The sequence below is a fragment of the Scyliorhinus canicula genome, chromosome 14 (genome assembly GCF_902713615.1).
Source record: "Scyliorhinus canicula chromosome 14, sScyCan1.1, whole genome shotgun sequence".
Classification (NCBI taxonomy): domain Eukaryota; kingdom Metazoa; phylum Chordata; class Chondrichthyes; order Carcharhiniformes; family Scyliorhinidae; genus Scyliorhinus; species Scyliorhinus canicula.
In genome coordinates, this window is record NC_052159.1 from 25,596,109 (window position 1) to 25,740,287 (window position 144,179).

General features: G+C 47.3%; 1 protein-coding gene across 4 annotated transcripts; it reads right to left on the reverse strand.

Moving 5' to 3' along the window:
• Positions 1–3,996: 3,996 nt before the first annotated feature.
• Positions 3,997–82,898, reverse strand: cnga3a (cyclic nucleotide gated channel subunit alpha 3a). Of its 4 annotated transcripts, none has more exons than XM_038818718.1 (9): positions 82,633–82,898; positions 76,728–76,828; positions 75,816–75,904; positions 61,657–61,800; positions 56,591–56,707; positions 54,444–54,623; positions 21,114–21,218; positions 11,044–11,150; positions 3,997–6,708 (listed from the first exon to the last, which is right to left on the reverse strand). In XM_038818718.1, exons 4-9 carry the CDS (start codon positions 61,755–61,757, stop codon positions 5,303–5,305), a joined length of 2,016 nt encoding a protein of 671 aa, XP_038674646.1. In that variant the 5' UTR covers positions 61,758–61,800; positions 75,816–75,904; positions 76,728–76,828; positions 82,633–82,898; the 3' UTR covers positions 3,997–5,302. The 4 variants fall into 4 exon arrangements, with proteins under 4 accessions (XP_038674646.1, XP_038674644.1, XP_038674645.1 ...); XM_038818716.1 differs by having other exon boundaries at positions 75,816–75,922; XM_038818717.1 differs by lacking the exon at positions 76,728–76,828 and having other exon boundaries at positions 75,816–75,922.
• Between the last annotated feature and the right edge of the window lie 61,281 nt (positions 82,899–144,179).

The window sequence follows — 144,179 nt, forward strand, 5'->3', positions numbered from 1 at the left end:
TCGGCATCCGAGTCATATTTTGGGTGGGGTTTGAGGGGTGGGGTGGGGTGGGGTGTGACTGCCACACTTTCCAAGATCTCAAAAGTGTCACCAAGAAATACTGGCACCTAGACAGCTCTGTGAAATATGACCCCCCACCCCGTTCTTTAATGCTGCATTTAAACAACACTGGGCTAGAGGCTGGGTCAGGCCGATTACATTGGATGCATTTGTAAGGAAACTAGACACAAAGGGGGCACATGAGGACTCAGAGAAGAAGGGGACATGGTGATGGGATAGAGTGAGGTGGGTGGGCGGTAGGAATGACCCTTCTTCAGCCTCGCCCCGGGAGCGAAGGAAATTAGCTTTGCTTCTGTTGGACATTCTATATTTAAAAAACAATTCACATAAGTTAATGATTTGTTTTCTTTCACCGAACCTATTGAAGAAATTGTGAGGTACTCTTTTTCTTAAAATCCCTCAGGCTGTCGGGTTAATTTAGAATTAACAGCTTATCCAAACTAAAAAAAACATCTGCATTATGTTAGAAAGTCAATTATTTTCCAGTTGTGCAAATCACTCAATATAAAATAAATAAATAACCTTTATTGTCACAAATAGGCTTACATTATCACTGCAATGAAGTTACTGTGAAAAGCCCCTAGTCGCCACATTCCAGCACCTGTTCGGGTACAGAGAGAGAGGATTCTCAGCTGGTACGGTAATTGAACCCGCGCTGCTGGCCTTGTTCTGCATCACAAACCAGCTGTCCAGCCCACTGTCGAAACCAGCCCCGTGTACACATGGGACGTGTACACATTCATGGAAAAGGACAGTTCAGATGACACTATAGAATACACCGATAACGTATTTCCAAATGCATTTCACTTGTTGGTACTTGTTCTACCTGAAATATGAATTGACTATTTCTTCAGATGGCTGGTCACAATGTGTGAACTATAGGTGTCAGTTTTCAAACATTTTATGTGCTGGAATCCCCCCCACCCAAACATGGTGCAGACCTACTTTGCTCTGGCTCCACGTTTCACAGCGAAGATTTGAGAGCCACCAAGGTGTGGCCTGCAATCTGAGAAAACTCATTTTAAAATAATTTGGAAAAACCTCCAATAAAGAGCTGGTTCGAGTGACTGCTAGGACACTGGAGGCCCCATCCTGTCAGGAAGAAATGCTGCCAGGCCCTGCTGCTCCATCTCAAGGAGGGTTCAATATCTTTGCAGCTCTTTCACTTTGCAACCATCACTCCTGAATCCTCCTTGGACCTTTTCATGCCCTGGGTATAGGGGATTGTATTGCTAACGGAGTTTGACTCCGTTAATCCTTCTAATTGAGTTGGTCATATATTACAGCTCCTTGGGGTAGGCCCTGGTTTATTTCACTTATGAAGTCACCTGGCCTACCTCACTAAACTGGTATCACATTAACTTATGTCACTCAACCGGACTCCTCTGTCTTACTACAACTACTGGAATAGAAAGAACAGCATATCTAGAAATACACAGGTTAGCCAGCGTCAGGAATGAAAAAGCGATATGTACCCAACATTAGGAAATTCAGCTCTTTTATTGCTGATTTCTCATAATTTGTAGCTCTTTTTCTTTGTAAAGCTCTTTGTAAAGCTTTGTTGTTTGTCCTTCTGTCCATCATATAATGGTACTAGCTGCACCAGGGGCACTTGGGGGTGGAGATCCCAACTCGTTGGGAGGAGCAAGAAAATGAACAAAGGTACCAATGTGTGGGGTTGAAAAGTAGCGAACTTACACAGACAACAAAGCATCATAGTGAGTCCAGGAACTCAACCCTACCCCATTGCTGCAACAGCAGAATCTCTAAAACTGGTGACCTGGTCAACGGCAGATTGTGGGATTCAAATGGGGAGATGGTGGTGTTGTGGTATTGTCACTGGACTAGTAATCCATACACCCAGGGTTATGCCTTGGGGTCCCAGGTTCAAACCCGATGAAGGCAGATGGTGAAATTTGAATTCAATAAAAATCTGGAAATAGAAGTCTAACGATGACCATTGTCGATTGTTGTAAAAAAAAACAGCTGGTTCACTGATGTCCATCAGGGAAGGAAATCTGCCGTCCTTTCGCGGTCTGGCCTACATGCAACTCCAGACCCACACAGTGATGCAGTTGACTCTTTTTTTTTTATAAATTTAGAGTACCCAATTATTTTTTCCAATTAAGGGGCAATTTAGAGTCTTCAATCTACCTATCCTGCACATCTTTGGGTTGTGGGGGTGAAACCCACGCAGACACGGGGAGAATGTGCAAACTCCACACGGACAGTGACCCAGGGCCGGGATTCGAACCCGGGTCCTCAGCGCCTTAGGCAGCAATGCTAACCACTGTGCCACCGTGCTGCCCCTTGCAGTTGACTCTTAACTGCCCCCCACGGAAATGGCCTAGCAAACCACTCAGGACAAGGGCAATTGGGGATGGGTAACAAATGCTGCCCCAGCCAGCGATGCCCACATCCCAAGAAAGAATGGGGAAAAAAATGTAAATGCTGGAAATACTAATTCTGGCCAAAGCCCTTCCTTCAGTCCTGAAGAAAATCTCTTTGACCTTGGGGTTAACTCTGTTTCTCGCTCCACAGATGCTGAGCATTTCCAGCATTTTCTGTTTTTTATTCCAGAGCTCCAACATCCATAGTGTGTTGTTTTTGTTGCTGTTTTTGCTGAACATCCTGCATCACAACAGTAACTTTCATTCAAAAGTATTGAAGTGGCTGTAAACCCACGGTGATCATAAAAGGTGCTATATAAATACAGGTTCCTAATTTTCCTCCTTTAACAGGAGAAGTGGGGCAGCATGGTGGTGTAGTGGTTAGCACTGCTACCTCATGGCACCGAGGACCCAGGTTCGATCCCGTCTCACTGTCCATGGGAAGTTTGCACATTCTCTGTGTGTGCGTTGGTCCCGCCCCCCCCGCACAACCCAAAGATACAGGGTAGGTGGATTGACCATGCTAAATTGCCCCTTAATTGGTAAAAAAAAAAGAATTGGGTACTCTAAATTTAAAAAAAAAACAGGAGAAGAAAGATGAGACTGAAGTATTGGCACCATTCTATTGTAACAGGGAAATTCAGCTTGTAGCATGAATATCCCCACCAATCATTGGGCCATCTAGCCTCAAGGATTCTATTAATTATATCACAAGCAAGGTACATCTGAACAGAGACATGTTCGCAACACTTGCCGAATCATTTTGTAAGCACAGTGACTACATTACTTATTACGTTTTCAGGCAGTAGCCTTGAAATTGAAATGAGCAGCATATTTTTAATCTAGTTAAATTAATTATTCCATGTACCAATTATAAATGCATAAATCATATTTGTAGATGCCGTGCTTATGAAGGAGAACTGCCAAGAGTTGAAAGGAAGTATGTGGTGTGATTTCACAAGTGCACACATTAGCAGTTACCCATGTTTGTTATTTGATGCTTGGGCGAGTCAGTTTATTGTCCACACGCACAGAAATATCGGTTGTAATCAAGATTGTCACCAGAAACATTAAACTACCTTCTCTCTTTCACATGCTTGCTCACATTCTGCCAATTTCCAAGAGCTCTTGCATGAGGGAGCCTTGGGACGTTTCGTTATGCTAAAAGGTGCTATATAAATAAGTTTTCTTTCAGATTTCCCACCACTTGCAGTTTTGTATTTGATCTCAGGCACATTCTCTTTGAACTACAATTTGTTCCCAACAAATAGAGGTGGAGAATTAAATAATAGTCACTTGTCAGAGGGAAATAGCAGGCAAGATGGTAAAATGATACGTCAATTTGTGACACATTTTGATATGTAATTTACTGCAGCATTGAGCAGTAATAGAAAAGAAATCCTGACAACATAGTTCAACTCAAACAAAATTGACAATAGGTTGCAGACTTGCATTTACAACAACCACAAAATTGACAATAGGTTGCAGACTTGCATTTACAACAACCACAAACAAGATCTGTATTAAAACAAAAATAAAAGTCACTATTTAGAAACAAAAAGGAGAAAATTCTCCCCAACTCTGGATCATAAATAAGTTACGTTAGCTCAGATTTACCAAAATATAGAAAAAGGTGAGATATAAACATCTAGTCTAAAAAATGTTCAGCTTATTTGCTCCACAGGCTTGGATCATCCATTGTCGAAAGTGGACACGTGAGGTAAATGATTGGAGTCTATTGTGTTTTAATCTTCACAAAGTACAAAAGAAAGGTTAATATGCCCAGCTAGTTTGCCTTTCAATTCAAAATGGACAATTTCCCACATAGCAGCAAGCTACCTTTTGAAAGTTTCCAATGCATTAGCCACATTTAACTATTTCCAGTAACGGGTCTGTAGTTACTGAACTTTATTTAGTCACCTTTGGACTAAGAGGCAGATTCCAAGAAACACGATGCTGGCAACTGCTCCACATGGTACCAATTTCAACAGCGTTGTGGCTTGTTGCAATGTTCTCATTGGTGGTCGCATGTCACGGTAAAGTGAACCTTAGATAAATTAAGTCGGATTACCGAGCAGCCGTTTCTATTTTTAATGTTGGCTCTCAGCGATTAACACTCATGTAGAAATGCTACCGGGTCAGGATTTAATTCCCTTCCCTGAGGGAATATTTGGAGGGAGGGTGGGTATTTATTCAGGCAGGAGGGTGGTGAGTGGGGACCCCACAGCCTTTCCGTCTCTGTCTTGATGTGGTCTCTCATTGGCTCTCCAGTCAGCATTAAATCGAGCTCCATATATTCCTTCAGACATATCTACTTAAAATTTAAAGGAAGGTTTTCAAATTCCCCTTCCTTCCACACTTCAGAATTGAGTGCATGGAATTGTGCAAACAAACACCAGGCATGAACTGTGGGAGCCCTAGTGCATATATTATATTATTTATGTTGTATATCTATTATAACCTTAAGTTTAAAAAAAAACAAATACATTAAAACATTGACAGTACAGATATTAAAACATGAACTGCGTATTTCCTGGCTCCATTCCTAGTATGTTACTGTTAATTAGGTAAAGAGTACAGTAACAGAATTCAGCTCCCTGATATAATGAACGAACATATATACTTAAAGTTACCTAAACACATTCGGTGCTAAAATGGGCTTTGGTCGCAATTTGTTGATAACGTTTAAAGATAGATCTACATGAACTGCTAACTGATATTTATCATGATTTATAATTTATGAACTACTCTATTATAGTCCCATACAAAAATAATTGATCTTCTCATCAGTATTTCATATCAAAATAGTAAGAAAAACAAAACAAGGAAATTGCCACTTATTCTCATCGCTGTCACTGTTTTCCTAGCTCTATGTCAGTCGAACTGTCCAGTCCATCTGAGAGGTATCCACTGCCATAGCCTTTCACTCTGTTTTCCACCTTTGTGAGCCTTTGCTTCAGCTTCATTTGACTGGATTTGTACTCTGCCATGAGCCTAGCAAACCTAGTCTGCATACTGTCCAATGAAGACTCCATTCGCTCCACTTTTTCTTCCAGATCTTTGGGATCCGCTCCCACCTTTGCTTCCTCTTCATCGATCAAATTGTCCTTCATCAGAATCTGACGTCCCTTCTCTTCTAGAATCTTTTTGGCATCAGGATACTCAGTCAGGGCTTCCATCAAGTCAACTTTGGACAGGCAGAAGAGATCAGAGTAGCCTATGCTCCTGATGTTGGCTGTCCGCCTGTTGCCTGCCTTACTGCCCTTTATGTTCAAGATGCTGATTTCCCCAAAGTAACTACCATCACTCAGGACCACAAACTGCGTTACCCCGTCATCGGCTACAACTGCCAGCTTGCCCTCTTTGATGATGTACATCTCCCTGCCGATGTCCCCCTTTCGGCAAATGTAGTCCCCGGGGCTGTAGACTTGAGGCTGCAGCTTGAGCACCAATTCGATCAAGAGGCCAGCCTCACAGTCCGAAAAGATGCGGACTTTCTTCAGGGTGTCCAAGTGGACGTTGATGGCGATTTCAGCCTTGAGCTTATCGGGTAGGTTTTTCAGGACTTCCTTCTCATCCACGCTCTTCTTGTTGATCCACAGGTAGTCAAACCACTTGATGATCCTGGCCTCTAGGTCTTTGCTCACTTTGCGGAACTGCATGTACTGCTTGATGGAGTCAATCTTGGATTGGAATTCAGCTCGGGAGGCATTCATGTTTGAAATCATGGCGCCCACGTTACCAACGATGGTGGCAAAGATAAGCACCCCCACCAGGAAATCAATGACCACAAATAAATACTCCTCATCCTTGACAGGAGCAGGCATTTCCCCAATGGTAGTCAAGGTCAAAGTGGACCAGTAAAGGCAGTAGATGTATTTTCTGCTAAGCCGCCCATACTCAGGATGGGATATGTTTGGATAGACCCAGGTATCAATGCCAAACCCAATGGATTTCGAAATGGCATAATAAATGCAGCCATTCCAGTGGATAATGATGAGGATGTACAAAACAAGATTTCCAATTCGAAATATGTTAGGGTAGTTTGTCCGCGTTTCCGTGCGATCAAAATATTCAAACATTCGGCTAAAGCGGAAGAGACGATTAAATCTCACCTCCGGGTAATTAAACCCCAACCAAATGTAGGCTACATCTGTTGGTAAAAGAGAGAGCGCGTCCAGTTTAAACTGAGGCATCCTCAGGTAATTTTCTCTCAATTTCTTTGCATCCTTAACGAGCAGGCCTTGTTCAAGAAAACCTGCAGGAAGAAGTGTGGCGTTACTGAGCTGCGCCAAGGGACAAAACGTTGAAACACATGTTTTCAACTTTCCGATATTTTCAATCATTTCTAACGTACCATTTATTTTTGTTACTATATTTCAATAAAAATAGTTGCCTGGTATTTTCTTTCAAATAGCTTACACTTGGAACGGGGGTCCTTGAGGGCTTTAAAATGTGCTAATTATGGTGAAAACCACTAGCCCACACTGGAGAATTTTGACAGTGTCAAAGGCCTTGGACAAGTTGCTCAGAACTCGAACCTGGAGTACTGCCACAGGGTAAATGTATCCGCAATTTTTACATTTTATTTTCATTTCCAACAGTTATCAAAATTTATGACTATATAATTGAATAACCCTTTGTAGTTATCAGTTTTACTCATTTACTAGCATTCCAGCATTTCAACGAGATAATTATGAGCTCAAGTCTCACTCCGGTACATAACGAAGGCTGCTGAATAAGGAACGATTGGAACATGGTAATCAGGTCCCGGAGACTGTTCCATCATTCAGTTAGACCATGGCTGCTCTGTTATGTTTTCTCCTCATCCACCCTACAGAGGTCTTAGCAACAGCATGGTAGCATTGTGGATAGCACAATTGCTTCACAGCTCCAGGGTCCCAGGTTCGATTCCGGCTTGGGTCACTGTCTGTGCGGAGTCTGCACGTCCTCCCCGTGTGTTCATGGGTTTCCTCCGGGTGCTCCGGTTTCCTCCCACAGTCCAAAGATGTGCAGGTTAGGTGGATTGGCCATGATAAATTGCCCTTAGTGTCCAAAATTGCCCTTAGGGTTGGGTGGGGTTACTGGGTTATGGGGATAGGGTGGAGGTGTTGGTTGACCTTGGGTAGGGTGCTTGTTCCAAGAGCCGGTGCAGACTCGATGGCCAAATGGCCTCCTTCTGCACTGTAAATTCTATGATAATCTATGATATGTGCTGAGAACTCAGCGGAATTATGAAACTTAAGGTTCTCTCTGGATTTCAGCAGGGTTAACTATCACCATAGCCACAACATCATAGAATTGTTACAGCACAGAAGGAGGCCATTCAGCCCATCTTGACTGCCCCAGCTCTCAGAACGTGAAATTCACCTCGTGCTATTCCCCGCTTTCTCCCCATAACCTGCAAATTCCTCCTTTTTCGATAATAATCTAATTCCTTCTTGGGTGCTTGAATTAAACCTGCCTCCACCACACGCTCAGGCAGCGGATTCCTAAACGCAACCACTCGCTGTATGAAAACATTTCCCATCATGTCTCCATCGCTTCTTTTGCCACTTACTTTAAATCTGTGTCTCTCAGGGCAGTACGGCGGTGCAGTGGTTAGCACTGCTGCCTCACAGTGCCGAAAACCCGGGTTCGATCCCAGCCTTGGGTCACTATCCATGTGGAGTTTGACATTCTCCCCATGTCTGCGAACGTCTCACCCCCCCAACCCAAAAAGATGTGCAGGGGCGGTGAATTGGCCACGCTAAATCGCCCCTTAATTGGAAAAATAAAATTGGGTACTCGAACAGTTTCTCCCAATCCACTTTGTCCAGATCCCTCATGAATTTGAACACCTCCATCAAATCACCTCTCAACCGCCTCTTTTCCAAGGAAAACTGTCACAACTTCTCTAATCTATCTTCACTATTGAAGTTCCTCATCCCTGGTACCATTCTTGTGAATATTATCTGCACACTTTCCAATGCCTTCACATCCTTCCTAGAATGTGACAGCCCAGGTCTTTATGTAACCCATTGAGACTGAACTAGTATTTTACACCAGTGTCTTGTACTCTGTGTCTCTATTAATAAAGTCCAGGATACTGTATGCTTTATTAACTGCTCTCTCAACCTGTCCTCCCACCTCAATGATTTATGCACATATGCATTCAGATCTCCTACAACTCCATGAGAATTGTACTCCTTATTTTATGTTGCCTGCCCACGTTCCTCCTACCAAAATGAATCACTTCACACTTCTTTGTACTTAATCTCATCTGCCACTTGTCTGCCCATTCCACCAATTTGTCCATGCCCTTTTGAAGTCTACACTTTCCTCAGAGTTCACTAATACTGTCAAGTTTTGCATAATCTGCAAATTTAGAAATTGCCTCCTGCACGCCAAAGTCTAGGTTATTAATATACATCAGGGAAAGGAAAGGCCCCAATACAGATCCCTGGAGAACACCACTACAAACCTTCCTGCAATCTGAAAAGCATCCATTAACTATTACTCTCTGTTTCCTGCACAAAGCCAACTTTGTATCCCAGTTGCTACTGACTCTTAGTCCATGAGGTCTACCTTTTTTCACAAGTCTGTTGTGCAACATTGTCTCAAACGCCTTGTGGCAGTCCATGTGCACCCCATCAACAGAATCACCCTCATCAACCCTCTCTGTTACCGCTTCAAAAAACTCCAGCTGGTTAGTTAAATATGATTTGCACTTAACAAATGCATGCCTGCTTTCCTTAATGAATCCAGATTTGCTCAAGTGACTATTTAATTTGTCCCAAATTATTGTTTCTAGATGTTTCCCCACCACCAAAGTCCAGCTGACTAGCCTGTAATAGCTGGGCTTAGCTTTAGACCTTTTTATTTGAACAAGGTAATAACGATTGCAATTAGTGCTCGGGCACTACCCCTAAGTATAAGGAAGTCTGGAAAATGTAGCCAATTTCTACTTTCCGTAGAATCCCTACAGTGCAGAAGGAGGCCATTCGACCCATCAAATCTTCACCGACCCTTGGAAAGAGCACCCTACCTAGGCCCATTGCCCCCGCCCTATCCCCGTAACCCCACCTACCCTGCACATCTTTTTGGACACTAAGGGACAATTTAGCACGGCCAATCCGCCTAACCTGCACATCTTTGAACTGTGGGAGGAAACCGGAGCTCCCGGAGGAAACCCACGCAGGTACCACCGTGTCACCAATTCCCTCAATATCCTTGGCAACACCTCATCTGGTTTGTTATCAACTTTACCTACACACAGCCTATCCTACTCCTCATCAATTCTAAACCCGTCAAGTGTCTGATTTACCAGGATGGCATGGTGGCGCAGTGGTTAGCACTGCTGAGGACCTGAGTTCAAATTCGGCCCTGGGTCACTGTCCGTGTGGAGTTTGCACATTCTCCCCGTGTTTGCGTGTGTTTCTCCCCCAAAACCCAAAGATGTGCAGTTTAGGTGGATTGGCCACATTAAATTGCTCAATTGGAAAAAAAAATAATTGGGTACACAAATTTTTTTTTAAAGTGTCTGATTTACCTGCGGGTTTAAAATTGATAAAGAGGAGATATCGGATAGGTTGTCTGCACTTAAGGTTGATGAGGCCTGCTGCTAGGACAGCATATAAAATTGAAAATTGGCCTTCATATCTGAATAAAACTGTCTGGAGAGACCATGGGACATTCAATGGATACCTGGAGAGGATTTCCCATTGATCACACCTCCAGCTGAATGACCAAGAGCAGCATGGACAGCGGACAAGGTACAAACACATCCTCTCGATCTCGGAATGAAGCACATAACTTTGGAAGTGGGTGACCGAAGGCTGAGAGAGATACCATCTTAGAAAAATGCACAAAGTAAATGTGGTGATATGCATCACTGTAAATACAGTTAATGAAAAAATGAATGAAAAAATGAAAATCGCTTATTGTCACGAGTAGGCTTCAATGAAGTTACTGTGAAAAGCCCCTAGTCGCCACATTCCGGCGCCTGTCCGGGGAGGCTGGTACGGGAATCGAACCGTGCTGCTGGCCTGCTTGGTCTGCTTTAAAAGCCAGCGGTTTAGCCTGGTGAGCTAAACCAGCCCCTAATGTAGATACGCTAGGACACTGTAAATACACAAGGGGTTAATGTAAATACACTGGGACTAAATAAACACTAGAGGGAGCACCAGAGACATCATGACACACAGACATTCAACCAATAGGCCAGTAAGATAGGACACGACCAATGGGCAGTCAAGACACACCCCGAGGTGACACTACCACAAGGGGGCTACCCATATAAAAGGACAGGGCACACATGCTCTTTCTCTTTCTATCGGCGACACTCAGAGACACAGGGGCAGATGAGGAAGCATCACACTCATCGCATGGATTAGAGCAGACTGGTTAGTTAGATTGAGTTACTATAGTTAGATTATCAGGACAGTCGAACCCAAGCAGGAGAATTGTTCACTGTTCAATATATGTGTTCAACCTATCTCCAAGTCTGAACCTTCCTTTGTCAGAGTATACATCAAGGAAGCAGCTTCTGCTACGTGAAGAAGCATAACACAACAGTAAACACACTGATCATTAAAAGAAAAGGCTTGATTACCCGTTCGGAATCTTACAGCTGAATCCATGATGTAGATTACGTCGGATGTGTAATCCAGCACCAGCCACAGGGTGAGATTTTTTACTTGAAGTTCATCAAAACAAGCCCTAAAATACAAAATTTAAATTTGACAATAAGGGAACATGCCCGCTCTGATAGTTGCCCTGGTGCATGGTAGTATAATATTGTGTCAGCTCTACCTGAGAGGTTGATATTATGGTTTGAACATTCATACAATTAGTGCTTACTATTTCACTCTGTCTTTTGGCATAAGACTGAGGGCAATGGTAGGATTTGTGCTGCCTAATTGATTTTACATCGTAATGTGGGGTATCTGTTAAGTGAGCTGTTTGACAGCTCCACATGGTTATAGAATAGAAATGTTTGTTTTCATAAGAGATTAAGTACTTAAGTGAAATATTTGTTTCAGAGAAGGAATTTCAACATATTGAATTTTTTTTCAAATCAAAGATTTTAAAACAGTGACATAATAAACAGACACAAATTTATTTTATGTCAACATGGCTCCTGAGGTTTGCCCATGGTATGTAATAGCTGATAGTGTGTAGGGGCAAAGGTGATGCATGGGAATCATGGAGGTATGAAGGATCATTGAGGTGGGTAGAGGGTATGAAGTGGCAGAGGTTGGCATGGATGGGGCATGGAGATGTATGGGGAGGGTACAATGCGAGAATAAGGGCAGTTCAGTACCATACTTGAAACTACTTTAAATCTACATGTCCAATGTGTGAGGTGGCACAGTGGGTTTGTGCGATTTCCTTTTAATCCTGGGATCTTGATTTACTTTCAACACAGGCTGTTCAGTGGAACGTTTCTCCCAGCTGGTTTTAAGCAGCCGAGGGTAATGGGAACTGATAGAATAGATAGGGGACATAGACCAAAATGTATATCAGGCCCCTTATTGAAACATGGAATGGTCACTATGCAGTAGGAAGCCATTCAGCCCATTCTGCCCATACTGCCACTGTACAAGAGTAATTCAACTTGTTCCAATCCCCTGCCCTTTCACTGTAGCCCTGCAATTTTCTCTCTCTTCAGGTGCCTATCCAATTCTCTTTTACAAGCCTCCACCACAATCTCAGCTGATGCTCTGCCCACGATGGGCTGAGTTTCCGACGGCGCGGAACACGTGTGGTCTCAGCCATGCAGGAACCTGGCATGGCGGCTGCAGACTGTGTCCAGCGCCGCCACAGATCCGGATCCTTGCCGCTGGCCGGGGGGCAGGGGGGCTTCGTGAGGGCTGGGGGAACAGGGAGGGGGTGGCCAACGGGTGGGCTGTGGGGACGCGGATGGGGACGCGGGTCCAAGCACGGCCGGCGCCATGTTGTATGGCGCGACCGCTGCAGGTCATCAGCCGTGCACAGGCGCGGCCAAGGACCCAGCAATTCTCCAGCCGCATTCGGCGCGGGAGCCGGGAGTTTGACCCAGCGCCGCTGCTAGCTCCTCACCGGTCCCGGAATCGGTGAGGGTTTCACACAGAATATTTGGTCGTAAAAGACCACACATGCTCCATTGGCGTCAACACTTAGTCGCTGAAACGGTGAATCCAACTCCTGGTCTGAAAACAACACTTGGCCGAATTTTGGTAAGTTTCCGCCCATATTTCCATGTCAGGATGGTATGTGACTTGGAGGCGAACTTGCAAGTGGCGGTGTTTCTGTATCTGCTTTCCTTGCCCTTCTGGCTGGTAGATGCACCCATGCACATCATGAGGTAAAAACAGGCAGCGACAGACACCCAGGTTAGCCAATCAACATACAGAACAGAACACAACCAATCACCAGACAGAACACCAGATGCGGGCTTCCAACTATAAAACACACGAGGCATCAGCACTCCGCCTCTTTCCACTGGTGACAACTGTAGTGACAGTCAGGGTGTATATATCAGTCAGCACCTTCTACATGTGGATCAGAGCTAGCCTGGTCTAGTTAGTAGACGTAGAGTAGTAGAGTGTCAACCCACAGCCAGCTGTGTGCATTGTTACAGAAGTTCAATAAATCGTATTGAACCAACGCCTACATTTGGTGTATGCTTTACAGTTCATCTGCATCCTGTTGCAGTCTGTTCCATGTTACCCCAGGCTGAATAACACGTCATGATACCAGGAGTCTACTTCATCTAAGTAATTTACCTTGAATAATTCAGTGCCTTCCAGCAGCATGGAGAAGATCCAGGCCCCTCCACAGCTCCGGAAATCTCGGTGCCAACTGGCGGGTCTGTACATTGAGGCCTCGGGCCTCGAGGATGCGCCCGATGCCTGAAAAATCGCCCTGCTCCTATCGACTGCAGGGGACCAGGCCATCCAAATCTTCAATTCGCTAATTTTTGCCGACGGCGAGGGCAAGACCAAGTTCCAGACCGTGTTAGCCAAATTTGACAGTCACTGTGAAGTCGAAACGAACGCGAACTTTGAGCGCTATGTCTTCCAGCAACGCCTTCAGGGTAAGGATGAGCCTTTCCAATCCTTTATAACTCATCTCCGCATATTAGCGCAATCCTGCAACTACGGTGACACCGCTGATTCCCTCATCAGGGATCAGATCGTGTTTGGGGTCCACTCCGACGCCCTGCGGGAGCAGCTCCTAAAAATAAAAAACATGACCCTGCCAGTCGCTATCGAGATGTGTAAAGTGCATGAACAGGCGAAAAGTCGCTACTCCCGCCTTAAATCGGCAGAACAGGACCAACTTGCTTCCCACGAGGCAGAGAGTGTACAGGCCATCGCCCGAATGCGGCGCCTTAGCATCGATGAAGGTGGCCATTTCGCGCTCTTTTCCCAGGGTCCCACGCATGCGCACAACAGACGGGAGAATGAAGCGGCCGAAGACCACACTGCGCATGTGCGACGATGCACGAAGCATTACGACGTCAACGTCATGACGTGCCCGAACTGCGGCACCGCCCATTTAAAGCAGCAATGCCCTGCAAGAGGCAGGTGATGTTTAAATTGTGGGAAGCCTGGCCATTATGCAGCCTTGTGCAGGTCTGCACCTCTGATCGTGGGCCAGTGATCCCAGTTCCAACGCAAACACGTTCGAAGTGTGCAGCAAGGGCTGCTGGATTCGGAACCTGGTAACACCACGGATCCAGAGGATGACTGCCTGGAGTCCCCATATCGTGTGGGCATCATTACCACATATTACAAGGCCTTCTCAAATCCAGCAACACGCCTACTCATCCCCAACGTGGATTCTGCGGACGAATGGCGTGCTGTCGTACAAGTCAACCAATGCAGCATCCGGTTCAAGCTGGACACTGGTGCTTCAGCCAATCACATATCTCAAGCAGATCTTGCTCACATCTAAAGGCGGCCAAAAATTCTTCCGCCGGCGATCCAGCTGCTTGATTATAATGGCAATGCCATTATTGCGTTCGGGTCTTGTCACCTGCATTATCTCCAGCAAGGCCCACTGCGATTCAAAATCGTCAAGCCTGACAAGGCTTCCCTGCTTGGTGCCCATGCGTGCAAGCTACTCAATCTCGTCCAGCACGTTTATACCATGTCCTCTGCCAATGTGAATCTTCAGGCTGACATTGACGAAATCCTGTCACAATACCCGGATGTGTTCAGTGGGATGGGCACGCTGCCGTACTGCTACATAATCCTACTCAGGCCTGATGCCAGGCCTGTGATCCATGCACCACGCCGGGTGCCGGCTCCTCTGAAGGACCGTTTAAAGGCGCAGATGCAGGAGCTCCAAGACCAGGGTATAATCTCTACAGTGATGGAACCGACTGACTGGGTCAGCTCGATGGTCTGTGTGAAGAAGCCCTCTGGAGAACTGCGCATATGTATAGATCCCAAGGATCTTAACCGAAACATAATGCGTGAACACTACCCGATCCCGAAGCGGGAGGAGCTGACCAGTGAGATGGCACATGCCAAATTCTTCACGAAGCTAGATGCATTGTGTGGCTTCTGCCAGTTGCAACTGGACGAGTCCAGCAGGAAGCTCTGCACGTTTAATACACCTTTCGGAAGGTACTGTTACAACTGCATGCCGTTTGGTATTGTTTCAGCCTCTGAAATCTTTCACAGGATCATGGAACAGATGCTGGACGGCATTGAAGGTGTGCGGGTTTATGTTGATGACGTCATTATATGGTCCATGACACCAGAGGAACATATATCTCATCTCCAACAAGTCTTTAGACGCATACATGCCAACGGCCTCAAGTTGAACAAAGCCAAATGCTCCTTTGGCATGTCATCAATCAAGTTTTTGGGTGATCAAATTTCCCAGCAGGGCGTGCAACTGGACTCGGACAAAGTCAAGGCCATCAACACAATGAAGAACCGGAAAACAAAAAGGCGGTACTCTGCTTCCTGGGTATGTTTAATTTCTTGGGAAAGTTCATTCCCAACCTGGCATCACACACCACGGCTCTCAGGCATCTGGTGAAGAAGGCCACTGCATTTCAGTGGCTACCCACACATCAAGCAGAGTGGCTCGAGTTAAAGGCAAAGCTCACCACTGCTCCGGTACTAGCGTTCTTTGACCCAGAGCGGGACACACAAATCTCCAAGGACGCAAGCCAGGACTGCATTGGTGCGGTGCTCCTCCAGAAGGATGACTCCTCGTCCTGGGCTCCACTGGCCTATGCGTCCAGGGCCATGACTCTCACTGAGCAGAGGTATGCTCAGATAGCGAAAGAGTGCCTTGGCCTCCTCACCGTTATTGTAAAGTTCCATGACTACGTCTACGGTCTACCAACCTTCACAGTAGAGACTGACCACAGGCCCCTAGCCCATATCATTCACAAGGACTTGAATGACATGACGCACAAGCTTTAGCGCATTCTCCTTCGACTCTGCAGGTATGATTTCGAATTGGTTTACACACCGGGCAAGGAGCTAATCATTGCGGATGCCCAGTCTCGCGCCATCACCTCGCCCTGTGAACAGGTCGACTTCATCCGCCAAATTGAGGCACAGGTACAGCTGTGTGCCAGCAACCTCCCGGCCTCAGATGAACGAGTCGTCAACATTCGAGAAGAGACCGCCAAGGACACTCTTCTGCAGCGGGTCATGCATCACCTTGCAAATGATTGGCGGAAAGAGCAATGCCCCCAGTTCTTTAATGTTAAGGATGACCTAACAGTTGTCGAGGGGATGCTCCTCAAGCTGGATCTGATTGTTATTTCTCGCAGACTCCAGAGCTCAAACAGATCCACGAGGGACACCTCGGTATTGAGAAATGCAGGAGCAGGGCCCGGCAGGCTGTCTATTGGCCTGGCATCAATGAGGACATATCCAACATGGTCCTCAATTGTGCGACAGGCCAGCATTTCCAGGCTGCTCAGCCCACCCAGCCCTGTTACTCCAGCAACACGAGATTGTGACCTCTCCGTGATCTAAGGAGGGAATCGACCTTTTTCACGCCAATGGGCGCGACTACGTGCTTATAATTGACTACTTCTCGAGTTACCCTGAAGTGGTGAAACTGTCCGACCGCACATCAAGGACTGTCATCAAGGCCTGCAAGGAGACAGTTGCCAGGCATGGTATTCCGCTCACGGTCATGAGCGACAACGGTCCCTGCTTCTACAGCCAAGAGTGGTCCAACTTCGCGAAGCTATACCAGTTCAAGCACATTACCTCGAGCCTGCATTACCCGCAATCTAACGGGAAGGTTGAAAAAGGGGTCAGTATCCTGAGGCAACTGCTCTGTAAGGCTGTGGACTCAGCTTATGACTTGAACCTTGCGCTCCTGGCATACAGGACAACAACCCCTCTGTCCACCGGTATGTCCCCAACACAACTCCTTACGAATCGTGACCTGCGGACGACTGTTCCGGTCATTCATTTACCTGACCTGGATCACCTCCCAGTGCTCAGAAACCGGCAAAAGCTGATATACGATGCTCATGCTACTGATTTGCCTGTGCTCTCTCCGGGAGATGCTGTTCGCATCAAGTTGCCTGGTGGAGGTTGGTCAGCTCCAGCTGCTGTTGTTCGACAGGCTGCTCCCAGGTCGTTCGTGGTTCGCATGGCTGATGGATCCATTGTAAGGCGCAACAGAAGGGCACTACCTTCTTGCCTGCCCACCACCGGATCTCATGTTCCCAGCTGTCGTTATGCCTCCTCCGGACACCTCGATCCACGAAGCCACCCATCTGGCTACAATCCCGCCTGTCACGACGCCGTCGTCCCTACCTCCATCTCTCAGGTGGTCGACAAGGATCCGACACCAGCCCCAGAGATTGGACTTATAAATATTTCCTTTGTACATATTGTTCTGTATCTGCACGCTAGACACATTAGAACATAGAATTTACAGTGCAGAAGGAGGCCATTCGGCCCATCGAGTCTGCACCGGCCCTTGGAAAGAGCAGCCTACCCCCTACCCAAGGTCAACACCTCCACCCTATCCCTATAACTCAGTAACCCCACCCAACACTAAGAACAATTTTGGACACTAAGGGCAATTTATCATGGCCAATCCACCTAACCCGCACATCTTTGGACTGTGGGAGGAAACCGGAGCACCCGGAGGAAACCCACGCACACACGGGGAGGATGTGCAGACTCCGCACAGACAGTGACCCAAGCCGGAATCGAACCTGGGACCCTGGAGCTGTGAAGCGATTGTGCTATCCACAATGCTACTGTGCTGCCCATTACATGTATATATGCATTCACTCGCCATTTGCTGTAAATAGCTATATCTGTAAATATGTTGTATATGCTCGAAGCAACCAACGAGTTTTTTTAGTACACTTAGAGTAGTAGAGTGTCAACCCACAGCCAGCTGTGTGCATTGTTACAGAAGTTCAATAAATCGTATTGAACCAACGCCTACGTTTGGTGTCCGCTTTACAGTTCATCTGCATCCTGTTGCAGTCCGTGTTACCCCAGGGTGAATAACACGACAGTAGAGGTTGCAGATTTGAACGGAGCCTTGGTGAATTGCTGCAGTGTATTTTGTAGATAGCATACAGTAAGCTACCACTGTGTGGCAGTGGTGGAAGGATGAAATGTTTAAGGTGGTGGATGGGTGTCAATCAAAAGGGCTGTTTTATCCTTGATGGTGTCGACAATCTTGAGTGTTGTTTGAGCTGCACTCATCCAGGCAAAACTCACACTCCTGACTTGTATCATGTAGACAGACGGTGGACAGACTTTGAAGAGTCAGGAGATGAATTGCAGACTTCAGAATTCTTATAACCACAGTATTTATATGGCGAGTCCAGTTCAGTTTCTGGTCAATGATAACCCCCAGGATATTAATAGTGGAGGGTTCAGTCATCGTAATACCATTGACTGTCAAGGAGAGATGCTTAGATTCTCTCTTGTTCTTGTGTGACGCAAATGTTACTTCCCACTTATCAGCCCAATTCTGATTCTGGACAAGGGAAACAAGGGAAGCAGTATTCGCAGCTAAATTAATGCAGTGGGATTCTCCGTTCCTGAGGCTAAGTGTTGGCACCGGCACATGATTCATGGACTTCCATGACAGCAAAACTGGCGCTGCACCTGGACCGATTCAGCGACTGTTAAGGGGCAGGAACCGGCGCCATGTGGAACACAATCGATTCCAAAGAGAAACGGTGTGAGATTAGCCGGGTCCGTAATTGACCATCAGGAGGCCAACAAGCTGCAGCCACATATACATTTCACCCTCCACACACACCATCCCAGCCATCAAGATGGCACTGGTTGCGCTGGAGTGTGCCCATACAGCTGATGGGTCAGCTGGGGCCAGTGGGCACCATGGGGGTATGCCTGTGTGACACCCATGGCCCTAAATTCACAGTGGGGCAGTCAGCGGCGTGGGTAACTACACGACTGCCTTGCTGGCTGCGGCAATGTCCACTGTCCACCAATGGCCAATGCCCGTCCACCCATATCCCACAGCCCGCCTCCTGCCCCCCCCCCCCCCCCACCCCCCCCGCTACTCCCTCCAGCCCTGGCAGAAGCCCCCCGGCCAGCAGCACAACTGTCAGCAAACTATGGCGATGTTGGACACTTTCCGTATCCTCTCTCTCTCCCTCAGCAATCAACAGTCACGATGCCTGTTTCATGATATTTAAAAGCACAAGTGAACATCGCCGTTGGGAATTCGGCCCATTGGAGGTGGTGAATCGCAGAGGCCCCGGAGAATACCAGGTCGGGCCCACAAATGAATGCCAATGGTTTTTATTGTACGTGCGTTCTGTAAAGCATTGGCGCTGCTGTTGAGTCGACGGAGAATTGCGATTTGGCGTGAAATTGGCACCCGCCTCGATTTCGGCGTCAGAACCAATTCTCTGCCCAATCCCGTTTCCCGATTCCGGCGTCGGACGACGGAGAATCCCGCCCTAGGTCTTAACCGGTGAACAAAATGTCAACGAGCTCCTTATTTTTCAAATTGAGAATGTAGGCGGCAGGTAAGGCCTGATAACATATGATGTCGCCAGCCACGTCTCTTAGCTCAACTACTTGCGCCATCGTTAAGCACAAGTCTGTGCTCCTTCATATTAAATATGTAAAAGTGGTGACCTTACCAGAGAGAAGTACCAGAATGAGAGATAGTTTTACTGGGTGATAAGTTGGAGAGGGGGGGGGGGGGGGGGAGACATTGAATAAATTGACAGTTGCAGGAGTGTTGCAGCGAATGTAGGGAAAGAGGCCAGGCTATCAGGAATCTGTCTGAAGATGTTTGATTTGGAGGAGCGGTTTTAACCAGGAGCAGAAATGGAAAGAAATAGGTTTGAAATAGATGAAGGAAATCTGGGCCGGGATTCTGTCAGCCTCTGCGCTGCAATTGCGCTTGGTACGGGGGCAGAGAATGGGGCGTCAGACCCGCGATCGGGTCCGACACCTTCGTGCGATTCTTCGGGGACCGGAGAATCACCACCAATCGCGCGCGCGTTAAACGCGGCCCCCGCGGCGATCCTCCGCCGGCAACTGTCCGAGTTCCCGCCGGCGTGGTTCACTCATGGTTCCACCCAGCGGACACCCTGGTTCTGGAGGGGGGGGGGAGCAGGGGATCCATCACCTTGGGGGGGGGGGCCTCCAGACGGCCACGCTCGTGATCGGGGGCCACTGATCGGCGGGTGTGTGCGATCTGGGAGGGGGAGCTTATATCCTCAGGGCCGGCCCACAGTGTGGGTCGGCCATGTTGTACGGGGCCTCCGCCGCAGGCGGCCGCCACGCGCAGGCGCGGACCCGCGGCCCGAAGTGCAGGTATCAGCAGCCGGAGCTGCGTGGAGTACTCCGGGGCTCTGCAAACCCCCTCAAAACGGAGAATCACTCTGGACTTTCTCCAGGAAAGTCCAGAGTGATCTGCGGCCATTTTCTTACGGGCGTGGGGACATTATGAGAGAATCCCGCCCCTGGTGAGAGGTAATGGTTAGAGATGGCTTAAACAGTGAGTGAAACCCCAAAAGATGGTTATTGTGGATCCAAATATGGATTGGAGTGTTTATAGGGAGAGAGGTTTCAGGAGAGCAGGAAAATCTGAACATAATGCAACGTGCAAAATTCCAAGCACAAAGCTTCACATATTGTACAGGAATTTTTTAAAAAACAGATAGTAAATTACAAGTTGTAAGAGTAGATGAAAATGTATAATAATACTTGAAATTTAAGTTCAAGGATTTTTGAGGTCAGGTTAGCTAAGAGCTGCGGGTGGCATGATGGCGCAGTGGTTAGCACTGCTGCCTCACAGCACCGAGGACCCGGGTTTGATCCCGGCCCCAGGTAACTGTCTGTGTGGAGTTTGCACGTTCTCCCCGTGTCTGCGTGGGTCTCACCCCCACAACTCAAAAGGATGTGCAGGGAGGTGGATTGGCCAGGCTAAATTGCCCCTGAATTGGAAAAATTACTTGGGTACTCTAAACTCTGAACAAGGCATGCCATCGAGTTGGAGATAGAAATTTGTTCCTGTTTAGTCATTTGTTAATCTCCTCACATCCCCAAAGATACTATTATGTATCCAATTAATACATTTGGGCACATACATGTCAAGATACTTTACCCCTTTAAATTTAGATGTTTGCATATTTTTCTCCTCCTTGCAAGTCAAATAGTAATTGCTTAAGATGTTTAATCATCAACCTACCTGCACACCAGCATACACCAGTTGTACATTACAGGCACTGTGATTATTGAAAGCCATCTATAGTAAAGATTTTCGGCAGGGTCAATGACATACACATCTTTCTTCCTGGAATGAGAAAGGAATGAGTTACAATGGGTACTTTCAACAAAAACATTCCTCCTGTTTAGGTCACTTGCAACTGGACCAATATCTTCTATTTCAGTCTCATTACACAAATTGCTCTATTGAACTTTCTGGAAATTAAGAAGAATAACGCCTGCTAATACTCTTCCATTGTAAAACATTCCATGTAAAAGTGGTATGAAAACATTTTCAGCTGGACAAATTCAAAGATGACAATGAACTACTTACCTGATTAATTATAGCGCAGTTTACTCAAAATTAAATATGAAACTCATAGTAAATCTATGAACCAAGACGCAAACATTATTTAATCACCACTATTTCACGCCTTCCGTCTACTGGTACCTCAGTCTCCATGTTAATCCATCAACAATGGGCTTTATGTGCACTTTACCCTTCTAAACTGGAAGAACCAACTTCACATCAATGCATGTCACACAGTTCGACAATTAAAGAACAAACAGTATGTTAATTTACACTCAATCTACAAGTTCAAACCTATCAGCTCAAAATGTCACCAAGTTAAACCCATATCTATTTAACTATAGCAACAGCATTCCTCTGACTTAAGAGAAACATAATACAGGGCCTTATATTATACCTCTTGTAAACATCCCAAAGCACTTTGGCTCAGAGTTTCCACCTTGAACCCAATTGGCAGTCTGGGTACACAGAGGACTCAAAATTGCCTTCCTTTTAGAAACAGAATTTCTTGCCGAAGTTTTTGCTCAAGCTTATTTGCATAAAGTTGGTGTAGAAGCCAGCTATTTTCTATAGGTAAAAGATAGCTATTTAGCATTAAGCCCCTAGTCTATTAAATACCATTTTAAAACTCACTCATAACCTCAGGCCGTTTCAAAACATAGCTTCAACAGAACACAGAAGCAGATAGATTAAAACAGGATTCTTATTCAGCTAACAAATACATTTGCAAGATAAAGGGCAGTCCAAGGCCATGACAACAGCATAGCAACAGTATAGAACCTAAAAGAACAGTAGGTCAGCAACAAACCAGTTCAGGCCGCGTGCAATAACAACACTAAATCGCATTCCATAGCTTATACAAGAATATATTTTAAGGTTAATGTTGCCTATAAATGAGTGACAACTAACCCTCAAATCAAACTCATTTGATGTTAATCCAAACCAAATAGGATTACATAGATGTGTAATTAAATGGCTGAAGACAGATATGATACAGTATAACTGTGAAGTTTCGTTCGGCCATTTTTCTCTGGATCATTCTCTCTCCCTCTCTTTCCGGAATCAATCTATACTTTGACTTAACTATTCGCTGTCTTTCATATTGCACTTTCTGACTTGACTTTTGAAGTTATTGTGAGCTGTTTGCCAAAGCAAGAAAATCATTTCTGTGATTCTTTGAAAGTTTCAATTGTCTCCAAATTGCCTTTTAAATGACTCTCCATTGTAATCAATAGAAGACAAATAAAACAATTCTTATTTGCACCTGAGAAGTTTTAACTTAAATTTCTACTGAGTTCTAGTAATCGCAAAGTGCTGCTAAAACCGCATGGTAGATCTATCAGTTGGCTCCGGGCTCAGTAGGTGGAGCACTGGCCTTGTAAACCAGGGGTCACAAGTTAAACAGTGGTTGGTTTAGCTCAGTTGGCTGGACAGCTGGCTCATGATGCAGAGTGCTGCCAACAGCGCCAGTTCAATTCCCATCCCAGCTGAGGTTACCACGAGAGCCTTGCCTTCTCAACTTGGCTCCTCCCCAACAGTCAGCTCTCCCCCTCAAAGGGGAAAGCAGCCTATGATCCTCTGGGACTAAGGCAACTTTCATTGCCAAAGGCAGAACCTTCCATGAACCAACACATTCCAGCATAGTTTCAAAACGTATTGCTTTAACAAGTGTTTTCCATTAAACAAACACATTCCTTGATATATTTAAGAGTAACAACCTGTGGCAGTTTTATTAATACAGCTGGAAACAGTTAATCACAAAAAGTAATCAATTTTAATCAGTGTCCAGCATACCTTTGAGAGTAACCCACTTTCAAATAATTGAAAATGACTTAAAAAGAAACTACACAAAACATTTACTAGTTTCAGTGATGCATAGGAAACTGTTTCTGAGTGAATCAAATAGTCGCTACTTTAACAAATTTTCATACAGGGCATAATAGTGTCCTTGCATTAATTAATTTTAGGAGCCGACTTCTGGTGGAGGCCTATGGAGAGCATTCACACACCAGGTGGCTCTTGCCAGAGTTCCTTGATTTTGGCCATTTTCGCCCAGTTTTCGGGGGCGATTTGGGGAGGGACGTGGTTAGTTTTATGGGGTAAGAGTCCGACGTAAAAGGAATGCCCAATAAGTATAAAACCAGGCAGCAGGAGAGTAAACAATCATTGTCGGACTCGGGAGCTTCGAAAACATCATCTGCTGAGAAAATGGCGGCGGATCCTGCTGTCTCTTTGGCCGCTCCACTAACCGCTGAGATGCTTACAGGCATCTTGGCGGGGGAACATAAGAAACTGCGGCAGACCTGGACAGAGCAATCGAAGGGGCCCCGTCCCCTATTCCTGCGGACCTAAAAAAATAGATCTGACGGTAAAGGTGCATGGCATGATGCTAAAGGATGTGGAGGTGGCCCTTTCGAGGCAGAAGGACCAGATCAGCTCCCTGGAATGGGTGGCTGGGGACAACAAGTCACAAAGGGCCAAGGTCGACGGTCTAGAGAATTCCTCCAGAAGGCAGAACCTGAGAATTGTTGGGCTGCCGTAGGGTCTGGAAGGTCCAAATCCAACAAAATGTGTTGAAGCTGTTTGGAAAATGGTGTGGGTGGGTGGAATGGCTTCCCTTCCTGAATCGGATTGAGCCCACAGATCGCTTAGGCAGAAGTCCCATTCTGATAAACCACTGCGTGCGATCATCGTGTGTTTTCACAGTTATCAGGGAAAGGGTCCTGCGGTGGGCAAGGGACCACCGGGACTATAAATGGGGAGGGCATTGCTATTAAGGTCTACAAGGATGTGGGAGCAGAGCTGGCTAGAATGCGTGCGGCATCCAAAAAGGCCAAGGCTGCGTTGTACAGGAGCAACGATCGATTTGATGTGCGACTCCAAGTAACGTACAAATCAACATGTTGCTATTTTGATGCACTGGAGGATGCAGAGGCAGTTGTACAGAAGCATGGGTTGGGGTTGACATTACTGCGAACTGTATCAGCTGTGGGAAGTCTGTCTGGGGGGTGGGTATGTGAAACGAGTTTCCACATGTATTTTTGCTGTTGGTTTGTGGGATAAGTACTGTTGTTCTTTGTTTTTTTTCTCTAACTATTAAAGTTGAATATGGGTGGGAGGTGTGGTAGTCACCACTGATGTATATACTGTATATATATGTGTTTTACGGTTAGGCCCCTGTACTACAGGTACGGGGGTGATCCCTGCCTGCTGGCTCCACCCAGTAGGCGGAGTATAAATATGTGTGCTCCCCATACAGCAGCCATTTCGTCAGCTGCTGGAGGAGGCCACACATCTCAGTGTAATAAAGCCTCGATTACATTCTACTCTCGTCTTCTCGTAATTGATAGTGCATCAATTCATTACACTGAGATTTTTCAGGGATGGACCTCCGCATCAAGCCGGTTCGCCTGCAGCTGCATCCTCAAGCAGACAACGCCAAAAAGGACTTTGAACATTGGTTAGCCTGTTTTGAAGCATACATCGGGTCTGTGCCAGACACAATTCCAGAAGCACAGAAGCTCCAGATTCTGTACACGCGGCTGAGCTCCAACGTCCTTCCCCTCGTCCAGGACGCGCCGACCTACGCAGAGGCCATGGCGCTACTGAAGGAAAACTACGCTCAGCGGACTAACAAAATCTACGGCAGGCATCTCCTCTCCACGCGGCACCAACTTCCCGGTGAGTCAGTGGAAGATTTCTGGTGTGCCCTGCTAGCCCTAGTTAGCGACTGTGACTGCCAGGCCGTTTCAGCTACTGAACACTCGAATCTGCTGATGAGAGATGCATTTGTTACGGGCATAGGGTCCGACTACATCCACCAGCGCCTCTTAGAAGGGGCCACGCTCCACCTCGCGACGACCAAAAAACTAGCGCTCTCACATACGGTCGCCTCACGCAACGTTCAGGCCTATGCCCCCGCCCTCTGTGCATCGTGGATCGCCGACAGTCACCCCATCATGGACCCCATCAGCGACCGCCGCCAGCCAACCCCACGCCTGTGCCGTGCGGCAGCCAACCAACCCTGGGGGTCTCAAATGCTTCTTCTGTGGGTAGTCAAAACACCCCCGACAGCGCTGCCCGGCACGGAGCGCCCTCAGCAAGGCCTGTGGCAAGAAGGGACATTTTGCTGCAGTGTGCCAGGCCCGCTCAATCACCACTATTGTCCCAGCACCCCCCATGTGCGGCCAGTGGGCGCCGCCATCTTGTCTCTCTCAGAACCAATGGGCGTTGCCATCTTGCCTGCCCCAGGACACATGCAGCCCCAGGGTGCCGCCATCTTCCCCTCCTCGGACCACGTGCGGCCCGTGGGCGCCGCCATCTTACCCGCCTCAGGACCCCTGCCCGTCGGCCACCTCATGGGGCTGCTCATCGCCTGCAACCGCCGACAACCAGCCGCGTCTCGCCTCGGTCACAATTGACCAGTCTCGACCACACAACCTCGCGACCGCTTCATCAAAGGTGAAGGTCAACGGGCACGAGATCTCCTGCCTGATGGACTCCGGGAGCACTGAGAGCTTCATTAACCCGAAACGGTAAGGCGCTGCTCCCTTGCGGTACACCCCGCTAACCAGAGAATCTCCCTGGCCTCCGGATCCCACTCTGTGGCGATCCGGGGGTACTGCATTGCCACCCTCATTGTCCAGGGCGTGGAGTTCAGGGGCTTCCGCCTCTACATCTTCCCCAACCTCTGCGCTGCCTTGCTACTCGGCCTGGACTTCCAATGCAACCTCCAGAGCCTCACCCTGAAATTTGGCAGGCCCCTACCACCCCTTACCATTTGCGGCCTCGCGTCCCTTAAGGTCGACCCGCCTTCCCTCTTTGTAAACTTAACCCCGGATTGCAAACTCGTTGCCAGCAGGAGCAGATGGTACAGTGCCCAGGACAGGACCTTCATCAGGTCTGAAGTCCAGCGGCTGCTTCGGGAAGGCATCATCAAGGCCAGCAACAGCCCCTGGAGAGCCCAAGTGGTAGTAGTCAAAACTGAGCAGAAAAACAGGATGGTCGTTGACTACAGTCAGACTATCAATCGGTACAGGCAACTCGACACGTACACCCCCCGCATATCTGATATGGTCAATCAGATTGCACAGTACCGGGTCTTCTCGACAGTGGACCTGAAATCTGCCAACTACCAGCTCCCCATTCGCAAGGCTGACCGCCCATACACCGCGTTCAAAGCAGACGGCCGCCTTTACCACTTTCTTAGGGTTCCCTTCGGCGTTACCAATGGGGTCTCAGTCTTCCGACGGGAGATGGACCGAATGGTTGACCGGTACAGACTGCGGGCCACTTTCCCGTACCTGGACAATGTCACCATCTGCAGCCATGACCAGCAGGACCATGACGCCAATCTTTCCAAATTTCTCCACATCGCTACTCTCCTCAACCTCACCTATAACAAGGAAAAGTGCGTGTTCAGCATGAACCGCTTAGCCATCCTCGGCTATGTGGTCTAGAACGGAGTATTGGGGCCCGACCCCGATCGCATGCGCCCCCTCATGGAACTCCCCATCCCCCACTGCCCCAAGGCCCTCAAACGATGCCTGGTGTTTTTTTCGTATTACGCCCAGTGGGTCCCAAACTATGCGGACAAGGGCCGCCCACTCATTCAATCCACCGTTTTTCCCCTGACGGCCGAGGTTCACCAGGCCTTCAGCCGTATCAAGGCCGATATCGCCAAGGCTGTGATGCACGCGGTCGATGAGACGCTGCCCTTCCAAGTTGAGAGCGATGCATCAGACGTCGCTCTGGCCGCCACCCTCAACGAGCCCCCCGAAGCCCTATCCCGAGGTACATGTGCCAGCGCACAAGTGGACCGACTCCGGACCCTGCATGACCATCTCTGTCACCCAGGGGTCACCCGTTTTTACCATTTCATCAAGGCCCGCAATCTGCCCATGTTCCATCGAGGAAGTCAGGGCTATCACCAGAAACTGCCAGGTCTGCGCAGAGTGTAAACCGCACTTCTACTGGCCAGACCGTGCGCGCCTGGTGAAGGCTTCCCACTCCTTTGAACGCCTCAGCGTGGACTTCAAAGAGCCCCTCCCCTCCATCAACCGAAAAACTTACTTTCTCAGTGTGGTCGATGAATATTCCTGATTCCCCTTTGCCATCCCATGCCCTGACATGACGTCTTCCACCGTCATCAAAGCCCTCAACGCCATCTTCGCTCTGTTCTGCTTCCCCGCCTACGTCCACAGCGACCGGGAATCCTCATTCATGAGCGATTAGCTGCGCCAGTTCCTGCTCAACAGAGGCATTGCCTCGAGCAGGACGACCAGCTACAAACCCAGGGGAAATGGGCAGGTGGCGAGGGAGAATGGGACGGTCTGGAGGGCCGTCCAGCTGGCACTACGGTCCAGAAATCTCCCGGCCTCCCGCTGGCAGGCGGTCCTCCCCGACGTACTTCACTCCATTCGGTCGCTCCTGAGCACCGCGACTAATGAAACCCCCCATGAACGTCTCTTTGCCTTCTACAGGAAGTCCACCTCCGGGGTTTCGCTCCCAACATGGCTGGCAGCTCCAGGGCCCGTCCTCCTCCGTAGACACGTTCAACTCCACAAAGCACAAAGCCCGTTGGTTGAGAGGGTACAGCTACTCCATGCCAACCCGCAGTCTGCTTACGTAGTGTACCCCGACAGCCGCCAAGACACAGTCTCACTCAGGGACCTGGCGCCAGCTGGTTCCACACACGCACCACCCCTCTGCCCCGGCACCACGCTCCCTTCCCCCAGTGCACCCCACCGCAGCCCCCGCTCCAGGACAATCTGTCCTCCCCTTGCTCCCACCCGTGGATGAAGAGGATTTCGACACGCTCCTGGAGTCATTGAAGACCAAGCCGCTGCCTGAGTCGCCACCAGCACTGCGGCGCTTTCGACGGCAGATCAAGGCACCAGACCGCCTGAATTTGTAATATTCTCTGTGATTTTAAACACAACTTTCTGTATATAGTTCTCCGCCACTCCTGCTGGACTCATTTTTTAACTGGGGCTGAATGTGGTCGTCATCACTGATGTACATACTGTATATATATATGTGTTTTACGGTAAGGCCCCTGTACTACAGGTACGGGGGTAGATCCCTGCCTGCTGGCTCCGCCCAGTAGGTGGAGTTTAAATATGTGTGCTCCCCGTACAGCAGCCATTTTGTCAGCTGCTGTAGGAGGCCACACATCTCTGTGTAATAAAGCCTCGATTACGTTCTACTCTCATCTTCTCGTAATTGATAGTGCATCAGGTGGGGCTGGTTGGCGTTATGGTTATTTGTTCTGTTTTTACTCTGAGGGGGCTGTCCTGCTAGCTGTATAGTTAGTTAACGGGGGCAGAGGGGTTAGGGTAACTGTAGTTCATGCTGTTTCTTTCATTTTGTTTGTGGTTAAGGTTGAGAGGAGAAGGGAGGGTAGGGTCCTTTATTTGCCATGTTGTTGATTACTGGTTGATTTGGGTGTGGTATTGATGGGAGGCGGGTTGGGTGGGGGGGGGTTTGTTCTCTGACGATGGCCATCATTTTTTCTTTGTTCTGTTTGGACGGGGGATTTGGCGGCCATATTGGGTTGTCCTGGTGTGTGCTCTCTTTGAGTGGTTGCTGGACTGCCCCACAAGGTGTTAATGGCTGACTCTGGGTCGGTGGGCGGCCGGGGGAGGGGGGGGGGGGGGGTTGATTTTTACATCAGGGTGAGGACTTTTCTTTTTTCTCTCAGGTGCATCAGATCTACTCTCAGATTGACTTTTTTGTGATGGATAGGTCTCTCCTTCCTGGGGTGGCGGGGGCGGGGTATTTGGCAATAGGTGTTTCGAATCATGCTCCACATTTATGGGTTTGATGTTGGGGCCTGGCCCGCTCAGTGCCCCCCATGGAGACTGGATATGATGTTGATGGTGGACAGGGGGATTCTGTGAGAATATCCTCCATCATTGAGACGATCTCACCCTCCCCGTTGTGGGAGGCTCTGAAGGCAGACATTGGGGGGGGGGGGGGGGGGGGGGGGTGATAATCTTCTCTAAGGCACAGAAAGAGAAGAGTGAAAGGGTGGAGAGGCAGAGCTGGTGAATTCCATCCTTCAGGTGGACCGCCAGTACTCGCTTGCCTTGACACTGGAGTTGTTGGCGAGCAGGAAGAAATTACAGATGGAGTTTGGGCTGCTCCCGATGGGCAAGGCGGTGCACCAACTGTGGTGCTCGAGGGGGCATTTTATGAATATATGGAGAAGGCCAGTCACCTGTTAGCACACCAGCTGAGGTGATAGTGCAGGTGAAGGACTTGACTGCAGGTTATCTCCACCCCAGGAAAGTTCAATGAGGCTTTCGAGGCCTTTTATCGCAGACTTTCCGATCTACCGTCCACGGCGCGCCTCAATGGGAATGCGACATGGCCGGTAGATCCTGGGTGAAACCTCCCGCGGGTTTCCCAACAGCCAGGAGGCCTCACGGGATCTACCCAAGTCCCGCAAGGCGTCGAAATCAGGAACCTGTCCATAATGGGCGGGATCAAGCCGCACTTGCCTAAGGAGCCCTTAAACCAACTTAAGGCCTACTTAACCCGGTATCTACCACCCCCTGGGATCTACTGGCATCCCAGGGAGACTGCAGCCAGGCGCCATTCAGTACTGGTCCTAACAAACATAGACCAGGTGGAACGGCACTTGGGGGTCTCCCGAGCCTTTGGAGGCCCCTGGGTGGTGAGGGTTAGCGCAAGGTGGCCCCCTTGCCCTCCCCCTGGGAAGCGGGCACCTTGGCAGTGGTGGCACTGCCAAGCCGCCGGGAGCACTGCCCGGGCGGCAGCTCAAGGTTTCCCGGGTGGCACTGCCAAGGGTCAGGTCCCGAAGGGGGCCATGCCCTTGAAAGGAGGGTGGAGGAGGGGTATGACGGGTGGGGGGACTCCCCATAACAGGGTGTCCTCACTTGGAGAGGTGTGGGACAATGCCCAACGGATGGGGGATGTCAGGGACCCACAAGCTCACTAAAAAAATCAGGGCACCCTTTCAAAATGGTGGCCCGATCTCTGAGTTCAGCCCCCCAGTGAAATTCTCCCTGTGAAAAACTCCACAGGGCCCAAAAAAGTGACTGTGTGTCGTTAGATAGCGGCGGGAACTCGCTGGAGAATCTCCCAGCAAAATACGCTACAAATGACACTTAGAAACGTTTCCGTTAAATTGTACCCTATAAGTCAGAGCCCCGGGAGGATAGGTTGCCAGTGATGGAATTTTTGGCTGGCTTTTCTATCCCAGTGGTAGGGAGAGAGAAAAAGAAGAGAGGCGTTGGAGTCCCCGTTGAGCACAGAGAGGATCATGAAATGTATGGGTTAATGCAGTCGGGTAAGGCTCCGGGCCCAGATAGAATTTTACAAGGAATTTGCAGGTCAGCTGATCCTGCTGATTAATCCATTCTGAGGGTGAGCAGCTTTGTGGGAAGGGCCAGTTTCCAGCAGAATGGGTGGAATTTCCAAACATTTGTCAGAGTGTCAGGTTCACACTGGAAATCGGCATGTATCTCTCCAGATGCACATCTCAGTTTCCACTCCAGATTCTCTGGAACATAGTGCACAGAGAATCTGGGAGCGCGGATTGCGGTGTCACCCTGGCAGGCGGGGGCCTGATCGAGTTGGCAAGGCCGGCTCCACAGAGATCGGGGAGCCATCTTTAAAGGGCACCCCGATCAGCATTCAGCGTTAGAAATAAACTCACCCCCATTCATCCACAGACATGGAGGAGTGCCCCACAGGCTTTGGGATAACCCCACCATCAAATCAAGCATCAGGACACCCTCTCCCAAGATCCCAGGCATTGGTACACCCCACCCCTCTCAGGCACCACCCCTTCCAGGCACAGGGTGCACATAAAACGGGAAACCCCCCCCCCCCCCCCTCGATGGGGCTCCCCAGAGGGCCCGCCCCTGGAAGTGCCAGCGTGACGAGGCAGTGCCGGGGAAAGTGTCCAGGCATGTTCCTCACCACCCGGGGGCTGTACTTACCTGTGCGCCCCTGATGTGATCATCACAACTGGTTTGCCTTTTTGAAACTTGCGCCGGGTGTGACGTCACACCGGCTGGGTGCGACGATATATTGAGTAGCGGCGTTAAGCCCACAAATTATATTTAAATATATTCTAATCTATGCTAATCAAGCCTGTGCCCTTCCTGGACATGAACCTGATCGTGTCATTGGAGGGGCATGGGGAAGATGGCCTTCAGAAATCTTGCTGCCACAAATCACGTTTAGTCCTCTCATGGGATTTAATGGTCATTATGGGATTTGCGCCCGCGGCTAGCAGGCTTGCTAATCACAACCAATGTTTCTCAACCTAGTGCAAAATATTGTGGAAACACAATTTTGTACTGTATTTATTTTTCGCAGTTGAGATTCCTCATTCATTGATGTCAGCTTGGCTGAATTCTGGGTAAACCCCTCTGAAGAATAGCAGCGCAAAGGTGAGGAAGCTCCAAGCTCTTTCTCTACGATGAAGTTAAGTTACTTTTGGTAGCCTGGGTGAACGTGGCAACTCATTTCACCAACAGCAAGGCCAGACAAAACAGTCATGATCAAGTGGCCTGCTTTCGGCAATGTTGGTGGAGTGAGTGTAGTCGGGTGGCCAGCAGAAGACCCACCTCCTTCTGGAGGTTTCACGGGATTGTCAATCTCTAACCGAACCAGTGGAACAGGCAGATATGATCCTCGGGTTTCGGTACTGCACCTCCAAACGATGGTACCACTATCTGGGCAGTTGCTGCAGATACACATGGTTGTGTTCAGAATCTTCTGATGCAAGGGCAATAGCTATAGTTCGTGCTTAATACAATGCAATAATTTATTAAAATTAAATTATTTTTAGTTGAAAGTATCAGTAACGTTAGGATACTATGTACCCGCCATTTGTAAAAGATGTTCGCTGGGATATTGCACTTCTTCTATCATCTGCACGCAATTTTCTACCCATTCAGGCAAATGAGTGTAAGTCATACCAACGAGCGCAGAAGCAGAAACTCCCAAGCATTATGCCCTGTTGCACACCTGCTGGTAATTAGCAGAAGGGTAAATGCAAATAATGAAAACATTTTGGGGTCGCAATTATGGCGACCACAACAGTCAGGCTGATGGTATGCAAGGAAATACAAATTTAACAAAGAATTCAAGAACAATTGTGCACCAATCAATCGTTCGTTATTTCTATTTCCTTTATTTACTCTACCTTCTTTATCTCATCTTTTTCCTCTTTTTTCTCTTCCACCATGCTGCGTAATTAACATCAACGCTTAACAGCTTACTGCACACCAAAGAGGCTATACCATGTATCAGAGAGGATCATGGGTAGAAAGGTCAATTAAACAGGCCATTCACCAATAAGGTCCATTTATTTAGACCTGCAACAAGTCAAATGTCTTATTACCATTTATTACTTCCCTTTTTCATGTTGGTTAATTAGGTAATCACGTACAAATTGGCCACGCATATCAGTTCATCCTGTTTTTCCAATATAATTTAATTCAACGTTGAAATATTATGAGGACATACTATGCTTATTAGGGTGTTTAGCTCATTCGGATGTTTAGGCCCCAGGCATGTCAAACATTCTGGTCTATTCTAGTAATAATGCAACGGGTGAGGCTGCCAAGAAAGGACAGTTAATGTCTCACAGATGTAGGATGCTCAAGCAAACTTAGAATAGAAGATAGAATAGGCTGAAAGAAGCCTCCCCAGCCTCCCCGGACAGGCGCCGGAATGTGGTGACTAGGGGCTTTTCACAGTAACTTCATTGATGCCTACTCGTGACAATAAGCGATTTTCATTTCATTTTCATTTCATTTTCATTTCATATTACCTGCCTTTTTAATTCATTCTCAGGGTGTCAGTGTTGCTGGCAAGGTCAGTGTTTATTCTCGATTCCTAGTTCCCTTGAGAAAGTGGCTTAAAGGCCACAACAACATAAGAATATAAGAACTAGGAGCAGGAGTAGGCCATCTGGCCCTTCGCGCCTACTCTGCCATTCAATGAGATCATGGCTGATCTTTTTTAGACTCAGCTCCACTTTCCCGCCTGAACACCATAACCCTTTATTCTTCAGAAAACTAACTACCTTTATCTTGAAAACATTTAATGAAGGAGCCTCAACTGCTTCACTGGGCAAGGAATTTCATACACTCGCAACCCTTTGGATGAAGACGTTCCTCCTAAGATCAGTCCTAAATCTACACCCCTTATTTTGAGGCTATGCCCTGTAGTTCTGCTTTCACCTGACAGTGAAAACAACCTCCCCGCATCTATCCTATCTATTCCCTTCATAATTTTACATGTTTCTCCTGCATCCTTCTTAATTCCAATGAGTACAGTCCCAGTCTACTCAACCTCTTCTCGTAATCGAACCCCCTCAACTCTGGGATTAACCGAGTGAATCTCCTCTGCACACCCTCCAGTGCCAGTACGTCCTTTCTCATGTAAGGAGACCAAAACCAAAACAATTTCAGAGGGCAAGTTAGGAGTCGGCCACAGTGTGGACCAGGAGCCAGACTTAGTGTAGACCAAGTAAGAACAAAAAGTTGGGATGAACTAGTTTGGTGTTTACAGCGATCTGACAGATTTATAGCACTGACCACTTTCATTGACACGGCTTTTTTGCATACAAATGCTTAAATTGTCATGGTGGCATTTAAAGCCATATTCATGCGAATATATGAATTAAGAGCAGGAGTAGGCCATTCGGCCCCTCGAACCTGCTCTGCCATTCAATACAATCATGCCTGGTCTGATTGCAGACTGAACTTCACTTTCACACTGTCATGAGAATGTCACTTTAAGAAATGGTAGTCTGCTCATGTTACTGCAGTGATGTCAGAGTGTGGGTGGAGCTGAGCTCTGGCTCTGCTTTTTAGTTTCACTTTGAGAAAAGCTTGGGTGTGTCCCTGTTTTTTTTGTTTTGTTTCAGTGTTGGCGCTGCAGTGAGCCAGAGAAGGTGTTGTTGTTGTCTCTGCCATGGAAGGACTATCTCTTGATCATTTGGTGAATTCAGAGTGATAACTGTTCTCAGTAGTGAATTTAAATCTGATGTGCTTCTGTTCAAAGTTTTATTTCAGGCCATATGGATGTTAAAAGGAAAGTTTAAGGATTATTTAGTGTTGTATTACTTGGGGGTTGTATTTGAATTGATGGTTGCTAAGATGTTCACTGTTTGTTTTAAAAAGGTTAACTTGAGTTCATAGAATAAACATTGTTTTGCTTAAAAAAATACTGTTAGATGTCTGCTGCACACCTGTAGAGTGGGCCGTATGCTCCCTTTACCACAATATATTAAAAGTTGTGGATCAGGTGAACTCCATGATACGCTTTTGGTTCTCTAAACCCTGGCCCATATCAAATTGGGGGCTTGTCTGGGATAAAAGTCTATTGGATTGGTTTTGTGAACTTAAAAGACAGTGAGGGGTGAGCATATTGTGGTTGTTTTTCAGGTGTGGTTTAAGTTGGGGGGGGGGTGTTGTGGACAATGGCTCTTTCAGAGGCTCGGAAGTTTTTGGGGGTGGAGACGGTCACATACAGTACCTTACAGACAGAGACTAAAAGCAGACTGTTAGATTTGGCAAAAACATTGCAGTTAACATTACCTGACAAAATGCAAAAAGATGAGGTAATTATGGCAGTGGCTAAACATTTAAAATTGCCTGAGATACAGTTTGACTCATTGGAAATGGCAAAAATTCAGTTACAAATTAAACAAATGGAACAAGAGAAAGAATTAAAGCAGCTTGAATACGAAAGAAATAGAGAAGCAAAAGAAAAAGAGAGAGGAAAAAGAAAGAGAGAGAGAGTTTGAACTTTGGAAAGTGGCCATGAAACATGACAGTCAGTTAAGATTGGTGGATTTAAAGGGAAACGTACAGTTTGAGGATAGTGATGAGGATAAAGAGAAACAGCGTCAAAGTCGAAGGCTTGGTGGGGATCTATTTAAATATGTCCAAGCATTGCCAAGGTTTGACGAGAAGGAGGTAGAAGCCTTTTTCATTTCATTTGAGAAGGTGGCTAAACAAACAAAATGGCCACAGGACATCTGGGTATTACTGATTCAAACAAAGCTGGTAGGTAGGGCTAGTGAAGTGTTTGCACACTACCGGAGGAGGTATTTGGGACGTATAAGGAGGTGAAAAATCCACCTTAGGTGCATATGAATTAGTGCCTGAAGCTTACAGACAAAGATTTAGAAATTTAAGGAAAGAATTTGGTCAAACATACATGGAGTTTGAAAGGATCAAACAGAGTAGTTTTGATAGGTGGATAAGGGCTTTGAAAATAGACCAAAGGTCTGAAACTCTCAGAGAAATTATACTTTCGGAGGAGTTTAAAATTTCAATTCCTGATGTAGTGAGAACTCATTTGGAAGAGCAGAGGGTTAAAACTGTGAGATTCGCAGCAAAAATGGCAGATAATTATGAATTAGTTCATAAGTCAAAGCATGGTTTCCGACATCAGTTTCAGCCTGTGAGGGATAGAAACTGGGGACATGAGAAATACTCAAGTGGTAAAGGTAAAGGTGATCTGATGGGAGATAATAAGGAGAGTATACCTCAGATTAAAAAGGAAATCCAGGAGGATGGAAAAGAAATTAAAAGTTTCAAATGTTTTCACTGTAATAAACTAGGCCATGTAAAGTCACAGTGTTGGCAGTTGAAGAAAAGTACTGGGAAGGCTGATGTGGTAAAACAGGATAAGACAGTGGGGTTTGTTAACATGGAAAAGGAAAGCCCAAGTGAAGCGAAGGAGATGCAAAAGATTGTACAGCCTGATCAAGAGGAGATTGATCAGAAGGTGCCAGATCTCTTTAAATAATTTACTTGTGTGGGTAAAGTTTACTCATGTGTCTCAGGAGGAGTAGGTAAAGAAGTCACAATTTTAAGAGATACGGGAGCTAGACAATCTTTAATGGTAAGAGATGAGGAGTTATGTAGTTTGGGAAGAATGTTGCCAGAAAAGGTGGTGATTTGTGGAATTCAGGATGAGAGGAGTAGTGTTCCATTACATAAGGTAAGGTTGGAAAGTCCAGTGAAGAGTGGTGAAGTGGCAGTAGGAGTAATACAGAAACTATCTTGTCCATGAATACAGTTTATCTTGGGTAATGATATAGCTAGATCGCAGGTGGGAGTGATGCCTACTGTGGTTGATAAGCCAGTGGAAAATCAAACAACTGAAGTGTTGAAGGACGAATATCCTGGGATTTTTCCGGATTGTGTAGTAACAAGGCCGCAAAGCTATAGGTTGAGACAAGAGGAGAAAGCAAAGAGTGAAGATCAAGTTGAAGTTCAATTATCAGAAACAATTTTAAATCAGATGGTTGAAAAAGAACAAGATGAGGTGGAGGATGAGGGGGATATTTTTAGTTCAGGAAAATTGGCAGAGCTACAGCAGAAAGATGTAGAAATAAAACGGATGTATCAGAAAGCATATATGGAAGAGGAATCTGAGTGTATACCAGTGTGTTATTACCGTAAAAGTGATGTCTTAATGAGAAAATGGAGACCTTTACATATGCAGGCAGATGAAAAGTGGGCAGAAGTTCATTAAGTAGTATTGCCGGTAGGGTATAGAAAGGAGGTGTTGCGAGTTGCACATGAGGTACCAGTGGGAAGTCATTTGGGAGTAAGGAAAACTCAAGCTAAAATACAAAAACATTTTTAATGGTCTGGACTACGTAAAGATGTAGTTGAATTTTGTCAATCATGTCACACATGTCAAGTGATAGGGAAACCTCAAGCAGTGATAAAACCAGCGCCTTTAATACCCATTCCAGCATTTGAGAAACCTTTTACAAGGGTCCTAATTGATTGCGCTTCCTAAAACGAAAAGTGGGAATCAATATCTTTTGACGATAATGGATGTGTCTAATAGGTTTTCAGAGGCTTATCCATTACAGCTAAAAAGATTGTGGATTAATTATTTAAATTCTTTACTAAATATGGACTACCCACAGAAATTCAATCAGATCACGGATCGAATTTTACCTCAAGGTTATTCAAAGAAGTTATGGATACCTTAGGAATAAAACAATTTCAATCAACTGCATACCATCCAGAATCGCAGGGAGAGTTAGAAAGGTGGCATCAGACATTAAAGACAATGTTGAGGGCTTATTGTCACAATTATCCAGAGGATTGGGATAAAGTAATTCCATTCGTACTCTTTGCAATTAGGGATGCACCTAATGAGTCATCCAAATTTAGTCCTTTTGAACAAATTTTTGGTCATGAGGTAAGAGGACCACTTAAATGGATTAAGGAAAAATTGGTGAGTGAGCAGTCGGAACTTACATTACTGGATTATGTGTCAAATTTTAAGGAATGATTAAATAGAGCAGGTGAATTGGCTAGACAACATTTAAAAGTTGCACAAAATGTGATGGAACGGGTAGCGGACAAGAAATCCAAAATTCGTAGTTTTGCCAGTGGAGATAAAGTTTTAGTATTGTTACCAGTGGTAGGTGAACCTTTAAAAGCAAGGTTTTGTGGACCTTATCAAATTGAAAGGAAATTAAGTGAGGTGAATTATGTGGTAAGAACGCGGGATAGAAAGAAAACTCACCAAGTGTGTCATGTGAATATGCTTAAAAGGTAATTTGAAAGGGAAGGAGAGAAAAAGGAGGAGGTTTTAATGATTCTAACTCAAAGTGACGAACCAACTCCAGATGACTTTGAACTTGACATACCATAAATTAAATTGGAAAATGAGGATGTTCTTCAAAATTGGGATAAATTGTTGAGTTACCTTCCAGAGGAAAAACAAACTGACCTGAAAGAGTTATTGATATCACATGGGCAAGTTTGTAGAGATAAATTGGGAAGTACTAAAATGGCTATACATGATGTAGATGTGGGAATGCTGTTCCAATCAAACAACATCCACATAGACTTAACCCTTTAAAATTGGCACAGGTTAACAAAGAGATTGAGAGTATGCTTAAAAATGGCATAATTGAAGTGGGTTGCAGCCAATGGAGCTCACCCAGAGTGATGGTACCTAAACCAGACGGTACCCAATGGTTGTGTGTGGACTATAGAAAGGTTAATCCAGCCACAAGAACGGAGTCTTATCCTGTCCCACGTTTGGAGGATTGCATTGAGAAAGTGGGACAATGAGGTTTATTTCCAAACTGGATTTACTTAAAGGTTACTGGCAGATACCTTTATCCGAAAGGGCGAAGGAGATGTCAGCTTCTGTGACTCCAGATGGTATATACCAATTCAAAGTTATGCCATTTGGCATGAAAGACGCCCCAGCCACATTTCAACGGTGAACTAACAAAGTCATTTCTGGATTACCCAATTGTGCGGTGCACATCGACGATCTGGTAATTTTCAGCCAGACATGGAAAGAACATTTAAAACATCTGATGGAGTTAATCGATTGACTTCAGGAGGTGGGTTTAATAATAATAATAGCTTATTGTCACAAGTAGGCTTCAATGAAGTTACTGTGAAAAAGCCCCTAGTCGCCACATTCTACCGCCTGTTTGGGGAGGCTGGTACGGGTTTGGTGATAAATTTAGCCAAAAGTGAATTTCGAAAAGCCCAAGTCACTTTCCTTGGCCATACAATCGGACAGGGTTGAAAGGTCCCATGGGCTGCGACGCCAAAGTTATTGGGGAGTTTTCAATACCCTCGACACAAATGGAAATAATGCGATTTCTTGGCATGAGTGGATTTGATCGAACATTTGTGCAATGGTTTTGTAGCGTGGTTGCTCTACTGATGGACTTGCTGAAGAAACGTCAAAAATTTTAGTGGACAGCAGAGTTTCAACTGGCATTTGACTGCCTGAAAGCTGTGATAACCAAGGCTCCTGTGTTGGAGAATTGCAAGGGACTCTGTGATCAGATTGAACTAAAGTATCTGACTTTAAAGAGACATGCCGAGGCTTAGAGAAATGGATGGATTGTGCAGACACCTTCTTGTTCAAAGAGAATGTCAATCAAGAGGGATTCCAGTTGGAGAAAGAAGAACAAAACAAAAATGGACTATATTATTATGCCCGTTTGCGTATGTTGTTTTTTGAAACAAAAAAGTATATTTACTGTGTGCATTTCTTAAAGGATAGTGAAAAGGTGAAAAATAAAACCATCTTGAAGTTGATGGGTTTTTTTTTTCTTGGGGGAAGGTGGCATGAGAATGTCACTTTAAGAAATGGTAGTCTGCTCATGTTACTGCAGTGATGTCAGAGTGTGGGTGGAGCTGAGCTCTGGCTCTGCTTTTTAATTTCACTTTGAGAAAAGCTTGGGTGTGTCTGTTTTTCTTTGGTTTTGTTTCAGTTTTAGAGCTGCAGTCAGCCAGAGAAGGTGTAATGTTGTTCTCTCCAACATGTAAAGACGATCTCTTGATCATTTGGTGAATTCAGAGTGATAACTGTTCCCATTAGTGAACTTAAACCTGATGTGCTTCTGTTAAAAGTTTTCTTTTAAGGTCATACGGATGTTAAAAGGAAAGTTTAAGGATTATTTAGTGTTGTATTCTTTGGGGTTTGTATTTGAATTGATGGTTGCTAAGATGTTCCCTGTATGTTTTAAAAAGGTTAACTTGAGTTCATAGAATAAACGTTTTGCTTAAAAAAATACTGCACCACATTTGTAGAGTGGGCCGTGTGCTCCCCAAACCACAATCTATCAAAAGTTGTGGATCAGGTGAACTCCATGATACACTTTGGGCTTCTCTAAACCCTGGCCCATAACAATACCTACCCCTTTGCCCTTTGACTCCCTCGTCAATCAAGAATCTGTCTACCTCTGCGTTAAGGATATACAATGACTCACCTTCCTCCGCTCTCTGAGGAAGAGAGTTCCACAGTCTCATGACCCTCCAAGATAGAAACGTTCTTCTCATCTCAGTCTTAAATTGGAGCCCTTACGCTGGATTCTCAATCGGCGGGATCCTCTGTTTCAACCGGCAGCGCACTCATGCTCGCGGATATCCCGACGGCGTGGGGGTGCCCACAATGGGAAACCCCTTTGGCCGGCTGCCGGGACAGAGAATCCCACTGCCAGTGGTGGAGCGCCGCACTAGAAAGCGGGTGCAGCGGAGCGGAGAATCTCACCCCTTATTTTTAAAACTGAGTCCCCAAGTTCTAGTCTCCCACAGGGGAAAATAAACATTCTCTCAGCATCTGCCCTGCCAAGACCCCTCAGGGTTTTGTATGTTTCAATGAAATTGTCTCTCATTCTTTTAAACGGCAATAGAAACAGGCCCCATCTTTCCTCAGAGAATAACCACCTCATTCCACGAATCAGTCAAGTTAATCTTCCCTGAACTGCTTCTAATACAATGATGCCCTTTCTTAAATAAGGAGACACGGGCAGCATGGGACACAGCACCAGGTACCTGGATTCAATTCTGGTCTTGTGTGGACTTCCTCCTCATGTCTGCGTGGGTTTCCTCTGGGTGCTCTGGTTTCCTTCCACAGTCCAAAGAAGGGCAGATTAGGTGGAGGTATGAGGTTATGGGGATAGGGCGGGGGAGTGGGCCTAAGTAGGGTGCTCTTTCAGAGGGTCGGTGCAGGCTCGATGGGCCAAATGGCCTCCTTATGCACTGTAGGAATTCAATGACACCAAATCTGTGCACAGGACTCTAGATGTGGTCTCAACAATGTCCCTATACAACTAGCAAAAGACTTTTCAGTCTTTGGTTCGGCATTATTAATGTGGCACCACAACCACTTTAACCCTCTAACATCACCTATCCTGTCCTTATGTTCGGGACTGCCCCCTTGCTGCTGAAGAAGTAACAGCACTGCTAGTTGCATTTGTAAAGAAATGCACTCAATTAAAGCTGAACACTTGAAAGAGAAAGAGCTCACGGGGATGGGGAATAATGTCAGAAATTAAATACTATCTTACAGGGAGAAGCAAGCTCGTGACAAAATGGATGCTGCCTGAGCCAAACCCTTGGGAGCCGGTGGCATGGTGGTAATAGTGTTGAGACACCCAGAGACTCAGCTCTGGGGGCGGGAGATCAAATCCCATCACGGACGGCAGCCGGTGGCATCTGAACTTGGCGAATAAATCTGGAATTGAAAGCTGACCTCAGTGTTGTCGATTGTGGTAAAAACCCATCTGTGGCCTGGCAAACCACTCAGTCCAAGGGCAATTAGGGAGGGAGAATAAATGCTGGCCTTGCCAGTGACGCTCACATCCCATGAAGGAAGATTAAAAATAAAACAGAATCTCAGTGAGTTCCCTGTTGCTCAGAGCCACTTACTTCAGTTGGGAAAAACATCGCTGCTGAGTTGGACCAAGGTGGCCATTTGGATTGCCACTGCAGAAGCAAGATGTGTTAGTCCAGCGAGCCAATCAGGGTTATGTAGCCCAAACCCGTGTCTGTGGCTCCAAAAACAGAATCCAACGGTAAGCAAAGTGGAAGGGCCAAAACAAAAACAATATTCTAATGGCATAATTGGTCCCAACAATCACTTTATCACCTTTAAAGAGACATGATTGTCGGATAATAATTGAACTATTCTTTGTTTGTTCTGACAACCCAACAAGGTTGTTTAAATTGAAATGCAATATTTTAACATGGATTTTAGCCAAAATGATTAAAATACATTTGATTTTATGGAAGTTTATAAAGGCAGTTAATTGTATAGCCATTTGTGAAATGTACAGATCATGCCTAGGAGTCAAGATTCACATAAACTCCAGCCTTATATGTAAACGGTCGGAGCGATCGCACTTGGGAGCATTTTAGGAAGGGTATTCTACAAGAATGTTATTTTTAATTGACAAAGCAAATTTCATATATTAACTATTGTTTTCAGTGTTGCTGTAACACAGTTTCCACAAAAAGAGCATGATAATAGAAAGGTGGTAACTTAATGCTTCACAGTAACTAAACTCTACAACAACCAAGATTGGATTTAGAATAACAACAACCTACAGCGACACCTGATCACCACCTCATCTGTGGTACCGTGATCACAGCCTCACCTGGGACACCCGATCGCCACCTCATCTGTGACACCCGATCACCACCTCAGCTGTGGTACCCGATCACAGCCTCACCTGTGGTACGCGATCACCGCCTCATCTGTGACACCCGATCACAGCCTCATCTGTGACACCCGATCACAGCCTCATCTGTGACACCCGATCATCGCCTCATCTGTGACACCCGATCAAAGCCTCATCTGTGGTACCCGATCACAGCCTCATCTGTGACACCCGATCACAGCCTCATCTGCGACATCCGATCACAGCCTCATCTGTGACACCCGATCATCGCCTCATCTGTGACACCCGATCAAAGCCTCATCTGTGACACCCGATCACAGCCTCATCTGCGACATCCGATCACAGCCTCATCTGTGACACCCGATCACAGCCTCATCTGTGACACCCGATCACAGCCTCATCTGTGGTACCCGATCACCGCCTCATCTGTGACACCCGATCACAGCCTCATCTGTGACACCCGATCACCACCTCATCTGTGGCAACCGATCACCGCCTCATCTGTGGTACCCGATCACCGCCTCATCTGTGACACCCGATCACAGCCTCATCTGTGACACCCGATCACCACCTCATCTGTGGTACCCGATCACCGCCTCATCTGCGACACCCGATCACAGCCTCATCTGGGACACCCGATCACAACCTCATCTGTGGTACCCGATCACCGCCTCATCTGTGACACCCGATCACCACCTCATCCGTGGTACCCGATCACCGCCTCATCTGTGACACCCGATCACCACCTCATCTGTGACACCCGATCACCACCTCATCTGTGACACCCGATCACCGCCTCATTCGTGACACCCAATCACCACCTCATCTGTGACACCCGATCACCGCCTCATCTGTGACACCCGATCACCGCCTCATCTGTGACACCCGATCACCGCCTCATTCGTGACACCCAATCACAGCCTCATCTGTGACACCCGATCACCGCCTCATCTGTGACACCCGATCACCGCCTCATCCGTGACACCCGATCACTCCCTCATCTGTGGTACCCGATCACAGCCTTACCTGTGGTACCCGACCACCACCTCATCCGTGACACCCAATCACCGCCTCATCTGTGGTACCTGATCGCCACCTCATCTGTGACACCCGATCACAGCCTCATCTGTGGTACCCGATCACAGCCTCATCTGTGACACCCGATCACCACCTCATCTGTGGTACCCGATCACAGCCTCACCTGTGGTACCCGATCACAGCCTCATCTGTGGTACCCGATCACCACCTCATCCGTGACACCCGATCACAGCCTCATCTGTGGTACCCGATCACAGCCTCACCTGTGGTACCTGATCGCCACCTCATCTGTGACACCCGATCACAGCCTCATCTGTGGTACCTGATCGCCACCTCATCTGTGGTACCCGATCACCGCCTCATCTGTGACACCCGGTCACAGCCTCAACTGTGGTACCTGATCGCCACCTCTTTTGTGGTACTTGTTGTAGAAATTAATTTTTACGGATGGGCCTCTTCAGCCATCAGCAAAAGTGCTCCAAATGAAACTATCTCAACCCCAACAGATGTGCCGCATATCCAGCATCTTAAGTAGATGGCAGGATGTGGATAGACACAAAAACATCTGTTATTTTCTCTTCTTGTTGTATTATATTATATACTTCAATTTATTTCATTTTCCACCTTATTTTCCAATAAGAAATTTAAAATATTCAGATGCATACAATTGCTCATTTTAATTCTGAATTGTTCTTCCATGTGTTCTGCTATAATGATATTAGGTCTTGTATGCCATCCTTGCCAATGAAGAATGGTTTATTTCCTCAATACTTTAACTTTGTCAGGGAGGCATTTGTTTCAATAGCTGATTCTGCAGTGTAGCGGTGGGCAAATTGTTTGCATGACAGCTTGGTGAACATGGTCCCTGGGACAACTCAATTTAATCTTCAATACTACCTGGTAAGCTGTTAGTTTAGATGATACGCACAGGGAGATCTACTCTAGAAATTGTGCATTCCCCTGTCGCTTTATTTTCTGTATCCTTGTCGTTTACTTCAAGCTTTCCGTTCCTTCAAATAATGGTCAATTCCAGTTTCAAACAAAAACAAAACAATTCTTCTCTGTTCAAGTAAATATTCTGACCAAAATTTACCATCGCAATGGCTTCCATACAGACTGAGATGGTATTATAGATCTTAATATGGGAGCAAAAGATTGAAAATATTCAAATCGAACACCAAGGTTCTGATTATGACTCAACTGATTAGTGTACAAATATAATCCCTCTAATCAGACAATCCAATCTTCTTACTTACTTGCTAGAGGGTATGATTGAGGTTTGATAAAACAGAAATGGAATCCAAATGTAACATTTTGAAGCATATTAATTAATTTCTCCTTTATATAACTATTAGTCGGGTATAAAGTACCTTGCGGTACGAATTGTACATCTGTCGGGATCAACTGAATGACTACGGATTAGTCCATGTTATTAGCAGGATTGTTTCGAATCTCTAGTGGGAGTCCAATTAAATCTATCTAAGCTGCTTACCCTTCATCCTTGCTGTTGCAGTTGTTTACATTGAAATATGCCAGCGATCACTGTCTGCCACATTGCAAAATTGAATAGTGACACAAAATGTGAAGTTTCCCTGTGGCTGGGATAGCGCCATCAATACTGGAATAGACGTGTCATTCAACTAGTCCGAGTTTACTTTCTACACTTCAGCTAAGATGAGGAATGGAAAACCATTCACGCTTAATTAAAAAGAATAAAATAAGAGCAAGAGGAGAACACATCATTAAATAGGACCTTGCGCAGAACAGCACGGGCAGCACATCCTCCCAAAATAATCTCCCCCCCCCCCAATGTCTGTTCAGGTATTCTTAGATACTACAGACTTCTGATATGCAATAGTTTTCTGTTAACACTTAACAGATGGTGAACAATTAACCAAATTAGAAAAAGCTGCTGTTTAACAATATTAGACATAGAATCACCACCTATAATGGCATTGTACATTCTACAATATGCACCAGTAAGTTAAACATATGAAAAGTCTGTTAAAGGTCATTAAAATCAGCATCTATCAATTACAAATTCTCACTCATTTTAAGGCAGCAAGATAAAAACATTTTTTTTTGGACTGGTGACTTCCTCAAACCTGTTCTATCGTTCAGTTAGATCATGGCCAATTAATATCTTATCTCCATATCCATTGCAACAAAATCTATCAATCCCTGTCTTGACTTTTTCAATTGGCCACGCCTAACTAAAAGAGCTTTTGTGGCAGACTTCTAGGTTTCCACTACACCTGTGTGTGAAGACATCATCACTGCACTGCCTAACTCTAATTTCAAGTTTATCCCGCATTATTCTCATTGAAACGTACAAAATTCTTACATGGCTTGACAGGGGAAGTGTAGATAAGCGCCGGAATTCTCCAGACGTCAGGATTCTCTGTTGCCGCCGGCAATGCACCCACGCCCGCGTCCCATTGACAAGCAGCAGGAGTGGAGAATCCCGCTGCCAGCGAACGCCGCGCCGCCGAGAAACACGCAGCAGGGGGACCGGAGATTCCAGCCCAAGACGTTTTCTCCCGGCGGGTGAATCTAAAGCCAGGAGACAAGGACTGGCATTTTCCACCTCTAATTGTGGCAGGATCTGCCGTGCGATATTTAATGGTCCAGCCCAAAGTCTATTGACTTTTGGAGGGACTGAACAATCCTGGGCGGGGCTGAAATATCCCACCCATAATCTCCGGATAAAGAGCAGGCCATTGGTTACTGAGATGGGGAGGAATTTCTTCACTCAAGAGGGTGCTGAACATTTGGAATTCTTTACCCCAGAGGGCTATGGAAGCTCGACCATTGAGCATGTTCGAAACGAAAAAGAAATCATAGGTTTCTGGAGACTCATCTCATCAAGGGTTTTGGAGATAGTGCCGTCAATTGGCATTGAGGTAGAGGCTAATTGAATGGTGACATTGAGGTAGAGGCCAACCATGGTCTAATTGAATGGCTGAATGGCCTACCCTGTTCCTACGTTCCATGATTGGTGGAAAATTGGGCTGGTTTTATATTGGGCTGATTTTATATTGGGTAGTTTATCCAATATTACCTGTATTACACCATTGCTGTTACAATTACCTAGAATAGTCTTAGATATAGGATACGGGGCAAAAGTTCTGAGAGCAATCAAGAGGCATTCAGATACTATAGCGACAGAGTGAGCAACATGGTCTAATGTCTTCCCTCATCTGTACTTACCTTGGTAATCTTTACTAATTGTATCACTGAACCTAAGGGAACGCATTACAATCGGACACCATCTACACACAGCTCCAAAGAAATATGAAGCAATGTTCTCTCCTCGGTCAGCCAGAAAACCGAGTAAAATGCCCCACAATTGTTCCTTCAGTAATGTCATTACAATGCACGCAGGGTATAAATGATTGATATTGCTATTGGGCTGCACTGTACCAAGAGACAATTTTCTCATACAGCCGTAATCAGACTGTCGACACATTTAAATGGATACTTTATGGCAACATGGCATTTTGTGGAACTAATTTCAAACCGAAGCAATAATTTTCTCCAATGCAATCCCAGCTGTAAAATAAATAACAGGACCGCTGGGAAGAGAAAAGCCAAGTGCAGGACCCTGTTTATTACTGTACGGTACCAATGAAGGTAGAGAATATATAAAGGCCGTGTTATGTGTGACAGCTGGAATCACATTAATTTTGATATCCTACATAAACAACTAATGAATGGAAAATTGCAATTCTATTTTCTGATACATGACGAATGCATGGGGGTGGGGGAAGGAAAGAGATTTGTCTGGTAATATTCAATTAGCACAGATATTCTATTGGAGTCCGTGGTATATTGCTTATATATTTTGCAGGCTCTAGTGTGACATTTATTCTCCAAGGTGCTGCATAACTGGCCCTTCTTTAGAGCTCTTAGTTGATTAAGAGGATTTAGTGAGGTTCCTTCGCCTTGGTTATCTTATTATCGGCACATTAATCCCCGCAGATTAAAAACAGCAGTGCCCTGAGTGAGCAGTCACAGCAAACCCCAGAAATTTATGGTAACCCAGTTTGTCCATGATGAACTCACAAAACCAACTGCAATGTGCAAGCTACATGTTTGTCAGGCAGGGAAGCCCCGTCTGGCATAAATTTATTGGCACTCAGTTTAGAATCAAATTGGCGACTAGTAGGCCAAAGGGCCTGCCCCAAAATCAGGCCTCATTAACATTAATTGATCTAGCTACTGGTGCCCACCATGCATCCACATACGGCCCACCCATTTGAAGAAATGAATTTTGGGCCATTTACCTCTCCAACAGGGATCCAAAGTTAAATCCTGAGGGTGTGGAGAAGGGGCATCAATGCACTGTGGATTGGAGGGGTCTAGACTGTGAGGGGCTACTTCTGCTGCCTTTTTAGTTCCACAGCAAGGATTTCTTTTGCATTTCTTTTGCAAACAAAAAAACACGACAGCTCTTTTAATCCTGGTTGACTAGTGCACACCTAAGCAGACACCTGGGAACACCACCCCTTCCAAGTCACTCACCATCCCGGAAATATATCGCTGTTCCTTCACCGTCGCTGGGGAAACATCCTGGAACTCCCTCCCTAACAGCGCAGTGGGTGTACCTACACCGCAAGGACTCCAGCGGTTCAAGAAGGCAACTCACCACCACCTTAGGGATGGGCAATAAATGCTGACCTAACAAGTAACATCCCACAAAACTAATTCAAAAAAATAATTTTTTTAAAAGAACAACACAGCTCCTGCTGCAATCTGCGACATTGGATGGCAGCCAGGGACCTGAAACAGATTCGCGGTCTTTACGCACAGATGGAGTTTAATGCCTTTTTTTGTCCGCTCCCCGTGGTGTCTGAAAAACTGCCTGATTTAATAGTGTTTTGGATGTCTTTTGGGCATCCTTTGGCTGAAGTTCCTGCAACTCCTAATTGTCCTCATTGTGTCCACTTTACGCCTATTAACCAGGTATAATGATGTCCAATTTTACCCCTATGAGTCTATCTAGCCTGCCCAATTATCTCTGGATCATTTTAATGGGCATTGACTAGATATTTTGATCAGTAACCCTTTTGCCCTCTGTACTATTTTTACACAGCAGTAATCCATGGGACTATAGTACTATCAATATATTTTAGTGTTGTAAAATTCATACTAAATAAGCAAATCCATCTTTGTTTTGTATTGCTCAATCCAGTTAAATGATCATGATTTAGATTGATTCATTCCTTTATATTTTTCCAGGCAACCATGCTTCTATATTCCTTCGGCATTCTCCACTATCCCATAATCAACATGAAACAAGGAGATTAGACGAGGCAGAGATTACGCGAGGCAGGATATGCAGAAAATGACCATTTATGCTGCATCCGAGCCTCCTCCTACCTTTCATCATCTAAATCTATCATAACCCTCTACTCCCTTCTCTCTCCTTTATGCTCATCTAGCTTCCCTTTAAATTCACCTGGCCTATTTTCTGCAATCACTTCCCAGGACAGTGAATTCCAAATTCTCACCACCCTAATAATAATAATCTTTATTATTGTTACAAGTAGGCTTACATTAACACTGCAATGAAGTTGCCGTGAAAATCCCCCAGTCGCCTCACTCCAGCACCTGTTCGGGTACACAGAGGGAGAATTCAGAATGTTCAATTCACCTAACAAGCATGTCTTTTGGGACTTGTGGGAGGAAACCGGAGCACCCGGAGGAACCCCACGCAGCCACGTGGAGAACGCGCAGACTCCTTACAGACAGCGACCCAAGCCGGGAATCGAACCTGGGTCCCTGGTGCTGCGAAGCAACAGTGCCAAACCAACTCTTTGGATAAAGAAGGTTCTTCTGATTGCTGATCTTCTTCATGTTTAAAGGTTGCACTCTACTGTAACATACCCGAGGCTGCTCACCAGGGGACGCTCACGGCTTTTCAAAGGGAGGCAGGGGTATAAATAGTTCTCCCCCCCCAAAAATTGTAGCACAAGTCAGCCTCCTTCACTTGTGTCTTTATTACTCCCCCCCCTCCCCCCCATTCTTTACTTCTGATATGATACCATTTTCCACTAAACGCGTAGCAGCCCATTATGACTAAGCAAAGCAGATTTCCAAAAGGTGCACAGTGTTTAGATTCTACAGCAACAGGTTTAATTCACAATAAATATCCACTTAATCAAAACACAATTTGAATCAGCATAGTAATATAATGGGAACGATTCTCATTCACATCTACTGAAGGAACATCTGACCCGAGATCTCAGCTACTTGGCAAATCAGCAATGCGTTTTTAAGGATAGCGAATGAATTGCACTAATAAGTGACTAGTGAGGTGCGATTAACAACTCTACTGGGAATACAGCAGGTTCTGGCTAGGATTAACGTGGTCAAGCAGGAGATTACTCACTCATCTTCCTTGTTGTTGCAATTGTTGACGTTGAATTTTGTCAGGAACCCTTCGCTGCAGCATTTTAGAACATAAGGACGTGATAAAAATGTAACCACTTTAAAATGCCTGATAAATCAGATTCAGAGTTGGCACTGCTAGCTCCAGTTTTAGAACATAGAACAGTACAGCACAGAACAGGCCCTTCGGCCCTCAATGTTGTGCCAAGCCATGATCACCCTACTCAAACCCACGTATCCACCCTATACCCGTAACCCAACAACCCCCCCTTAACCTTACTTTTATTAGGACACTACGGGCAATTTAGCATGGCCAATCCACCTAACCCGCACATCTTTGGACTGTGGGAGGAAACCAGAGCACCCGGAGGAAACCCACGCACATAGGGGGAGGACGTGCAGACTCCACACAGACAGTGACCCAGCCAGGAATCGAACCTGGGACCTTGGAGCTGTGAAGCATTTATGCTAACCACCATGCTACCCTGCTGCCCCTGTTTTGTTGCTGTTGTGCAGGGGATAGGCAGTAAAGTAAAGCTTTCAGGCTCAATATCTATATTTTACACAATTTCCTCAGGATATAGGTGTAAATTGATTTGTTATCCTACATTTGGTACTTTTAGGAAAAGACCATTTGACGTATCAAACATACTCCTTTTTGACAAACTTCAAATCCATCTTCTGCCCTCTCAGATGTCTAACAATTCTTTCTATCACCAGAAACGGGTCTTGTCACAATCTCCACTTATACAATTTGCCTTGATGGCTCTCCCTGATAACTCAGTCCATGTATCAATTATCCTTAATGTAAAGGAGTTCCGCAGAATTCGCTTATTAGCTCCTAACTTTAATTTATGTCTTCTAATTATTTCACCCCTTCATCAGTGTGAAAGGTCGAAGAGCATGCTTATGATTTCCTGATAAGTGCTGGTCCCATCTCAAGGCACCCATTTGGAAATGGGTACGCCAGGTAACAACAAGAGTAGGAAAGAGCAGTCGGCATGTTTTGTTAGTTTGTGGATGTATGGATTAGTAACTGCGTTGAGTTATTGAGATAATGTGGTTTCATAGTTCTCAGTTAACACATTTCATGATTGTGTTGGCTTCTAATGGCGTGATCCAGGCCTAAAAATTAGTGTTGGTAAGATTAATGGCCGCCAACAAGCAAGTACATTTTGCTTTCCACGGATAGAGCAATGATATACAAATGCTTTGAGCCTTGGGCTGCGAATATGAGCAACAGTTCTCGGCCTGGAGATCAATGTTTGCAATTTGATAGGGGTAGATTGAGCGCATCTGTCTCAGCTGCAGTAGATGCTTTCAGTCAGCTAGCTCTGGGGTAGAAATCACTGGGTCCAGCATTTGTGCCAACTATTTTAATTAGATTTTTAATTTTTATAGATACACACTGGCAAGAGTACAAGCAGGTTTGAATGGCTATAGCAAATGAGATAAAACAGGAAATGAAACTGCACAGCAAATAGTATGAAATATGATCAGAAAATGCTGGAAATATTCAGGTCAAGTGGGAAACAGTATGGTTGCGGATATAGAAATGGTCAAGTCCAATGCCAGGTTGTGCTTAAATACATTCCAAATTGTAAGAAACGTTGAATATAGAATTTACAGTGCAGAAGGAGGCCGTTCAGCCCATCGAATCTGCACCGGCTCTTGGAAAGAGCACCCTACTTAAGCCCACACATCAATCCTATCCCCATAACCCAGGAACCCAACCTAAACATTTTGGGCACTAAAGGCAATTTAGCACGGCCAATCCACCTAACCTGCACGTCTTTGGGCTGTGGGAGGAAACTGGAGTACCCGGAGATAACCCACGCAAACACGGGGAGAACGTGCAGACTCCACACAGACAGTGATCCAAGCCGGGAAGCGAACCTGGGACCCTGGAGCTGTGAAGCAATAGTACTAACTACTGTGCTAACCTGCCACCCCATGTTTATTTCCTTTGCTCACATTTCTTTTGTTTTTATTATTTGGTCTGTTGACCCATTATGCAAAGATTGAAAGTTGAAAACAGCCTGCTTGTCAGGACACTGTGTTCCCAGGTTTTGTACTGTGGAGAGGAAGGAACCAGGGGCGGAATTCTCCAACCCCCCCGCAGGGTCGGGGAATCGCCCAGGGCCGGCGTAAATCCCGCCACCGCCGTGGCCGGAATTCTCCGCCACCCGGGAATCGGTGGGAGCGGGAATCACGCCCCACAGATCGGCGTTCCCCCCGCGCCGATCGGCGTGCCTCCCACGGCGATTCTCCGGCCCACGATGGGGCCCGCCGCTGACAGGCCAATCCCACTGATGTGGTTTAAACTACCTCTGTTCCGGCGGGATTGGCGGCGCGAGCGGGCCCCCGGAGTCCTGGGGGGGGCGCGAGGCAATCGTACCCCGGGGGGTGCCCCCACGGTGGCCTGGCCCGTGATCGGGGCCCACCGATTGGCGGGCGGGCCTGTGCCGTGGGGGCACTCTTTTTTTTCCGCTGCCACCACGGCCTCCACCACGGCGGAGGCGGAAGAGACCCCCCTGCCGCGTATGCGCCGGTGGTGACGTCAGCGGCCGCTGACGCTCCTGCGCTTGCGCGGACTCACACCGACCGGCCAAGGCCTTTCGGCCAGCCCCAATGCCGGCCGGCGTGGCGCCAGTCGGCGGAGCGGGAGCCACTCCGGCGCGGGCCTAGCCCCTAAAGGTGTGGAGAATTCCCCACACCCCGCCAGGTAGGGGAGAATTTCGCCCCAGACTCCTCGGCACCGAGTGGATCTCGAGGAACAAGGCTGTGGAGAGAGTCGGTTTGATTGATTTGTTGGCAACCTGTGAGTTGGACAGGGACAGTGTTCTGCCTGACAATGGTCAGTGATTGGTATCTGTAAGATACTCTCTGAGAGAACTTAACAGAAAGCCTTGGAAGTGAAAGGAACTCAATCTCTCTCTCGCCTGCCTTCCGAAGTGGAAGGACTGCTCTATTATTCTGAAAACAGTGTGCCTGGCACATCCTTTACTCTGAACCTGAAATCATGCAGAGTCTACAGAGAAACCTTGCCAGAGAAAACCATCTCCAGCCTAGAAGGAAGAAGTATCAAAACGAAAACCTGAACTTTAGAAAGACATTAACTGGAAGTCATGCCAGGGCATCAACATCCTTTTATTTTTATCGATATTTTCTATCCATTTCCACCACCCTTTCCCCTCTGTGTTGCTTGTCTGTCTGTAGAGTGCAGGGGTGGTTAGGAATGGGATAGTAAAAAGTCAGCTACATTTTCTGTTAGTTTAATTATAATACTGTACATTATATAAGGTAACTTGTGTTTTAAAGTTACAAACCTGGTGACTGTAGTGTATTGGGCTCAACCAAGGACTTTGGATATTTTAAATAAAATCTAATTTCACCAGTGCTGTGACTCTGGGTCAAGTGGGGCTCGGATTGACCATGCACTAGCCCAAGGTATCGTGACAAACAGCTAGTATGAAATGAAAAAATGAAATGAAAATTGCTTATTGTCACGAGTAGTCTTCAAATGAAGTTACTGTGAAAAGTCCCTATTCGCCACATTCTGGCGCCTGTTCGGGGAGGCTGTTACGGGAATCGTACCGTGCTGCTGGCCTGCTTGGTCTGCTTTCAAAGCCAGCGATTTAGCCCTGTGCTAAACAATTCAGCTGCTATTCCTTGGCAGCAATCAGGAATACATCCATCAACTTTATCAGGAAAATATAATGTCGTCAAAGCTGGTTGATGATTAAGACCTGGGCCGGGATTCTCCCCTACCCGGCGGGGTGGGGGGTCCCGGCGGGATGAAGTGGGGTGAACAACTCCGGCATCAGGCTGCCCCAAGGGTGTGGATTTCTCCGCACCTTTAGGGGCCAAGCCCTAACCTTGAGGGGCTAGGCCCGCGCCGGAGTGGTTGGCGCCCCGCCGGCTAGCGGGAAAGGCCTTTGGTGCCATGCAAGCCGGGGCCGAAGGGACTTTGCCGGCCAGCGGAAGTCCACGCATGCGCCGGAGCGTCAGCAGCTGCTGACGTCATCCCCGCGCATGCGCAGGGGAGGGGGTCACTTCCACGTCCGCCATCGTGAAGGCCATGGCCAACGCGGAAGGAAAAGAGTTCCCCCACGGCACAGGCCCGCCCGCCAATCGGTGGGGCCCGATCGTGGGCCAGGCCACTGTGGGGGCACCCCGCGGGACCAGATCGCCCCACACCCCCTCCCCAGGACCCCGGAGCCCGTCCGCGCCGCCAGTCCCACCGGTAAGGGAGGTGTTTTGATTCACACCAGCGGGAGAGGCATTACAGCAGTGGGACTTCGGCCTATCGCGGGCCGGTGAATCCCCGGGGGTGGGCCCGCCAACAGGCGCGGCGCAATTCCCGCCCCTGCCGAATCTCTGGTGCCGGAGACTTCGGGGGACGGGATTCACACCGCCCCTGGCGATTCTCCGACCCAGCGGGGGGGCCGGAGAATCCATCCCCAGTAATCGAAAACAGATTGGCTTTCAAATATTTAATTTGGTTTGAGTCTGGGTTTGGAGACCCCTCTAGATTCTTCAGTACTTTTGAGGCCACTTTAACCAATCTTTCATACGAGTTGATGTGATGGAGAGGAACTTACTTTTTGCTCCTGCCTGGGTGCTCTAGATTACCTAAAGCCGACTGGGTGTTGCTCTCCCTGCTTGACACGTCCTTCATCTCTGGCCCTCGAAAGCGTTCCAGGAAAGAATCTGGCCTCTGGTCTTCATTGTGCATTTGCTGAGTTGTCCAGTTCCTCACCATGAGGATGAATTGAGTGAGCCTATAGGAAGAACTTGCTGGGTTACAAAAGCAAAGTCTCTCAGCATTCACGTCACCAAACTCCCTGCTGACCCTTTCATAGAATCATAGACGGCTTATAGCACAGGAGGGAGGCAATTTGGCCTGCCGGCTACCTGCTGCCTCTCTGCAAGAGCAATTTAGCTAGCCCCACTCCCATGTTCTTTCCCTGGAGCCCTGAAATGTTATTGTTCGGGTGCTTATCCAAATACCTTTTGGAAGCCATGATCGAAGCTGCCTCCACCACCTGTCCAGACAGTACATTCCAGGTTGTAAAGTAGAAATAGGAGCCAATGTGGACCATTCGGTCCTTCAAGCACATTCTGCTATTCAATTAGATCACTGCTGATCATCTACCTCACCACCACTTTCCTGCACTAACCTAGATCCCTTGACGTCATTCTTTTTTAAAACTCATTTACAAGGATGAGGGCGTCGCTGGCTAGTCTTGGCATTGATATCCAGGAATCTATTGTCTTGACAATGCACAATGGCTCAACCTTGACAGCCTTCTGGAGCAGAGAAATACATAGATTAACCATCCACTGAGAGAAGGAATATCTCCTCACTTCAGTCCTAAATGACAGTCCTTATTCCGAGACTGTGTCCCCTGGTTTTAGGCCGCTCCAGCCAGGGGAAACATTCTTCCTGTATCTATCTTGTCAAGCCCTCTAAGAATTTTATATCTTTGAATGAGATAACCTCCCATCCTTCTGCTCCCCAGAATATAAAGGCCCAGTCTATTTAACCTTTCCTCATTGGACAATCCCTCCATCCCAGGAATTATTTTGGTGAGCATATCTTGCACTCTCTCTATGGCAAGTATATCTTTACTTCGGCAAGGAGACCAGAACTGCACACAATACTCCAGGTGTCATCTCCCCAAGGCTCTGTATAATTGTAGCAAGACATCTTTATTCCTCAGCTCAATTCCTTTTTTAATAAAGGCCAACATACCATTTGCCATCTTAATTGCTTGCAGTATCTGCATGTTAGCTTTCGGTGACTCATGAACAAGGACGCCAAAGTCCCTTTGGCATTCAACACTTCCCAGTCACTCAAAGTTAAAGAAAAACTCTGTATGTCTGTTCTTCCTTCCAAAGTGGATAACCTCCCATTTCTCCACATTGTATTTTATCTGACAAATTTATGCCCACTTGTTTATCCTCTCCAAATCCCCTTGAAGCGTCTTTGCATCCTCCTTACAATGCACACTTGCACCTAGTTTTTGCATCATCTGCAGTCTTACATGTGATCTTCACATCCAAACTATTGAAATAGATTGTGAATTTCAAGGGCCCAAATACTGATCCTTGTTGTACGCCACTAATCACAGCCTGCCAACCGGAAATGACCCGTTTATTCCCACTTTCTATTTTCTGCCCATTGCGACCTATGCCAGCATATTCCCTCCAATTCCATGAGTTCTAATTTTGTTTACTATCCCCTCAGATGAAGAGGGATGGCTATCGTCCTTCATGGACTATGGCTAATTACCAAGCTACCATATTAAAGCAAAATGATTTGCCAAGGAAAATTAATCAAAACTCCAGGATATCTAATCCAACATCCTACAGTTTGCTTTAATATGGTAGCTTGGTAATTAGCCATAGCCCATGAAGGACTGTAGGCATCCCTCTCCATCTGAGAGAAATAATTGGTTGTATAACTTGAGGGGGCACTATTCCGCATCAGGCATGGGGCAAGGCGGGGAGGCAGGCCACCATGAACTACCCAACCACTACAGGTATAACTAGAAATGATAGAAAACCAAGCTGCTAAGTATAGGAATGCATTAAAAAAAATCGCTTAGTTTAAAAATTAAATTAATCCTACGTATTTGTTTTGATTTAACAATGATTTAGGTCTCCTTCAAGTACTGAGTTTATACAAACCCGTTTTCACCTGCTTTATCTGACCAGAGCAGTTTGTCAAGATGGTGGACTGTACCTGGCTAGAGCTCCTCTGCCTGTGGGAGGACTCCGGCGGGATTCGGGCTGCCCTTTCGTCTCCATGGAGGTCACTCCCTGCAGTTCAGAAGATGTGTCCTCACATAATGAGTGAGCCCTAAGCAGAGACCAGTCAGAAGCAAGGGTCAGGCTTTAGAAAATCATACTCAAGCTCAAAGTACAACCGACAGATTTCTTTTTCCCTTTCCGACAGAGCACCTTTCTTCAAAGAAAATTGGGGAAGTTGTGCTAAAAAGAAACTGCCACAATTGCCATACTGAGGTCAGGAAAGGAAGACAGACCAGTGGCGGATTCATTCACTTTGGGTTTTCACTGACTGGGTCTGTAGCACCGAATCATTAGAACACACCCATTTGGTTCAATTCCAGCACTTTTTGGTCTTTACCACCTTGTCACACATATGCATAGTGCATTACATATATGATTCTAAGTATTTGGAATTTAGGTTATGCGGAAAGGTTGAAACGGTTAGTTTTGGAAAAGAGGAGGCCTTGAGTTTTCAAGATTACAAAGTAAATTTGTATTGGGAGAATGTCAGTTTCTTTGCAAGGGGATGGGCCGAATGGCCTGTCTTTCATATTCTCTTTTTAATCCTTGTGAACGGACAAAGCTGATCCAGTTCACCGTGCGTGGCAAAAAGCTCAAATGCCAGAGAACAAACTGAGGAAATGATGAGTCTCGCGGAAAGCAGGATAAACATTCCCCCGCCTCCCCCCCCCCCCCCCACCCCCCCCCCCCACCCCCTCCCCCCCCAACTTCCAGGCCAGGGTTCTACGGCTGCTCCTGCCTGGCGGGGTATTATGGTCCGCCGAGGCAAATGATAATTTAAATGGGAAACCGCATTCACTTAAAAAACTTTTTTTTAATATAGTTTCTTTTAGATTACCCAATTATTTAAAAAAAAAATTTCCAGGGGCAATTTAGCATGGCCAATCCACCTAGCCTGCACATCTTTGGGTTGTGGGGGCGAAACCCATGCAAACACGGGGAGAATGTGCAAACTCTGTACGGACAGTGACCCAGAGCCGGGATTGAACCTGGGACCTCAGCGCCGTGAGGCAGCAGGGCTAACCCTCTGGGCAATCGTGCTGCCTCCAACGGCATTCACTGGGGCGGGCGGGGAGGGGGGGGCGCAGACCATGGCGGGGCCATAAAATCCTGGCGTTGGAATGAGTTGTCAACCACAGCTTTCAAAAGAGACTGTATCAGCAGGACCGAGAGATAATCGGAGGGTGTGTTTCTAACGGAGAAAAGCGATGCTGACAGAGTGATTGAACAAGTTCATTGGGCGCAAGGGTCCTTTCCTATAAATGAAAACCGAGAGCATAAAGTTTAAAAGACCAAAGAACTCAAACAATAAAACAAGCTGAACAACTACTGTTGCTTTTGGCAACGAGCAAACAATTTATTGTTGCGGTATCATTTTAAACATAAACATTTTCCTGTTGGCTCAGAATACAACCACCACCTGCAGTGTTGGGACTGGCAGTTCCATTGTGGGAGTAAAGCACTCCTATACTGGGCTTAATTGTCATTTGAAGTCCAATATCCTTAGTAACCAATGTTGTTGATTCTTAAATAGGCTGATGGATGAAGTAGTCAACCTTATGTGGGAGGAGGAATCACTAAGGAGTCTGGCGATATGGGGGCAACAATGACAAATGTTGTGGAAACATTCATTGTACAGTCATCATTCCAACTAAAGGAAGATAATAGAAAGTCAAAATCATTGAGAATATAACTCTTTAAATAAAAAAATGGTAAATTTAAGCCAAAAACTTGCTTTCTGCTAGTAAATCCAGAAAATTATTTTATTTTAAATATGGAATTAGAACCATGAAACCATTGTTGATTGTTGTAAAAACCCGTGGTTCACTAATGTCCTTTAGGGAAGGAAATCTACCATCCTTACCTGGTCTGGCCTACATGTGGCACCAGACCCAAAATAATGTGGTTGACTCATAAATGCCTTCTGAAGACTTCTGCTGGCGGCTATGAGGGAGCAAGTCGCACATTTGGTGGCTCCCGCTCGGGTGGGACTTTTGGACCTTTTCCACCGGACTTGAACTGTAAAACTGAAGACAGAGCCAATTGTGTACTGAATTCCCACATCGGTGCATGGAGAGAAGGACTAGAAGTGCTCGTAAAGGCAGAAACAGAAAGACAGAGAAGGCTTGGGCTGAAGCTGCAGCAGGAGACAGCATGGCGGAGGACCAGACCTCTGGTTTGTCAACCAAGCGATCAATGGAGCAGCTGATGCAAGTTATTCAGGAAGGCTTTGCTAAGCAGAAACAGGATTGCTTGGACCCGATAAAAGAGTCAATTGAGCGGCTGGAGCTTAGATCGGACGCCCAAGATCGGGCAATCCAGAAGGTGGAGAAGGAGCTAGCTGAGCAGGAGGAACATCAAACTGCGCTGGAGTTGGAGGTGGGGATGCTGAGAGACCACCAGAAGAAGCTCCTGGAGAAGGTGGAGGACCTGGAGAATAGGTCCCGCTGGCAGAACCTGAGAATCGTTGGGCTTCCGGAGGGGTCCAAAGGAGTGGACGCTGGGGCATACATCGCAGATATGTTTGAGAAGCTGCTCGGGGATGGGGCATTCTCCCGACCCTTGGAGGTGGACAGGGCTCACAGAGCACTCGCAAGGAAGCCGCAAACGGGAGACCCCCCCCCCCCCCCCCCCGAGGGCAATGGTGGTGAGATTCCACAGGTACTTGGTTAAGGAGCGCATTCTACAGTGGGCCAAGCAGACACGAAGCTGTAAGTGGGATAATAGTATCCTGTGGGTCTACCAAGACCTGAGTGTAGAGGTGGCCAGGAGAAGAGCAGGCTTCAACCAGATCAGGTCGATCCTGTTTAAGAAAAAGGTGAAGTTCGGACTGTTGCACCCGGCACGTCTCTGGGTCACGTACGAGGAACAGCACATTTATTTTGAGTCGCCTGAGGTCGCGCTGGACTTCGTGAAAAGGAAAGGACTGGTGGTGGACTGAGAACTTTGCTGCAGCGTTCATGTTTTTTTTTCTTTTAGTTTCTCTATTCTTTAAAAAAGAGTTTTTCGTTTTGTGGAAGCTGTTTGTAATGCCTTCTGTATTGTTTTGGGACCAGTGGCAGAGCTGAGTGAGTTAAGGTTTTCATTTGCACTGTTGGGGGATGGAGGTGTGCTTGTTTAGATTTTGGTGTCTTTCTGTTGGGCAATTGTGTGGGGTTTGTTTGATGTTGGAATATGTTTGTATGAGCAGGAGTGGGAGGGTGGGGAGGGAACAATAGGAGGGAGACTATCCGGCACCAGATGATAGTTCTTCTGAGATCTAACTGCGTAAACCCCCCTTTGCTCTATGTCCCTGAATACACAGAAGCAGAGGTGCAGGAGTAGGCCATTCAGCCCCTCAAGCCTGTTCCAATATTCAACTAGATCTTCTACTTCAATGCCATTTTCTTGCACCATCCCCATATCCCTTGATATCTTTACTATCCAGAGATAAATCCATCTCCATCCTGAACATACTTGATGACTGAGCCACCACAACTCTCTGGGTAGAGGATTCCAAAGATTCATCCACTTGTGAAGAAATTCCTCCTCATATCAGTCCTAAAAGTCTTGCCTTTTATTCTGAGACCATGAATCCTTGTTCTAGACCCCCACAACCAGAGAAAGCATCCTTCCTGCGTCTACCTTGCCATGTAAGAATTTTGTACTTTTCAATGAGATCCTCTCTCATTGTGCTGAACTCTCAGGCTCAATCGCCTCAACCAGCAAAAATGCTTTCTCTCTATCTACCTTATCTGTTCCCCATATAGCTGGAAAACATTGACCTGATCACTGCTCATCCTTCTAAATTTCTGCAAATCCATCCTTGTAATTTAACCTATCCTGCAGCTGGAAGGGCAACTGACTGAGATGCAAGCTTCCCCATGTTTTCAGGAGTCTCCCTGCTTCAGATGTTACCTGGTCTAGAAGGTTTTAGCTGTGCGGAGAGGCTGAATAGACTCGGGCTGTTTTCATCAGAACGACGGAGGTTGAGGGGCGACCCGATAGAGGTCTACAAGATTATGAGGGGCATGGATAGAAGGGTCTTTCCCATGGTGGAGGGGTCAGTCCGTGGGGCAAAGTTTAGAGGAGATGTGCGAGGCAGGTTTTTTACGCAGAGGGTTGTGAGTGCCTGGAACGCGTTGCCAGGGGGCATTGTAGAAGCAGATACATTAACTGTGTTCAAAAGGCATCTCGACAAATACATGGATAGAGTGGGTATCGAGGGATATGGCACTAGGAAGTGCGGAGGGTTTTGGCAAAAGCTGGTATTATGAATGGTACAGGCTTGGAGGGCCGAAGGGCCTGTTCCTGTGCTGTGTTGTTCTTTGTTCCTAGTACCCGAGTCCAAACTGAACATAACGTATCACCACAGTGGCTGGTTTGTTTCAGCAATAAGTAAGCCCTGGAGCACAGCCTTGATGTTGCAGCCTGACGATAGACGATCACTGAAAATAGCAACCACATGTCTCCTAAAGCAATATCAAACATCTTTCTGCATTCATAGAATTTTCCAGTCTCTGCATGGCAAAGTCAATGGCCATTTGTGTTGCTCGCCGACTGTGCCGCCAAGGAGGCGGCCATGGGGCAGGGCGGGGGGGGGGGGGGGGGGGGGGGGGGGGGGGGAGGGGGGGGGGGTGCTTTTGGTGGAAGGCTGGGCTGCAAAATTCCAGCCAGAGTCTTGATTTTCTAATTTACTTTCCTTCAATTTTTGGAAAAGTACAGGAGATTCATGTGTAAATCTGTGATAAGACATATTGAACCAGCGAAAGAAACTTCCAATTAAAGGTTATTTAGTGTTCTGCATGGTCTTTGCAAGGGAAAAAAATCTATACAAGTTAATCATAGGGGTGTTCGCAGTCTGTAGGGTCCTGTGCATCTTGACGAACAAGGAAACCACTTGGGAAACTCTGTGTGGAGAGAGAGTTAATTGCCATGTAATCTGGCATTTTCCTGTCATATATATTTGACTGTGGCATGAATACGTTGAACAATGGAAGCCCAAAAGGTTTTCTGTACCTGCTGTTGCCATTTTCTATTCTCTCGAGCTCGTCATCATTATTCCTGACTGAGAGTCTGTGAATGGGTGGATAGGACTGTTGGGTACTGATTGTAGCCATTTCTCTTCCTGCCCTTCTCACACAGCACGAGGTTGACCTACGCCTGGTAAAGAGATGGAGCCATCATCAGGTCAATGCATTCCTGTGACTGATGAACTGTCACAGCAGGAAATGGCAGTTTTTGCACGAACATTAGACTGTTAAACATGTAATCGTTGTCAGTCTCAAACAAGAAACTTATTTGATATACAGTAATACAAGCACATTTCTTCCAAGAAAATTTTTTTCCCAATCCCTCTTTGGCTGTCTCCAGTCAGGATGAAAGAGCAGTCAATGAAAAAATGAAATGAAATGAAAATCGCTTATTGTCACAAGTAGGCTTCAAATGAAGTTACTGTGAAAAGCCCCTAATCGCCACATTCCGGCGCCTGTTCGGGGAGACTGGTACGGGAATTGAACCGTGCTGCTGGCCTGCCTAGGTCTGCTTTAAAAGCCAGCGATTTAGCCCAGTGTGCTAAACCAGCCCCATAGTGTGCTAAACCAGCCCCTTACAACCTGCTCCCAGATTGGTGCTGGTCACCTCAGTGTCATCGTCATTTTCATCTTTTGACCAATATCCCACTATTTGCCTCCTGGTGATGATGTCATTCTACTTGGCTGGTCCAGGCCACCACCCAAGTAACTCAAGAGTGGATCAATGCACTGCTAAATTGCTCAACTGCTAAATTGCTCATGATGTAATTTCATCCCTGTAAAACAGCCATAACAATGTTCCCTTTCGGCTTTATCTCCAGGATGCACTGCAGTAACTCATCTAGGCTTCTTCGGCAGAACGTTCCTAATCCCTTACTGCCAATAAGGCCAAGGCACATGGGAACACAGTCTTTATGTTCCCCTGTAAGTCACACACCATCCTAGCTAGTTCCTTCACTGCCGCTGTGTCAAAACCCATGAACTCCCTTTTTGTTTTAAATGTATTTTATTATAAACATGTATCAAACAGGTTACAGCGAATAAACGCCCTGGAAAACACACTTTCCAACAATCAACTATACAGTCTGTCCAGATTTTTCCTCATTTTCTCGCCACTTCAGCAAAATTTGCCGCCGTGCAGTCAGAGAGGCGACAGCCACGACATCGGCCTTCTTCCTCTCCATGAGCTCCGGCTTCTCTGAAACCCCAAATATAGAATCATAGAATTTACAGTGCAGAAAGCGGCCACTCGGCCCATCGAGTCTGCACCGGCTCTTGGAAAGCGCATCCTACCCAAGCGCACACCTCCACCCTATCCCGATAACCCAGTAACCCCACCCAACACTAAGGGCAATTTTGGACACTAAGGGCAATTTAGCATAGACAATCCACCTAATCTGCACATCCTTGGACTGTGGGAGGCAGCAGGAGCACCCGGAGGAAACCCACGCACACACGGGGAGAACGTACAGACTCCACACAAACAGTAACCCAAGCCAGGAATCGAATCTGGGACCCTGGAGCTGTGAAGCAATTGTGCTAACCACTATGCTACCATGCTGCCCGCCACCAAAGGGTCCAGGTCCACCTCCTCCTCCACTATCCTTGCTAAGACTGCGAACACTCCCGCCCAGAATCTTCCCAATTTTTCGCAATCCCAAAATATGTGCGCGTGATTTGCTGGCCCCCTCCCACACCTCTCACACTCATCTGCTACCCCCTGAAAGAACCCATTCATTCTCGCACGAGTCATATGCACCCTCTGCACCACCTTAAACTGTATCCGGCTCATCCTTGCACAAGAGGAGCTACCGTTTATCCTACACAGTGCCTCAGTCCATACTCCCCAATTGATCTCCCCTCCCAAATCCGCTTCGCATATCAGGTCAGGAGTCGCGTCAGGAGTCGGCCAGGAGTCGCATTGGGAGCCTCGGAGATTGGGACGCCATTTAAAAATTTTGTCAAGCGGAGCTCCTCAGTGCACAAAGGGGGGCTATGTGCAGCCTCGGCTGTGCCTTCCCCGCTTAGGCCCCTTATCTGAAGTGGGTGTCGTTTTACCCTTTTCTTCTCTTTTCATTGAATCGCTCCCATTGTTTCCATCTCCTGCCCTGCGACATTGATTGATTGGGGAACTAATTGACCATCTAGGCCCGTGGGATCCAGGGCAATTTGGCAACCTGGATCCAAAACTGACTCAGTGGTAGGAGGCAGAGGATGATAGTTGAAGGTTGTTTTTTTGTGACTGGAAGCCTGTGTTCAGTGGTGTTCTGCAGAGATCGGTGCTGGGTCCCTTGCGGTTTGCAGTGGGCATTAATTATCTGGATATGAATGTAGGAGGTGTGGTAAGTCAGTTCACAGATGACACAATAATTGGCGGCGTGGTAAATTGTGAGTTGCAAGGCCTTAGATTGCAGGATGATATAGACGGGCTGGTTCGATGGGCGGGAAAGTGGTAAATGGAGTTTAACCATGAAAATTATGAGGTAGTGCATTTTGGAAGGTCAAACAAGGCAAGGGAGTACAAGAATCAAAGGGACCTTTGTGTGAATGTTCAAAGATCTCTGAAGACAGCAAGGCAGGTTGATAAGGTAGTTAAGAAGGCCTATGAAATTCTAACCTTAAATAACCAGGGCATAGCATATAAGAGCAGGGAGGTTAAGATGGAAATGTATAAAATGCTGGTTAGGTCCTGTGTTGTTCCTTGTGTCTTAATAAAGCTCGTAGTCTCAAAGTTGGAGTAGGTGCTTTATTGTAAGTTCGCTCTCTCTTCAGTGCTTAACTTACAGCTATCTCAATGCTGCTTGCCTGTGTCCTGCTACCAGTTCCCCCTTCTGTGAAGTGTGTCCTCACTTCCTGTTCCTCTGTATTTATAGCTCTCCCATGCTCCCTCTAGTGCTTGCTCAGTTGTATTGCATCTACACTGATATACAATCACCACAGGCCCCAGCTGGTGTACTATGTGCAGTTCTCGTCACCACACTAAAAAAAGGAAGTGAACACACTGGAGAGGGTGCAGAGGAGATTCACCAGGATGTTGCCTGGGCTGGATCGTTTCAGCTATCAAGAGAGACTTGAAGTAGGACATTTTTTAAGACTATATTGGATTCGTATTAATATTTACATCATCACAGCATTCTTCATTTATTGGACTGATTGGCACCATTTATGATGTAAAGGGATGGGCATTCGTTTGAATCCCATTTTTGCACAGCTGAGAAACCTTTTTCGAACGAAATGGAGAATCTATAATCTGCCTAGCAACAGCACGAAGCTGCATCTTAAAACGGCACCATGGCCAGAAGATCGGGATATCTGCGAGTCAAGACCCTGACAGTGGGGCAGATATATATATATTTTGATTAAAACTAAGACTTATAAAATGAAATGTTATAAAATGAAATGTTGTAAAACCAAAATGACCCAGGCAGGCAAAAGAAACCTAAGGATTAAATATATTGATTAGATTAGTTTTACACACAGACACAAATCCTATCAAACAGGAGGCTGACACAATAGATTCCCAGGTTAACCCAGGAACCACACTCAACACCTAATCAAGGTACAGCATAGAGAAAATGGGACCCCATTGTAAGTCAAGGGAACACCTATTAAAACCAAGCAGATAACGAGACATTGACGTCAGAGTCAGGAAGCCCGGGAAATCATGTATCTGTACTATTTATCTGTACTATTCAAATGTAAAACGGCAAAAACCCGCCAAAACCTTGCAAATGCTTGTACTCTCTATAAATATTGAACCTCGTCTGCATATCGGGGAGATCACCGTGGTCAAGCCATTGTTAGGAGCTGGCTGCGTGGGTCTCCATGAAGGACATCAGAACTTGTACAATACAGTAAAAATGCTTTGAACCGTGCCTTGAGACTCGACCTCTTGAATGCACTGGCACAAGGGATTTTTCCCTACAACAGACTGGATAGGCTGGGGTTGTTTGCCTGGAGCAGAGAAGGCTGAGGGGGGTGGGGGGTGGGGGGGGGGGACCTGATTGATGTGTTTAAATTATGAGGGACATTGGATGGCTAGGAAGGTACTTTTCCCCTTAGTGAAGGGGTTGATAACCAGGGGGCATAGATTTAAGGTCATGGGCAGGAAGTTTGGAGGGGATGTAAGGAAAACCCTTTTCACCCACCCAGAAGATGGTGGGAATCTGGAACTCGCTGCCTGAAAGGGTTGATGGGGCAGGAACCCTCACAACATTTAAGAAGCATTCAAATCATCACTTGAATTGCCAGAGCATACAGGGCTTCGGACAATGTGCTGGAAAATAGGATTAGAATAGGTAAGTGCTTGATGGTCGGCACAGACGTGATGGGCCGAAGGATCTCTTTTTGTGCTGTAAAACTCTATGACCCTTTGAAAAAGTGTTAGCCAGATGCATTTTGGCCAGCAAATCTTTAACATTTTTCAACAGAGAAGTGTTGCAATCCTTCCCCAATATGCATTCTACTGGCTTTAAATTGATACAAGTTAGAATCATGGAATCATCCAGTACAAAACTGACCCTTCGGTCTATCAAGCCTGTACCAATAAAAAACAACTACTCAAACCTACACTAATCCCACTTCCCAGCACTTGGCCCACAGCCTTGAATGTTATGATGTTTCAAATGCTCATCCACTTTCTTTTTTTTCTATAATAAATTTAGAGTAGCCAATTATTTTTTACAATTAAGGGTCAATTCCACAAGTGCAAACTCCACACGGACAGTGACCCAGGGCCGGGATTCGAACCCGGGTCCTCAGCGCCGCAGTCCCAGTGCTAACCACTGTGCCACGTGCCGCCCTCATGTACTTTTTAAAGATTGTGAGGTTTCCTGTCTCACCCACCCTCCCAGGTAGTGCATTCCAGATTCCCACCATCCTTTGGGTGAAAAGATTTTTCCTCAAATCCCCTCTAAACCTCCTGGCCGGGATTCTCCAAAATCCCGGCCAAGTGTCGATGCCGACGTAAACACCGGAGTGGTGTACGCCAGTGTCAACGGGCCTCCTGGCCCAGCAATTTACCGCTGTCCAGGGGGCTAGCACGGTGCCGGAGAGCTGCGTGTCCGCGGAGAATCGCCGCGGGGGCCTATTTCAGTGGCCCCCGACTGGCACCGCAGCGACTGCGCGGGCACGATTGGCGCCGATTCTTCAGTCGCTGGAGAATCAACGGTCTGGCGTAGGAGCGGCGTGGTGGGAATTTCCCGCGCCTCCGGCGATTCTCCAAACCGGTGCGGGCTCGGAGAACCCTGCCACCTGTCTTTCACCTTAACGTTATGCCCCCTTGTTAGTGATCCTTCAACCACGGGGAACCGCTGCTTTCTATCCACCCTGTCTATGCCCCTCACAATCTTCTCCACCTCAATCAGGTCTCCTCTCACACTTCTCTGCTCCAAAGAAAACCACCCGAGCTTGTCCAACCTCTCATCAGAGCTAAAATGCTCCATCCCAGGCAACATCCTAGTGAATCTCCTCTGCACCCTCACTAGTGCAATCAAACCCGCCCGTAAGTATGGTGGCCAGAACTGAACCCAGTACTCCAGCTGTGGCCTAACAAAACTCCTGTACAGCTCCAACATAACCTCCCTGCTCTTATAATCGAAATTGTTTGAATGTGTGCTTGTTTCTTATTCAAGGTCAGACATTTCTTACTTGGGTTTGGAATAATTTGCAGACAAATATTCGCTACTTAAAATCCCAAGTGGTGGTAAGGCTAAACCATTTAAAGATGGATTCCCAGTGCCTAGATGGTTTGCAAAATAAAACTATCAGTTAGAATGTTGATCATATTAGGTGGCCAATGCCGAAAAGGGGAGGATTTGGGTTGGATGGAGTGGGGGTGCAGTGGAGGAGAGTCCCAGTGGGTTAGAATGGAGGAGAGTCTGTGCAGGGGGTCAGGGCTGAGGGCGTTGACAACAGAGCCGCTCCCAATGGCCCCAGGGAAATACTCTGGCAGTCCGGTGGTGGTGGCAATGTTGGCACACTTTAAACTGTGGGCAGGGTCAAGAGAGGTGCCGATTAGGGGGAACCATAGGTTTGAGCCAGGGAAGTGGAATGGGAGGTTTCGGAGATGGGAGGAGAGGGGAGTCAGGGTATTAAAAGACCTGTTCCTGAGAGGTCATTTTGTGAGGCTTGAAGAGTTGGGGGGATATATGGACTGGGGCAGGGGGAGGTATTTAGATGCCTGTAGTTCCGGGTCTTTGCCAGGAAGGAGTTTCAGAGCTCCCTGATGGCACAGCCCCCACGTTGTTAGAAGAGGTATTGACGGCAGGTGGAATGGAGAAGGGGGTTTGGTCGGCGATCAATGGGAGGATTTTCGGGGAGGATAAGGGATCCTTGGAGAGAATTAAAGCCAAGTGGGAGGAAGAGTTGGGGGAGGTTATGGAACACGGTCTGTGATAAGAGGTAGTCTGGAGGATAAACGCCTCAACCTCGTGCGCGAGGTTGGGGCTGATACAGCTGAAGGTCATGTATAGGGCGCGCCTCACGAGGATGAGGATGAGCTGACTGACCCTCGAGAAGGTAAAGTTTGGGCTGAGGGGGAGGATGGAAGGGTTCTACAATTCATGCGCATTGTTTACTATGCACTTTCAAGAATTGGATGCCATCGAACATTGGGGGGGAAACTATTGTGGGGGGGTGGTTGAGCACATTGTTTATGGGATCACCTTTAATTCGCTTTTGGTCTTTTTGTTTTGTTGTCTTTGGAATGTATGGGTGATGTTTGGGTTTGTATGTTGAAGGGAAAGCAGTTTGGGGGATTGATACTGTATTTGTTATTGTTGGTTATCTTTGGTTGTGTATTTGATGAAAATGTGGAAAATGAGGAGATTTAAAAAGATTTAAAATAAAAGAATGTTGATCATACCCCTTCGTTTTAACTTTCTGCACATGTGTGGCTTGTTTAAATGTGAGCTCTGGCTACATCATCTGATTCTAAAGAGTCTTCACGTGGTGCTGTGATAGAGCTGTATTAACATAAATAGACACAGCTATTATAGAGGATGTTTCAATGAGATTGTCCCACTTCATTTCAGGTCAAGCAGTCCGTCAGGATCAGTTATTCCTTCAACTGAATTTCCTCATCAACAGAAATGTTTATAAAAATTTACCGAAATAATCATGTGAAGAAAATTTTTTAAAAGCCACAATTATTAAGTACAACCGTAGTCTAATGTTACTTTTCATTATTGAAATGGGCCCGAGTATTATTTGCATGTATTGACGCTGTGAATGCAATGGCCCTTTAAGATCAAGGGGGTGGATTACATCTCGACTGCAAAGCAGTTAGGTCAGATCGAGCAATTATTTTATACCCGGTCCGATATTCAACTCCATCTATAACAGGGCTGAATATCGGACAGCACATACAATGATGTTGGAACAGCCACTTTGCAATCCAAAGACATATTTCTGCTCCAATTTAATACATAGAGGAATAAGCACAGTTCTCTCGAATGACTAACTTTGAAACGAAAAACATGAGTCTTTTCCCCTGATTTAAATCCACAGAGAACTGAATCCTTTCTTTCCAAACAAGTGTTCAGCCAGCTCTTTAATGAATGACTCACGCTCCCACCCCTCCGCCCCTTGAAAGCAACTTATTCTACAAACTCATGAATTGTAATTCAAATTGACTGTTAAAGTATTTTAGAGTACTTTACACAATTATCACAATGACAATTCGACATGGCCAACCCTGTCTCCTGGCCCACACCAGTTCATAGGATCACTCTTCTTCTCCACCCTCAGTTCATGCCAACATTCTTTCTCTCTCTATCTCTCTCTTCCTCCCCCCCCCCCCCCACCCCCGCCAAATAATGTTAGAATCCCTCCCCACTCCAATTTCCAATTGTCAATGATCCCCCTCTCCCTTCTCCCCAGCTCATCCTGGCCTCTTTCACTCACCCCTCCTCGACAATTCACATCGATAAATTACAAAAACATTGGTAGCTTTAATAAAATAGAGACAATGTTCAGTTTGCGCAGAACAATGGAGACGGGAAGAGATAACAAGAGAATGAAGCCGAGAAAGTGCGAGTAACGGTGACAAGATGAGACAGGAGGAATGAAGGAGGAAAACACAGAAGAAAGAATAATCCAACTGTTCAAGAGTTTCATAATGTTGAGATCACAATCCGTTCAGCCGTAACCAGAGTGAATGGTGGAGTAGGCCCGAGGAGCCGTATGCTCATTCCTGCTCCTAATTCATAAACTGGTAAAACAGATTTTGCAAGGTTTTTATAAAGTAAGTTAAAGTTAGAGCCAAATCGAACAAAATTATGGACTAGGTGTCAGCACCGATTCAATTGGTAACACCCCTGCCTCTGTGTCCGAAGGTTTTGGGATCTAGCCCCGCCCAAGAGACTTGAGTACATAATCTGGGCTGATAGTTCTGTCCAGAGCTGAGGAAGTACTGCACAGTCAGCTGTGTTGTCTTGCAGATGAGACATTAAATCAAGAGGCAGTTTAAATCTGACCTCGCAGGTGGACTTTAAAGATCCTACGCCATGGCGGGATTCTCCAGCCTCCCAGTTGCATGTTTCTCAGCGGCGGGAGGCGCTGTTCTCTGGTGGCGGAATTGTCTGACAATGGGAATTCCCATTGAAGCCACCCCATGTTACTGGGAAACCGGTGGGCTGGGGTGCGCTGCCGGTGGGACCAGAGAACGGCCAGGGAATTTCGGCCCTTGATTTCAGTAAGGAGAAGGTCAATATTTATTTCCTCGAACAAATCATTAAAACTGATTCTCTGAATGTGGGGTCACTCAGGATGCAGAGAGGGATCAGACATTGATGTTCTATGTCTCCTTTGTTGTTCGTGTTGGCGATCAAACCACTTGCAATTGCTTTGAGGAATCAGACAAGTGGAGAGGGATTGTGCGGAATGGAGTGGAACACAGGGTATCCCTGCACGCAGATGACTTTCTGCTGTCTGTAAGGAATCCAGGGCCAGTGATGGGGGAGATGATGGAGATATTGAAGAAGTTCGGTTCCTTTTCAGGACATAAACTTAATGTTGGGGAAAACGAATATCTTGTGATTAGACCCCGGGCAGGGAGAGGCTGGGTTTGGGAGTTTGCCATTTCATCGGGCGGAGACCAGTTTTCATTATTAGGGGGTCCAGATCGCCCGGGATTGGACGCGACTTTGCAAATTGAATTTTACAAGCTTGGCAAGCAGGGTTAGAGCAGACTTGCAGAGGTGGGACAGCCTTCCATCTTCTTTGGCGGGATAAGTGCAATCTATTAAGATGGAAATTTTGCTGCAATTTCTGTTCCTGTTACAATGCCTCCCGGTTTTCCTGGCAAATTTGTTTTTTTGGGAGAGTAGAGTCTCATAAAATGCTTCAAATGGTTGGGGAGAGTGCGTCAGATTTGGGGAGGGGTCTCCTACAGAACAAAGTGCAGGTGGGGGGGTTTAGTGCTGCCAGATATGATGTATTTATTATTGGGCTGCTAATGCGGAGAAGGTGCTGGGGTGGTTTGGGGATCAGGAAGGTAGCTGGGTACGGACAAGAGTTGGGATCGTGTAAAGGGACAGGTCTGGAGGCACCGGTGACGATATCTCCGTTGTTTGCTCCAGTGAAATAGTCAGTGAAACCAGTGGTAATTCCTACGTAAAAGATATGGCAACAATTCCGCGGTGAGGGCGGTGTCGAGCTAGACCCCTATCTGCAGGAACCATTTGTTTGAGCCGGCGGAATCGGATGCTACATTCGGAGTGGTGGGAAGGCAAAGGGCTGGAGAGAGTGAGAGACTTGTTTCTAGCTGGGTTCTTTGCCAGCTGGGACGAGTTGAAGGGGAAAGCAAACTTTGAGGGGGGGAGGGGGGGGGGAATGGGAGTGCCTCAGAAACTTTCATGTATTTTCAGGTGCGGTATTCATTCAGCGGCATTTCCGACATTCCCTGAGGCACCATTGTCTACCTTGTAGGGAAGGATACTCATGTACTCAGAGGACAGCATGTCCGGGACATATGGGCAAATCATGGGGGAAGAGCAGCTTTCGGAAGAAGAAGTGAAGGCAGGTGGGAGTGTTGCTCGTTCTGGGTGAGTGTGCTTAACACTCTATTTGGCTGTTTCTTTAGGGAATGGTCAACTTCGGTGGCTACAGGAGGAGGAGTTGGGACCTATTTCGGAGGAGGAGGTGTGGATTTACCCTCCGTAGGGTAAATGCTACATCACCCTTCGCGAGGTTGAGCTTGATACAGCTAAAGGTGGTGTTTAGGACGCACCTTACCAGGATCAGGATGAGTGGATTTTTTGAAGGGGTCGAGGATAAGTGTGAGCAGTGCTCGAGAGGACCTGCTCGCCACGCGGACATGTTCTGGTCCTGTCCCAAACTGCTGGGTTATTGAGAGTCATTTTTCAACACCATATCGGCAATCTTGAAGGTTGACTTAAAACCCTGGTCGTTAGTTGCTGTATTTGCGGTGTCGGACCAGCTGGAGTTGAGGATGGTGCTGGGGGCGGATAGTTAGGCATTCACGTCGCCGCTGCCCGATAGCGGATATTGCTGAGCTGGAGGCAGGCGATGCCATCCATGCCGCTGCGTGGCTGGGTGATTTGATGGAATTCCTGGACCTTGAAAAGGCTACGTTCTTGGTGGTTGGGAGGGGGTGTCGATCGTTGGGTTCTATCGTACATGGCGCCCATTTATTATGCACTTTAAAGAGCTGGTCACTGTTAGCTGTTGGTGGGGGGAGGGGGATTGTTTGTTATTTGGGGTGTATTTCTGCTTTTGGGGTTCATGTTGCTGTTGTTGCTTGTAATTTTTGATGCGTGTGTTGTTATGATGTTAAAAATATTTTCAGAAGGAAAAACAGATTCTCTGGAGATTATCTACTGCTGTTGTTTCGGAGTTTACTGAGCATAAATTAGCTGCTGTTTCTGACATTACAAGCATGACTACAGTTCAGAAGCACGTCACTGGTTGTTGGACATTTCAGAAGTTAAATAATCTTGCATCAAACATTCGTTTGTCATTTATGTTTTCTGCCAGGGCAGCGCTTTGTTGTGGAGACATTCAATACGATGAACATTTAATCAAGTTAAACAAATGTACAACAATTAACATGAGACCTTGGTTTCATCTGGACAGCCATTCAGAGACCAGATCAAAGTGATACCAGGATCCAGCAGTAGACATTGCCTCCTGATCTTTGCCTGTGACTGATGTGAGACATTGATTGCGACAGCAAGGTAGCACAGTGGTTAGCACTGTCGCTTCACAGCACCAGGGCCCCAGGTTCGTATCCCGTCTTGGATCACTGTCTGTGCGGAGTCTGCTCGTTCTCCCAGTGTCTGCGTGAGCTTTCTCCGGGTGCTCCGATTTCCTTCCACAAGTCCCAAAACATGTGCTTGTTAGGTGAATTGAACATTCTGAATTCTCCCTCTGTGTACCCGAACAGGCGCCAGAGTGTGGTGACTAGGGGCTTTTCACAGTAACTTCTTTTTTTAAATAAATTTAGAGTGCCCAATTATTCTTTTCCAATTGAGGGGCAATTTAGCGTGGCCAATCCACCTAACCTGCACATCTTTGGGTTTTGGGGGCCAAACCCACGCAAACACGGGGAGAATGTACAAAGTCCATACGGACAGTGACCCAAAGCCGGGATTGAACCTGGGACCTCAGCGCTGTGAGACAGCAATGCTTTTCATAGTAACTTCATTGCAGTGTTAATGTAAGCCTACTTGTGACAATAAAGATTATTATTATTGATTGGCCATCTATGAAAGACTGTTAGGCAGATGCATGTCAGCCAAGAAATCTTACATTTTTCAACAGGAAAGACAAGAAATCCTTGATATCTGGCACCTTTTTGAGTTGTTGGGCATTTAGCAAGGATGGTGGGCACTACATAAGTGAAGTATGGCTTTAGTGACACCATCTAATAAACAATAAACATTCATTTGGTAACCTGCAGACTTTACATTAATATGTGTTGCTATTAGCGCCACTGCAATCTCCAGGTGGCTCTGGCACATGGTTGCCTGTGAGAAGGCAGCCCTGTCCTGGGCCTTGCCCCCCGCCTGCACAGAATGCCCCATGCCTTGCATACGCTGACCCATATCCGACACCGTCGCCCCATTACCTCCACCGCGGTCGCTACCCATGCGGTTTTGATCTGGGTGGGACGTATGACCAGCACCACCCCCTGCTCCTGCACGCAGATGGACTCCTCCACCTGCGCCCGCTGATGCTGGATGCCAGCCGTCATCCCCTCCCGTAGCCCCTGCCTGTGTCGTGAGGATCTGCAACTAGGCAGGGGTTCTCACTGCCTCGCCCGCCGCTGACCTCCGCGTCGGCGACATGCCTTTCCTCCGGGCCGCCGACCACCGTACCCTCTGCTCAGGCATAGTGAGGGGCCGCAGGTTTGGTGGTCTCCCTCTGGTCTTTTCCCGCTACCGGCGGTTGTGCACAACCTTGTCCTGGGGGGGGCATGGCAGACACAAACAATGACACTGTTAGACAGTCCGGTGCATGCAGCCCAGGGGTGGGTAGATGATGGCATCAGTGACCAGGGCACTTGGCCATTGCGGCTGGCATGGGTGCAGGCATGTGGGGAAGGGCGGGGGTGGCCATCTCCCGATTGGGGGGGGGTCTGGGTTACATGTGTGTGGGGGTAGGTGGGTTGGTGCCAGGGACACAACACTGCCTACTCACCCTGGCCACCCTGAGGAGTTCGTGCAGTTTCTTCCTGCACTGGATGGCAGTCCGGGCGACTTTGCCAATGTTGCTGACCACGTCCACCATCTGCGCCCAGGCACGGTGAACAGCGGCACCTGACGACCTTCCTCCCGGGCCGGGGTACAGGATCATCGCCTCTTCTCCACGGCATCGAGGATGGTCTCCATCTCTGCGTCCCGGAACCACGGTACTCCTCTCCTTCCAGCCATGTTGGCTGTGACGGTGTGTGTGTGTGGGGGGAGGGGGGATGAATCGCTTAAATGCGGCTGCAGCTATGCAGAAATCATGGAACCAGCGAATCCGGCGCCATTTCGCTTGTAAACGGTGGCGTTCACATGACGACTGTGCTAGCCCCTTTAGAGATGCTGAATAGATGCACCTGTCACGCCGTTTTTGCCATCTTAAAAGTTCACAGTTTTAGATCATAGAATTTGCAATGGGCCATTCGGCCCATCAAGTCTGCACCAGCTCTTGGAAAGAGCACCCTACCCAAGCCCACACCTCCACCCTATCCTGATAACCCAGTAACCCAAGGGGCTGGTTTAGCTCACTCAGCTAAATCGCTGGCTTTTAAAGCAGACCAAGCAGGCCAGCAGCACGGTTCGATTCCCGTTCCAGCCTCCCCGGACAGGCGCCGGAATGTGGCGACTAGGGGCTTTTCACAGTAACTTCATTGAAGCCTACTCGTGACAATAAGTGATTTTCATTTCCTTTTCATAACCCCACTCAATACTAAGGGCAATTTTGGACACTAAGGGCAATTTAGCATGGCCAATCCACCTAACCGGCACATCTTTGGACTGTGGGAGGAAACCGGAGCACCCGGAGGAAACCCACGCAGACACGGGGAGAACTTGCAGACTCCACGCAGACAGTGATCCAAGCCGGGAATCGAACTTGGGACCCTGGAGCTGTGAAGCAATTGTGCTAACCACTATGCTACCATGCTGCCCTCAACCGTTTTCATAACGGTGTCAGCATTTAGTATCAGAAACGGAGAATCCAACCCCAGATTTTCATTCTGATAAAACCCTCTATATATTCTCTCCAAAACAAATTGCTGAATTTATTCAAAGGATTGGAAATGCTATATTACTGAATTCGTCCTCTTTATATTCTTTGCTATGATCAGGATCATGCTTTATACATACCTTCCCACATTGCAATCACAAGAATATTCACAAGAATATTTTTAAGCTCGAAATATTAACGTGATTAAAAAGAAAAAGAAAACTTTGTCACCTCCGAGACATATAATCGATCCATGGAACATTTCAAGCCATTTTTGTGCTATTGGTATTGCTTACAACTGGCTTAAGCAATGCATGGAACAATGTAAATACCAGAGGTGGTGTGACAGTCATTGCAGTATTTGACAAAGTGTGGCACCAACGAGACCCAGCAAAATTACTGTCACTGAAATTCAGCGGGAAAACTCTTCACCAGTAGGAGCCATACCTAGGACAAAGGAAGATGTGTTTGTTGGAGACCGTTCGTCTTCACCCCAGACATCACTTCAGCTGTTGTCTTCCGAGCCACTCGTCATCCTGAACAAATATTGGACACTGTGGTGAATGTAATATATATGTTAATTCACAGTCTTTGTAAGCGCAGTAGCGCTATCCTACCACTAGGGGGAGTAGCGCTGGGAGCACTCAGGAACTTGTACTGGGCTCTACCCTTGGCTCCGCCCATGACTCCTCCCCCTAGTGCAGAGTCAGCCTGGGTCACTACGAGTTCATCGACAGGTAACAGGCTGGCTCTGAAGTAAGTCGATTAAAGCCTAGATTCACATCGGAAACACGTGTCTGGTGAATTGATGGTTCCATCAGACACATATTACATTCCTTCATTGTAGCTGGGTCATCATCCTGTATCTTTCTAGCTAATAAAGCAGTGAAGGTGCATTCGGCACACAAATCCCAACGGTTCAAGAAGGCAGTTCATTACCACCATCTCAAGGGCAATCATTGATCAACAATAAGTGCTGGCATTACCAACAGTGTCAAGCTCCTAAGAACGGTTATTTCCAAAAAAATACACAGATACACAAACAACAGTAACAACTTGCATTTATATAGAACATTGTGTCGAACTTTAATTTAGAAAACACCCCAAGGCATTGCACCCCAACAAATAAAATTTGACATTAAATCATGAAAAGAAAGTATAGTCAGCTTAACATCAGTCACAGGCAACGTATTAGAAACTATTATGAAAGACGTTATAGCAGGGAACTTGAATAAATTCAAGGCAATCAGGCAGAGGTTTGTGAGAGGGAAATCGTGTTTAACCAATTTATTGGAGTTCTCTGAAAAGAAGTAACCTGTGCTGAGCATAAAGGGGAACTGGTGGATGTACTGTACTTACATTTCCAGGAGGCATTTGATAAGGTGTCACACCAAAGGGTAATGCAGAAATCAAAGCTCATGTTGTAGGAGGTAACATATTGACATGGAGAGGAAATATGGCTATGGAAAAGAGAGTAGGCATAAAAGGATAATTTTCTGGTTGGCAGGATATGAACAGCATGCCATAGGGGCCTCAACATTTTACAATAACAATCATCTATATTAGTTTCACAAGTAGGCTTACATTAACACTGCAATGAAGTTACTGTGAAAATCCCCTAGTCGCCACATTCCAGCGCCTGTTTGGGTACACGGAGGGAGAATTCAGAATGTCCAATTCACCGAACAGCATGTCTTTCGGGACTTGTGGGAGGAAACCGGAGCAACCGGAGGAAACTCACGCAGACACGGGGAGAACGTGTAGACTCCGCACAGACAGTGACCCAAGCCGGGAATCAAACCTGGGACCTTGGCGCTGTGAAGCAACAGTGCTAACCACTGCTATGCCATCCATACTGATGCAAATGACTTGGAGTGGCCAACGGTATTGTTGCTAAATTTGCTGATAATTCAATGATTGGTAGGAAAGTAAGTTGTGAAGAGGACATAAGGAGACAATAAAAAGATATAGATAAGCTAAGTGAGTGGGCAAAGATCTGGCAAAAAGAGTATATTGTGGGAAAATGTGAAATTGTCCATTTTGGCAGGAAAAATAAAAAAAAGCATATTACCTAAATGGTGAGAGATTGCAGAGCTCTGAAATGCAGTGGGATCTGGCTGCCCTGGTGCACAGGTCACAAAATGTTAGTGTGCAGGGACAGCAAGTAACTAGGAAAGTTAATAGAACGTTATCACTTATTGTGAGGGGAATTGAGTACAAAGGGAGAGAGGTTATGCTTCACTTTTACAGGATATTGGTGGGACCACATTTAGATACTGTGTACAGCATTGTTCCCCGTACTTAATGAAGGATGTAAATGGGTTGGAAACAGTTCAGAGAAGGTTTACTAGACTAATGTCTAGAATGAGAGGGTTCTCTTATGAGGAAAGGTTGGGCAAAATAGGCTTGTATCCACTGGAGTTTAGAAGAGTAAAAGGCAACTTGGCTGAAATATATAAGATCTCGATGGATCTTAGCAGGGTGAATGTGGAAAGGATGTTTCCTCTTGAGGGGGAATCTAGAACTCAGGGATACTGTTAAAAATAAGGGGTCACCCAGTTAAGACAGAGATGAGGAGAATTGATTCCTATCAGAGGGCCTTGAGTCTTTGGAACTCTCTTCCTCAAAAGACAGTGGAAGCAGAGTCTTTGAATATTTTTAAGCAAGTGCTAGATAAATTCTTGATAAGCAAGAGGGTAAAAGATTATCAGGGATATCAGGAATGTAGTGTAGAGGTTAGAATTAGGTGGCCGTGATCTTACTGAATGGCGGAGCAGGCTCAAGGGGCCAAGTGGCCTACTGCTCATAATTCATATGTTTGTATAAAATATTACAAAAGAGGACAAACGCTTGGTCAAATAGCTAGGTTTTAACGAGTATCTTAAAGGAGGAAATAACGAGGTAGAGAAGCAGAGGGAATTTGAAAGATAAGGGCCTAGACTGAAGGCACACCCACCAATGAAGGCCCAAAGAAAATCGAGGATGTGTGAGAGGCCAGAATTGGAGGAGTGCAGAGATTTGGGAGAATTGTAGGGGTGAGGCCACGAGAGGGCCTTGAAAACAAAGGTGGAAACTTAAAAATTGCGGCATTGCCTTTGTAGGTCAGCGAACACCGACGTGATGCAGAGGAGGTTCACCAGGATGTTGCCTGGTATGGAGGGTGCTAGCTATGAAGAAAAGTTGAGTAGATTAGGATTGTTTTCATTGGAAAGACGGAGGTTGAGGGTGGACCTGATTGAGGTCTACAAAATTATGAGAGGTATGGACAGGGTGGATAGCAACAAGCTTTTTCCAAGTGTGGGGGTGTCAATTACAAGGGGTCACGATTTCAAGATGAGAGGGGGAAAGTTTAAGGGAGATGTGCGTGGAAAGTTTTTTACGCAGAGTGGTGGGTGCCTGGAATGCTTTGCCAGTGGAGGTGGTAGAGGCGGGCACGATAGCATAATTTAAGATGCATCTAGACAGATATATGAACGGGTGGGGAACAGAGGGAAGTAGATCCTTGGAAAATAGGCGACAGGTTTAGATAAAGGATCTGGATCGGCGCAGGCTAGGAGGGCCGAAGGGCCTGTTCCTGTGTTGTAATTTTCTTTGTTCTTTGATGGATGAGAGATAGGTTACAGGCAGCAGGTTTGGATGAACTCAAGTTTATGCAGTACTGCAGGACAGCCAAGGAGAGCATTGGAATAGTTATCATACATACACTCATAGCAGCAACTCTTATGATTGCTGTTCGAATGCTGAAATGGTAAAAAGACTTGCATTTATTAAGTGATTTTCATGAAAATCAGATGTCTCAAAGAACATTGCAGTCAATGAAATCAGCTCAGCAGGGTAACAAAACATTGTCGCTTTTCAGTACAAATGTTTAAAACATCACTTCTTAACAAAAATAAGAGCAAACAGAGTAGAAAACATGTATTGCCTAAACAGCCACCAAGATTTTCTTTAATTAATGTGATTGTAACAAATACCGGGTTATACTTTTGCCTCTTTAAAAAAAATTGAAACTGAGATTTAAATTAAAGAATGACGATATTGGCAGATAATCTGCTCTTTTAGGTCAAAGATATTTTAGTCAGTGGGTGGTGAGGGCTTGGAGCTCAGGGCCTGAAAGGGTGGCAGAGGCAGAAATCCTCATCCAATAGAGTACAGTACTTGATTACACGCTTGGAAGGGCTGCAACCTACAATGCTAGGAACCACAAATTGTGGGCAGCACGGTAGCGCAAGTTGATAGCACTGTGGCTTCACAGCGCCAGGGTCCCAGGTTCGATTCCCTGCTGGGTCATTGTCTGTGCAGAGTCCGCATGTTCGCCCTGTGTCTCCGTGGGTTTCCTCCACGTGCTCCTGTTTCCTCCCACAGTCCAAAGACGTGCAGGTTAGGTGGATTGGCCAAGTTAAATTGCCCTTAGGACCAAAAAGGTTAGGAGGGGTTATTGGGTTACAGGAAATGGGGTTGAAGTGAGGGCTTTAAGTGGGTTGGGGCAGACTCGATGGGCCGAATGGCATCCTTCTGCACTGTATGTTCTATGTTTTATGTTCTAAATCGGAAAGTGGGATTAGGCTGGATCTCTCTTTTTCAGCCGGAAACAGACACCGTGAGCTGACCAGTTACCCTCATAGATGTCTGATGTTTCAATGCTAAATCTGAATAGATCATTTACCCAGTCCAGCTAAGTCATAGAGTTTTACACACTTCGGCCCATCATGTTCGTGCTGGCCATCAATCGCCTATCTATTCTAATCCCATTTTCCCGCACTTGGTCTGTCACCTTGTATGCTATGACATTTCAAATGCTCATCTAAATGCTTCTTAAATGTGGTGAGGGTTCCCGGCCTCCACCACCCTTCCAGGCAGAGTTCCAGTTTCCCACCGCCCTCTGGGTGAAAAAGGGCTGGATTCTCCGGTCACCCAGCCCAGTGATTCCCGGCGGTGCGCCGTTCCCTGGCGGCGGGATTCACAACTTCCACCGCTTGTCAATGGGATTTCCCATGGAAGCCACCCCATGCCATCGGGAAACCTGTGGGCAGGGATGTGCTGCCAGCTGGATCAGGGAATCACAATGGTCGAAGAATTCCCGCCAAAGTTTTTCCTCAAATCCCGTCTAAGCATCCTGCCCCTTACTTTAAGATATAAATAAGCCCTTCTACAAAGGGGGAAAAGTTTCTCCCTAACTACCCTATCTATGTCCCTCATGTTGGGATTCGCTGGTCCACTGCCAGTGCACTCCCACCCGTGGGTTTTCCCAGTGGCATGGGGAGGATTTCCATAGGAATTGCCATTGACAGTGGCAGGATCGGGGAATTCTGCCACCAGCGAGCACTGAAACACATAGCCGGGAAGCTAGAGAATGACATCCTTGTACACCTCAGCCAGGTTCCTCCCTCAGCCTTCTCTGCTCTCAGGAAAACTACCCCAGCAACCCAGGAATGTTGGTCAAACAACACCGGGGTCCTTCAAGGATCCATCTGCCCCAATATTGGAAGCAATCGAGCCACCAATGAGTGGACTATCCATTAAACGAGATTCAACCAGAGAACACTGGTGGTGTCTCAGCAGGTCTGTCTGTGGAGATAAAGAACAGAAGAGTGACTGCGTTAACTCTGCTTCGCCCTCTGGAGAGGCTGTCAGACCTGCTGAGAATTTCCAGCACTTTCCATTGAGGTTTCCCGCATTCGCAGCATTTTGCTTTTGTTGCCACACCGACATTTTGACAATGACATTCAGGCAGAGCTCCGGGGCAGTTCCTGGGAGCAAATCTAACTGCAGATGACGGGACATTTAAATTTTTTTAAAAAGGAGCATTGATTTTTGTTGGGGCTATGCCATAACTCCAGTGCTCAAAGAACAGTCTTGTTTTTCTGTTGGTGTGGAGCAAATGAGACACAACATTGGGGGGGGGGGGGGGGGGTTGGGGGAGAGAAGGGAAAGGTAATGTTACTGGGAAAAGGGAGGTGTATAGGATCATGAAGTGCAGAAGGAGGCCATTCAGCCCATTGAGTCTGCACCCAGTCTATGAAAGAACACTCTACCTTGGCCCACTCCCCCCCCCCCCCCCCACCTCTATCGCTGTCGTCCCACCTAACCTGTGGACACTAAGGGGCAATTTAACATGGCCAATCCACCTAACCTCCCTTTGGACTGTGGGAGGAAACCGGAGCACCCGGAGGAAACCCACGCAGACATGGGGAGAAGATGCAGACTCCGCACGAACAGTCGCCCGAGGCTGGAATTGAACCCGGGTCGCTGGCACTGTCAGGTGGCAGTGCTGACCACTGTGCCACCCATCTGTCCTGAGCGGGCAGCCTGCCTGCCTTCCAGTTCGTGTTATCAGTTCTCATTCACCTTCAAACTGAGATCGCTCGCCATGGTTACTGGACGGGGTAACCATGGCGATCCAGGTAGCCGAATGAAAGCAAGGATTTCCACACTGAGTGGCCCCACACGCTTTGAAATGTAACAAAAAGGAAACAGACGAGCCGCAAGCTGACCCCTGTCTCACCTCCCACATTGAAGGAAATCTGCTGCAGGTTTGGGATCCCAGTTGGATTGACCCCTGGGGATTGAGGGGGATTTCTCAATAACACTGCTCTGTAACTTCCAGCAGCTAACTTTCTCACAGTGCCCGCTTCTTTCGGAGTTTAAAAACAAAAGAAACGATTGCAGAAAGCACACGCTGGGTTTAAAAACCAGAGTTAAAAACAAAACTAAACCCCGGGGGGCGCTGAAAATCTCCCTAAATCCCCTGCAATCGGGTTATGGAATTGGGGGGAGTGGGAAAGGCGGATTAATCCATGCACTCTGCAGTTTGACAAACTGGGGCATTAATGGACTCCACACTGACTCCAATTAACTCTCCTTTTCCACTCTCCCTCCCTCTCCACAGATGCTGCCAACCCAGCATTTTGTGCTGTGGTAATGAGGGATTTATCCCGGAATATTCACCAGCAGCATCAGGATACAGTGGGAGCAAAGAGGTGAATGATTCAAGGGAGGAGAGGAGGGGGTAGCAACTTCCCCCTCACCTCCCATTTGCTGCTCTTCACCAGTCCCCTTTCTCTCCATCCATAGTCTCCCAGTCTCCAGGCAGGGGACAGCCTGTCCCAAACTCAGGCAGTCCAGGGGGCAGTGAGATGCTGAGATCTGGCAACTTTCTCCCCCACCCCCCACATACTGTCAAACTCCCCCTGTCTTTTCTCTCTCTTTAATAATCACAGACAGGCGCCTGTCTCCTGTATTCAGTTCCACAAGCGCCCCTTACCTTTGAGGGAGGTTTTCACACTGATTCTCCTGGTGTTGGATGTTGGTTCCCAGTTACCCGGCTCTCTCTCTCTCTCTCCAGCCTGACTTGCTAATGCAGACTGCGCCCGCTGCTTGCCTGGTGCTTTGATTCCTTCCGCTCATCCCAGGAGAACCTGACGAGTGTATTTTTTTTTCACTGAGTGACGGCTTTTCTGTTAGAATTATTCAACCCCATGCTTCCATCTCCTCGCTCGCAGAGGACACCCATCCATTCAACACTGCGCAGGATCAGGGTGAATGAGAGAGGGAGAGAGAGATGGAGAGAGGATCCTCATTAGATTGAAACTGGTGTTGGTCTTGAGGTGGGGCTTGGAGAGAGGTGGGAGGGGACAGGTCAGATGGAGAGAGAAAGTGGGGGGGAACAGGTCAAATGGAGAAAGAGAAGGTCAGAGCGACACATGAAATGAAAATGAAAATGAAAATCTCTTATTGTCACGAGTAGGCTTCAATGAAGTTACTGTGAAAAGCCCCTAGTCGCCACATTCTGGCGCCTGTTTGGGGAGGCTGGTATGGGAATCGAACCTTGCTGCTGGCCTGCCTTGGTCTGCTTTAAAAGCCAGCGATTTAACCCAGTGAGCTAAACCAGAGAAGGTTGGGGGGGGGGGACAGGTCAGATGGAGAAAGTGGGGGGGCAGGTCAGGTGATGAGAGAAGGGGGGAACAGATCACAATGGGGAGAAGGGGGAGACAGGTCAGAAGGAGAGCAGTCAGGGGAGAGGTCAGATGGAAGGTCAGGGGAGAGAGAGGGAAGGGTAACTTGTAGGAGATGGTAGTAAGACACACAGATGAACAGTCGTACCAGGTGCAGTTCCAGAGTACGAAGTAACTACTTGATAACTTGCTGTGTAACAGATCGCTATCTTACCACATATGATTCAATAAAGATCCTGGTTTGGACAAGTCACGGTGTTTGGTGAAGTCCTTTGCAAGGTATAGAAGACCAAACACCACATTCCCCTTCAGGGACAAGCAGACCACTGTGTGCCTTTCTGATATTTTCTGTTCTGATGCATTTGAAATTCCACTTTCTCCTTTTCTCACCCTTTGTTGATGTCAGTCTCCCCCCAGACTTTCACTCGCTGAACTATTTGAACCAAATTGATCTTTAAATGTCTCTTCAGCAACTTCAGTCGTCTTTCATATCATTTATCAATTTTCTATTAAGCAATCTGAAGGTCATTCAAAAATGAACAGCAGGAAACACTCAACAGGTCAGGCAGTCCCTAGAAAGAGCCTCTATTCTTCATGGTTATCTCGCATTTATCTTGGGGGCGGCACAGTGGCACAGTGGTTAGCACTGCTGCCTTGCACTTCCAGGGTCCTGGGTTCAATTCCAGCATCGGGTGACTATCTGTGTGAAGTCTGCACATTCTGACCATGTCTGCGTGGGTTTCCTCCGGGTGCTCCAGTTTCCTCCTGCAGTCCAAAGATGTGCAGGTTAGGTGAATTGGCCATGCTAAATTTCTCATCAGTGTCCAAAAGGTTAGGTGGGGTTACTGGGTTACAGGGATAGGGTGGAGGCGTGAGCTTAAGTAGGGTGCTCTTTCCAAGGGTCGGTGCAGGCCCAATGGGCAGAATGGCCTCCTTCTGCACTGTAAATTCTATGAGTCTATTTCTAGCATCTGAAATATTTTGCTTTAACTAACCATGGGGAGACTTGAGATGAAGGAACAATCATTTGCAAACAAAACAATCATTTGAAAATAAAAATATACTCACTTTTTCTCACTATAATTCAACAAGAGCATAACATTATTTAATCTGACTGCATTAATCCACCAGCATAGAGTGCCTGTTGATGTACTGGAAGAATTTAGGCTCTGCTAATTCATCTTCTGAATGCTTCTTCTGTTTGTTATCTGAGGATTGCTAATTTCCCCAGTTCTTCTTGTTGTAAGTCTTCAACGCTAATTGAAACTGGTCCTCTGAGAGCCAAAAACAGTGCTGGGGTTCTACATACTGACAACTGGAAGGCAAAAAAACCTCTACCATCAGTAGGTTGGCTATGACAATGTATGATAACTGCTGGAGTACAAGACTTACTACATCTATAATTCGCAAAAAAAAATCGAATGTGTTAAAAGGAGCAAGTAAATAGGCAAGTTCTCTGCAGTGTAGATAACACAGCCTTGTGTGCATATATTTCAATGGCTGCCTTTAAAGTGTGTTAATCCATGCGTGTATTTCAATGGCTGCCTTTAAAGTGTGTTAATCATGCATGTATTTCAATGGCTGCCATTACAGTGTGTAGATCCATGCATGTATTTCAATGGCTGTCTTTAAAGTGTGTAGATCCATGCTAGTGAAATTTGGTTGCATCAAGCTAAAATGTGAATTTCCAAGATTTGTTATATACAGTTGATAGATCCAAGTCTTCCCAGTGCCAATCTCAGCAAATCTAAATAGTTTCCTGATGGCTTGCAGCCAAACATACAAGCTCTGTGTACCTGAGGTTGACTGTTAGCAACAGTCATAATGTAATACAAACACTAATATTATAGTTGAGGAGGTAGAATCATAGAATCAATAGAGTGCAAAAGGAGGCCATTGGGCCCATCGAGTCTGCCCTACCCTCTGAAAGAGCACCCTACCTAAGCCCACTCCCCTGCCTTATCTCCGTAACCCCACTTAACCTGGACATCTTTGGGCACTAAGGGACATGGTCAATCCACCTAACTTGCACATCTTGACTGTGGGAGTAAACTTGAGTACACGGAGGAAATCCACGCAGACACGGTGAGACTGTGCAGACTCCACACAGTCACCCAAGGCCGGAATTGAACCCAGGCCCCTGGGGTTGTGAGGCAGCAGTGCTAACCTCTGCGCCACAGTGCCGCCCCTACAATATAAATAATATAGCAGACTAAGAAATCGCCACTATAATACTCAGACCCTGAAAACATGCCACTCTATCAAATAAAATAAGACCGGTCCTTCATTAAACTCGGAGACCAAAACTGCACACCTTATTTGAGATGCAGTCTCTCCAATGCCCTGTAGAACTGAAGCATAATATCCTTACTTTTATGTTCAATGCCTCTTGTAATAAAGGACAACACATAATCAAGGAAAGCATTTCATTTATCTTCTTGATTACATGCTTCACCTGCAGACCAATTGGGGAGGGAATCAAAACTTATCGGGGCTTGATGGGGAATGTGGAACTCAACACAAAGAAATCGGACATGGTCTTATTGAATGGCAGGGCAGACTTGAGAGGCTGAGTGGCTTAATTCCGCTCATATTTCGTACGTTACTTTACGTGTAAAATTGCATTTTTCATCAGCTGGAGGCTGTGTTGTTGATGGAATGAAAAAGTAGAAACATTTTAAACATATTTAAAATGGCAAAGAAATGTTGTATGAAAGCATTAATATGTTTATTACTAATAGCACATAGTGCATTTTCAGCCCTTTATTGTCTTGCAATATATATTTTTTTTAAACTGTTTGAGACACTAATGGGAATTATTTTTAATGAGAATTCATTCTCTGGAGTAGGTTGGCAGTTGCACTTGTCAAACAAAGTGAAGCACCAGTGAGTTGGGATCACACAGCGCAACTGAGATTATCATTAAATTTAACTTCGCCTGACGGCTGGGTTTGCCAGCTCTCAGCTGGGCTGCAGCAGACTCAGGGGTAGAGAGGAAATATTAACCCCATCCTACAGAAGTACGCTTCTCATTAGTTGATGGTACCATTACTTCTGATCACAGAAAGGTCTGTGGGTGGGATTTTCATTGTCCCAGGAGGGACCGACACGGAGGTGGGGCCAGGAAAATATGGTGGTCCTCTTGTCCCAACTCCAAAACCTGGGGCTGGATTCTTCAAGCCTCCGCGGCAAAATCGCGCGGGGGGTGGAGAATGGTTGTCAAACCGGAAATTTGGACTGGCGGCCCTCCCAGAGAATCTCGCGCACAAACTATGCGGAGTGGATAGAGGGCCATTGACAGAGAGCCCCCCCTGCCGTGATTCTCCATGCGCAACTGGCCGAGTTCCCGATGGTGTGGTTCTAACCACCTATCGGCCGTCGGGAACGTCGCATGGACTCAGTCCGCGGACGCCCTGGTGGGGGGCAGATAATCGTTCTGGGGGAGGGAGGGCTCATGAATGGCCAGAGGATTGATCAGGCGTCATGGACACGCGGGCGCGTGCGATCTCGGGGGGGGGCCTACATTTTTGGTGCTGCTCTGCGATCTGAGTCCGCCATGTCGCACGAGGCGGCCGCTGTAGGCCGCTGCAGGCCATCGCCGTGCGCATGCGCGGACTCCCGACAAGAAGGGCAGGGCTCCCTATCCGTATCCAGAGCTGTGAGAACCACTCCGGGGCCCTGCTAGTCCCCTGCAGATGGGAGAATCACTCAAGACTTTCTTAAGGAAAGTCCAGAGTGAAACGCCAGCATTTTTACACTGGCGTGGGGACATTGCCCCGTTATTGGAGAGTCCAGCCCCTGAGCTGTATTGCTTAATTTATTTTTTAGAGCCACCAATGTTCTCATTGTGGCGCTAACAATTACACACGAAAGACTCGATGAGGTACAAGAGAGGCTTTATTACAGTGTGATGCTATTTCTCTGGCTGCAGCTGTAGAATGGCATCTCAGGGAAACTCATGCATATTTATACTGCTCCCTGTGGGCGGAGCTAGCCGGCAGGGGCTTACCGGAAAACCTGTAATAGAGGTACTGTCATACATCCCCTAATGCAAGCACACACATATATACAGTGGTAGAGATCACCACATTCTCCCCCTGTAAAAGATGAGTCCGGCGGGGGTCACGTGAAACTATGATACATAAAAGTGATATCATTACAGAGGTGGGGGGGGGGGGGAAGGAATCAAGAGTCCATCGGGCAACCCGGTGCCCGTCACAGGTTGAGTCGGACCGGCGGTCGGACGTTCCATTGCGAGCGACGCAGCAGTGGTGGCGACGTCTGCACAGGTGGTGTCAGCGACGATGGCGTAGGTGCTGGCGGTGTTGATGCTGGCCAGTGGCGCGATGACTCCGGGAGCGAGCTGAAGTCTTCCATGTCCTCTAGTGTGGGCAGGGGAACGAGGGATGGACCTGGTGGGGCTGAAGTCAGGGGCGCCGGGGAAAAAGGGGGTTGCGCGTGGGTAGGGAGGAGTGTGGGCATGGGATCGGCACCCACGGGAGCCAGGTCCCTGAGCGAGACTGTATCCTGGCGGCCGTCGGGGAACTCCACGTAGGCATATTGGGGGTTGGCGTGGAGCAGGTGTACCTTGTCCACCAGAGGGTCTGCCTTGTGGTGCCTGACATGCCTACGAAGAAGGACTGGCCCTAGAGCAGCGAACCAAGTCGGGAGCGACACCCCGGATGTAGACTTCCTAGGGAAGGCAAAAACACGTTCATGGGATGTATTGTTAGTTGCGGTGCACAGCAGTGACCGAATGGAATGGAGTGCGTCAGGGAGGACCTCCTACCAGCGAGCGGCTGGGATGTTCCTGGACCATAGGGCCAGCTGGACGGCCCTCCACACCGTCCCGCTCTCCCTCTCTACCTGCCCGTTTCCCCGGGTTATAGGTAGTCGTCCTGCTGGAGGCGATACCCCTGCTGAGCAGGAACTGACGCAGCTCATGGCCCATGAACGAGGATCCCCTGTCACTGTGGATATAGTCGGGGAAACCGAACAGAGCGAATATGGAATCCAGGGCCTTGATGACGGTGGCAGACGTCATATCCGGGCATGGGATGGCGAAGGGGAACCTAGCGAATTCATTGACCACACTAAGGATGTAGGTGTTGCGGTCGGTGGAGGGGAGCGGCCCTTTGAAATCCACGCTGAGGCGTTCAAAGGGGCGGGACGCTTTCACCAGGCGCATGCGGTCTGGCCGGTAGAAGTGTGGCTTGCACTCAGCACAGACCTGGCAGTCTCTGGTGACTGTCCGTACTTCCTCGACGGAGTAGGCCAGATTGCGAGCTTTGATCAAATGGTACAACCGAGTGACCCCCGGATGGCAAAAACTGTCGTGCAAGGCACGGAGCTGGTTCACTTGTGCGCTGGCACATGTACCTCGGGAGAGTGCGTCTGGGGACTCGTTGAGCTTGCCGGGGCGATACAAGATCTCGTAATTATAGGTGGAGATCTCGATTCTCCACCGCAAGATTTTATCATTTTTGATCTTGCCCCGCTGCGTGGTGTTAAACATGAAGGCTACCGACCATTGGTCAGTGAGGAGAGTGAATCTCCTGCCAGCCAGGTAATATCTCCAGAGACGCACCGCTTCAACGATTGCCTGGGCCTCCTTTTCAACAGACGAAGGGTGGGGAAAAGAATGCCACGGGTCTGCCTGCCTGGTTTAGAGTGGTAGCAAGGGCGACATCTGAAGCGTCGCTCTCTACTTGGAAGGGCAGTGTCTCGTCTACTGCGTGCATCCCGGCCCTGGCTATGTCTGAGCGAATGCGGGTGAAGGCCTGTTGTGCCTCGGCCGTGAGGGGAAATTTTGTGGACTGGATTAGTGGGCGGGCCTTGTCCGCGTATTGTGGGACCCACTGGGAGTAGTAAGAAAAGAACCCCAGGCAGCGTTTGAGAGCCTGGGAGCAGTGGAGGAGGGGAAGCTCCATGAGGGGGCACATGCGGTCGGGATCGGGCCCCAGTAGTCCGTTCTGGACTACGTAGCCGAGGATGGCTAAGCGGTCTGTGCGGAACACACATTTCTCCTTGTTATACGTGAGGTTGAGGAAAGATGCAGTGTGGAGAAATTTAGCAAGGTTGGCGTCGTGGTCCTGCTGGTCATGGCCCCCACCAGGAGAGGTCAACCCGCCGATCGGTAGGCCACGATCGCGGGCCAGGCCACGGGGGCGAAAGAAACACCCGACTCCCAACACCCAACTCAACCCGAAAATCCGGGCCTGCGAGCCTCCCTAGTTAACCCACCACAGCTGAAGAAATGAGAGCTTGGTATCTGAAAACAGCAGAAAGGAAACACAAATCAAAATGTTCAAATCCCGGTAAAAGATCAGTAATACTGATATTCCATTTTAATGTACACAGGACCGATTCAAACAAGTTCTTCTGGGGGGGGGGGGGGGGGGGGGGGACAAGAAGCCCAGATAGAGATAATCAAAATTTAACATGACTATGGAGATATCACAACGCTTTTGGAAAATTTTCTCTGCCAGACCAACTAACTACTGTAAAATTCTAAGTAGTTTTGAAAAGAACAAATTTACAATTTTACCGGAAACACTGAATGGAGGAAATCTTCACAAATGTACTTAAAATGCCTCTGATCAGAGGAACACTCACTAATAGTCAACTGTGTAAGAAAAAACTTGAAGAAAAACATTCAATTTTGAATATAGAAATGGGCTTTTCAATATATTTTAAAAATATTTTCTGAGCGCACCATCGAAACCCATACATCACGTTTTTCTATTGCAGAAGTGGACAAAAAGCTTTGGGTCATTGTCGTTGCGGAGAACAGGAGTGAGGTGTGCTGTTGAGGATGAAGCAACATCGCAAGGAAGTCTCCCACAGCGAAGACCTATCGAGGACTAAATTGTCCAAATATAAAGGAAGCACTTTGGAAATCTTTACACAGTGATTAAGAGAGTTTCCCATCACCAACACACTCATGGACTTGTGCTGTAGTTGACAAAAAGGCAAGAAAAGGTGGTTAATTCTGGACATTCTTTCACGCAGCTAGCCGCAAGGATACATGCAAGTCGGTGGTCAATCTATTGAACAATCACGCAAATCACTCAGGATGAGGTTTTCTTCTGACTGGTATCTCAATTGATCAATTTTCCAAGATGTTATTTGTCTACTTCTCTTTCAAAAAGAACTTCCTTTCAAAACTAATCCTGTTGGCATTCAGATATGTCAATTAAGAATCACAAAGCCGTTTTTTAAAAAAATGTCTGTACAAGTTGTGCAGGCACAGAATGGGTTCGGGGAGAATGGCAAATTAGGGAGGCCAGTCTAAGACATGTAATTGTGCTTTTGATGCTTTCTGCTCATGGTGTGCCTTTGTGTTTGCTTGAGTGCTTGCAGACATTCACAAAGTAAGTTTTTATCTCGATGCTCCTGGCATAGATCTCTGTTTGGCAGCGGCAAATCTGGCGGATTCAGATGTGCAGACTCCCTGATCTTACATCCATTAAAATAAAGACATGGAGAAACATAAGGATGTGCGAGTAAGCCTTAATTCTTTAGGGGGTGGACTCTCCGGACCCCCATCCGCGTATTTCTCGGCTGTGTGGTGTTCGATGGTGGTGGGATTCTCAACTCCCGTCACTTGTCAATGGCATTTCCCATTAAAGCCACCCCACATCACCGGGAATCTCGCAGGCGGGGTGTGTGCTGCCAGTGGGAAAAGAGAATCCAAACGGCCGGAGAATTCCGGCCTTTATGTGCCTTTATGGATTGGATTTTACACTCCCTTACCAACGTGTTTGATGATGGTTGGGGGGGGGGGGGGGGGGGCTGGTAAACTCAGTATGGGTCCTGCCCCCCCCCCAACATGTGTCAAATTTTACAGGGGCTGTGGAGCTGAAACAAAAGGTGGCTTGCCCACCCTGTGTCCTGTTGAGGTCCTTAAGTGGCTAATTCATGGCCATTTGGGTCTCATCCCCCCCATTTCCCCTCTCCCCCATTTTATCCACAGCAAGGGGAGGCCCAAGCCTGTGGGAAGCCTGGCACCTCAGCAGCGTGAGCTTGTGTCGGACAAGGTGGGGGTGACCACCTTTGCGAATTACCTGTGTCCATTGGAGGCACCCCACACCAAGGTCACGCTTCCCCCCTCCTTACTCTCCCACTTTGCGCTCTCAAACCTAACCCCCTCAGAATAATAATCATCTTTATTATAGTCGCAAGTTGGCTTACATTAACACTGCAATTAAGTTACTGTGAAAATCCCCTAGTTGACACACTCCGGCGCCGGTTCGCGTGCACAGAGGGAGAATTCATAATGTCCAATTCACCTAAGAGCTCGTCTTTTGGGACTTGTGAGAGGAAACCGGAGCACCCGGAGGAAACCCACGCAGACCTGGGGAGAATGTGCAGACTCCGCATAGGCGGTGACCCAAGCCGGGAATCGAACCCATGTCCCTGGCGCTGTATAGCAACAGTGCTAACCACTATGCTACCGTGCCGCCAATGCCAAGACCTGCCAGCCTTGCCCCAGTGATACCCCATTCTTGCCTTCAGTCCAGGCTTCTCTTCCTATTCCGAGCGTTAAATTGCTGAGGGACAACTGTCACTATGGTGGGAAGGCTCACCACTGACATTTTAGATGATCAGGTGATCAGGGAACTCCTTTCTGATGACAGAGTGTTAACGCCGTCGTAAAAACTGGAGAGTTTAACAACGGCGTCATCGGACCGCTAAGTGTAGCGGTCCTCTGCCCCACAAGAGGCCAGCACGGCACTGGAGCAACCCACACCGCTCCAGCTGCTGATACTGGCGTCAAAGAGTGCCGCGGGTCTGCGCATGTGGGCTGCGACTGGCACGAATGCGCGCATGCATGGTAGCTTCCTTCTCCGCGCCGGCCCCGACGCAACATGGTATAGGGCTACAGGGGCCGAATTGGAGTAAAAGAGGCCCCCACCAGGAGAGGTCAACCCGCCGATCGGTAGGCCACGATCGCGGACCAGGCCACGGTGGAGCCTTCCCATACTCCGTGTTGGACCCTCCCTCCCCCCCACCAGGCCGCCCCCCGACAGGATGGATGGCGAGGTCCCGCTTGGTAAGACCACATGTGAACGGCGGCGGTGGGACTCGGGCTTTTTTGGCGGCTACTCGGCCCATCCTGGGCGGAGAAAGGCCGGAGGAGCGGGGCACGTAGAGCGGCCCCCAACCGGTGCTGGCGCCGATTCTCTGGTCACCAGCGAATCGAGGGACCGGCTTTGGGGCGGCATCGTGCGAATCGCGCCTGGCCCAGCGATTTTCCGAACCGGCATGCGCTGATAGAATCCCGCCCAAAGTCTTAGAATCCAGCCTATGGCGAGTAAAGCGCATCAATACTTGCAATATTCCTGAAAATATGCAGAAATTCACCTCTTTGTGTCATCGCCTCATTAAGGTTCCAAAATGCATAAGACAGTATTTAAATGAACCTGGCAATAATATTCCAGCTGTTGCATTGAAATTTTACTCTTAGTTTTACAGAACCCATTTTGAATGAATATAAGGGAATACCCATGCTAATTGCAATTCTGGATTTGTTTATGCAAAGTTTACAATGATGTTTTGGGTACAATCAATTTTCATTTCAATATTTATGCCCTTTGTATTAATATTAGTTTGTGGGTTTTTTTTGGGGGGGGCTACAATTTTCTCGTTCTGAAAAATTTGGTTTTAAAAATTCGCCCAAGTTCTCTAACAAATCACCAGAAAGCTGATTCAAAGTAAATGAGGGCAATCATGTCCGTTTCAGAATATACAAGAATATTTTTTTTGTGATAGAAGGGGAACATAACCAAAATACTTCAAATATCAATATCCTGAAAATCTGAAATAAAAGCAGAACATTTTGGATGTGTACAACCGCTTGATGAGCAACATAAAAGAGAATGATGAATATTCTGTGGATATATAAGATTCTTCCTGAGTAGCCAAGTGCGATGGTACCGAAAATCTAGCGTTAGGAATGCGTGATTGCCCGATATGCATTTCTAGCAGAGGAACATACATACAAACAAGGAACAGGATTAGGCCAATCAGACACTCGAGCCTGCTCTGCCACTTAATAAGATCATGGCTGATCTGGTAGCAACCTCAAATCTGCACCCTACATACACCTGGCAGCCTATCACCCCCTTGTTCATCAGGAATCTATCCTCCTTCTCTTCCTTAAAAATATTCAAAGACTCTGCTAGCAATGCCTTTTGAGGAAGAGCATTCCGAAGACTCACGGCCCTTTGAAAGAAAATGGTTCGTCCCATCTCTATTTTAAATGGGGAACCCCTTGTTTTTTAACAGTGACCCGGCAGTTCTACATTCTCCCACAAGAGGAAACGTCCTCTCAAAATCCACTTTGTCAAAACCCCTCACGGTCTTGTATGTTTCAATCAGGTCGCCTCTTACTCTTCTTAAACTCTAGTGGATACAAGTCGAGCCTGTCCAACCTTTCCTCATAAGGCAACCCACCCATTCCAGGTATTGGTCTGGGAAACCTTCCCTGAACTGCTTCTGACATGACACATTTGTATCCTTCCTTAAATAAGGTGACCAATACCGATAGTATGACAGTATGTATATTGTAGAGTAATGAAGGGGTTTACTGGAACTACATCTGACCACCAGATGGCGATCAAGCACATACACGTGGATCACGTGGATCTTGAGTCGAGGAGAGGTTGTTAGGTGAGGTCGAGAATCGTTATGTTATCAGGACCTCTGTAGTTAGAATGATAGTTTAGTGAATCTGTAATCTTTTATATCTTAGCAAGCAAGTTGAATCCATTTAGTTATCGTGTAAATAAATTAGTTTTGTTCAAAACTTAGCTCAATGTTCTTTGTGAGACACTGCACTTCAAAGCCATCCTCATTCAGAAAGCAAAGAACATCAGACACAGTACTCCAGATGTGGTCTCACCAGTGCCCTGTATAACTGAAGCATAACCTCCGTATTTTTGTATTCCATTCCCCTCACAATAAACAATAACATTGAGAGTGCCATGCTGGCAGTACTTCATCATTTTAGCTATTCGACTGAATTCTTCTTGGTTCTGGCTTCTCTCCTCATCCAGCCTCAATCATGGATTTCTCTGATGAGAGCCCTGATGAAGAGTCACAACCAAAATGTTGATTCAACTGTCACTTAAAGGTCCATCTTGCTGATGGTTTGACTGTTAAATTGTACATCTTCCCTGGCACAGACTAAAATATAAAGCTTATTTATTTTGGACTGTAAAGTGTATCAATCAAAACCTATCTAAAAGCTTTCATGGTTACATTATATGTCGATTTATTGCTTTGTACTGCGAATACTACCGGTTAGAAATATCTCACGTTTTGTCTTTTCATTCCAATGACAGAATTCCAGAAATGTAATATTGTTCTTTTTCTTTAATACACTCGATATTTGAAAATGCGTGGTTTAAACTAGCAAGGTAGAATTGACTCCGTTATCAAGCTTATGATTCAATTCAGAGGACTTGCTTATGCCTACAGCACAAGTGGGATTGTTTGTGTGCGTCTAGCTATTTCAGAGTAGATATTGAGCCACTGGTGTTCAGTTTTGCATAAGAATGCAGAAAATAAGTGATGCAAATTCATTCTGCCTTGAGACAGGGAAAATGAACAATAATCGTGGCATTGTCGCTCTGTGTATGTGTGTGTGTATATATATATTATATACACATATTTCTATATCTATATATATTTATCTATAGAGCTGTTGTATACAGCAAATATTTCCCAAGTCATTTCCGATTTCCGGAATTCTGTACGTTTTAAGGTGTATGCCACACCCTGTTGATATTTCTGAGGGCAGAGTAAATATATCTCTTCCCTGGGAACCAAAGCTTCCACTCCATCGTAAGAATGAATGTGTGCAAGGAGAAGAAAACGTAGCCCTTTGAGGCTGAGAAGTTAATCAACAACTGTATACAGAGGAGATGCATAGCATATGGACCGAACCAATACCGGTAGTACTGTACTGAGGATGCCGACTTTAAGATTTCAACTGGAAATATCATGTTACGAATGCAAGGTTATGTTTTGGACTGTCTCTTTAAATTCAAGGTAGAATTATGTAATGAAATGGGACATGTGACTTCCGGCTCGTTCTGCCTGTCGATAAGCTGATGTGAATTGGTTACCATGGGGACAGCGGACCTTGGTCAAATGTTACTGAAATCCACGTGCCAGGTTTGACAGGGCAGCCCGGTGGCGCACTGGGTAGCACTGCAGCCTCATTGCACCCAGGTCCCAGGTTCGATCCCGGCTCTGGGTCACTGTCCATGTGGAGTTTGCACATTCTCCCTGCGTTTGCGTGGGTTTCGTCCCTAAACCCAAAAGATGTGCAGGGTAGGTGGATTGACCATGCTAAATTGCTCCTTAATTGGAAAAATGAATTGGGTACTCTAAATTTATAAAAATAAATTTTAAAGGTTTGACACCTGAAAACACAAAGCGGCCAAGGGTAGGTGTACAGACTGTCAGGCAGTCTGATTTTTAAAAATAGAAGCCTGGATGGAGGGAGCCCAGAAGAGAGAGACAAGGACAACAGTTGCTGTGATCAGCAGAGGGGGAAAGGTTGCTTCTCTGTTAGCTATCAGGCGGAATGCGGATGGGAAAATATTCTTTGGTTGAGGAGTTGGGACCAGTAGAAATTTAAGGCCACTAATCCTGGTAAGGCTAGGAAGAGAAATTGCCAGAATGTGCCTTGATGCTGGAAGGTGTTTTGAGAATTTTCAGACAACCAAGAGAAACCATTTTCAATGGACACTCGACAACGACTCCGCAAAATAGGGAGAATTGAACCCATTAGAAGCTGGGAGTAATTGTTTCCTGCAAAGACTGAAATTCTGCAGGAAGTATAAATTTGCCGTATGTTTCCGAGTGTTATAAAAGCTAAGAGTATTAGTTGCCTGTTAAGTAAAGTTTAGTCAAATTAATTTTAGTTTGTTTGTTACAGTAAAAATGTGAAAATTTTAATACTAAAGGTTAGGTGGGGTTACTAGGTTACGGGGATAGGGTGGAGGTGTAGGCTTAAGTAGGGTACTCTTTCCGAGGGCTGCTGCAGACCCAATGGGCTGAATGGCCTCCTCATGCACTTTAAATTCTATGATTCTATGAAGTCAGGATGGTGAGTGATGGGAAGGGAAACCTCCAGGTGGTGGGGTTCCCAGGTATCTTATGCTCTTGTCCATCCAGATAGTAGTAGTCATGGGAATAGAAGGTTCTGCCAAAGGAACCTTGCTGAGTTGCTGCAGTGCAGCTTGTAGACTATAAATTGCTGTCTATTTTTTGTGGCAAAAATACAGGTGGTAATTGATAAGTAATTTCCTTCCTAGGAATATATGAGCAGGACTAGACCAGAAGCTCCACTAAACTATTCTTCTTTTCACTTAGAGTCTGGCCCTGATCTGTGTCTTAACTCCACCTAGTCTTGAAAACATTCCTTAATATCTATGCCGAACAAAAATCAATCACTCTCAGATTTGAATTTTTTAAGTGATCCCAGGCTTCAATGACATTTTGGAGGAGACAGTCCCAGATTTCCTCTTTTGTGTGAGGCAGTATTTCTTGACATCATTCCTGAACAGCCTCACTCTAATTTTAAGGTTTTCCCCCTGGTCCTGGATCACCCACCAGGTGAGATGATTCCGAACCACCCTATCAACTTAAAACACCTCAACTACTTTTATGTTCAAAGGAATACAAGCCTTGCCTACGCTATCTGTCCTCGTGATTTAACCTTCCAAATCCAGGCTATCATTCTGATCAATTTGCACTGCACTCCTTAAATGAACAGTTTTGAGTTCCACTTCAATTCCGATCAGATGTCGCAAGCAAATATTTCATTACCAAAAAATTATCTTTTAAGTGTTCTTCTCAAAAAGATGCTTGGATCCAATTAACAAAATTGAAATTAGGAAAAAAAATAAAGAAACAAAGGGAAATGAGGACAGCTGATAAAAGGCTTTGTCAAAGGGATAAGGAGCATCTTAAGGAGGAAAGAGAGAGGCGGAGAGGTTTAAAGAGGGATTTCCATGCTTCAAGGCTAGGCAGCTGAAGCCATGGACATCAATGGTGGAGTGATCAGGGAATGTGCAATAGGTTAGATTTGGGAGAGTGAAGAGTTCTTGAGTTGTAGGACTGTTGGAGGTGACCGAGATAGGATTCGATGTGTATTCAAAAGCAAGAATGAAAATCTGAAAAAATCAGATGGTGTTGCCAGGCCAAGAACCCAGTCTGGGTTGGCAAACACAGGGTTGATGGGGGAATGGAATTCAATGCAAGATAGGATACGGGCTTTAGAGGTTTGGATAAGTTCAAGTTTGCGGAGTTAACAAGGTTTGGTGGCCAAATGCATGGAAAAAAATTCAATAATGTTACACCCTCAATGCTGCAGCACAAGATAGCCTACACTCCTTTTGACTACCGCTCCCCAGTGAGAATATGAGATTGTCGAATTCATCCTATCTTTTTTCACTTGACATTGGATTCTGTCAAGCTTCAGCAATGAAATTACTGGATACTTAAAGATGTGCCCATTGTAATGCTTCAGTGAGAGTGTATGATTGCGATTTTGATATGCTGTGACATATAATGGAGTACAAAAATGTCTACAGTGTGTAGGCAGAATAGTAGAGAGATCGGGTGATTATTAGAAGCCTAAATTCACTATGGATTTGAACTGACAGTCACACAATAAAGTCATTCTATTGTTTTTTTGAATCCCTGCCGTCTTGTTCTGGTTCTTTCTTTGTCGACGCCCTTAATAGAACCCACAATGCAAAGTACTGAAGAATTGTACGTCATCTTAAAGTTCTATTTTTTCCCTAAACAATGCAATATTATGCACAAAACCTAGGTATTCTTTAACTCTCAAACACAATGTAACTTTTTTTGATATGCCATTTCTTTACTTCAATGACAGCCCGACGGGAGAATTTTTAAAATTCTTTTTTTTACAGGATGTGGGTATTTCTGGTTAGGCCAGCATTTGCTGCCCATCCCTAATTGTCCTTGAGAAGATGATGGTGAGCTGCCTTCTTGATCCACTGCAGTCCTTGAGGTGTAGGTACACCCACTCTGCTGTTAGAGAGGGAATTCCAGGATTTTTCTCCAGCGACAGTGAAGGAACACCGATATGTTTCCAAGTCAAGGTGGTGAGTGACTTGGAGGGGAAGCTCCAGGTGGTGGGGTTCCCAGGTATCTGCTGAACGTGGCCTTTTAGATGATAGCAATCGCGGGTTTGGAAGGTGCTGCCTAAGGACCCTTAGTGAGCACCTGTAGTGCACCTTGTAAATGGTAGATACTCAGGGCCGGCCCAAGGTACCGGCAACTCGGGCAGTCGCCCGGGGCGCCATGTGCTAGGGGGCGCCAGAGACTCGGGTCCCGCGCATGCGCAGTTGGGCCGGTACCAACCAGCGCATGCGCGGTGGCCGCCCTCCCCCAGGGCGGCCCCCTCCGCCCCCCCCTCCTGCCTCCCCCCCCCCCGGGTGGCCCCCTCCCGCCCCCCCTCCACCTCCGGCCGTCCCTCCGTCCACCCGCCCCCCCCGCCTCCCGACATCGCCCCCCCCCGCCTCGGCCCCCCGCCTCGGCCCCTCCCCACCCCGCCCCGCCTCGACCCCGCCCCGCCCCGGCCCCGCCCCCCCGCCCGCCCCGGCCCCGCCCCCTCCCAAAGGGTGCTGAAGTTCAGCTTGCCCGGGGCGCCAGCAACCCTAGGGCCGGCGCTGTAGATACTGCTGCTACTGTGCATCAGTGGTGGAGGGATTAAATGCTTGTGGAAGGGAGAGCAATCAAGTGGGCTACTTTGTCCTGGATGGTATTAAGCTTCTTGTGTTGTTGGAGCTTCACTCATCCAGGCAAGTGGGGAGTATTTCATTACACTCCAAACTTGTGCCTTGTAGATGGTGGACAGACTTTGGGGAGTCTGGAAGTGAGTTACTCTCTACAGGATTCCTAGCCTCTGATCTGCCCTGGTAGCCACAGTATTTATATGGCTGGCCAGTTCAGTTTGTGGTCAGTAGTAACCCCCAAGTTGTTGATAGTGGGGGATTCAGTGATGGTTATGCTATTGAATGTCAAGGGGCGATTGTTTGATTCTCTTACTGTTGATGGTCATAGTCTGGCACTTGTGTGACACGAATGATAGTTCTCACTTGTCAGCCCAGGCCTGGATATTGTCCAGGCCTTGCTGCATTTGCATGTGGACTACTTCAGTGCCGGAGGAGTCAGAAATGGTGCTGAACATCAGCAACAATTCCCACATCTGACCTTATGACCGGATGATACTAAAATAGGTGAGAAAGTAGACAGTGAGAAGAGATAAAGGGCGCCATCCAATGGCCATGCTTCACCAGAAAAGCAGCTCGCCGCGGCACAGCGTGACCGATGAAAGCTGGGGCCCTCCGTTCCAACGCGATCTCGCGAGATGTTGCGATGTAAATCCTGCCCATTGTGGGCGGGATCACTTTTTCAGCAAATCTGCATATTAGAGTGAGGCAGTGAGCCTTACTATAATGTGCAGATTCCTGAGGCTTTGGGATTAATCCCCTTTGCCTCAGGGACCCCGGGCGAGCGCCGTTCAGCATTGGTCCCCACAAACGGAATGGCACTTGTGCTGGTCTCCCAGGGGATCGGAGGCCCCCATCTGCATGCCCATAGGGCAGTGCCATGGGTGCCAGGCAGGCACCGCCAAGGTGCCCTGGTGGCATTGCCAGGGTGCCAAGCTGGCCTTTTTTGGGCCGGGGTTCGCAGCATGAGTATTTGGGAGGGGGGGATCATTTCTGGGGCCTCATCGATCAGGAAGCCACTTAAGCACCCCACTGTACAAAACGGGGCTAAGTGTGGCGTCGGCCACCCGTTCCCTGTTCAGGTCCTTTCATAATCATGTGTTTCTCGGCACTGTGAGCACCGGGAAACATGCAGCTAAACGGTCTAGATAGGGGACTTTGTTCCCTTTGGGGAGAATCGCGTCCAAAGATTTTACAGATAGATATGGATAGGCTAGGAGATTAGGCCAAAATTTGGCAGATGGAGTTTAATATAGATAAGTGTGAGGTTATCTATTTTGGCTCAAAAAATAGAAAGGCAAATTATCTAAATGGAAAGCAGATTCAAAATATATCTGGGTAGAGGGATCTGGGTGTCTGTTCATGAATCGCAGAAAGTTGTTATGCAGGTACAGCACATAATTAAAAAGGCAGATGGAATGTTTTGTTTATTGCAATAGGACTGGAGTATATAAGTAGAGAAGTGGTGTTGCAATTATATAGGTTGTTGGTGAGACCATATCTGGAGTAATTATTGTTTCCAGTTTTGATCTCCTTATTTGAGGAAGGATTTGGTGGCATTGGAGGCAGTTCAGAGGAGGGTCACCAGATTGATCCCGGGGATGAAAGGGTTGACGTATGAAAGGGTTGACGTATAAGGAGAGATTAAATAGTTTAGGTTTATATTCGCTGGAAGAATGAGGGGATCTGATTAAGGTATGTAAAATACTAAAAGGGATTCATAAAGTAAACTTAGATCAAATGTTCCCCCTCATGGGGAAATCTAGAATGAGAGGATATAGGTTGAGAGACGGTAGATTTAGAACTGAAATGAGGAGGAACTACTTCTCGCAGAGGGTGGTGAATTTGTGGAACTCGCTGCCCCGTAGTGCGGAGGAACCCGAGTCATTAAATGATTTCAATAAGGAGATAGATATATTTCTGTGGAAAAAAATGAGTTAAAGGGAGATGGGGGACAGGTAGGATGGTGGATTTGAGACCAGGAGGAAATCATCCATGATTGGATTGAATGGCAGAGAAGGGCTGAATTGCCGACTTCTGCTTCTCTGTTTGTTAGGATAGAAGAGAGGTCATTGAAGCAGCTGAAGATGGTTGGGCCTCAGATACAAGCCTGAGGAACTCCTGCAGTGATATCCCAGGATTGAGAGGACTGACCTCCAACTACCACAACCATCCTTTGTGCCAGGTATGACTCCAACAGCGGAGAGTTTCTTCCCTGATTCCCATTGGGTTTGAGCACAGCCAGGCAGGTGGGAAGGGAATTTGCTCCCTCAGACTGCAAGAGACCTTCCCATATGTGAGATGAGGTTGGTTATTCCCAAAATCAAGATACCACAGCCCGGAAGGTTCCTCTCAGATGGGAACTGTGAATGTGAGCCATTGGGAGACCAGCAGCCAATGTGGCTGAATGTGAATTAGGTGACGGGTTGGGTGTGACTTAGTGAGAATTAGGATTTAGGCAGCAGAGTTTGGGAATGGGCTGCAGTTATTGATGTCAGAGGCTGGGAGACTGTTGGTACATAGATACATAGAACATACATAGAACATAGAACATAGAACAGTACAGCACAGAACAGGCCCTTCGGCCCTCGATGTTGTGCCGAGCAATGATCACCCTACTCAACCCCACGTATCCACCCTATACCCGTAACCCAACAACCCCCCCCCCCCCCCTTAACCTTACTTTTAAGGACACTACGGGCAATTTATCATGGCCAATACACCTAACCCGCACATCTTTGGACTGTGGGAGGAAACCGGAGCACCCGGAGGAAACCCACGCACACACTGGGAGGACGTGCAGACTCCGCACAGACAGTGACCCAGCCGGGAACCGAACCTGGGACCCTGGAGCTGTGAAGCATTTATGCTAACCACCATGCTACTGTGCTGCCCTATAGAACGTGCTGCCCTACAGTGCAGAAGGAGGCCATTCAGCCCATCAAGTCTGCACTGACCCACTTAAGCCCTCACTTCCACCCTATCCCCACAACCCAATAACCCCTCCTAAGCTTTTTTGGACACTAAGGGCAATTTATCATCGCCAATCCACCTAACCTGCATGAGTTTGGACTGTGGGAGGAAACCGGAGTACCCGGAGAAACCCACACAGCCACCGGGAGAACATGCAGACTCCGCACAGACAGTGACCCAGCGGGGAATCGAACCTGGGACCCTGGCGCTGTGAAGCCACAGTGCTAGCCACGTGTCTACCATGCTGTACAGATCAGCATCAAATGGATTGTAACAGGAAGATATTATGGAGGTAGAAGGCGGTTTGTAATGGAGAGAATTTTGGGATGTAAGTTCAGCTCCCGGTAGAATAGGAAATGATTGTTCTGGATGGTTAACTGCAGGAAGTTGCAGTTTACTAAGACAGAGAATCGGGATAAAAAGGCCATTTTCAGATTGACAAATAGTAGCCTGTAGAATGGGTGGTCAACGATTTGGCAGAAGAGAGTATAACGTGAGAAAACATGAGGTTGTCCACTGTGACAGGAGGAATAGCAAAGCAGAACATTTTTAGATGGAGAGAAGGTGCAGAATATTATAGTACAGAGGGACCTGGTGTCCTTGTACCTGGTGTCCTTGTACCTGAATCACAAAAAGCTAGCATGCAAGTACAGCAAGTAATCGGAAAGGCAAATGGAATGGTGGTCTTTATTGCAAAGGGGCCAGAGTACAAAATTAGGAAAGTTTTGCTGCAACAAGACATAGGTGAGACCTGGAATACCATGTACCTATTAAAGGAAGTGTATAATTGCCTTTGAACCAGCTCAGGACCGGTCCACCAGACTGATTCCTGATGTAAGTGGTTGTCTTATGAAAAAAGGTTGGGCCTCTGCTCATTGGAGTCTCAACGAATGAGAGTGATCTTATTGAAATAAAGAAGATTCTGAGGAGGGTTTGACAGGGTAGATTCCAAGAGGCTGCTTCCTCTAGTGGGGGAGCTAGGGAGACACATTGCCAAAATGAGGGATCTCCCATTTCAGACAGAGGCGAAGAGAAATTTATTCTCTTGAGGGTTATTCGTCTTGGAATTCTCTTCCCCAGAGAGCCATGGAGGCTGTGGGTCATTGAATATAGTCCAGGCTGAGGTAGACAGAGTTTTGGCCAGGCTGGGTTAGACAGATTTTTGATCGACAGGTGAATCGAGGGTGAGGGGTGACGGGCAGGAAACTGGAGTAAAGCCGTTATGAGATTAGCTATGATCGTATTAAATAGTGGAGTAGGCCAAAGTGGCTTAATGCTCACTCCTCTTGTTACAGATAATCTTGTGCAACTGGATGTCTGGCAAGCAGATAGTCAACTGGGCAACTTTGAGAGTGGTGGTGGAGACGTATAGCTGGGTGTCAATGGATGTTTGGAACCTGACCACATGTTTTTCAATGGTGTCAACAAGGGGCACCATGTCGCCGAAGATGATGATGCCAAGAGAGTCCAGAGATAAGTGAAATGGTGGGAATAAGAGGCCATGTCTTTGACTAGATACACAAGCAAGCAATTGGCCTACTTAACTGCAGGAGGAGAGGTTTGGCAGGGGAAAGGTGTTATCAACCATGTCAAAGAATTCCAAAAGGGTTAAGAGGATCAGGAGAGATGGTGTGTCACAGTCGCAAACGCTGTCACCTGAGCAATTTTTATGTAACCTTTCAGGTGCTGTGACACAGGCTTAAAACATAGAACATAGAACAGTACAGCACAGAACAGGCCCTTGATGTTGTGCCGAGCAATGATCACCCTACTTAAACCCACATACCTGTAACCCAACAATCCCCCCATTAACCTTACACTACGGGCAATTTAGCATGGCCAATCCACCTAACCCGCACATCTTTGGACTGTGGGAGGAAACCGGAGCACCCGGAGGAAACCCACGCACACACAGGGAGGACATGCAGACTCCACACAGACAGTGACCCAGCCGGGAATCGAACCTGGGACCCTGGAGCTGTGAAGCATTGATGCTAACCACCATGCTACCGTGAGGCCCCGAACCTGATTGGAGAGATTTGGGTGTGGAGCTATAGTAACAATGGTCCCAGAACTGTAAGACAAAGGAAACGGAGCTCGGAGATAGGTTTGTAATTTACAAGGACAGATGGGTCAAGGGTGGTTATAATGAGGAGGTGCGTTTTGAATGGGAGGAAAATTGAGGGGATCATTGGGAATATCAGCTAGAAATAGAGTTTAATGAAGCAGGTAAAAAGAGGATGGTGGGGCATCAGTCTGAGTTCAGTAAGCTCACAGTACCCATCATAAAATCAGGAAAAGATGCACGGAGGTTAAATGAAAGAAAGGGCAGAATGGAGAGGAGGTATTTAATCAGGTGATAATATGGCAGGAAGGTATCCTGCCACTTTTCTGCTTCCATTTTGTTTGTGGCGGGAACACCATGAATGGCCTTTCTACCTTGCCACCAATTGAGGTGAGTTGAGCAATTATTGCCTCATTTAGAGCCTCTGATATTAACCTGTCGGGGTTGCTTGCAGGTACCAGGGGAAGGTCCCTCGCTTAAAGGCACTCCAGGGACTGGAATCAGGAAGGGGGAAACCATGGTGACAGCCAGTCCCTGCCCTTGCTTCCAAGCTCCCTCCCCTATGATCCATGTCACACTCCATTCCTGTCATCACTCACCTGTAGCCTGGGATCCAGCGATGATACTGTAGGCCTCAAGTTGGTATCGTACAGGCAGCAGCCACCACCTCTCCAGTGGCTGCCTGGAGACCTCTGGTGGACCTCTGGCTGTCAGCTTTCAGTGGGCAGGCAGAACTCTCCCACTCCCATCCCCACCCCTGTGGCCTTTGATCAAGGGGAAGTGCTGCTGCTCTCCAGTTGAGTGCCTAAGTGGCACTTAATACAGCAGGTCTTTCCTATAGGGACACGAGCCGCTCACTGGCTCCCCAGCCCACATTGTTTACTTGAACTATATCCTGTAGACCATATATGTCAAACTCAAGGCCCGCGGGCCAAATCCGGCCCGCGGTGGAATTATCTTTGGCCCGCGAGATAATATCTAATTACTTTTTAAAAAAATTTAGATTAGCCAATTATTTTTTCCAATTAAGGGCCAATTTAGCGTGGCCAATCCACCTACTCTGCACATTTTTGGGTTGTGGGGGCGAAACCCACGCAGACACGGGGAGAACGTGCAAACTCCACACGGACAGTGACCCAGAGCCGGGATCGAACCTGGGACCTCAGCGCCGTGAGGCGGTTGTGCTAACCACTAGGCCACCGTGCTGCCCTAATAATATCTAATTACTATTAAAGCTGGCCCCAGCAATTGAAGCGCCTATGGCGTATGATATGGCTGATGCCGAGTTTATTCAGGTATAGTGTGAATCACAAAGTGTTGGCCTGTGGAAAAATGTTTTCATTAGAAATTACTCTGGAAAAGCTCCAGATAAAGCAATAAGAAATAAATGCAACTAATTTTTTTATTTATTTAATATTTAATGTTGTTTTTATAGGCAATAACCTCAGCTTTATTGGTTCCAGGTTCAATAAATTCATTTCAATAAGTTTTGCAAAAAAAACATTGAACCAGACCGGCCCTCGACTTGTCCCGATTTTTTAATTTTGGCCCACGGTGTATTTGAGTTTGACACCCCTGCTGTAGACTGACACCATTCAGTTTATAGTCCCATTGTTTTTCCTTGTCCTCACTAATACAATTTAGTCTTGCTGAAAAAGAGAATGCTATTTATTCTATTCCGCACTTATTGAAAATGAATTTTGTTTGCTATTTCTCAGCCCAATTTTACAAACCCTTTGAGAGAGAGATCCATATTTCCATTATAAAGGGTAGCGCACATGTGAAATGCTGTTCCATCAGAGGGCTGTGGATACAGGATGATGGATGAATCAAAATGTTCAAGATTGAGATAGACAGAAGTTGGGTAAATTGAACACCGCTACAGATCAGCTGCCATATGATTGGGTGGTGATGAAATGGCTGAACTACCTCCTTCTGTTGCTATGTTGGTAACTCCACTTCCAAGTTATTGATAGGTAAGGTGAATACCAAAAGCATTGATCCTTGACCAACCCAGTAATTAACGCTCACCCCATGATGCAGAGCATCTTTGTTTATTTTATTGTAGCCATTTCCATATAGAATTTTCCACTTTTGTATTCTAACTGAGGGACCAAGTTCCCCCGTGGCACTGTATCAATAGCCCTTTTAAACTATGTATAACCTGAGCCCAAGAAAATTGCCTCTACCCACAAATTCTTCAAACATGGGTAAACTCAAACCTAATAAATAAATATCTTCGGGCAACACGGTGGCCTAGTGGCTAGCACAGCTTCCTCACGGCGCTGAGGTCCCAGGTTCGATCCCGGCTCTGGGTCACTGTCCGTGTGGAGTTTGCACATTCTCCCCGTGTCTGCATGAGTTTCGCCCCACAACCCAAAAATGTGCAGAGTAGGTGGATTGGTCATGCTAAATTGCCCCTTAATTGGAAAAAATAATTGGGTAATCTAAATTTATTTTAAATAAATAAATAGATATCTTATTTACACACAACATTGATTTGAAATCAGTCTGGACTTCAAGAACTATTCCAGGACAGTAACCACGATTGTGTAACGGATGCAGGACGATCACATTATCACCTTTCTGCTCAGATTAAAAGGACAACATAATGTTACAGCCAAGATAAAACCAATCTCCTGTGTCAACAAACACAATTTTTTTGAAAAGTGCAAAATATGAAATATTGCAATACAAATATAGAAATGCATTGGGTAAAGACCAGAACGCAGCTATAACAAAATGGATTTTTTTTCACCTTTTATAGGCGTAAAAATACCTTCTCGATAGATTCTTTCTACTTCTCCTCCATTGTTCTGTATGAAGTAACTGCGGTCCCCAGTCATAGGCAACAGCTCTTAAGAAAGAAATGTGGCATTCAGCCTTAGACATTAAATGAATGAGTGAAATGAAAATAGCTTACTGTCACAAGTAGGCTTCAAATGAAGTTACTGTGAAAAGCCCCTAGTCGCCATATTCCGGGAGGCTCATATGGGAATCGAACCGCGCTGCCGGCCTGCCTTGGTCTGCTTTCAAAGCCAGCGATTTAGCCCTGTGCTAAACAGCCCAGCAAACAAAGGGTAATATCATTGTGTCAGTCGGTGGAATTGAACGACTAGCAAACATTCTACCCGTCTCTGTTTTACAAAACATATTTTGTGTGGAAAAAGTCTAATGATCTTGCTTTCACTGTTGTCATAAAGATGTGTTGATGACAAGTATTAATTTTGAATTCATCAGCTAGACTAATAAATTGGACTTTTAAAACTAGCTTTTGATTTTGCTGAAAGAGGAGACTGACCCACAGGAAGATGGTCAAGTCCACTCCACTTACCCATTAATAAGCCTCTAAGAAATGAAACCGCCAGTCTATGAAATTCACAAGCATACGTGTATACAAACTAGGAACAGGAGCAGGCCATACAGCCCTTCGAGCCTGCTCTGCCATTCAATGTGCTCACGGGTGATCTGATTGTAACCTCAACTGCACCCCGCCCCCTGCCTACCCACGATAACCTTTCACCCCCAGGCTTACCCGGAATCCATCTACCTCTGCCTTAAAAATATTAACTGACCCTGCTTCCACCACCTTTTGAGGAAGTGAGTTCCAAAGACTCACCACTCTCAAGAGAAAAAACTTGTTCTCATCTCTGTTCTCAATGGGTGACTCCTTATTTTTTAACAGTGGCCCCTGGTACTGGATTCTCCCAAAAGAGGAAACATCCTCTCCATAGTGATCCTGTCAAGATCCCTCAGGATCTTGATTTAGATTCATTATAGACAGTGACATCTCCTGGAGACAGTGAACAACATTATTCCTGCCCTATTGACTTGATATCTATGAAAGCCAGCCACAGTGTTCAACAGCTGAAGACAAACCATTTTAAAGGTTAATTGCTTGGGAAAAAAAGACCTTGATTTTTAACACAGCTCTCCAGAGATGGTGGCATGGTGATATTATCGTTGGCCTAGTAACCCAGAGACCCACAGTTTCTAGGTTTGAATCGCAGCATGGCAAATTCCATTTTTTGTAAAATCTGGGATTTAAAAAAAAATTCAATGCTGACCATGAAAGCGTTGTCGATTGTTGTAAAAGCCCATCTGGTTCGCAAATGTCTTTTAGGTAAGGAAATCTGCCGTCCTTACCTGGTCGGGCCTACATGTGACTCAAGGCACACAGCAATGTGGTTGACTCTTAGATGCCACTCATTTTAAGGAGATGAGGGGTGGCAATAAATGCTGGCCCAGCCAGCAACACCCACATCCCATGAATGAATTTTAAAAACGGAATTAATAGGCCTGAACAGCCCAAGTCTTCTGTGTGGTTTAAAGCATTTGGATTTCTCAACAGAAAGGAACCAGTAGCAGAGTGAAAAGAAAGAACATAGAACAGTACAGCACAGAACAGGCCGTTCGGCTCTCCATGTTGTGCCGAGCTTTGTCCGAAACCAAGATCAAGCTATCCCACCCCCTGTCATTGTGGGAGCCTGAGAGGATCCCGCTATTGGGCCATCCTCTCAAAATGGCGGCATGATAGTGAGGTCTCGAGAGCGAGGTCCCGCTTCTGGCCACCCCCTCTCCCCCCCCTCCCGCCCCGCATCACAATTCAGCACCACTCCTGGATTATCTGGGTTCCCATTCTTCCCCCAATTGGGGGTGATTCAATCTGCCCTCCCCCACCGAGCCCTTAAATAAGGAGACTTCCCCCAGAGTCCACCTATATAAAGAGACCCCTCAGAGACCCCCCCCCCCCCCCCACGTAAAGATGCCCACCCCAAGGGACCCCTAAATAAAGAGATCCCCCTCCCAATGACCTCTGAAATAAAGAGACGCCCATAAACCCCCAGAAAAGAAACTCCTGCCAGGGAGCCCCCAGAAAAGAGACCCCTGTTAGGCAGCCCCCCAGAACAGAGACCCCTATCAGGAAGCTAGAGATCAGTCCAGACAGAGGTAGTGAAAAAAATTACTGTTATAACACTCACCTGTGCAATACACCTGCTGACTCAGACACAGGAAGCACCACATGTCAATTCCTCAGAAAGCTCCAGCATCTCTCTCTCTCTGCACCCAACTGGAAGCTTGGACCCTGTCTGCTAATCACACTGTGTCTCCATTCTGCAGTAGACTGAGATTTGAATTCAATTTCACAGTAGCACGTCTAGAGGGGGAGAAGTACTAGCTACACATTTTTAAAATACCTCCGTCTTGGAAGCAAGATCATCATATTAATAATAATCACTTATTGTCACAAGTAGGCTTCAGTGAAGTTACTGTGAAAAGCCCCGAGTCGCCACATTCCGGCGCCTGTTCGGGGAGGCTGGTACGGGAATTGAACCTGCGCTGTTGACATTGTTCTGCATTACAATCCAGCTGTTTAGCCCACTCTGATAAACCAGCTCCTGATCATCAGATTCTACCTGCAGCCAGTGAAGTCCAGGCTATGAACCCTCTAATTTTGTCACTTCTATCCTCCCCTATTCAATTTGTGTATGTGAGCTTTGGGTGCGTGCGCATGTGTGCGTGGCAGAATGTATTTTATTATTGTACAAACACTGTATATCACTGTAGAAACACTTGTTAGGCTACAACTGGAGTACTGCATGCATTTCTGCTCACCACTTTATGGGAAGGATGAGATTGCACTAGAGAGGGTGCAGAGGAGATATACCAGATGCTGCCTGGGTTCAGGCTGATGTGTTATGTACTCTGGGATAACACAGGCTGCAACTCGATGCAGCTTTGACCAAAAGATACTCCAGACTTTGAAGTAAGTTCAATGTGATTTATTGAACCATTAGCACAGTTCTCTATGAGTTCGACTCTGCTGCTAATCTTGCTATAGTAACTCAGTCTAACTAACCAGTCTGCTTTAAGCCACGTGGTGGGTGTGATGCTTCTGAGCTGCCCCTGTCCTTCTTTCTGTGTCGCCTGTGGAAAGAGACAGAGCATGTGTGCCCTGTCCTTTTATATGGGTAGCCCCCTTGTGGTAGTGTCACCTCTAGGTGTCTTGACTGCTCATTGATTGTGTCCTATTCTATGTGTTCATTAGCTGTATGTCTGCATGTCATGACATCTCTGGTGCTCCCTCTAGTGTTTACTTAGTTGTAGTGTATTTACATTAACCCCTTGTGTATTTACAGTGATGCATATCACCACAGGGGTGGTCTGAACTGTGAGGAAAGATTGGATAGGCTGGGGCTGTTTTCCTTGGAGAAGCGAAGATTGAGAGGGGACCTGACTGAGGTGTATTAGATTATGAGGGGCATAGATAGGGTGGATAAGAAAGCATTTTCCCCATTAGGTAGAGGAGTCAATAACCGGGGGAATAGATATAATGTCAGAGATAGAAGGCTGAGAGGAATTGAGGATATCCTTTTGACCCAGAGGGTGGTGGAAATCTGGAACTCACTGCCAGAAAGGGTGATCGAGTCAGAACTCTTGTAACATTTAAGATGTATTTAGATATTCACTTGTGCTGCCATAGCCTCCAGGGCAATGGGCCAAGGACTGGAAAATGGGTTTACTACAGTCAGAACTTTGTTGACTGGCATGGACATGATGGGCCAGGTGGCCTCTTTCTGTGCTGTAAACGTTTACAAATCTACAGCCTCAATTTCAGTATCAATAAACTAACCTTTCTTTGTTAAACTCAAAAATATAACCCTGTCTGATTAATTCTTTTTAATCACAGGATGGAAACAGTTAAGTAAAATCTAAATTAGCAAACATATCCTTTTACAAGACAAAAGAAAACCCTGTTGCAGTCAAACGAGGAAAGGGTAAAGAGCGGAGTCCTTCAACTCTTCCTCATCTGATCATAAGACTGTTATTTTTCCATTACACAAAGTCGATGGTCATGACTGTTAAATATGAGGTGTGATTGAAATCACCAAGACCTGTTAGCGTAAGAACACAAGAACTAGGAGCAGGAGTAGGCAATTCACAGCCATTGCAACAGAAAATGGAAAGATATTGGCTGGAGATACTTAAATCGGTTAATCTGAAGAATTTCTTTGGTCAGAATTCATATGCCATCAAGGTTAAACTGAGATTGAGAAATGCTGTGAATCTACAAGGTGGGTTAGGAAGCAGGTGATTGACCACAAAACAAATCTTTCTTCTGCTTCAAAATTTTTATTGTTATTCCTATTTGAGAGTTCACATCCCTGGGTTTCATTTTGAGATGAGTATATTATCCAGATTTTCAGGGTTTTTCATGTAGTATAGACCCTAAATGACTTTTTTAAATAGGCAGATTGAAAAAGGAAGCATTGTGGGTAGTTTAAACCCCCAAAACAGTGAGTTTATTATTATTAGTAGTAGTAGTTTGGATTGGGTTCAGAGTTACAATTAAGAAGAATTCAAACCATATAGCAAGCCAACTCAAATCCACCCACTTCCAGTTTTAAAGTGGGTGGAAGACGGAGGGGCAGAGAATATTCCAGTCTTGAGAGGCGGACCATTCAGCGAAAGCTTTTGAGGCGATTTCATGCCTCCATTTTATAGATTTCCCCCTTTTAACCCATAGGCTTGGGAAAACCAGCTGCTGAAAGAAGTGAGGTCCGGATATTTATAGCACTGCTTGTGGGCAAAGAAGACCTGGAGTGTGTTGCCCAGCCCAACATGCTAATTTGTAATTACCACCACCCATTCCCCCAGATTCCCCTCTCCAGGCTCCCCTCTCGAGCATCTCCAAGCCACCCGACCCCATCCACAAACATTCACTCCCTCCACTACCAACGCACTGTGGCAGCAATGTGTACCAAATTAAACTGGGTCTTACCCTCTCAATTCTGTGTCAAACATGTACCACAGCACCCCCCCCCCCCCCCTTTTGTAACTTATCCGCTCGTCTGCGTATAAAATATCGACAGTGTAGAAGGAGGCCACTTGGCCCATCGAATCTGCACCAACCCTCCAAAGGGGCACTCTCTCCAGGCCCACTCCCTGGCCCTATCCCCATAACCCCATGCATTGATCATGGCCAATCTTCCTAACATTCATATCTTTGGACACCAAGGGGCAATTTAACATGGCCAATCCACCTAACCTTTATGCTGCAGACTTTTCTGCCTGATAGGTGGCCTACTAATTAATCAGACTGCAGAGTGGACAGAAACCAATTTCCCATTGATAACACCGCACCCCACTCTGTGCATTTCAGTATCTATCCGGACCGTTAAGTTGAGATGTGGAAAGTAGCATTCATGTCACACGAACCATCTCTCCATGGCATTCCGTGGTATTACCCCGACAATGGACATCCTGGGTGTTACCATTAATCAGAGACTGAACTGGACAAGCCATGTAAATACTCTGGCTACAAGAGGAGATCAGAGGTTAGAAATCCTGTGGCGAATAACTCACCTCTTGGCTTCCCAAAGCCTGTCCACCATCTACAAGGCAGTCAGGCGTGTGATGGAATACTCTTCACTTGCCTGGATTAGTCCACCTCCAACAACACCCAAGAAGCTCAACACCATCCAGGACAAAGCAGCCCCGCTTAACTGGCACCCCATCCACAAACATTCACTCCTTCCTACTGACTTGCCACTACTGACGCACAGTGGCAGCAATGTGTACCATCGACAAGATGCATTGCAGCATCTAACCAAGGTTCCTTTGACAGCACCTTCCAAACCCACAACCTAGAAGGACAAGAGCAACAGATCCATGGGAACACCATCACATAGAAGTTTCCTTCAAGTCACACTTCATCCTCTCTTGGAAATATATCGCTGTTCCTTCACTGTCGCCCCTCCCTGACAGCACTGTGTGTGTACCTACACCGCATGGACTGCAGCGGTTCAAGAAGGCAGCTCTGAACCTCCTATACCAGAGACGGTGGGAGGAGGCCTTACCTTCACTTTGAGATCAGGGTGCCCTTTTCCATAGAGCGCAACCAGCTCTATTAGGCCCTATTAGGCCCCGTCCCACCAGAGTGACAGTGCAAAACATGCCCGCCCCTGCTTTTTTTTTGACGAAATGTCAGAAGATCCAGAGAGAACACATGACTGTTTCTATGAGGAGAAACATGCAAGTTTTCAGTCCGAACCTGATACTTGGCCATTTTGGGGGAAAATACAACCCGACGTATCAATAAAGTATGACCGTAAGTTGCGGATTCAAATTTCACCATTACTGTGTATGTCAGCTCTTTGCTGCATGGTATGGTAGCTTTAAGGAAGGTACAGTTCCACACTTGCATCTCAACTAACCCTGAAAAGGCAATTCCTTTGAGGTAGGTGTGCTACGATCTACATAGAAGGATTGGCCCGTCAAGTCAAAGCTAGTTCATGATTACGCTGGCATTCCTTCATCCATGCAATGCTATTGAAAGTCTAACATATCATTACTGGCATGCTTCTGGGTGAACATCCATTGATGCCATTGTGATTGCTGCCTCTGCTTTCATTAAACAGAGGAGGCTTCAACTGCATCGATCATCTGCTAAAACAAGCAATGCATGGGTTTGAGGATCTGTGCATGGTCACAGAGTATCTCTCATAAAGCCACCTGGAGTAAATCCTAATTTTCAACTAATTATTTCCTGACAAACGGATTGCCGCTTTACTTCCGGAGACCCTGATGCTTATCGTTTAATAGCTACTTCAGTACAAATAAACCGGTAAGCATTTCAAACACAACTCCTACCCATATCATACCACCCTTCACGAGACCATCAAGGGTTAGTCTTGAGGAATTTGCACCTTCAGCTATCAAAGCCCCACTAGCTTTACCTGGAAAGCAATAAATGCGGCAGTGAAGTGCAAATTCGAACATCACTCACAAGCTTTCTCAGAGAAAGCATCTCCAACAGGTCTGCGACGCTCCGTAGTTGCAAAATTGAATTGAGTTACAGTAATGTGCACAGAATTCAAAGCAAACATTGCAGAAAACTCAAAGGAGGTAGATCAGCATCTGAAAGCAAAAGACAAGGTAAACTTTGTCATGCATTTCATGTCATGGTACATTAAAATAAACTTCTTGTTAATTAATGTCAACAAGAGTGATAAAAAAATGTGGAATGTAACTTTTAAAAAATATATACTTTTATTGGAATTTTGCAGTTTATACATAGTTAACAAAAAGTGATCACCTGCATTTACATATGTATAGTTCCTTCCCTCTTCCCTTGTCGGTTAACCCTGCCTTCCCTCTCCTCCCCCTGCTTAGGTGTTCCCTTGGCATTCTGGTCTATTTTACATTATTTGATTGTGTCGGCCCCAGCAGGGCCCTAGGCCCTGTGACTGGTTCTGTTAGTCTGCTGGTTAGAATGGACTTTTCCATCCAGGAGATGGGGCGGGGGGGGGAGGGGGTTGGTATCCCTCCCCTACCAGGCAGTTTGGCCTTGGCGGTCTCCATTTTTGACCTTGTGTCCTTGGTCCCTGCCACAGGGCCTGTCTTTGTGGCCTTGTTCTTGGCCCCCCATTTTTTATTCCGTCTGTTCCCGTCCCACCCTCAAAGAAGGGTGTCCAGAGCCTGGCAAGTCTGGGGTACATCCAGAACATGTGGGTGTGGTTGGCCGGGCCGCCCTGGCACTGTTCACAATTGTCCTCCACCTCGAGGAAGAGCCTGCTCATTCGGATTCTTCTTAGGTGCGCTCTGCACCACTTTCAATTGCGTGAGGCTTAACCTTCCTGTTCAGTGCTTCGCTCCAGAGACCCTACCCTATTTCAATCCCTAGTTCTTCTTCCCATTTGTCCCGTATCCTGTCCAGGGGGGGAGTATGCCCTTTCTAATAGTCATCCATATAGGTTCCCGCCATTCCCCCCTCCCAGATTGCCCTCATCTAGTAGTTTCTCTAACATTGAGTGCCTCGGGGTCCATGGGTATGATGTTGTCTCCTTGCAGGGGACGTTCTTTACCTGTAGGTGTCGCAGTTTGTTCCCTTTGGGTAGTTGTCGCTTTTCTGTCAGTTTCTCTGAAATCACTAGCCTGTGCTCCATATAGAAGTCCCTAACAGTCAGCAAGCCCCTCTCTTAAAGGTGGCGTCCAACATGGCTGGCATAAACCAGTGGTTGCCACAGATGGGGGCCATTGTTGACATTTTGGATAGATCAAAGTGCTGTCTCATTTGATTCCAGGTTTGGAGTGTGGCTACCCCCACTAGGGTTGTTGAGTGTTTGGCTGGCAGGGATGGGAGTGCCAATGTGGCAAGGGCTCGAAGGGTCGTCCTGTACAGGAGCTCCCGTCCACCCTCACCCATTCCGTTCCCGTCCACCCTCACCCATCCCCTCACTCTTTCTGCTGTGGCTGTCCGGTGGTAATATTGTAGGTTTGGGAGAGTCGGGCCCCCCTATACTTCTTTTCTTTTTGCAGAACCTTTTTGGAGGTTAGTAATATACTCATCTATGGCCTCTAATATTTTCTGGCAGAAGACCTTGTCGGTCAGGAGGGTTACGTCCAACCTCCATGGGGGGCGTTGGCCAAGGCCTGTCTCCAACCTCGCATCCATGTTGTGTGGAGCGTGGTCGGATATTACGATTGTGTAGTATTCTGCTATTACTATTCCTGGAAGCACCAATTTCTCCACCACAAAGAAATCGGTATGGGAATAGATCCTGTGCACTTGCAAAAAAAAAATGACAACTCCTTCCCGCCCGGGTTCATGAACCTCCATGAGGCCACCACCCCCATCTGCTCCATAAATGTTCCTAGTTCGCTAGCTATGTTTGCCATTTGTGAATCCTGTTAAAGCACCCCCCCCCCCCCCCCCCCCCCCCCCCCCCCAACCATGATTAGTCTGTGGGTGTCGGTCAGGGATTTCTGCCATGGTCTTCTTTATGAATTGTGTGCCGTCCCAGGACCACTGGTGCCCCATCCAGGACGCCACTGACCATGACGTACCGTCCCGCTGGGTCCGTAACCATCCTCACCGCGTCCTTTGCTAGGTAGCATGGCTAACCCCCGGCCCCCATAACATGAATGGCACGTCTGTCTCTCACTCTCCCTTTCTTATCCACAGTCGGTCCTTCTCCCTCAATTGCGTCTCTTGGAGGAAGACTATATCAGCTTTCATACTCGTCAGCCGGGCAAAGACTCTGGATCTTTTCACTGGGCCATTAAGTCCCCTCTCATAGGGAGATTTTGCACCCCCCCCCCCCCCACTCCTGTGGGATCAGCCATACTTACCTTATGGCTGCGCCCCTGCACTCCACGGTTTCCCTTTATTAGGGGACCATCAAAAATGGCTGCATTCACCATTCTCATCATGAGGTTGGACCTCTGCGCTCTGGAGTTTCCCTTTGTCCAGGAACCACCCAATATGGCCGCCAACTGTGTGTACGCCACGTGAGTGCGCCCCTGCAGTCTGGGGTTTCCCTTTGTTCGGGAATCCTCCAAAGTAGCTGCTTGTGGCACCATCTTGTTCCTTGTCACGAGTGGCCTGTTGAAGCCAGTCTGGAGCCCTTGCCCCCCTCCCTCCTGTCATTTTATTCCCACTTGGTTTTGCTTCTCCCCCTCCTGCTACACGCACATCCTACTGTTGCCCCCTCTGATCTATTTCCCTGTCCCCCACCAGGTACTCTCTCCCTAGTGAGAGATGTAGCGTGGCACCCCACCCCCCTCACTCGTACATCCTGGCGCTAGCTTTCCTGCTAGTATCGTGGCCCCCCCTCCTGGGTCGGCCGGCCCCTCACCTCTGCCCACTATGTCGGTTTCCACTCTGTCTCCCCCCACCCTCTCCTGCGCTCTGCTGCACCCACTCCCTCCATTCTGCAAACTAGTTCCTCGGTTCACAATGAGGCGGTACAGTCCTATGCAAATTGTTCTCTAACTATCTGTCCTGTGTCCATCTCATCGCTGCCTCCTTTGTTGCTTGTCTAGTCCATTCTTTTGGATGAACTGCTTCCTGGCATCTGTTGATCCTTGCGTTGTTGAGGGTGAGGGGATGTTTTGGTCTGGTTATTGGAGGGGGGCTAATTTCGGCTAAAAGTGCTTATTTTCTTGTCCTTCAGAGGAGAGCCACCTGATGTGCGACTGCTCAGCACATGACCACTGATGTGACCATCAATTCACAAGACACGTGATTGGAAGTGAACGGTGGTTTTAATAATCTTACAACAGAGCCTGCCTGCGACGAGATGAACTGGCAGCAGACTCACGACTGCAGAGCTTTATACTTCCGGTTAGTGGGAGGAGCCATGGACGGAGCCAAGGGTGGAACCCAGTACAAACTCCTCATCTCCCCCCATGGGTAGAGCCGCGCAATGGCTCGTGTACAGAGCCCACAAGGACACAATACATATAATGGAACACAGTGTGAATTACTAAGTTTATAATTCACCACAACCACCACTAGAAGTTCCATGTGGGATGTAATGTAGCAAACTGATTATGCTGCAAAACTCACAATCCAGAGGCCGGGCCCCTTGATCGGGAGTCATGGGAGTCAAAACCCAACCGCAGAAGCTGATGAAGTGAGCCATGGAGTGAGTGGTTGCACATAAGGTTAGGTGGATTGGCCATGGTAAATTGCCCTTAGTGTCCAAAATTGCCCTTAGTGTTGGGTGGGGTTACTGGGATAGGGTGGGGGTGTTGACCTTGGGTAGGGTGCTCTTTCCAAGAGCCGGTGCAGACTCGATGGGCCGAATGGCCTCCTTCTGCACTGTAAATTCTATGATAAGGTGGCTCCTGCCTGAGGACAGGTTTTCGGCCCTTTTTAGCCCATTTTGCGGGGTTGTTGCAGGTGGAAAAGCGATGAAATTGAAGAACTAAGATTTCTTCTCTGGTGAGAGATGTTGAAGAGTTACCAGGCGAGGCGTATGTCAAAGAATGGCCATTCTTCGGACTGAAGAGGACACACGTGGCGCAGGAGGGGAAAAGATGGCGAAAGAACTTGTGGCGTCGCTGCCCGCTCAGTGGTGGCCAGGTGGAGTTTCCGTTGATCGAATTTAAAAACAAATACAGGCAATCCCTGAAGACTTGGCGAGAGTGGCAGCCGTGGAGAGGGTGGAATAGCAGTTAGAGTCAATCCAGAAGGTGGAGGAGACTGATGCTGACAACGAGGATCGGATTGCCTTCCTGGAGGCAGAGATGTTGATGATGTCTGAGTGGCAGCATAGGCTTCAGACTTTAATATTCCCTTGGTTTAAGGCAAAGCCAGCTCTTAATTCATTGCATCTGGGGTCATCTCCCTCCTCGGAGATGTCTCTGGCGCAGGTGGTAGACGATTATGCACTTTGCTGCAATCAGCCCTGTTCCTCTCAAATTATTTCATCCCATTCAACTTGAGCAAATCGTCACTTATAAATACATTGGGTTCAGATCACACAGATTATTTATTACTCCAGCAATCTTCCTTCAATTCCCCCATTCCCCGGACAAATAACAGCAAGGCAATATCCAGTACTGGTCCTCATTACTTATATAATCTGCAGTTTCTCTGCAACTATTTCCACTGAACTGGTTTAATAGACATTATAAAAGCTCTCTCCCAAATAAATAGCTCAGAAACCAGCCCAGAAAATAATTCAAAATGGACATGTGGCAATGACGGTGATTTTCATCAAGGCAAGGCTGATATTATTAGTTCTAGATGAGATGATCATGCAGCAAAAATGAGTTAAAAAGGCCTCGCGTACTTCATTTCTTTAAAAATATGTCTTGCTTCAATATCGAGAAGTGCGAACACAAAGCAGAAGGGCCACATCAGCTTTAAAACACGCGGGCCAAAATTCTCTGACCCTTCCCGCCGGCGGAATCATCTGTCCCGCCAAAGGAGGGCCCTCCCCCGCAGCACGTTCCGCGGACACGGGAAACCTCCTGGATAACGGCGGGACCGGAAAATCCCGTGCCAGCCAATGAGAGAAAAATCCAGCCCGTGGTTTGTGAGAGTGCGATTTCATTATTGCCAAGAAAAAAACGAATAAACGAATCACAGGACACCAGCAGTAATGACCAATGTGAATGGAATTGACATCTATTAGAGAAAATGTTGGAACTGTGAGAGGTCAGTTTCAAATGAGTTCCTGGGAGTTAAAATACTCCCCCGGTCTCATTTATGGACCAGTTTCTAGTTCACAGCAAAAATTAGGCTGGAATTAGTATCAGCCTGAAATCCTAGGCCCAAATATTTCTGGAAAATAATGGCAGAGGGCACGCGAATCTTACTGATAGGTGGTAGTTCTTCAAGCTATCTTCAAAAATGGTTCACGGATGCACAGACAATAGAAAGGTTTCTGCAAACAAAGAGCCTTAGCTGTGAAAATATGCTACCAGGGTGAAAATACTGCAGGGATAAATTTCCATTTCTTTAACAGAAAAGACATTTGTGACAAGTAGTACAGCAGCAGTACAAATGTGAACTGCTTATACATCCATATTCAGCGCAGTTCAGGAATCTGTATCGTTTCAAAATAGGATCAACAAACATTAAAATAGGAGAGAAAGGATCAAATTAAGTTCATGTTAAAGTCACGCAGAGTTGTGCAGCTGCAGAGGTCAATCGAAAGGTGGGTGAGACCCTGCACTGATAAATTTAGCAAGGAGAATAATTTCAGATTCACTAGGTTAATCCCAGATCTGAAGGGGTTGGATTACGAGGCGAGGTTGAGTAGGCTGGGACTGTACTCGTTGGAATTTAGAAGGATGAGGGGGGATCTTATCGAAACATATAAAATTATGAAGGGAATAGATAGGATAGATGCGGGCAGGTTGTTTCCACTGGCGGGTGAAAGCAGAGGCATAGCCTCAAAATAAGGGGAAGTAGATTTAGAACTGAGTTTAGGAGGAACTTCTTCACCCAAAGGGTTGTGAATCTATGGAATCCTTGCCCTGTGAAGCAGTTGAGACTCCTTTATTAAATGTTTTTAAGGTAAAGATAGATAGTTTTTTGAAGAATAAATTGATTAAGGGTTATAGTGATCGGGCCGGAAAGTGGAGCTGAGTCCACAAAAGATCAGCCATGATCTCATTGAATGGTGGAGCAGGTTCGAGGGGCCAGATGGCCTACTCCTGTTCCTAGTTCTTATGTTCTTATGTTCTTAAAGTAACAGAGAAAAATAGTGTTTTCTTTCTCCCAACGTGTACCAGCCTTTGTGAAAATATATTGGTGAAAACTACAGACCCTCTAGCCAGCGGCGACCACACACCCCATCAACGAGTAGAACAAACAATTCAACTCAATGGGAGTTTTTCACACTCTCTGGGCTAAGGTTTTGCTCCCGAGTCGGATCATTCCCAATTCCGCAAGCCCAACACAGGAGAAAGTGCCTCAGATCCTTGGAATTTGGGGATGGGAACATGGGTGTTAACTGGGTGTCAGTCCTATGACCTCAGAAACAGTGTAACAGTGCCAAAGCAGCTGCTCGTAGCAAGGTGAGCTGGGTTAAAAGGCCCACCTTGGTGCTCAGGAACTTCATTCCAGTTGCAACAAATTTAACAAAACAAAAAGCATCCCTCTAGCCCTCATGCCTCACACCCTGAAACCTTATCACCCCCCCCCCCACAAACTCCTCATGCCCCATCCATGCCAACCCATGCTACCTCATTCCCTCCACTCACACCCCCCATAGCCCCTCATACCCTCCATGCTAACTTATGCCTCACTACCCCCATGGCCCTTTATAGCATCAAGGCCAATTTGGTGCTGATCCTGCCTGTCCTTACAGCCTCCATGCCAAATCATCCAGTGTACACCATGGGAAGAGCTTCGCACCCATGGTGAGATTAAATAAAATACATTTTTCAGTGTCTATTGCAGACTTCTATAATGAAAACATTATCATTCGTAAAAATCATTCAATGTATATAAATTACTTCATGTGCTTAATCCCTTATGAAAACAAATATTATGTTCATAGCCCTACATCAAATACTTCATAATCATTTGGAACTGCAATCAATCTGAACCTACAGCCCCCCCCCCCACCGTTGTGATGATAGATTGTGGAATCAGTCATGTAGCACTAATCTTATAGTGATAACCCTCAGATTTATGTCAATACTGGTGGTAAAATTGCAAGGGGTGGGATTTAAATGACTTGACAGCTTGACTGTTCCACTGAGTTTATTCAGTTTTTAAACACATTCAAGTCTACTTTGAACAACCCCAAAGGGCGCTCGACCTCTCCCAAATCCTCTCCAAAATCCTCTCCGAATATCTGCAGCGGCTTTAGACATTTTCTTCAAATGTCTAAAGTCCACAAGTTATGGTTCGGTTATCCCTGTAGTGAGGATTGCATCTGCTTGAAGGCAGTTGCACTTCTGGCTCAGGTCACTGTCTGTGCGGAGCCTGCACCTTCTCCCTGTGTCTGCGTGGGTTTCCTCCAGGTGCTCCGGTCTTCCCCCCCACAAGTCCCGAAAGACGTGTTTGTTGGACATTCCGAATTCTCCCTCAGTGTACCGAACAGGCACTGGGATGTGGCGACTAGGGGCTTTTCACAGTAACTTCATTAACATGTAAACCTACTTGTGACACTAATAAAGATTATTATTATTATTATTACGTGTGCAGTTGCCTCTGTGAACCACAGATGTATAAACTACGACTGGTCACCTTTCCCCAACCACCACCCACTCCCCCCTCCCCACAGCACCCCACCTCTGGCAAAAATTGAGAGTGCGGAGTTTGGAGGGCGAAATTCCAGCTATGGCACTGTTTTGACTAAGGCAATGAGTCCTTCTACCTTTGTGTAAATTTGGCCCTCTGATCTTGGAGCTAAAACCTGTGACAGAACCATGCATAATGTTGCGTGATGGTTAAGTAAATTGCCAACACAGCTAATTAAATATTCTGTTGGAGTTTGAAAAACATTTCCCATGAGTTGCAGCAGCTGGTATAAGACTTGACACCTCATTATAATACGAGTTGAATGCTCAGATCTTACCGAGTTAGAGCAGGCAGCAAACCATCACAATGAACCTAACAATCCAGTTTTGTTAATTAGAGATCTAGCTTTTAACTGAGTTCTTAAATTCCTCTTCACATGATCAAGGATTTGGGGACTTAAGAATAGACAGACATACACACAAAAGCGTGTTTCTTCTTTTGTGTTTTAGGAATACACTTGTTAAATCGGGAAATGCCAATGGCCCTGAATTTACGCACCTTTTAAACAATACGAAAGTCAATGTTACAGGAATATATTAGGCCATTCAGCCCTTCATTCCTATTCTGCTTTTCAATTAGATCATGGCTGGTATCTTAACGTCGTTCTGTAACTCTTGCCCAATGACAATTTGCCAATTTCAGTGTTTATAAACCAGGGGGGTGTCCTGCTCTTGTATGATGTAAAGATCACAGGGCAGAGCTTCCAATAGGAAGAAAGCAGTTCAGATCAGGGGCCGGATTATCTGGTCCTACAGCCTTGTGTTTCTCAGCCGCTCGCCGTTCGCTGGTGGCGGGAATCTCTACTTCCAATGCTCGTCATTGGGATTTCCCATTGATGCCACCCCTCGCTGCTGGGAAACCTGCAGGCAGGAACTGGGAATGCCAATGACTGGAGGATTCCAACCCAGTATTAGTATTTCCCAGTTTTTATTGGCTTTCCGTTTTAAGGTCAATAAAACCAATTCAGGGCAGCAATTCAGGGCAGTATTCATGGCCGAAATTCTCTCAAAAGTGTCATTTTGGGCATAGTTTGACGGGGTGATGCACGTCGTTCTTTTTGGTGAGATCCAGACTGGTATTCAGCCACACTTCGTCATCCGTCTGAAGCACGGGGAGTTTCTCACCGGTAAATCCCACAATTTTGTTCTGTTGTGGGAAACTAATCTCGCCATTCCAGCTCCTCCAGGATCAGGGTGCCATTTTGAGAGGGTGCCTCAATCTCAAAGTGAGATTGAAGGTCCCCCACGCCCCTCACTCATGCTCAATGTGACCCTCAACAGACATGGGAAACACTCCCAACCCTCGATCCCCGAAGGACAACCTACGCTCCATTTCTAAAAGTTAGCGTGAGCACTCCCCCCCGCCCCCCCCCCAACACCACCACCCCCACCACCCCCCCAAATCACCCAGGCATGAGGGTGACCCTGCCCACACCCATTCATCCTTATGGGCATTGGGGCGTCGTCCCACCCCAAGTGTGCATATCCCATCATGGGGTCCCTGAGGGCTCCCACTTTCAGGCCCCCCCTTTCAGGCCTCCCCTTCATGATCCCCTTCACTCCCCCATCCTTCATACACCCCTTTCACTCTCCCTTTCATGAACACAGCCCCCGTCCTTCGGCAGTGCCAACCTGGCACCTGGGCAGTACCAGGGGTCAGGCTCACAGTGCGGCACTGCCTGCCCTGCCCTGACCCCGGCTACCCGGAAGGCTCCAATGATCTTCACACCTGGTCTCAGCTTGTAGAGACCAGTACTAATCCTCACCTGAGTGAGGCCTCACCGGTGCAGCCGGTGACTCCCGGAAGCTGGGAGAACGCGGCCTCAGTCAAGCTTTGCTTATTTATATGAGCCTATTGGCTCTTTTAAATATGATCACATCCAGTGGGCGCATGATCCGGATGACTCCAGGCGTAGCGGGTCAGCTGTTGGTTGCAGAATGGTGTTGCATAAAGAAGTCTATGCAGTCTTCAGTAAGTCTTTATTAACCACAGGAACTATTTGCATTTGCACAATACGTGATAGGAGCTGTCTCCATGTTTAGGTCTTTATACTGTAAAGGACCTTCCTGTCTATCCCTTATTTATTAGGAGGGGTTGTTGCAGGAGAGGAAGAAGCTGTAGGTGGAGTTCGAGCTCACATCTAAAGGGAAGGAGATGGGGCACTTGCTTGGAGTTAGGGGGTGATGGACAAGCATGGGTAAGTTGCTTGTGCACCAGTTGAGGTGGCAGGCAGTGGTGAGGGAGATTGGGTGGTGAAGGATTCAGGGGAGTAGGATGCTTTCATATCTAACCCTGAACGAAACCCCTGCCCCACCACCCTCAGATGCATCTTTTGCATGAACACCACATCTGCCTTCAAACTATAAGTTTGCAAAAACACGGGACCGCTTGATCGGCCCATTCAGTCCCCTAATGTTCCAAGAGACCAGTCTGGTCGGAGCCCCCCCCCCCCTCCCCCCCTCCTTCCCGCCCCCCCCCCCCCCCCCCCAATCCCCCCCAATCCCATGGACTCCTCTAAGCCCATGTCCTGCCCACCATCCCCACCTAGCGAACTGCTCCACACAATCCCTTCAACGTCAGCGACTCACTCCTCCCTCCCTAATCCCCCCCCATCTGAAACACAGAAAGCCCCACCTCCCCAGGCACTCCCTCCCCACCAAGCCACGAACAAAGAAAACCAACACAACCCAAACACCCAACCTTCCTCCGACATTACCCATCAAGCCACACAATTTTTATATTTTAAACATCACTAACCTTAACACAAGATACAAAACTCTACAAGAAAACAATTAACTATACAGTGAGGGTAGTAAAGAACAAACAAACATATACAACCCCGTGTGAATATATGCAGAACAATGCCAGCAGCGCAGGTTCAATTCCCGTACTGGCCTCCCCGAACTGGCGGCGGAATGTGGTGACTAGGGGCTTTTCACAGTAGCTTCATTGAAACCTACTTGTGACAATAAGCGATTATTATTATTAGCAGGCTTAAAAAGTGTACAATCTCATACTATTGTCTGCTTTTGTAGGTGAAGTCCACCCTGAAAGCAGGTCTAATGCTGCAGATTTAAACCCCATTTCATCCTCCATCTGTGCACTGTATATAGAAGCTGAATATTGTTGTTTCTCCTAAGGGAAGCAGGAAGATACAGAGAGGTGAGGTTAATGAAGGTCTGTCCTCAAATTGCATTTGAGCTGCAATCATTGTCCTCTGTCATACTATAATTTATTGAATCAGGGAAAGTCTGGGGAAGAGAAGCTTGGCCCGTCTTGTGTGCCGGCTGAATAATGAGTCCCCCAGCCTAATTCCACCTTCCAGCATTTAGTCCGTAGTCCTGCAGATTACAGCACTTGAGATGCTTATCAAGACACGTTGGGCGCGATTTTCCGTTGCCCGATGCCGATATCGTAATCGGCGATTGGGCGGACAATAGACTCCGCGCCCAAATCGGGGCCGGTGCCAGTGTGACACCAGTCAGCCGTGTTCCGCCCCCTCAGAAATGGCGTAATCGCACCGCGCTCCATTGCAATGCTCCGCCCCCGATGGGCCGAGTTCCCAATGGCGCGGGACACATGTGGTCTCAGCGGTCGGGAACCTGGCCTGGCAGCTGCAGACTGTGTCCAGCACCACCACACTCAGCCAGGATCTGTGCCATTGGCCAGTGGGGGGCTGGGGGGATTGGTGGGGCTGGCCAGGGGCTGGCCAGGGGCTGGCCAGGGGATGGCCAGGGGGTGGCCAGGGGGTGGCCATGGGGTGGCCAGGGGGTGGTCAGGGGGTCGCCATAGGGTGGCCAGGGGGTGGCCTGTGGCATCGTGGATGGCTGGTCGGGTCCACGCACGGCCGTCGCCATATTCATAGAATCATAGAATTTATACTGCAGAAGGAGGCTATTCGGCCCATTGAATCTGCACCCGCCCTTACAAAGAGCATCCTACTCAAGCCTATGTATCTACCCTATTCCCGTAACCCAGTAAACCCCAATTAACCATTTTGGACACTAAGGGCAAGTTAGCCGAAATCAGGAAAGGCGATTGGGCAGAGAATCGGTCGTGAAGCTAAAATCGTGGCAGGTTGCCGGGCCCAGGCCAGATTGCCATTCTCCGGCACCTCGACAGCGATGTCAATGCATTCTGCGCAGGCCAGATTGCCATGCTCCGGCACCTCGACAGCAACATCAATGCATTCTGCGCAGGCCAGATTGCCATGCTCCGGCGCCTCGATAGCAACATCAATGCATTCTGCGCAGGCCAGATTGCCATGCTCCGGCACCTCGACAGCGATGTCAATGCATTCTGCGCAGGCCAGATTGCCATGCTCCGGCACCTCGACAGCAACATCAATGCATTCTGCGCAGGCCAGATTGCCATGCTCCGGCGCCTCGACAGTAACATCAATGCATTCTGCGCAGGCCAGATTGCCATGCTCCGGCACCTCGACAGCGATGTCAATGCATTCTGCGCAGGCCAGATTGCCATGCTCCGGCACCTCGACAGTAACATCAATGCATTCTGCGCAGGCCAGATTGCCATGCTCCGGCGCCTCGACAGCGATGTCAATGCATTCTGCGCAGGCCAGATTGCCATGCTCCGGCGCCTCGACAGCAACATCAATGCATTCTGCGCAGGCCAGATTGCCATGCTCCGGCACCTCGACAGCAACATCAATGCATTCTGCGCAGGCCAGATTGCCATGCTCCGGCACCTCGACAGTGACATCAATGCATTCTGCGCAGGCCAGATTGCCATGCTCCGGCACCTCGACAGCGATGTCAATGCATTCTGCGCAGGCCAGATTGCCATGCTCCGGCACCTCGACAGTAACATCAATGCATTCTGCGCAGGCCAGATTGCCATGCTCCGGCACCTCGCCAGTAACATCAATGCATTCTGCGCAGGCCAGATTGCCATGCTCCGGCACCTCGACAGCAACATCAATGCATTCTGCGCAGGCCAGATTGCCATGCTCCGGCACCTCGACAGCAACATCAATGCATTCTGCGCAGGCCAGATTGCCATGCTCCGGCACCTCGACAGTGACGTCAATGCATTCTGCGCAGGCCAGATTGCCATGCTCCGGCACCTCGACAGCGATGTCAATGCATTCTGCCCAAGCCAGATTGCCATGCTCCGGCACCTCGACAGCAACATCAATGCATTCTGCGCAGGCCAGATTGCCATGCTCCGGCACCTCGACAGCAACATCAATGCATTCTGCGCAGGCCAGATTGCCATGCTCCGGCGCCTCGACAGTAACATCAATGCATTCTGCGCAGGCCTGATTGCCATGCTCCGGCACCTCGACAGCGATGTCAATGCATTCTGCGCAGGCCAGATTGCCATGCTCCGGCACCTCGACAGCAACTTCAATGCATTCTGCCCAGGCCAGATTGCCATGCTCCGGCACCTCGACAGCAACATCAATGCATTCTGCCCAGGCCAGATTGCCATGCTCCGGCACCTCGACAGCAACATCAATGCATTCTGCACAGGCCAGATTGCCATGCTCCGGCACCTCGACAGTAACATCAATGCATTCTGCCCAGGCCAGATTGCCATGCTCCGGCACCTCGACAGCAACATCAATGCATTCTGCGCAGGCCAGATTGCCATGCTCCGGCACCTCGACAGCGATGTCAATGCATTCTGCGCAGGCCAGATTGCCATGCTCCGGTGCCTCGACAGCGATGTCAATGCATTCTGCGCAGGCCAGATTGCCATGCTCCGGCGCCTCGACAGCGACGTCAATGCATTCTGCGCAGGCCAGATTGCCATGCTCCGGCACCTCGACAGCAACATCAATGCATTCTGCGCAGGCCAGATTGCCATGCTCCGGCACCTCGACAGCGATGTCAATGCATTCTGCGCAGGCCAGATTGCCATGCTCCGGCGCCTCGACAGCGACGTCAATGCATTCTGCGCAGGCCAGATTGCCATGCTCCGGCGCCTCGACAGCAACATCAATGCATTCTGCGCAGGCCAGATTGCCATGCTCCGGCACCTCGACAGTGACGTCAATGCATTCTGCGCAGGCCAGATTGCCATGCTCCGGCACCTCGACAGCGATGTCAATGCATTCTGCGCAGGCCAGATTGCCATGCTCCGGCGCCTCGACAGTAACATCAATGCATTCTGCGCAGGCCAGATTGCCATGCTCCGGCGCCTCGACAGTAACATCAATGCATTCTGCGCAGGCCAGATTGCCATGCTCCGGCACCTCGACAGCGATGTCAATGCATTCTGCGCAGGCCAGATTGCCATGCTCCGGCGCCTCGACAGTAACATCAATGCATTCTGCGCAGGCCAGATTGCCATGCTCCGGCGCCTCGACAGTAACATCAATGCATTCTGCGCAGGCCAGATTGCCATGCTCCGGCACCTCGACAGCGATGTCAATGCATTCTGCGCAGGCCAGATTGCCATGCTCCGGCACCTCGACAGTAACATCAATGCATTCTGCGCAGGCCAGATTGCCATGCTCCGGCACCTCGACAGCAACATCAATGCATTCTGCGCAGGCCAGATTGCCATGCTCCGGCACCTCGACAGTAACATCAATGCATTCTGCGCAGGCCAGATTGCCATGCTCCGGTGCCTCGACAGCGATGTCAATGCATTCTGCGCAGGCCAGATTGCCATGCTCCGGCGCCTCGACAGCGACGTCAATGCATTCTGCGCAGGCCAGATTGCCATGCTCCGGCGCCTCGACAGCAACATCAATGCATTCTGCGCAGGCCAGATTGCCATGCTCCGGCGCCTCGACAGCGACGTCAATGCATTCTGCGCAGGCCAGATTGCCATGCTCCGGCGCCTCGACAGCAACATCAATGCATTTTGCGCAGGCCAGATTGCCATGCTCCGGCACCTCGACAGTGACGTCAATGCATTCTGCGCAGGCCAGATTGCCATGCTCCGGCACCTCGACAGCGATGTCAATGCATTCTGCGCAGGCCAGATTGCCATGCTCCGGCACCTCGACAGCAACATCAATGCATTCTGCGCAGGCTAGATTGCCATGCTCCGGCACCTCGACAGCGATGTCAATGCATTCTGCGCAGGCCAGATTGCCATGCTCCGGCACCTCGACAGCAACATCAATGCATTCTGCCCAAGCCAGATTGCCATGCTCCGGCGCCTCGACAGCAACATCAATGCATTCTGCGCAGGCCAGATTGCCATGCTCCGGCTTCTCGACAGCAACATCAATGCATTCTGCGCAGGCCAGATTGCCATGCTCCGGCACCTCGACAGCAACATCAATGCATTCTGCGCAGACCAGATTGCCATGCTCCGGCACCTCGACAGTAACATCAATGCATTCTGCGCAGGCCAGATTGCCATGCTCCGGCACCTCGACAGCAACATCAATGCATTCTGCGCAGGCCAGATTGCCATGCTCCGGCACCTCGACAGTAACATCAATGCATTCTGCGCAGGCCAGATTGCCATGCTCCGGCACCTCGACAGCGATGTCAATGCATTCTGCGCAGGCCAGATTGCCATGCTCCGGCGCCTCGACAGCGACATCAATGCATTCTGCGCAGGCCAGATTGCCATGCTCCGGCACCTCGACAGTAACATCAATGCATTCTGCGCAGGCCAGATTGCCATGCTCCGGCACCTCGACAGTGACATCAATGCATTCTGCTCTGCACGTACAGTAAGCATTGTTTGCATATCATTAGCGGGTCTGACCCGATATTCTCTGGGGTTTCTTGATGCTCCGCCCCGCGGAATTACCGATGGCGAGTCTCACTTGTGGTTTTAAAAATCGGGAAACAGGCGCTGCGGCTGATGAAGGAAAAAGAGAACGTAGGACACGCAGAGGCTGCCAGGACAGTGCCAGGAGGCCTCAGTGGCAGTGGGGGGGGGGGGGGGGGGGGGGTGACGGGTGACCAGTGGATGGGCTTTGAGGTTGGAGTGACGCCCGATGGGACTGAGGTGTCCTGGCATGGAGTGCGTTGCTGTGACCTGTAAGGCAGCCATCTTGTTGTGTACTCCACTGACCGCCCACCATGGCCCCTGGTCCTGCAGAGTCACACTGACTGTATGGGTGCCCCCACCCCATTACACCCTGCATCCCAGCCCCCGCCCCGCCCCCCACCAACATCCCTTCCCCAACTGCCCGCCACCCGCCAGCGGGACAGCTCAAGGACCACCCAAGTGCAACGCCCACAGTAACCTCTGCAAAAGGGCACCAGATGGGGGCTGTGGAGTGTACTGTTGGCATGGGTAGTCTGCAGGGGCTGAAAGTCAAACATGTTAGCTTGGTGCGTACCGCCATGCCCAACCAGGGTCCGCCGTGCTACACCGTGGCCCCGGTCTGTACCGCAGCCCCTGGCCCCACTTGTCCCCCTTTCCCCCCCTCCCCCATCCCCACACCCACCACCGGCTGTTCTCCCTGGCACTCTGCCCACTGCACCCTGGCCCTGTCGGTGCACAGCACTATGGGGGCCTCTGGCCCTGGCGCCGGTGCCTCCTGCCAGGGGCTTGGGGGAGGATACCCGCTTCTGTGGCCTTCCAGGTGACGGTCCCCCCGAACCTTTACGCAACGGGGTCCTCCCAAGTGCCGAGTGAGGACCTGTCAGGGATCTCACAGAGCTTGGTGCATAGGTGCATCTGTACTGAGACAGAAAATGATAGTCGGACGCATGTAGCACAGGGGGTGGGTAGCTGGTGGCCCCTGTGGCCAGGGCACCTGGCATGGCGGCCAGTATGGGTGCCGGCAGTTGGTGCAGGGTGGGGGTTCGGTCGCCCCGTGGTTAATGGTGGGGGGGTTGGGGAGTGTGTTACCGGTGTGTGGGATGGGGATGAGTGCCAGGGGCACAGTGCTGCCTACTAACCCTGGCTGTATTGAGGCAGTTGCGCAGTTTCTTCCTGCACCGCTGGCCGGTATGGTGGTGTTGCCCATGGCTCTCACGATCTCTCCCACCACCCGCGCCCAGGCCCAGTGCACGGCAAGCCTCTGTGTTGGTAAACTCACTGTGCTATTGACATCATTTCCAATTAGAACACTCAAAGTTCTTCCACTTTGATTACAATGAGGCAGATTATGGAAAACTGCTTGGAATAGAAATTCAACAGTTGAACGTGCAGAATGATACTGAAGATGATACGTTGACTCTGCTTGGTCTGTGTGTTAAAGGAGAGCAGGAACAATCAATATTCCTACATCTTCTGCTTTCTGTTATCGGTGAAAAGTCTTAGACAGCAGTGCCTGCTTTGGAAGGTGCTGCCTGCATTGTATAATATGTGCTGGCTGAAAATCTGATTATTGTAAGAGGGTTAAAGGATATTTATGCACAGTACCTAAGTAACAGCACACCACAGGACATTTCACAGCCTTATGTTATCACTGGTGCATAAACTGCTGTGAAGAAAGATGTAGAAACACTAATTAGCACACACGTACAGGCAATAAGCACAATTACTGGTGTGTCAGGGAATATATAAAATGTCTGTCAGTGAAGGTGCTCGCAGTAGCTCAGAGCTTGGGGAAGGTGGTGAAATTTGAATTCAATCAAAAAAATCTGGAATTAAAAGTCGAGTGATGACCGTGAAACCATTGTCGATTGTCGTAAAACCTCATCTAGTTCACTAATGTCCTTTAGGGAAGGAAATCTGCCGTCCTTACCTGGTCTGGCTCCAGATCACCAATGTGGTTGACTCTTAGCTGCCTCCTCAAGGGCAATTAGGGATGGGCGATAAATGCTGCATCAGCCTGCGATGCCCACTTTCCATGAACGGATTTTAAAAATCTTCCATTCATATGTTTGGGGATTGGGAAGTATTAATACAACATATTTCCCAAATGGAAATCCATGATGAAAGGCAGAGGCTTGATGAATCAAAGGGCCTTTCATATATCATGCTTTCCAACTCTTAGAAACTGGTTGCTATTTGTTGCTAATAGTTTAGACCATGTTTTTCAAACTTTTTTTCCGGGGAAGCATTTTTACCAACCGGCCAACCTTTGTGACCCACGCAAGCCGACCTTCGCGACCTACGACGGCTGACCTGCGTGACCCACCATTTTCTCTTACCTTGTTTGCTGCTGACAAAAATGGAGGAAATGGTTTTGGGTCCCTTTGGCCCTCGTACGCGCTCCTCCAAATGGAACCTGTTGGATGAAGGTAAAGCCTTCCGGTGTCGGAAAGTATGGAGTCTCCATCTGTCCAACGTTCTGCATTTTTTTCCTCTAAATCTTTATCAAATAAACCCCCCCCCCGAACTTGTAAAATAAAATAAAATGAATAAAATAAATGAAAAAAAATGAATAAAATAAGTGAATAAATTTAATAAACCCCCCCCCCGCCCCCGAACTTGTAAAACAAAAAGTTGCAACCGTTTTTTTAAAAAGCGGCCACGCTGCGCCTGCGTGCCCAATCATTGGTGCGTATGCGCACAGTTTTGCATTTGTGCGCCGATGATCTGGCACGCATGCGCAGTGTGGCCGCATTTGTTTTACATGTTCGCAGCCATTTTGAAGGCCGCTTGCAGCCGGCGTTATTAACAGCCGGCTGCTGCAGCTGTTGCGCGCAGGTTTGCGCAATCGGGATCGCCGCGACGGACGGCTCCGCGATCCTCCCGACACCCGCCCGCGACCCACCCGCAGGTCGCGCCTCCATGTTTGACAATGCCTGGTTTAGACGGAGGGTAAAACAGCAGGTTAATTCTTAGAACACTGGCTTGGTCAAGAATCAATGCTTGAAGGCGGATGGATGGAAAATCACATCCACCATTCACCACTCCACATTCCACTGGGGTTAATACATCAGTATGCTAATGTGATAAACCCTGCCCCAGCACCCCAACTTCCTCACATCTTAAACTTCAAATTGCTTCATTTAATGAATGCACGGTGCACATTTGAAGGCGCCATTTGAGCTTTGACTGCACAAGCTTACATGCACACAAAGGCAAATTGTGGTTACGCTCATAAACAATGCCAGGAACAAGGGATAATTTAGTCCCAAATTATCAATCAAGTAGCTTTTGGGCAGCTGATGTTTTGCTCAGCTTGTGGTTTGGAAGAGAAAATAGATAATTAATTTAGAGATGTAAGGGATAATTCATAGGAACTAAGGACAGAAGCTACACCTAATTAGTATTAGCCCTTGGGCATTGGTCCTGATGCTTTTACAGTAATTGATCCCAGTGCATCAAGAACAGGTTCCTGTCTATTGATCAATCACTATTGAAATCCTGGAATCTCCACCAACCAGAAGACGAGAGGTCATTTCCATAGAATCAGAGGGGTGCTTTGAGCATCATCGGATCACGCTGCTTGCTTTATATTTTCATCATATGAATTGGCAACACTGCTAAACTTTGAGTGTAAATTTTGTGTGAAGGCCTGAACTTTGAAGCAAATGTTTGGGAGACTGACTTCTCCAGAAAGTCAGTTCTGCTTCATTCCAGTGTCAACTTGGAATGCAGACATCTTTAAGGTCAAATGTAACTGCAAGGTCAGTTTGAATTTTTTTTTAAATCACAAAGCCCCAGTTGTGGTGAAAATCCATTCTCAAGGTGCGGTTTTCCAGCCCTCCCACCATCGGGATCTCCCAGTCCCAGCTGTAACATTAGAGAAATGATCAGCATACAAAGAGTTAATAAAAGCAAATTACTGCGGATGCTGGAATCTGAAACAAAAGAGGAAATGTGGAAAATCTCAGCAGGTCTGGCAGCATCTGTAGGGAGAGGAAAGAGCTAACGTTTCGAGTCCGATGACTCTTTGACTCTTGGACTTGAAACGTTAGCTCTTTTCTCTTCCTACAGATGCTGCCAGACCTACTGAGACTCTGCAAATGTCTTGTTACAATTAACCACTAGATGGAGCTAGATGCAGTACTATATAAAGCACTGACTCTCAGGCGTCTAGGAGATGGAAGGCTGGAGTAGAGTGCATCGGAGCGATTTGGAGAGGATAGAGTACAGTTAGCGTTAGAATGTAGACACTAGTGTTAGTACAGTGTAGAATACTATAATTATTGTTTAATTTAAGTATTGTAAATAAAAGTTAGCTTTGTTAATGAGCTTGGCTTCTGTGGTCTTTGTGGACACTGTGGTGATTGTATATCAGTGTAGATGCAATACAACTGAGCAAGCACTAGAGGGAGCACGGGAGAGCTATAAATACACAGGGACAGGAAGTGAGGAGACACTTCACGGAAGGCAGAACTGGTAGCAGGACACAGACACAGGCAGGCAGCATTTGAGGTAGTCGTAAGTTAAGCTCTGAAGACAGAACAAATTCACAATAAAGCATCTTCTCCACCTTTGAGACTACGAGCTTTATTAAGACACGAGGAACAACACAGATACTACAACATCCATCCTCATAATAGAATCACAAAGAACAGCACACCAGCGAGGTCAACGGAAATTTGAATGGCTCATCACATCAGGGTCGGAATATCCCACCCTTATCCCAAATTTCAAACATCAGCCATTTATGAAAAGAAGATCAAATCTCCTTTGATCTGTGCTGACCACGGGGTTGATTTGTCCCATTCAGAATCAATGGGTGAAAAATACAGCCTTGAGCATCAAGGGAAAAAGATAGCCGGTGGAGGGGGTTTTCCGTGCAACCCGCCGCAGTGAAGGCGGCCCGCCGTTGTCAACAGGGTTTCCTGTTATACGGTAACTCAAAGTGCGCTTAGAAAACATGCACAACTGTTGCTAAACAGCCACTTAACTGATATATGTAGCAAACTGTGGGGCATTTGTTCAGTGTCATGAGAATGTCGCTTTCAGAAATGGTTAGCTGCTCATGTTACTGCAGTGATGTCAGAGTGTGGGTGGAGCTGAGCTCTGGTTCTACTTTTTAGTTTCACTTTGAGAAAAGCTTGGGTGTGTCTGTGTCTTTTTGTTTCATTTTTCAGTGTGTTGCAGCTGAAGTCAGACAAAGCAGCTGTACTGTTGATCTCTGCCATGAAGGACTATTTCTTAATGATTTTGTGAATTCAGAATTATAAATGTTTTCAGTATTGAATGGAAACCCTGATGTGCTTCTGTTTAGAGGTTTGTTAAGTCTCCTGGTATTAAAAGGACAGCATACAGATTACTTAGTGTTGTATTCTTTGGGGGGTGTATTTGAATTAATGGTTGCTAAGATACTCACTGTTTGTTTTAATAAGGTTAACTTGAGTTCATAGAATAAACATTGTTTTGTTTTTAAAAATACTGGTCCATTTCTGCTGTACCACACCTGTAGAGTGGGCCGTGTGCTCCCCATACCACAATCTATTAAAAGTTGTGGGTCAGGTGAACTCCATGATACACTTTGGGATTCTCTAAACCCTGACCCATAACATCAGAGATGTTAAGAATTGTTAGATGAGAAAAGAACAAGATTCTTCCATTTATCATCTACCAGCCTGGTAGTCACATGATACAATAGTAATGGAATTGTTAACTAATCATAGAAATCAATCTCCATCAATTAATCTACAACATGAGAAAGACCCTATTGGGTGACTTATCGACCCTCTTAGTCACGTTTTGTTTTGATGTTTTAAGTGTCTTTTGTGATTTTTTTAATGTTTGAGGCAGTATCCCTTTAAAGGTCCGTCCTTTCAATTTGTCCCTCAGTTAATTTGATTTAGTTCATTTGGTTCAACCAAAATAGTTGGAGCCCTTTGGGAACTGTGGTTCTAAAGTTACCCATTGCTCTCACGTGTGATACACTCCCCATGCTACTTTGACCAGTAAGAGATGCACGTTCTCTTCAGGTAAGCACGGTAATTAGAGAAGATCGCAGGGAGATTTAACAGAAATTAATCCCGTCATTATTCCTTTGAAATCAGCCCATTAGTATTTTACCATCTGTGTTATTGTTTAGGTAAATGACTTGGGTAAAGGGATTGAAGGTATGGTTGCTGAGATTGCTGATGGTGTAAAGATAAGTAGGAAGCCAAGTTGTGAAGAGGACATAAAGAGGCGACAAAGAGGCATAGATAGGTTAAGGAGTGGGCAAAGATCTGGTGTGGAAGAATGTGAATAGTCCATTTTGACAAAAAATATTTTCACAGTAACTTCCTTGCAATGTTAATGTAAGCATACTTGTGACAATAATAAAGATTAGATTAGATGAAACTTATTATCTGAATGGTGAGAGATTGCAGAGCTCTGCGGTGCAGAGGGATCTGGGTGACTTAGTGCATGAATCACTAAAGGTTATTATGCATGTACAGTAAGTCATTAGGAAAATTCATAGACTAGCTAACAGTTTATTGCAAAGGAGAACTGAATATAAAATTAGGGAGATTATGTTTCAGTTGTACAGGACACTCGTGAGACCACAGGTAGAATTTTCTGATATTTTTTCAGTGCCGCTTTCAGTAGGAAAACCAGAGAGATTCCCACCAGCACCGTCAGTGAGAAACGTCGCCGTACATTCAGCCCCTTTGAGAATTTTATTTTTTCTATGGGTTTGGCCTGCCCCTTATTCACTCACCCTGCTCCAACCTCTGCGATGGGTGGGCCGCACTGTTTAAACGTCTCCCAGAACTTGTTCCAAGTCCATTCGGTGGGGGGGGGGGGGGGGGGGGTGGCTGCCAGAAAGACTGCATCACGATTCCCCGAGGGAGCCCTCGTGACGGGGTCGAGCAGAGATGGGAAACCCTGCGCCCACGATCGGGCAGGCGTCCCTCAGGCAAAGGGACCAACCCCGCTTGGGATGCTGTAGCTGCGAATGTGAGCGCTAGCTCACTCAATAAGAGGACGGGGCTGCAGTTTTGGAAGAAGAAAAACAACCTTCTTCATACAGACAGGTTATGTCTGCCTCCTCATATGTCCTGCTGCACCCCTTAACACACCCCTCATATCTCACTGGTGATCTCACTCCCACACATCTAGGAGCGGCACGGTAGCACAAGTGGCCAGCACTGTGGCTTCACAGCACCAGGGCCCCAGGTTCGATTCCCTGCTGGATCACTGTCTGTGCGGAATCTGCACATTCTCCCCATGTCTGCGTGGGTTTCCTCCGGGTGCTCAGGTTTCCTCCCACAGTCCAAAGATGTGCGGATAGGTGCATTGACGATGATAAATTGCCCTTAGTGACCAAAAAGCTTCGGAGGGGTTATTGGGTTATGGGGATAGGGTGGAAGTGAGGGCTTAAGTGGGTTGAAGCAGACTCGATGGGCCGAATGGTCTCCTGCTGCACTGTATGTTCTATGTTCTACGTTCTATGTTCACAGCACTTGTCTTGCAGCCCTCCTCTCCTCCCCCCCCCCCCCCCCCCCCCCCTCCTCACATGCCTGCTCCCACTCACCTTCCACAAATCTTCCTGGGCGGGAACCTCATTACATCACTAGTGAGGGGTGTGGAAAATCACGAAACGTGATACCACGGGCGAGAATCACGTTTCCCGACTCGCGAGAGTTTGCGCCCACGTCGCCGTTCTCGCTGATGGCTAACGCGGGGTCAAAATTCCACCTAAATCTGGAGTACTGTGTACAGTATCGGTCTGCTTATTTAAGGAAGGATGTAAATATATTGGAAGCAGTTCAGAGAAGGTTTACCAGCCCAATATCTGGAATGGGAGGGTTGTCCGATGAGGAGAGGTTGAACGGGTTAAGCTTGTATCAGCTGGAGTTTAGAAGTGTAAGAGGAGACTCGATTGAAACATGTAAGATCCTGAGGGGTCTTGACAGGGTGGATGTGGAGAGGGTGTTTCTTCTTGTGAGAGAACCTAGAACTAGGGGCTGCTGTTTAAACACAATTTAAGACAAAGACGAGGAGAAATGTTTTCTCTCAGAGGGTGGTGAGCCTTTGGGACTCTCTTCCTCAGAAGACAGTGGAAGCGGAATCTTTGACTGTTTACAAGGCAGAGGGAGATAGATTCTTGATTTTTAACAACAGAAGTTGTAAGGTTATTGGTGTAGGTGGGAGGTTCCAGTCAGATGATCTTATTGAATGGCGAAGCAGGCTCGAATGTCCTGCGCATGCTAATTCGTACATTCATATGTTTTAAGCTTAATTACATTTTAAGAGCAAAAACATTTTATTGCTTTGCCCCATAATGACACAGCACCAAAAATATGTAGCATATGGCATCCAAGTATGGAGAAGAACAGCAACAATTAGACAAACCTGAACAGGATTAACTCCAATAAATAACACACTCCTCTATAGTGTGACTTGTTTGTTGGATAAATTGAGGCTCTCCTTCAACAGTTTAGAATTGATCTGACTAAGTATTAGATGGAGAGCATGGTACAAGTCGACAGGACAATGCAATAAAAGTTCCCCCAGCAAATACTCCTTCCATTATTAATCAGCACATTCAGTTAAACTCTCTGCCAGTTTCAATTTGACACTAATTATAATCCATCATCAGAATTGCCTCATTTAATCAAAACATCGTTCAAATGATCTTTTTTAGAAACACTCATGGCCATTTCAGTTCAAAACACAATTTTAAAATTATTCCTTTGACAATGTAACCCTTTTCCAAAATTATTCCTTTGACAACGTAACCCTTTTCCAAAATTATTCCTTTGACAACGTAACCCTTTTCCAAAATTATTCCTTTGACAACGTAACCCTTTTCCATCAAGGATTTCAAGTCTCTTTAAGCTGCTTGAAAACAGGCACAGAGGTGACCTTCAAACAGTAACTGTACCGATGTCCGTTTAAAAAAAAGAGAATTTAAGACAACCGAGATATTAATGGATCTGGTTGTGGGAATAAGGAAAAATGTATTTAAATCAGGGGTGGGAGTGAGGGGGTTGGGGTTGCCGTGTGTAGTCTGTGAAAAGAGGTTTGATGAACTGAAGGGCCTTTTCTGATTCCGAGTTTTTCATTGTTATCTAAAATTCACAACTGCTTTAGGTTGTTTCAAGGAAGAGAAATCCTGTGTTAATGGTACAAACATACAACATAGGAGCGGAAATCGGCCATTTGTCTATGATGCACATTTATATGTCTCCTGCAGAGAGTCAATGGGGCAATAGCGCAACAAACTAATTCTGTGAAGTAAATTCATTGGCTGGGAAGCATCTTAAGATATGCTGAGGATATAAACATGCCCTATAATTGTTAATGCTGTCCTTTTCTTCCTTATATGACTTGTGCATGCATGTATACTGTATATTGTTATAGCACGGCTGATGGCAATTGCTTGGCTGCCCAAATTCCAAAGGGAAACCTGAACAAGCTGCCACAACGGTTTGCGTATTTGTGTATTATGTGGAGGTATCTGAAGTCAAGATAAATAAATTTCAGACCACTTGTGATAGTTTTTCATATTAAATTTAAACATTTAATATTTATTGAAGAAAAATAAAAATAAAAATAATAAGGAGAGAAAAACACCTTTACATAGTTAACAGGACTTCTACCGGCATTTCCTACATGACATTGGCTTAAATGAACTCAGAACTAAAATCCCTTTTGTAAAATAACAGATTTAATCCTTATAGATTTTCTAATCTGTAAAACCTCCAGCCACATTACCACGCAATGCCCTGCTATTCTAAGGAAATTGTCTCACAGGGTGGCGGCAAAACTGGTGTTCACAGGTCTGGCTTCAGCAAACATTATCTTGGCAAGAAACTCACGGTCACACAACACTCTTCAGCCTCACTTTAAATATTTTTTTCCCTTTTATCTTCCACTCTACTGTTTCCACAGTCCTTCAGAAGTTCCTCTTCCAAGAAATAATCAACTTTTTAATTACTTTATGGTTGCTATATTCAGAAAGTAAACATACAATTTTGCCTCAAATATTTACAATCTCCCAATTGTATGTATTTCTTTTGAAATCCAACAGCTTTAAAATGACTTACTTCTCTTATCTGCCGAATGTAAATTTTTACTCAAGCTTCTTTCCTGGTCCCCGTTCATTAGCATTTCAACCACTTGCCTTCACACTTCTTTTATTCATTCATGGAATTCATAGAACCCAGAGTGCAGACGGAGGCCATTCGGCCCATCGGGTCTGCACCAACCCTCTGAAAGAACACCCACCCAAGCCCAGTCCCCCGCACCATCCCAGCAACCCCAGTTAATCTGAACATCTTCAGACTGATGTTTTGGTCTTTGCATTCTAACTGTCTTCTGTTTCATTAAACCAACGATACCCATGTTCACACACACACAGACTTGTTTCCCAGTACATGACAATGATATTGCAAATACATTAAGAACTCTCACTTTCTCACAATGGGCAGAATTTTTGGAAAATGTTTACGGCCACGTCCCGCCGGAAATTTACCGGCTGCCTACTGCCGAATTTGGTATGGCAGATCCTGCGAGAGGCCTCTTCCGGGATTCCTGATGGTCATTAGGCCTCGCGAGACCTAGCGACACATCGCAATCTGGATCCCGCCCACAACAGGTGAGACCCTAACTTGAAGAGTTAAGTGATCTTAAAAGCTCACTTAACTCTGCCGACGCCAGATTAACCGGCGCATGGGATCTACCGGCCTCACCGAGGAAACCCCAGCCGAGCATCATTTTGCACTCGTCCCCACAAACGGGGACCAGATAGAACAGCATTTGAGGGTGGGAGGGGGGGGGGTCTCCCAGGCGATCGGAGACACCCGGGTGTTTGGTATCTGGGCAGTGTGACACCTGGGCTCTGCTGATGCCACCCAGACACCTTGGCACTGCCGGCCTGGCACCCTGGCTGTGCTCCTGCCAGCCTGACAATGCCACCTGTGCACCCTGGCAGTGTCACCAGGACACCCTGGCAGTGCCATCTGTATGCCAGGATGTCTAGGTGGCATTGCCAGGCTGGCAGGGGCACAGCCAAGATCCCAGGCCAATAGTGCAAGGTGCCCAGCTGGTATTATGCCCAAGCTGTGGATCAGGCCTGGGGGGGAGGGGGGTTCCCTGCCAATATGAGGTGTGGTGCGGGAGGCTTAAGGATTCTCCCATACGAGATGAGTTGGCACTACAAACGTCAGGAACGACCCCTCTAATCCTGCCCAGAACACACTCTCATTTTGAGTGAGCAAACCAGTGTGATTCCCATTGGCCCCAGCGGTGCGATCCGGATTGTAATTTTCAGGAACTTAGAAAATGTAATCTTCCCAACATGAAAACCATAGCCAGGAAACCGGCTCCTAGATTTACGGAGGGGGCCCTCAACCATTTTCTGGGTGCCGAGGAGGAGAGGTGGGCTATAATATAGCCTGGGGCTGGCAGGATGCCTTTCTGTAAGGTAATGAATCCCACCTGGGAGAGGGTGGCAGTGTGGATTGATACCAGCTAGCAGCCTGACCAAGAGCAGTGGTGTGCAATACAGAAAAAAGGTGAATGACCTCCTCTGATCAGCTAAGGTCGATGCTCCCTGCCTCTTCTCCGCACTCCACCCTTTCGCCACCCCCCCCAGATTGTCACCTCGATCACACGTGCCACCATCTTGCAGTGCCCACTGGACCCAATCTCCCACCAGCATCCTCAAACCTCTCTGGCACTCCTCATCAGAACCCCTTCCTGCTGAGGCACAATGCCCACACAGGCCAGCTGTCATTGACCTCTGACCCACCAGCCATTCAGCTCACATCATCCCGCTTGTGTTCCTGTCGGACAAGCTCACTGTCATGAGCCAGAGAAACTGGGCGGTGGGATGCCTGAGCTGAGCATCCTGACTCGGAGCCAGCCATGGAGCTCACTGGGGAGGAGCAGGAATGAGTCTGTGCTGAGAGCTAGGTAGGCCTGCGAGAAAACAAGTGAGGAGCCGCTCATCATTCTCAAGGGAGTTCTGTGTAATCCAAACCCTTGACTAGGCCATGTACTAAATCCATGTCCCTGCCTTGCAGGAACATCAACCGAAGAATCTGGCCCATTTTCCAGCAGTTTCCCACCACCCACCCTCAGCACCACCTCGGAGGAGATGTGGCAGGAGGACACCGAAGGAGCATAACGGTTATCACCCTCACCATCGACCATCGCACTGACACACAACTCGGTGGGTCAACCTAGCAAGCAGGCTTCTGGGTCACTATCCGATGAGCACCATACAGCTTCTGATGCACATCGGGTAGAGGCAGGAGCATCCCGGGGACCGGACAGTCTGAGGTCTGCTGGATCCCAGGACTTGGCTGTGCTACAGCCAGGTGCATGTCTCTGGCCATGTTCGTCCCGCAGTTCCTTGAGATGCAAAAGCAGAGTCGGGAATACAAGGAGGGGGTGTCAGTGAAACTCCTGCGACTAGAAGCCAAATGGAGGAGTGCCAAAGCGTCCTGTCGCAGGAGATGGTGTGGGCAATGTGTGGCACCGAAGCATCTTCAATGGAAAGCCTGGGCCTCAAAGTCAGATCCATGATAGGAGAACTCCGAAGTGTGGATCATTTCCTGAGGAGCATGGCGGATGGCTTCAACTGCATGGAGCAGACCATGCTGGCCCTCCAGGACCGGAAGTGCCAGATGACATTGAGACTTCTGGAGCTCACCCCAGCTGCCCCTCTGTCCCATGGAGTAACCCAGGGGCCCACGAGCACCCAAAGGGAGGAGAATCCACTGGAGCACAGCCTGGAATCTTCCATCCAGGAGATCCTCCGAGTCAATCTGCATCCCGGCCTTTCTGTGACTGGCACAACTCGGGTACAGCGGCTGAAAAAGGTGATGACATAACACCAGTGCCACCCAAAAGTATCCCGTGGTCCTCCAGGTCCCGGTCCTCCAGAGGACACCCACCGAGGCAACTAGGTGTGGAAAGCAGGAGGCCGCCTCCATCTCTCATGTGCATCCTGGGAATACACCCAGACATAGTGGGAGGGTTTTAAAGTGTAAGGAATTGTAGAGGCACAGCGTGGGCATGGTGAAGTTAGGCAAGGTAGTTGGTGGTCATTATCACTTGTAACATCTGCACATGTCACCGAATTAAATACTATTGGTGATCACCACCTTAATGCCTCTTTTCTTTAACCCTCCTCACAGTGCTGTGGTGCGGCTCCCACATGTCTTGTGGGCACAAGTCTTCTCACTGACCCTCAATGTCAGGAAGATGGTTAGGCCCACTCATTGCAAATGTGTCATTCGCAGAAATAGGACACAGGTATGATTCAGTGAACCCTAGACCCTCGCCCCTAATCCCTCTCTAGAGCTAAGGGACACGGGAATATAGGGCCGAACCTCACTCAGACATGAACCAGAGAGTCAGCGTGCTGGCAGCAGACAGACAGAAATCAGACATAAGCAACAGCTGAGGAGCATCACAGTCTACTCCTCTCTGGGAGTCAGCATCAATAACCTGCATTGACCAAGCAGCAGGTACTCAACAACACCCCAACTCCAGCCCGATGAGTAAGATCTCTGCAACCTTCATCCCCTGGTCACAGCGGGGTCATGACGTCCTGGGGGGTTTGGGTGGTGGTGGGGGCGGCGGGGGGGAGGGGGGGGTGCGCTGTCAGACAACATGTTGGCCAAACTCCATGAAACAGGAGGCAATGATGGCTTCCTTAGCCCTCCTGCCCATTTGCACCCTCACCCTGGCCTGGCCTCCATCCTTCATTACCTCAGCAGCCTCTTCCTCAACTCCCTCCTGAAGGTCCTCCTCATCCGAGGACTCGTCCTGCTCCTCCACATGAAGATCGTCATCCTACTGCAGAGCCAGATTGTGTATGGCATAGCAGACCACCATGATGCAGGAGACACTCTGGGGACTGTCCAGGAGGGCCCCACCACACCTACTGAGTCAGTGGATTGACATCTTGAGGAGTCCAGTGCACCGCTCTATCACAGATGGGGTGGTACTGTGAGCCTCATTGTGCTGGGCCTCTGCTGCAGTCTCTGGCCTCTGCACTAGTGACATCAGCCAAAACCCCAGGGGATATCACTTGTCCCTGACAAGCCATCCCTGAAGCCTGGGATGAACCTTGAAAATGCCGGGGACCTGTGATTGCCCGATGATGTAACGAGCATGGAAGCTCCCTGGAAAACGTGCACACACGCGCATGAATCGGATCTGGCCACACGCCAGCTGCACATTGAGGGAGTGGAACCTCTTCCTGTTTATGAAGTGGATTCCATGATGCTGCGGAGAATGACTTGGGTGCAGTCAATCGCCCTCTGCACCCGTGGCAGACCAGCTATGGTGCCAACACCCCTAGCCCTCTCGCCTTGTTGGTCCAGGTCGAAATGAATAAAGTCCATGGATGCACTTATGGGCAGATGCCTGAAGGAGTCGCACAGATCACCCGTGGAGCTCTGAAAGAAGCACAAGTGGAAGGCTGCCGTTACCTTCACAGTAAGAAGTCTTACAACACCAGGTTAAAGTCCAACAGGTTTGTTTCAAACACGAGCTTTCGGAGCACGGCTCCTTCACCTGAAGAAGGAGCCGTGCTCCGAAAGCTCGTGTTTGAAACAAACCTGTTGGACTTTAACCTGGTGTTGTAAGACTTCTTACTGTGCTCACCCCAGTCCAACGCCGGCATCTCCACATCATGGTTACCTTCACAGCGACAGGAAGTGGGTGTCCTCCACCTCATTGAGGTTTCAAGATGGCAAGGATGTGGCACAGGTACCG

Coding starts and splice junctions, on each gene's coding strand:
- cnga3a (XM_038818719.1), bottom strand. CDS start 61,757: ATGGCTACAATCAGTACCCAACAGTCCTATCCACCCATTCACAGACTC. Junction 56,708..61,656: donor ATAGAAAATGGCAACAGCAG/GTACAGAAAACC, acceptor GTCTCTGCTTAG/GGCTCACTCATTATGTGAGG. Junction 54,624..56,590: donor GGCAGAGGAGCTCTAGCCAG/GTACAGTCCACC, acceptor TTCTTCCTATAG/GCTCACTCAATTCATCCTCA.